Raw genomic sequence first — 133801 nt, forward strand, 5'->3', positions numbered from 1 at the left:
TAGTTCCAGCTACTCAGAAGGCTGAGGTAGGAGGATCACTTGAGCCCAGGAGGTTAATTGAAGCTGCAGTGAGCTGTGATTATACCACTGCACTCCAGCCTGGGCAGCAGAGCTACACTCTGTCTCTGAAAAAAGCACAAAATAATACTTAAAAAGCACAAGGTGTGCCTGTACTTGAGTTGTCCTTGTATGGCTACAAATGAGGACTGCTCTGGCTGAAGGGCGCTCCCATTTCCATGGGCTGAACGAGAGACATTTTGCAAAGTGTGTTTCCAGGAAGACACAGAGTTTGACCTCCTACACTTGTCTGATCGGTATTAATGTTTGCTTATTTATTTATTTTGAGACAGGGTCTCACTGTGCCACCTGGGCTGGAGTGCAGTGGCATTATTGGGGCTCACTGCAGTCTCAAACTCCTGGGCTCAAACAATCCTCCTGCCTGAGCCTCCTGAGTAGCTAGGACTACAGGCACGTGCCACCATGCCTGGCTAATTTTTTAAATGTATTTTTTTGGTAGAGACGGGGTCTCGCTCTGTTGCCCAGGCTGGAGTGCAGTGGTGTGATCATAGCTCACTGCAGCCTGGACCTCAGGCTCAAGTAATTCTCCCGCCTCAGCCTCTCGAGTAGCAGAGGATACAGGTGCGCACCACTGTGCCCAGCTAATTAAAAATATTTTTTTGTAGAGACAGGGTCTCTCTGTGTTGCCCAGGCTGGTTTCAAACTCCCAGGCTCAAGCAATCCTCTTGCCTTGGCCTCCCAAAGTGCTGGCATTAACAGGCATGAGCCACTGCGCCTGGCCCGTATTAATGTTTAGAACATGAATTCCAGGAGGCAGGCTAAGTCTATTCAGCTTGTTCATATGCTTTGGCCAACCCAAGAAACGAGTATGTGACAAATGGCACCTTTTGGATAGTGGTAGTGACTTTGATGGTTTGAGCCAGGAAGCTGGGGAGGAAGGGTGGGCAGGCTGTGGGCAGTGCTGGGAGGACTGGGAGGAAGACCAGGCAGGGCTGTGTGGTCACTGAGCCTCCGCCCTCTTCCTTTGAATCTCTGATAGACTTCTGCCTCCTACTTCTCCTTTTCTGCCCTTCCTTGCTTTGGCAGCTTCCTTGGGGTTCCTCAGTGGCGCCTGCAACCCCCGGTTCACCTCCTTCCAGGTTCTGGCTCCTTCCAGCCATGGCTCTCAGAGTCCTTCTGTTAACAGGTGCATGGGGGTGGGGTGGGGGACTCTGGGTGAGGAGGAGGGGAACTTTTGGGTCTGTCATAAAGAGAGGGCCCAGAGTATGTAGGATTCAGTCTGGGGAGAGGCAAAGGGGATTGGGGAAGGAGAAAGGGTTCAAGAAGAAGCAGGGAGAACAGCTAGACCCAGACAGGCTGGCCAGGGAAGCCTGGATGAATGACCACATTCATGGACTGTGCAAGGCTGCTTGGTTGGTCCTTGCTTCACAGATGAGGAGACGGAGGCCCAGAGAGGAGAAGTGACATGGCCCAGGGTGCACAGCAAGTGTGAGACCCCCTTCCTGAGTACTTCCTCCTGGATCCCCTCTCACCATCTTCACTTTGCCTCCGGTTCCATTTTCCAAGGACCCGGGTGCAAATGTTTGTTGAATGACTGATGAATCAAAACGATTTGAGTTTGTTTCCTTTTATGCTTGTATGTTGTGGAAAATGAAATTCTCCACAAAAGGGAAGGAAATGCTTGAGAGCTGCATAGGAAGGAAATTATCTAATTGAGAATGCATAGAAACTTCACTGTTGGGCAAATCATCATTGTGGTGACACTGGGGGAAGAGACCATTTGGGTGCTCAGAAGGGAGGCTGGAATTCAGAGCGGGACTGGACATACCCCATGATGGTGGTTCTTAGGTCAGGAGTCAGCGAACAGTGGCCTGGGGGCCCGATATGGCCCACCACCTGTTTTTGCACAACCTGCCAGCCAGAGGTTGAAGATGAACACTGACAATCGATTTGATCATAGGGAGCACCACCCCCAAAGAATTCTATTTGTCCCATTCATAAACCTGTATTACGAACAAATTGTACGTAATCATTATGTTTGGAATTTCCCTAATGACAAATTTGTGGACAAGTATTTTCTGTCTTGTTGTATGAGTACTTGTGCAACATATTCTATCAGCCTCTTGGCCTGCAAAACCTAAAATTTACTATCTGGCTGTTATAGAAAAAGTGTGCTAATCCCTGCCCCAGGCTATCAGAGCTGTACCTGGGAGGCAGACATCTGGGTGCTGGGTTAGTTAGGGTGACCGAATGGACGGGAAGGGGAATGGAGCAGGAAGATATGATGCTATCTCTTTTTTTTTTTTGATACAGGGTTTTGCTCTGTTGCCCAGGCTGGAGTGCAGTGGCATGATCATGGTTCACTGCAGCCTTGACCTCCTGGGTTCAAGCAATCCTCCCACCTCAGCCTCCTAAGTAGCTGGGACTACACGCACGTACCACTACACCTGGCTAATTTTTTATTTTTTGTAGAGATGGGGGTCTCACTGTATTGCCTAGGCTGGTGTTAAACTCCTGAGCCCAGGTGATGCTTCCACATCAGCCTCTTAAATTATTGGGATAACAAGCATGAGCCACCACGGCCAGCCATTGCTTTCTTTTAAATTATTATTATTATCATTTTTTTTGTGTGTGTGTGTATGTGTTTTATTTTGAGATAGGGTATCTCTCTGTTGCCCAGGCTGGAGTGCAGTGGCACAATCAGGGCTCACTGCAGCCTCAACTTCCTGGGCTCAAGTGATCCTCCTGCCTCAGCCTTCTAAAGTGCTAGGACTACAGACGTGTGCCCCTGCCCCTGGCTGGCATGCTACTTTCCTCTGTTTCACTCTTCCCCCATTCTCCCTTTAGCCTTGACCTTATGTCATGGGTTCAACCTGGACACTGAAAACGTAATGACCTTCCAAGAGAACGCAAAGGGCTTCGGGCAGAGCGTGGTCCAGCTTCAGGGATCCAGGTGAGACCCTCAGATGGAGCCCCCTTTCTCAGTGCTTTCTCTCCGAGACTTACATACCTGAAAAAAATCAGCGATTTCATTGAGTGATATTTTTGAATAGATAAATCAATTCAAAAGATACAATAAATTTATCTTTTGAATTTACAGTGTTCTAAATTCAAAAGATGCAAAAGGGTATAAGAGTAAAACTCTCTTCCTCACTCCCTTCCCCCAGTTCCCTTCCCAGGAGGGACCTGACGAATGGTTTCTTGTGTGTTGCTTTGGGGAGACTCTGTGTGTACATAACACATACACGTCCCTCCCTCAGCCAACACACCATGTGTAGCACACATTGTACTGCAATTAAGGCCTGCCTGCAGGCTGCTGCCTATTTTTGTGAATAAATTTTATTGAAAACAACCCCGTTCACTTGTCACTTACTGTTTATTGCACCCCCCGCCTCCCTCCCTCCCTTCCTTCCTACCTTCCTCCCGCCCTCTCTCATTCCCTGCTTCCCTCTTTCCCTCCTTCCCTCCCTTCCCTCTTGCCCTTCTCTCCCTTCCCTCCCTCCCTCCTTTCCTTCCTTCCTTCCTTCCTTCCTTCCTTCCTTCCTTCCTTCCTTCCTTCCTTCCTTCCTTCCTTCCTTCCTTCCTTCCTTCCTTCCTTCCTTCCGTTTCTTTATTTCTTTCCTTTCTGACATGGTCTTGCTCTGTCACTCAGCCTGCAGTGCACTGGTGCAATCATAGCTCACTGTAGACTCAAACTCCTGGGCTGAAGCAATCCTCCCACCTTACCCTCCCGAGTAGCTGGGACTACAGGCATGTGCCACCACACCTAGCTAATTTTTTGATTTTTTTGTATAGACGAGGTCTCACTCTTGCCCAATCTGGTCTCAAACTCCTGGCCTCAAGTCATCCTCTTGCTTGGGCCTCCCAACTTGCTGGGATGATAGGCGTAAACCACTGTGCCTGGCTATGGCCACTTTTGAGCTGTAATAGCAGAATCCAGGAGCTGTGATAGAGACTGTATGCAACCCGAAGCCTAAAACATTTACCTTTACAGAAATAGTATTTGTGGAGGCGATAGTACCTTTCCAGAAGAAGGGGGCTGGTCTCTGCTCTTTGCTTTATCTCCCATAATACAGCCTGGTGATTTGACCAGATAAGTCCATTAATTCCATGTTATGCTTGCATTGCATGCCATAAATTTGGAGGTACTATAATTTACTTTTTTTTTTTTTTTAGAGACTCGCTCTGTTGCCCAGGCTGGAGTGCAGTGGCACGATCTTGGCTCACTGCAACTTCTGCCTCCTGGGTTCAAGCAATTCTCCTGCCTCAGCCTCCTGAGTAGCTGGGATTACAGGTTCCTGCCACCACACCCAGCTAATTTTTGTATTTTTGTAGAGATGGGGTTTCACCATGTTGGCCAGGTTGATCTTGAACTCCTGAGCTCAGGTGATCCACCTGCCTTGGCCTCCCAAAGTGCTGGGATTACAGGCGTGAGCCACTGCACTTGGCTTGTAATCCCCTTTTACATTACATTAGATCTCTTGTTAATGAACATTTAGATTGTTTCCAAACTTTTGCTCTATGAACAATGCTGTCATTCTGCACATGTGCAAGCCTATTTGGAAGTAAAGGCTAGGACTGGGATTGTGGTATCCAGGGGTGCATGAGCACGTGCAATTTTGATAGATTTTTCCAGATCACCCTCTACAGAAGTGGCAACAATTTACACTCACACCAGAAGTTCATGAAAATACCTACCTCCTCATACTCCCTCACTCATTTGTCAACTCAGTGTGCTATCAAACTTACTGATCTCTGCAAATTGAGTAGGTGAGAAGTGGTATCTTAATTTAGCTTTAAATTGCTTCTTTTTTTTTTATGAGAGAGGTATTTTCTATGAACATGTTTTTCTTATCTGTTGGCCATTTTTCAATTTTTTTTTTTTTTTTTTTACTAGTTTGTACAAGCTTTGAGTACACTGAAGAAAGTAGTCTGGGGTATGAGTTGTGAATCTCTCTTTGTGCAGTATTTTTCTTTTGAATATGCTTATGGTAGTTTATCACATACAGAAATTTATTTATTTATTTATTTATTTATTTATTTATTTATTTATTTATTGGGACAGAGTCTCGCTCTGTCGCCCGGGCTGGAGTGCAGTGGAGTGATCTCAGCTCACTGCAACCTCCGCCTCCTGGGTTCAAGCGATTCTCCTGCCTCAGCCTTCCCGAGTAGCTGGGACTACAGGCACGTGCCATCACACCTGACTAATTTTTTGTATTTTTAGTAGAGACGGGGTTTCACCATGTTGGCCAGGATGGTCTCAATCTCCTGACCTCATGATCCACCCGCCTTGGCCTCCCGAAGTGCAGGGATTACATGTATGAGCCACCATGCCCGGTCCAGAAATTTATTTAAAATGACTGTGTGGAGGCCGGGCGCAGTGGCTCACGCCTGTAATCCCAGCATTTTGGGAGGCCGAGCTGGGCTGGTCGCTTGAAGCCAGGAGTTCAAGACCAGCCTGGCCAACATAGCGAAACCTTATATCTACTAAAAATACACAAATTAGCCAACCATGGTGGCACACACCTGTAATCCCAGCTACTCAGGATGCTGAGACAGGAGAAACGCTTGAACCCGGGAGGTGGAGGTTGCAGCAGTGAGCCGAGATCACATCACTGTACTCCAGCCTGGGTGATGGAGTGAAAATCTGTCTCAAAGAAAGAAAATAAATAAAAATAAAAATAAATGAAATGACTGTGTGGGCCGGGTCCAGTGGCTCATGCCTGTAATTCCAGCACTTTGGGAGACTGAGGTGGGAGGATTACTTGAGCCCAGGAGGCAGAGGCTGCAGTGAGCTATGATTATGCCACTGGACTCCATCTTGGGCAACAGGGTGAGACCCTGTCTCAAAAAAGAAAAAAAAGAAAAAAAAAAGTTGTCCTGGGACTGCAGGTGTGTACCACCACACCTAGCTAATTTTTAAAAACCTTTTTGTAGAGATGGGGTCTCGCTATGTTACTCAGGCTAGTTTCAAACTCCTGGCCTCAAGTGATGCTCCCACCTCAACCACCCAAGTTGCTGGGATTACAGGCATGAGCCATGGTGCCCAGCTTGAATTGACCTATTTTTACTTTTAAAATTTATTCATTTATTTTTTGGGACAGAGTCTTGCCCTGTCGCCCAGGCTGGAGTGCAGTGGTGCTATTTCGGCTCACTGCAACCTCTGCCTCCTGGGTTCAAGCAATTCTCTTGCCTCAGCCTCCCGTTTAGCTGGGATTACAGGTACGCACCACCACACCTGGCTAATTTTTTGTATTTTTAGTAGAGACGGAGTTTCACCATGTTGCCCAGGCTGATCTTGAACTCCTGAGCTCAGGCCATCCGCTCCCCTCGGCCTCCCCGAGTGCTGGGATTACAAGCATGAGCCACCGCGCCTGGCCCTATTTTTACATGACTTCTGGTTTTTGTGTCATTCTTAGGAAGACCTTTTCTCATTCTGAGTCTTAACATTTTCCCATTTTTTTTCTTTACTAATTCTTCCTCCTAGTCATGGGAATTCAGGAATCTGGGTATGGGCCCCCACCTTCCTCTGGGTGGCAGAACTTCTTCTGTGGTCTCCTTCTCTCCCCACATGTCGGAGTTTTCTCTATTTCCACTTCTCCCCACAGGGTGGTGGTTGGAGCCCCCCAGGAGATAGTGGCTGCCAACCAAACGGGCAGCCTCTACCAGTGTGATTACAGCATAGGCTCATGCGAGCCCATCCGCCTGCAGAGTGAGTCACCGCCCCGCCGGGCCAGGACTGGGATTCCCCCTGTGAACACAAAGGGACTTGCCAGGCACTCCTGTGTGCTGGAGGATCTGTGGTGGGGGCACAGGTGTGTGCCCCCCTACCCTCTCCTCTGCCTGCAGTCTCTCCCCTAGACATCCCCAGGCAATCCCTCCATGTTCCTTTCTTTCCCAAGATCTAGGATCCCCCTTCACTGTCAGACCTCCTTGTCTCCCGCATGGAGGTGATCCCTGCCCAGCTCTTCCACAGCCTTCTCTGTCCCCCCCGAGGGTGACCTTGCCCATATCTGTCCCCGCAGTCCCCGAGGAGGCTGTGAACATGTCCCTGGGCCTGTCCCTGGCAGCCACCACCAGCCCCCCCCAGCTGCTGGTGAGTGGCCCTGGATCAGAGGAGCATCCTAATGGGGGTGTTTGGGGGCCCATGCATGGTGGGGCAGGGGGTCTTGTGGAGGGTGGAGGTGCTGGGGTACAAGGACAGGAAGCAGGGGCAGCCCCTTCCACTGGCTCCTGCCCCCTAGGCCTGTGGCCCCACCATGCACCAGACTTGCAGTGAGAACACGTATGTGAAAGGGCTCTGCTTCCTGTTTGGATCCAACCTACGGCAGCAGCCCCAGAAGTTCCCAGGGACCCTCCGAGGTGCGTTGCATTTGGCAGAGGGAACAGATGGGCAGCAAAAGACCAGGGGAGGGGGCAGGACTGAGGTGACATCTGCTCAAGGTCTGGGCTCTGGGTGCAGAAGGGTAGGGGAAGTGGGTCCCATTGGAGAGGGAGGCTAAGGAGGTGCTAGGGTCTTGTACTTTAGGAAAACTCCTTGGCTAGGCACAGTGGCTCACACCTGCAATCCCAACACTTTGGGAGCCCAGGAGTTTGAGATCAGCCCGGGCAATGTAGCGAGACCCTGTCTCTAAAAAAAAAGAAAAAAAATTAGCTGAGTGTGGTGATGACCACCTGTAGTCTTAGCTATTTGGAGGCCAACGTGGGAAGATTGCTTGAGGCCAGGAGTTCAAGACAAGCCTGGACAACATAGGGAGACTCCTGTCTCTACAAAAAAAAAAAAAAAAAAAAATTAGCTAGGTGTGGTGGCACACACCTGCAGTTCCAGCTACTCAGGAGGATCACTCGAGCCTGGGAAGTTGAAGCTGCAGTAAGCTATGATTGCACCATTGTACTCCAACCTGGCTGACAGAGCAAGACCCTGTCTTTAAAAAATAAGTCCAGGTCACACTGCAGAGGAGGGAATGGCGCAAGGTGTCATTGGCAGGAGGTGGGAATCTTGGGAACCATCTTGAGGGGCTGCCTTCCAGACCCCTGTTCCCCAAACCTCCATTAATTGAGATTCTGAACGACTGTATGGACCTTTTTTTTTTTTTTTTTGAAGCAGAATCTCGCTCTGTCACCCAGGTTGGAGTGCAGTGGCACTATCTCAGCTTACTGCAACCTCTGCCTCCAGGGTTCAAGCGATTCTCCTGCTCCATCTTCCCAAGTAGCTGGGATTACAGGTGCCTGCCACCACGCCCGCCTAATTTTTGTATTTTTAGCAGAGATGGGATTTCACCATGTTGGCCAGGCTGGTCTTGAACTCCTGAGCTCTGGTGATCTGCCCACCTCGGCTTCCCAAAGTGCTGGGAATGAGCCAGGGAATGAGTGGTGGGCATGAGCCACTGTGCCTGGTCAGGGTGCATGGATCTTTCCAGTTGCTTTTTCCCACTGCTTTGTTCAATGGCTCTGCCATCTTTTTGCTTGTCTTCATGTTGATTCTGGCACCATAGGCGAATGTTTCTCCCTTGCATGTTTTTCTTTTTTTTCTTTCTCAAGCCCTGTTCCTCTATACTTCACCCTCCACAGATAATCCTCCTTCCTCCACAGAGAAAACAAAAGCTTCAGGCATGGACTCCCTCCACTTTCCCCTTCTCTTATTTTATCTTAATAAACAGTTTTCCAGTCTTCACTGGAATTTGTTAGACAAATTCGGAAAGAGCTATAACGTTGCACTTTCTCCTTTTTCTCAAATTTCCATAATGACAGCACTCCTGGCAGTGACTCACTGGTTTTAGAGGAAGACCTGTCTCTCCTCCGTTTCATGACTAAATTCTTCCATCTGGACTTTTGAGAGTCTCTCATGTACCAACTAAGGTGATCACCTGTCTTCCTTTTTTCTTTTTCTTTCCTTTTTCTTTTTGAGACAGGGTCTCGCTCTGTCACCCAAGCTGGAGTGCAGTGGCACAATCTCAGCTCACTGCAGCCTCTGCCTCTCAGGCTCAAGAAATTCTTGTGCCTCAGCCTCCGGAGTATCTGGGATCACAGGTGTGCATATACTGATTTTTGTATTTTTTGTAGAGATGGGGTTTCACCTTGTTGCCCAGGCTGGTCTCAAATTCCTGGTCTCAAGAGATCTTCCCATCTCAGCCTCCCACAGTGCTGGGATCACAGGTGTGAGCCACTGTGCCTGGCCCAGCATCTCTTGAATCACTTGTTTTCTCTCTAGGACATTTAACTTCTCCCTTCCTCTGGTTGTAAACATTCTCATTCTACCTGTATCTGAAAAACGATCAACCACCACAATTGATAGCCATGAAAATGATCTTCTGTCTTCTAATCTCCTCCTCATCTCCTGCCATCTCTCCCCACCCTCACCACCCAAACTTCCTGAGTGCATTCTCTTCACCCCTGGCTGGCCTCCACCTCCCTCTCCACCTAGGGGCACTGGGTTCCGGGTTCTCTTTTCACCCACGTGTTCTTCTTTCCTGAAATCACCCAGTTCTGTGGCTTCAGCTAACACCTCTACCTCTTTAGACCTCACTCTCAGGGTTCAAGACTACTTCTTTAAAAATGTTTTCATTTATTAAAAAATATATAACACATACACTTGGTTCAAAATTCGAAAGGGTGTGGTAGCTCACACCTGTAATCCCAGCACTTTGGGAGGTCAGGTTAGGAGCATTGTTTGAGGCCGGGAGTTTGATACCAGCCTAGACAACATAATGAGACACCATCTCTACAAAAAAAAAAAAAAAAAAAAAATTTAGCCAGATATGATGGCGTGTGCTTGTGGTCTTAATTATTCAGGAGGCCTCCCAAAGTGCTGGGGTTACAGGCATGAGCCACTGTGCCCTGCCAGTCTTTCTGAAATACAAAACAAATAATCTCACTTCCTTTTCTAAGAACCTTCCGTGGCTCCCCATTGCCTACAGATAAAGTCAAACTCCTTATTGGAGTAGAGAGGCCCTTGCCCGCTGTTCTTTGCTTGATGCCACCACTGGGTTTCCATTGCCGTCACATACGTTTGCCCCTGTAGTGCTGTTTCCATCGAACGGCATTCCTGGATTCTGCCAGAATCCTTTTGAGGCCCTTGTCCCATGTATCAGTAGGAGTCTCAGCTGGGACCAAAAGCACATTCCAGTAATGTAACTGCCCAAGGGGTTCTCCTTGCCTGCTGCCTAGACAGAGCCGATTCATCAAGACAGCAGAATTGCAATAGAGAAAGAGTAATTCACACAGAGCCGGCTGTGCAGGGGACCAGAGTTTTATTATCAACTCAAATCAATCTCCCTGACATTTGGGGAGCAGAGTTTTTAAGGATAACTTGGTGGGTGGGGGGACCCAGCAAGCCGGGAGTACTGATTGGTCAGGGATGAAATCATCAGGAGTCGGAGCTGTCTTCTTGGGTTCAGTCGGTTCCTGGGTGGGGGCCACAAGATCAGATGAGCCAGTTTATTGATCTGGGCAGTGCCAGCTGATCCGTCAAGTGCAAGGTCTGCAAAATATCTCAAGTGCTGATTTTAGGAGCAGTTTAGGGAGGGTCAGAATCTTGTACCCTCCAGCTGCATGACTCCTAAACCATAATTTCTAATCTTGTGACTAATGTTAGTCCTACAAAGGCAATCTAGTCCCCAGGCAAGAAGGAGGTCTGCTTTGGAAAAGAGCTGTTACGATCTTTGTTTAAACTATAAACTATAAACTAAGTTTCTCCCAAAGTTAGTTCAGCCTACACCCAGGAATGAACAAGGACAGCTTGGAGGTTAGAAGCAAGATGGAGTCGGTTAGGTTAGATCTCTTTCACTGTCTCCGCCATAATTTTGCAAAGGCAGTTTCAGTAAGATTTATTTACAAAGAGGGGGGTTTATTTATAAAGGGAATAATTATAAAACTGTGAGAGATCTAAGGGAGCCATCAGGGACTTTGCAAGCCTTGGGCAAGCAGGTCTATTTTCACCCCTGGGCTTATAGGGTTGAGGGGAGGGAGAGCTCACCAGGGTCCGGAGAGAGTCATGTGGGGCTGGCCTCCTTCTGGGGAACAGTTGGTCTTTTGTGAAGGACATAGCTGTGCCCAAGCAACCTCAATGGGAGAACACCCGGACCTCACTGTCCTCCTCCCTCCAGTCTTCTGTTGAGCCCCCTCATCCACCAAATCCAATGGGAATCCAGAGGGCAACAGAGTCCTGGTGATGGGGTCCCTGCAGGTTGACCTCCCAGGCCACAGAGCTGAGTGGCAATGGGTAGAAAGTGGATTTGGGGATGGGGCAGAAGGCAGAGGAGCACATTCCACATTGCTTTATGTGTGTGTGTCATTCTCTTTTCTAGAATCTATTCCTTTTATATATCTGGCAAATCAATCCTTCCTTCCTTCCTTCCTTCCTTCCTTCCTTCCTTCCTTCCTTCCTTCCTTCCTTCCTTCCTTCCTTCCTTCCTTCCTTCTTTCCTTCTTCCTTTCTTCCTTTCTTTTTTCTTTTCTTTCTTCTTTCTTTTCTTTCTTTCTTGTCTTGCTCTGTGACCCAGGCTGGAGTGCAGTGGTGCGATCTCAGCAACTTTTTGTATTTTTAATAGAGATGGGGTTTCACCATGTCAGCCAGGCTGGTCTCGAATTCCTGATCTCAAGTGATTCACCTACCTCAGCCTCCCAAAGTGCTGGGATTACAGGTGCGAGCCACTGTGCCCAGCTGGCAAGTTATTTCCTGTTCTTCAAGATCCAGTCAAACATCACCACATTCCCTGATTCCCTTGGGCAGAATTAATGAAAATTTTCCATACTACTTTGCCCTTGTTTGTTTACTTACTTATTTATTTTTTAGAGACAAGGTCTTTCTCTGTGGCCCAGGCTGGAGTGCAATGGCGTGATCAGAGCTCACTGCAGCCTCAACCTTTTGGGCTGAAATGATCCCCCACCCTCAGCCTCCTGAGGAACTGGGACTACAGGCATGTGCCACTGTGCCCGGCTAATTTTTAACATATATGTATATATGTTACAAAATACATATATATTTTATAGAGACCCCATCTCTATAATATATATGTTTGTATATATTATATAACATATATTTTATAGAGACGGGGTCCCATATCCTCATTGTTCAGCAGAGAGCTGACATACAAAAAAGCCCAAAACACCAAGTGTCAAATTACTTGATTCATACTCTTTTTCCCCTTCCTCAGGGTGTCCTGAACAGGACATCGCCTTCTTGATTGACGGCTCTGGTAGCATCAACCCACGTGAATTTCAGCAGATGAAGGATTTTGTCTCGATCATGATGGAGCAATTAAAAAAGTCCAAAACCTTGGTGAGGGCCCATGGGTAGGTTAGGGAAGAGCTCACACAGGGCTGGAAGATACATAGCAACCGGGCCACCATGTTCTCCTCCCAGTTCAACTGCAGACATTGCCAAATTGACAGTCGATTGTGGTTTGCCTTCCTGAGTCTCTTTTCTGCTCCGTTGGATGCAGTCTCAGCATTCTTTCGCCTTTTATAAAGCGGGCAGCTCTAATTGTTAAGGGTTGGCATGGCAGATGGAGCCCACATGTCATTGCTGGCTGAGTTCTATTTTCATTTTTATTTTTTATTTTTTTGAGACAGAGTCTTGCTCTGTCTCTCAGGCTAGAGTGCAGCGGTGCAATCTCGGCTCACTGCAACCTCCGCCTCCCGGGTTCAAGCAATTCTCTTGCCTCAGCCTCCCGAGTAGCAGGGATTACAGGCGCGTGCCACCATGCCTGGCTAGTTTTTGTATTTTTAGTAGAGATGGGGTTTCACCATTTTGGCCAGGCTGGTCTTGACCTCCTGACCCCAGGTGATCCACCTGCCTCGGCCTCCCAAAGTGCTGGGATTACAGGTGTGAGCCACTGCTCCTGGCCGCTGGCCGTCTTCTAGTATTGAGGAGAGATGGGAGCTGCTGGCAGCTCTCTGTCCTGGTGAGGCAGGGGATTAGGGGCAGTGCAGAGGAGGAATTTGGAGACTGGAGTGTTTAAGATCTTTGTGGAGCTTGCTGGGAGATGTCTGAGAGGTGGGGGCACCTTCTCCAGCATCACACCAGCCACCCCCTCCGCAGTTCTCTTTGATGCAGTACTCCGAAGAATTCTGGACTCACTTTACCTTCGAAGAGTTCCAGCGCAACCCTAACCCGAGATCACTGGTGAACTCAATAACGCAGCTGTATGGGCGGACACACACGGCCACGGCCATCCGCAAAGTGGTGTAAGCTTCCCCTTTTCGCTTAGGATGGAGGGAGGAGGAGACACTTTTAGTTGGGCTTTGATGGATGAAGGGAGCCGTTCAGACAAGGGTAGTAGAGGATGCTCCCCCACGGGCAGAGGTGGGGAGGAGGGGCTGTGCGTGGTGTATTCATCAAAGGACAAGTCGTTGAGTGAAAAGTGGGAGTGGAGTGGGGAAGTGAGAAAAAGTGTCTGGAGGGAGGCTAGAAAGATCGGCTCAGGCCAGGGAACCAAAGGCGGCTTTACAACCCGTGGTGAGACATCACCATGTCTCATTTTGGGAAGTTCGCTCTGATTCTGGGGTGTGTGTAGAGGCAAGGATGGGGTTGGGACAGAAGTACAAGAAGCACTGTAGCGTCCTAGAGGCACTGGGGAGCTGGTGCAGTGCTGTGGGAGAGGTTTCCTGAAGGCCAATTAAGTGTATATATACATATATTTATTTATTTATTTATTTATTTATTTATTTATTTATTTATTTTTTGAGACAGAGCAGGCTGGAGTGCAGTGGCCTGATCTCTGCTCAGTGCAACTTCTACCTCCTGGGTTCAAGCAATTCTCCTGCCTCAGCCTCCCGAGTAGCTGGGATTACAGGCGCTCACCACCACCATCAGCTAATTTTTGTATTTTTAGTAGAGACGGGGTTTCTCCATGTTGACGAGGCTGGTCTTGAACTCCTGACCTCAGGTGATTCACCTGACTCGGCCTCCCATAGTGCTGGGATTACAGGCGTCAGCCATAAATATATATATTTTTTAAAATTCAAAAGTAATAATACTCAGTTGAAAACCCCAAATTATGTGAAAGTATAAAAACAAAAACCGTGAAGGCTTCCTTTCCCTTCCCTGCTGCTTTTCCAGGTCCTGGGGCAGTTGCATCTCAGTGCTAAGTCTCAGGGGAGACGGAGCCCCTCCGAGGCCTCAGCCAGCTGTATCTGTGTCTGGGACTCTGCTGACATTTCCTTTCTGACGTTAATAGCATCTCTGGCTAGGTGCGGGGGCTCACACCTGTAATGTCAGCACTTTGGGAGGCTGAGGTGGGAGGATCACATGAGTCTAAGAGTTCGAGACCAATTGGCAACATAGTGAGACTCTATCTCTAAAAAGATAAAAAAATAAACCAGGTGTGGTGGTACATGCCTGTAGTCCCTGCTACTCAGGAGGCTGAGGCAGGAGAATCGCTTGAACCCAGGAGTCCAAGTCTGCAGTAAGCTATGATTGTGTCTCTGCACTCCAGCCTGGACAACAGAGTGAGTGTCTATTTCTTAAAAAAAAAAAAAAAAAAAAAAAAAAATTAGCATGTCATCTGCTTGCATTTGACTTTGTCCCTCCTCTTTCCTGCACAGACGAGAACTGTTTAACGTCAACCAGGGAGCCCGAAAGAATGCCCGTAAGATCCTAGTTGTCATCACAGATGGAGAAAAGTTTGGCGATCCATTGGGATATGAGGACGTCATTCCTGAGGCAGACAGAGAGGGAGTCATTCGCTACGTCATTGGGGTATGGAATGCCGCTCTCAGGGTGATGCTTCTGTGGAGGGTTTCTATGTGGGTCCATCCTCCAATTTGCAAATATTAATAAAATCAAAGTGACATGAGAGCTATTGCTAGCTCATATACACCATATCAGCTATCTGTTGCCACATCAATGCTGTGTAATAAACTATCCCAAAATTCAACAGCTTAAAATAATAAGTAAGCCTGTGGGTCAGCTGGCCAAGAGTTCTGGTTTCAATGGCCTTCCTCAGCCATTAGCTGCAGGTTGGCAGGCTGCTCTGCTGATCTTGGCCAGGCTCTCTCTGCTTCTGAGGGTTGCCAGCTATGTCATCTGCTGGACCTGATGGCCTTGGGTGGAACCACTAGGGTGACTTGGCCCTTTGGCAACCTGGCTCTCATTCTCCAGGGCTAGCCTGGGCATGTCCTCATGGTGAAAACGGGAGCAAGAGAACAGTGGAGATGTTGCAAGTGCTTTTTCATGCCTCTGCATCATGTTTGATAACATCCATGGGTGTCATGAGCGGTGCAAGGTTAGAGATAACTAGGTCCATGCAGGTTGGTGTCTTTCTGCAACATCAGGCTTTCGTTGATCCTATTTCAATCACAAATGCCACGAGCTGCATGGAATTCCCAAGGAGGCAGTTCTCCTTAGTGCATCCTGTTCACTCGGACACTCTGGCTCAAGCCACCCACGAATCAGTCAATACTGCAAACTGTATATAATAGTATACTTAATCAATATATAAAAGTTATAGGTTGAACATTCCACAGCAAACAAAGTAACGTTTGACATTAGAAGAAAAAGAAAGAGGAGAAAGGATGAATGAAAAGGACTCCTGGTCTGGGCCCAAGGGTCCTAGTCACATTAATCTTGCAAGGCAGAATCTTTGATGCGGCAGAGTCCTCGGCGGCAAATGCCAGGCTCTCATCACAAGCGACTGTGAGGTGTGAGTTCCAACGGCTGCTTTGAACTGCTGAAGGCTAGATTTCTTCTAGTCACAGAGCCCTCTGGTGAGAACAGACAGGGAAGAATGTGCTTGTTTGTGTCCTTATCTGGTTGGATGTAGTCTTTATTTGTTTATGTATTTATTTATCTGTTTGTTTATTTATTTATTTATTTATTTTGAGACTGAGTCTCGCTCTATCGCTCAGGCTGGGGTGCAGTGGCATGATCTTGGTTCACTGCAACCTCCACCTCCTGAGTTCAAGCAATTCTTGTGCCTCAGCCTCCTGAGTAGCTGGGACTACAGACATGCACCACCATGCCTAGCAAATTTTTTTTTTTTTTTTTTGTATTCTTGGTAGAGATGGGGTTTCACTATGTTGACCAGGTTGGTCTTGAACTTCTGACCTCAAGTGATCCGACCGCCTTGGCCTTCCAAAGTGTGCGATTATAGGAATAAGCCACCGTACCTGGCCTATTTAAAAAATTTGTTTAAAACAACCTTATCCTTGTTGGCAAAGTGCCCTGTGAAATATACAATGCAGCCTTTTTCTAAGATGGAGTTAGTTATGTCAAGGGTGCTCTATATACAATGGGCTAAAGCAAGACTCATGCCTGAGCCCAGAGGTAATGAAGTGGGCAGATGACTCCACCAAGAGCAGGAGGGCACAGCAGAGCGCTAGGGAAAAAGGCCTGGACACAGGAAGAGGCAAGGAGTCAGGATCATCAGTGTAATCAAACTACGACAGCACGTGTGTGACACAGAAAGCGATATAACCATGGATACATGCCTTGGCATGTAGGAAATACCTTCATATAAAGACAAAGCCTCACCTTCCTCTAGGCGGAGGTCAGCTCCACACCAGGAGACGTGGCCACAGCACATGGATCAGCAGCTGGGTTTCTGCCCCAACTTGCTTCCTTAGCACAGTGCCTTGTGCAGTGTACAACCTGCCCAACTATACCTGGCAACCCTGTCTCAGGGACCTTCTGATGCATTTCCTCACTTGATGAATAATGGTTCAGACTAGTCTCCTGCAGAATTGTCTTTGTCAGATGATACTGCTACCCTCAGATCATGGCTTGGCCTCTGTTCCTTGGTAACAGGTGGGAGATGCCTTCCGCAGTTCGAAATCCCGCCAAGAGCTTAATACCATCGCATCCAAGCCACCTCGTGATCACGTGTTCCAGGTGAATAACTTTGAGGCTCTGAAGACCATTCAGAAGCAGCTTCAGGAGAAGATCTTTGCGATCGAGGGTGAGTCAGGCATCTGTGTTCCCAGAGCAGCTCCTTAGGCAGCCTCCCACCCCAGAACACATAGTCCCCTCTAGAATCCAGACCTTCCTAACCCTTGGTATCCCCCAGCATCAACTCTCTCCACTTCCTTCAGCTCTCAGTCCCAGCCTCACTTGGTTAATTCCTTTGAAGTCAAAGAATCCATACTTTTACCTCTAATTTTGCAAATCTTGGCTATAGGCTGGTAAATTGGAGTATGGGGGAGTCAAATCCCACCCAGTATTTTAACAGAAATTTGGATGTGTTGCCAGCAGTCGTCTGTTTGGTTCACTATTATATCCCAATTGCCTAGAATAGTGCCTGGTACTCAGAAGGTGCTCAGTAAATGTTTGTTGAATAAAAGGAATTTAGAAATTGGGGGATTTCATATACAGTCTGGGTTTATGGTTTATCTTGAAAAACTGGAAGATTAGACACTTTGAAGACCTTGAAGGCAGCATTCCCACTTGGCAGGAAGTGGCTGGAGGTGAATGGCTGTCACCCTTCTAAGAGGGACATATGCTGTCCAGCTTGACACAGATCCCGTCGGAGTCTCCTTTTGTCTGGCCACCAGAGCATTTGGGTTTTCAGTACCTATTCTAGGTTCTTCTGCTTTCTTTTCTTTTCTTTTTCTTTTTTTAGAGACTGAGTCTTGGTCTATTGCCCAGGCTGCAGTGGAGTGGTGCGATCTCGGCTCACCGCAACCTCTGCCTCCCAGCTTCAAGTGATTCTCCTGCCTCTGCCTCCCGAATAGCTGGGATTATGGGCGCATACCACCACGCCCAGTTAATTTTTGTATTTTTAGTAGAGACGGGGTTTCAACATATTGGCCAGACTGGTCTCTAACTCCTGACCTCAAGTGATCTGCCCATCTCAGCCTCCCATTATAGGCGTGAGCCACCGTGCCCAGCCTTCTGCTTTCTTTAATGTAGAAAGTTCTCCTCTTCACAGGTACTCAGACAGGAAGTACCAGCTCCTTTGAGCATGAGATGTCTCAGGAAGGCTTCAGTGCTGCCATCACGTCTGTAAGTGGCCCTTCATTAAATTGCGGGGGTGGGGCAGGGGGTAGCAAAAAGAAGAGATAGGAGAGATGCAGGAGTTTGGGGACTCTTCTCTGTGATAGGTACTTGGGAGGTAGCTCTGTGAGGGGCAGCGGTGGTCCCTTCTTCCTTCCTCATCAACCCTGTTCTACCTCTTTCCCAGAACGGCCCCTTGCTGAGCACTGTGGGGAGCTATGACTGGGCTGGTGGAGCCTTTCTATATACATCAAATGAGAAAAGCACCTTCATCAACATGACCAGAGTGGATTCAGACATGAATGATGCTTACTTGGGTAAGTGGGGAGGGCAAGGGTTGCTCTAAGAAGGGGTCAGGATTTGGCATAAGTCAACTAGCATAGATGTCTGGGTCTTTCATAGGTTCTTGGGATAGCTTTAAAGACAGAAACTTCAATTTTTTTTTGTTTGTTTTTGAGGTGGAGTTTCTTTCTTGTCTCCCAGGCTGTAGTGCAATGGCACAATCTCGGCTTACTACAACCTCTGCCTCCTGGGCTCAAGCGATTCTCCTACTTCAGCCTCCCGAGTAGCTGATGTTACAAGAATGCACCACCACCGCTGGCTAATTTTTTTTTTTTTTTTTTTTTTTGAGATGGGGTTTCGCTCTTGTTGCCCAGGCTGGAGTGCAATGGCGCGATCTTGGCTCACCACAACCTCTGCCTCCCAGGTTCAAGCGATTCTCCTGCCTCAGCCTCCTGAGTAGCTAGAATTACAGGCATGTGCCACCACGCTTGGCTGATTTTGTATTTTTAGTAGAGACGGGATTTCTCCATGTTAGTCAGCCTGGTCGCGAACTCCCAACCTCAGGTGATCCACCTGCTTTGGCCTCCCAAAGTGCTTGAATTACAGGCGTGAGCCACCGTGCCCGGCCTTTTTTTGTATTTTTAGTAGAGACCGGGTTTCACCATGTTGGCCAGGCTGGTCTGGAACTCCTGACCTCAGGTGATCCGCCTGCCTCAGACTCCCAAAGTGCTGGGATTACAGGTGTAAGCCACCTCACCCGGCCAGAAACTTCTAAATTGAATTGTAATTATGTTCATAAAGAGAAATATAGTGTAGGGATCAGTTACCCCAACACAGCAAGCATGGGGCTGCCCCATTGCCTACTCAAGGAGTGGGTCTGCATGGTGGAGGAGGGGTCAGGGAATGCACTTCACTTCTCAGACCCCCACCTTCAGGTTATGCTGCCACCGTCATCTTGCGGAACCGAGTGCAAAACCTGGTTCTGGGGGCACCTCGATATCAGCACATCGGCCTGGTGGCGATGTTCAGGCAGAACACTGGCATGTGGGAGTCCAACGCCAATGTCAAGGGCACCCAGGTGAGTGTGGTTTGTGGAGCATGAATGTGCAAACAGAGGTGCCCTGGGGGCTTAGAGATTCCAGGAGGGGCATTCAGATGACATGCATGGCCCTCTGGTAAAGGAGCCTTTGGAGGCTGTGAGCTGGGAAGTTGTGGGATCAGCTTAGCATTTGAGAAAGCTGTGTCCTCAGCTTTTTAACAATGATAAATAACAATGCTTGCCTGTACAGAGCTCTCTATGGGTCTTCCTGTACTCAGAGCTGGTATTCAACCCATATATAACCAGGATAGCCCTGTTAGTTAATAAAATATTGAACTAATTCCGTATTCATTGATAAATGGTGGATTCTCCCTCAGCCATGCACTGTGGTGCTTCCCCAGTCTCTGTGGGCTTCCCCGTGATCCAACAACTATGAGGTCAGGCAGGACACTTCACAGACCCTCTAGGATCTGCTCCAGCCATGCCCCTGCTCAGTACCTGTGCAGCCCCAGATGTTCATTATTTTGAATATCACCCCTGCAAAAGCAGCATGGTCACATATTATGTGGGAACTAGTGAGTGAGGCAAAACTCTGTAGTCAAAATCATTCTTGCAAATTCCTGAAATAGGACTGCACCCATGATATGGTGTCTATAGTTTTTCATTTTATTTTTATTTTTTTAATTATACTTTAAGTTCTAGGGTACATGTGCACAACGTGCAGGTTTGTTACATATATATACATGTGCCATGTTGGTGTGCTGCACCCATTAACTTGTCATTTACGTTAGGTATATCTCCTAATGCTATCCCTCCCCAGTCTCCCCACCCCACGACAGGCCCTGGTGTGTGATGTTCCCCACCCTGTATCCAAGTGTTCTCATTGTTCAATTCCCACCTGTGAATGAGAACATGTGGTGTTTGGTTCTCTGTCCTTGCAATAGTTTGCTCATAATGATGGTTTCCAGCTTCATCCATGTCCCTACAAAGGACATGAACTCATCCTTTTTTATGGCTGCATAGTATTCCATGGTTTATATGTGCCATATTTTCTTAATCCAGTCTATCATTGATGGACATTTGGGTTGGTTCCAAGTCTTTGCTATTGTAAATAGCACCACAATAAACATATGTGTGCATGTGTCTTTATAGCAGCATGATTTATAATCCTTTGGGTATATACCCAGTAATGGATCAAATGGTATTTTTAGTTCTAGATCCTTGAGGAATCGCCACACTGTCTTCCACAATGGTTGAACTAGTTTACAGTCCCACCAACAGTGTAAAGCATTCCTATTTCTCCACATCCTCTCCAGCGCCTGTTGTTTCTTGACTTTTTAATGATCGCCATTCTAACTGGTGTGAGACAGTATCTCATTGTGGTTTTGATCTGCATTTCTCTGATGGCCAGTGATGATGAGCATTTTTTCATGTGTCTATTGGCTGCATAAATGTCTTCTTTTGAGAAGTGTCTGTTCATATCCTTTGCCCACTTTTTGGTGGGGTTGTTTGATTTTTTTCTTTTGAATTTGTTTAAGTTCTTTGTAGATTCTGGATATTAGCCCTTTGTCAGATGGGTAGATTGTAAAAGTTTTCTCCCATTCTGTAGGTTGCCTGTTCACTCTGATGGTAGTTTCTTTTGCTGTGCAGAAGCTCTTTAGTTTAATTAGATCCCATTTGTCAATTTTGGCTTTTGTTGCCATTTCTTTTGGTGTTTTAGTCATGAAGTCCTCGCCCATGCCTGTGTCCTAAATGGTATTGCCTAGGTTTCCTTCTAGGGTTTTTATGGTTTTCGGTCTAACATTTAAATCTTTAATCCATCTTGAATTAATTTTTGTATAAGGTGTAAGGAAGGGATCCAGTTTTGGCTTTCCACATATGGCTAGCGAGTTTTCCCAGCACCATTTATTAAATAGGGAATGCTTTCCCCATTGCTTGTTTTTGTCAGGTTTGTCAAAGATCAGATGGTTGTAGATGTGTGGTATTATTTCTGAGGGCTCTGTTCTGTTTCATGGTCTATATCTCTGTTTTGGTACCAGTACCATGCTGTTTTGGTTATCGTAGCCTTATAGTATAGTTTGAAGTCAGGTAGCATGATGCCTCCAGCTTTGTTCTTTTGGCTGAGGATTGTCTTGGCAATGCAGGCTCTTTTTTGGTTCCATATGAACTTTAAAGTAGTTTTTTCCAATTCTGTGAAGAAAGTCATTGGTAGCTTAATGAGGATGGCATTGAATCTATAAATTACCTTGGGCAGTATGGTCATTTTCATGATATTGATTCTTCCTATTCATGAGCATGGAATGTTCTTCCATTTGTTTGTGTCCTCTTTTATTTTGTTGAGCTGTGGTTTGTAGTTCTCCTTGAAGAGGTCCTTCACATCCCTTGTAAGTTGGATTCCTAGGTATTTTGTTCTCTTTGAAGCAATTGTGAATGGGAGTTCACTCATGATTTGGCTCTCTGTTTGTCTGTTATTGATGTGTAGGAATTCTTGTGATTTTTGCACATTGATTTTGTATCCTGAGACTTTGCTGAAGTTGTTTATCAGCTTAAGGAAATTTTGGGCTGAGATAATGGGGTTTTCTAAATATACAATCATGTCATCTGCAAACAGGGACTATTTGACTTCCTCTTTTCCTAATTGAATACCCTTTATTTCTTTCTCCTGCCTGATTGCCCTGGCCAGAACTTCCAACACTATGTTGAATAGGAGTGGTGAGAGAGGGCGTCTCTGTCTTGTGCCAGTTTTCAAAGGGAATGCTTCCAGTTTTTGCCCATTCAGTATGATATTGGCTGTAGGTTTGTCATAAATAGCTGTTATTATTTTGAGATACATCCCGTTAATACCTAGTTTATTGAGAGTTTTTAGCATGAAGGGCTGTTGAATTTTGTCAAAGGCCTTTTCTGCATCTATTGATATAATCATGTGGTTTTTGTCTTTGGTTCTGTTTATATGGTGGATTATGTTTATTGATTTTCGTATGTTGAACCAGTCTTGCATCCCAGGGATGAAGACAACTTGATCATAGTGGATAAGCTTTTTGATGTGCTGCTGGATTCAGTTTGCCGGTAAATTATTGAGGAATTTTGCATCGATGTTCTTCAGGGATATTGGTCTAAAATTCTCTTTTGTGTGTGTGTGTCTCTGCCAGGCTTTGGTATCAGGATGATGCTGGCCTCAAAAAATAGTGAGTTAGGGAGGATTCCCTCTTTTTCTATTGATTGGAATAGTTTCAGAAGGAATGGAACCAGTTCCTCTTTGTACCTCTGGTAGAATTCAGCTATGAATCCGCCTGGTCCTGGAATTTTTTTGGTTGGTAGGCTATTAATTATTGCCTCAATTTCAGAGCCTGTTATTGGTCTATTCAGGGATTCAACTTCTTTCTGGTTTAGTCTTGGGAGGGTGTATGTGTCCAGGAATTTATCAGTTTCTTCCAGATTTTCTAGTTTATTTGCATAGAGGTGTTTATTGTATTCTCTGATGGTAGTTTGCATTTCTGTGGGGTCGGTGGTAATATCCCCTTTATCATTTTTTATTGCATCTATTTGATTATTCTCTCTTTTCTTCTTTATTAGTCTTGCTAGTGGTCTATCAATTTTGTTGATCTTTTCAAAAAACCAGCTCCTGGGTTCATTGATGTTTTGAAGGTTTTTTTGTGTCTCTATCTCCTTCAGTTCTGTTCTGATCTTAGTTATTTCTTGCCATCTGCTAGCTTTTGAATATGTTTGCTCTTGCTTCTCTAGTTCTTTTAATTGTGATGTTAGCATGTCAATTTTAGATCTTTCCTGCTTTCTCTTGTGGGCATTTAGTGCTATACATTTCCCTCTACACACTGCTTTAAATGTGTCCCAGAGATTCTGGTATGTTGTGTCTTTGTTCTCATTGGTTTCAAAGAACATGTTTATTTCTGCCTTCATTTCATTAGGTATCTAGTAGTAATTCAGGAGCAGGTTGTTCAGTTTCCATGTAGTTGAGCGGTTTTGAGTGAGTTTCTTAATCCTGAGTTCTAGTTTGAGTGCACTGTGGTCTGAGAGACAGTTTGTTATAATTTCTGTTCTTTTATATTTGCTGAGGAGTGCTTTACTTCCAACTATATGGTCAATTTTGGAATAAGTGCGATGTGGTGCTGAGAAGAATGTATATTCTGTTGATTTGGGGTGGAGAGTTCTGTAGATGCATATTAGGTCTGCTTGGTGCAGAGCTGAGTTCAATTCCCGGATATCCTTATTAACTTTCTGTCTCATTGATCTGTCTAATGTTGACAGTGGGGTGTTAAAGTCTCCCATTATTATTGTGTGGGAGTCTAAGTCTCTTTGTAGGTCTCTAAGGACTTGCTTTATGAATCTGGGTGCTCCTGTATTGGGTGCATATATATATATATATAGATATAGATATAGATATAGATATAGATATAGATATATATATGATAGTTAACTCTTTTTGTTGAATTGATCCCTTTACCATTATGTAATGGTCTTCTTTGTCTCTTTTGGTCCTTGTTGGTTTAAAGTCTGTTTTATCAGAGACTAGGATTGCAACCCCTGCTTTTTTTTGTTTTCCGTTTGCTTGGTAGATCTTCCTCCACCCCTTAATTTTGAGCCTATGTGTGTCTCTGCATGGGAGATAGGTCTCCTGAATACAGCACACTGATGGGTCTTGATTCTTTATTCAATTTGCCAGTCTGTATCCTTTAATTGGAGCATTTAGCCCATTTACATTTAAGGTTAATATTGTTATGTGTGAATTTGATCCTGTCATTATGATGTTAGCTGGTTATTTTGCTCATTAGTTGATGCAGTTTCTTCCTAGCATCGATGGTCTTTACAATTTGGTATGTTTTTGCAGTGGCTGGTACTGGTTTTTCCTTTCCATGTTTAGTGCTTCCTTCAGGACCTCTTGTAAGGCAGGCCTGGTGGTGACAAACTCAGCATTTGCTTGTCTGTAAAGGATTTTATTTCTCCTTCACTTATGAAGCTTAGTTTGGCTGGATATGAAATTCTGGGTTGAAAATTATTTCCTTTAAGAATGCTGAATATTGGCACCCTCTCTCTTCTGGCTTGTAGAGTTTCTGCTGAGAGATCCGCTGTTAGTCTGATGGACTTCCTTTTGTGGGTAACCCAACCTTTCTCTCTGGCTGCCCTTAACATTTTTTCCTTCATTTCAACTTTGGTGAATCTGACAATTATGTGTCTTGGAGTTGCTCTTCTCAAGGAGTATCTTTGTGGCATTCTCTGTATTTCCTGAATTTGAATGTTGGCCTGCCTTGCTAGGCTGGGGAAGTTCTCCTGGGTAATATCCTGAAGAGTGTTTTCCAACTTGGTTCCATTCTCTCCGTCACTTTCAAGTACACCAATCAGACGTAGATTTGGTCTTTTCATATAGTCCCATATTTCTTGGAGGCTTTGTTCATTTCTTTTTACTCTTTTTTCTCTAAACTTCTCTTTTCACTTCATTTCATTCATTTGATCTTGAATCACTGATACCCTTTCTTCCACTTGATTGAATCGGCTACTAAAGCTTGTGCATGCATCACGTAATTCTTGTGCCAAGGTTTTCAGCTCCATCAGGTCATGTAGGGTCTTCTCTATGCTGTTTATTCTAGTTAGCCTTTCATCTGATCTTTTTTCAAGGTTTTTTGCTTCCTTGTGATGGGTTTGAACATCTTCCTTTCGCTCAGAGAAGTTTGTTATTACCGATCGTCTGAAGGCTTCTTCTCTCAACTTGTCAAAGTCATTCTCTGTCCAGCTTTGTTCCATTGCTGGTGAGGAGCTGCGTTCCTTTGGAGAAGAGGCACTATGATTTTTAAAATTTTCAGATTTTCTGCTCTGGTTTCTCCCCATCTTTGTAGTTTTATCTACCTTTGGTCTTTGATGATGGTGACGTACAGATGGGGTTTTGGTGTGGATGTCCTTTCTGTTTGTTAGTTTTCCTTCTAACAGTCAGGACCCTCAGCTGCAGGTCTGTTGGAGTTTGCTGGAGGTCCACTCCAGACCCTGTTTTCCTGGGTTTCACCAGCAGAGGCTGCAGAACAGCAAATATTGCAGAATGGCAGATGTTGCTGCCTGATCCTTCCTCTGGAAGCTGTGCCTTAGAGGGGCACCCAGCCGTATGAGGTGTAAGTCAGCCCCTACTAGGAGGTGCCTCCCAGTTAGGCTACTCAGGGGTCAGGGACCCACTTGAGGAGGCAGTCTGTCCATTCTCAGATCTCAAACTCCATCCTGGGAGAACCGCTACTCTCTTCAAAGCTGTCAGACAGGGACTTTTAAGTCTGCAGAAGTTTCTGCTGCCTTTTGTTCAGCTATGCGCTGCCCTTAGAGGTGGAGTCTACAGAGGCAGGCAGGCCTCCTTGAGCTGTGGTGGGCTTCACCCAGTTCGAGATCCCAGGCTGCTTTGTTTACCTACTCAAGCCTCAGCAATGGCAGACGCCCCTTCCCCAGCCTCACTGCCACCTTGCAGTTCAATCTCAGACTGCTGTGCTAGCTGTGAGTGAAGCTCTGTGGGCATGGGACCCTCCGAGCCAGGTGCAGGATATAATCTCCTGGTGTGCCGTTTGCTAAGACCATTGGAATAGTTAAGTATTAGGGGGGAGTGTCCTGATTTTCTGCATACCATCTGTCATGGCTTCCCTTGGCTAGGAAAGGGAATTCCCTGACCCCTTGCACTCCCCGGGTGAGGCGATGCCCTGCCTTGCTTTGGCTCATGCTCCATGGGTTGCACCTACTGTCTGACAAACCCCAGTGAGATGAACCCAGTACCTCAGTTGGAAATGCAGAAATCACCCATCTTCTACATCACTCACGCTGTTAGCTGTAGACTGGAGCTGTTCCTGTTCAGCCATCTTGGAAGCTCCTCTGCCTGTAGTTCTTTAAAAAAAAAAAAATTTCAGGCGGGGCATGGTGGCTTATGCCTGTAATCCTAGTGTAGCAGGACAAGCCATAGACAAAACCCCTCAGACACCGAGTTAAAGAAGGAAGGGCTTTATTCAGCTGGGAGCTTAATCAAGACTCATGTCTCCAAAAACTGAGCTCCCTGAGTGAGCAATTTCTGTTCCTTTTAAGGGCTCACAACTCTAAGGGGGTCCACATGAGGGGGTTGTGATCAATTGAGCAAGCAGGGGGTATGTGACTGGGGGCTGCAAGTACCAGTAATCAAAATGGAACAGAACAGGACAGGGATTTTCACAATGCTTTTCCATACCATGTCTGGAATCTATAGATAACATAACTGGTTAGGTCAGGGGTCGAACTTTAACCAGACCCAGGACCCAGTGCTGGGCTGTCCACCTGTGGATTTCATTTCTGCCTTTTAGTTTTTACTTCTTCTTTCTTTGGAGGCAGAAATTGGGCATAAGACAATATGAGGGGTGGTCTCCTCCCTTATTCCCCTGCGTTGAGACTCTCACTCAATAGTGGGAGTTCTCACTTTTATTCCCACTACCCATGTCTTCTTGCAAGACAGATCGATAGTGATTTATATAGTACACTTGTGCTGAAGCATTTTGGTGAACTAAGGTAGTGATGAAGCTTTTTATCATTTGAAGAAGTACAGGTAGCAAACAAGGGAGCAGTAAGCAGGTTTCTATTACTATTATAACTCCTATTATAAGAGTTTTAAATCTTCTTAGCACTGGGAGCAATTTTCTAAACATGGCCCCAGGATCAAATCCATGCCACACTTGCGCGGGCACATGTGCCAGTTTTGTCATATTTCTAACTACGTCTTCAACTACTTGCCCTCGATCATCTATGTGTAGACAGCAATTAGTAAGGTTAAATTTCCTACAGACCCCTCCTTCAGCTGCTAGCAAGTAGTCGAGAGCCAATCTATTTTGATAGATAACATTTCTCATCTGAGTTTCTTGCCAGGCCAGAATAGTCAAGGCTCTGCCAGTCTTATTAGTGATTATTTTTAAGAGAGCTTGTAACTGTATGATTCGGTTGAGCATGTAAATGGGGGTTTGGTATCCCCATGAGCCATCTTGTGCCTGAGTAGCAGGCCCATAATATTGTATGATTAGGGGGGCCATTCATTATTTTTCCAATTTCCTATAGCTATGCTTTTCTTTTCATGGGAAGCATAGACAGGGAAGCCCAGGAGTTCTCCTGTGGGCAGTAGAAAGAAAGATGGTTTAATAGTGCCAGTAACAATTACCTGCCCACTGGTCAGGTAATTTGGTATAAACTCTATGCCCACATATCCTGTATAATCCAGTGGGGGCTGTCCAGTCCCAGTGGGACTCTGGGTGGATCCACATGGTTTGCAACTTTAGGAATTTAATAAATGGATTTTTCTTAGTGTGGTTTGAACTCCACTAGGTGGCTGTTTTTGTCATACTATTATACGGTTTTTGCCCAAGGCAGCTGAGTCTTCCCACAGGAAGGGTGAAGTCCTTCCCCACTCTTGCTATAGAGTATTGTGTAATGACTGAGGCTTTTAGGACCCAGAAGTTATCAGGGTGATTCTTTTGAGCTGGGAATTTGTCAGGAACTGGATCTTTAGGTACTAATTCTCGGGCTTCCCATGGCCATTGATCTCCCATTACAGTTCCTCTACATACATAACATGAAGTGACATTGAGAGACTTGGCTACATGCTCAGCTAATTGCAAAAACAAATTTCTTGTTTTTCCTGGAATTTCTGGTACTGGCACATTCAGTTCATAATAGAAGGTTTGAAATACTGGCTCAGGAGAGTGTTTATAAACTTCTCCTTAAACCACGATACTTACTCGAGGATCCAGTCCAGCCCCATAGATTCCTAGGGTTACATGCTCCCCTTTTTTCCAGTGAGGATCAAGGGGATTGGTTATTACTAGTTATAAGGGGTTACACTGATCACTGGTACAGGAAGGGCCACTTTTTCCCTTTCTGAAGGTAGACATGATTCTTTTTATTTTTTTATCCAAGTAGCCTAAATGACACAAGACCAGTATCCACATTTATTTCCACACAGTCCTAATTTGTGACAAATATACTTATTTCCTGCCATATAGCCTCTTTCTTAATTAAGAGAACCACATCCTATTCCCAACTTATTACTATTAATGACAGTGCAGGCATCAAATTTCAAGGTCACTTGTTTGGGCACCCCTTTTTCTTCTGTTTTAGCTAACACTTTACTCGTGTCATTTATGAGCCCCCACCAGTCCTCAGTCCTTAATCTCATTTTAAAAATTGTGGTCATGGGAGGTTCAGATGGGTCATAACACACATCACGTTGGTCATTTCCTGGGCTACACACCTTGTATAGAATAGCATTATACAAACAAGTTCTTTTTAGAGTCCTGGTACACTTACAATAACCATAAAATAATAGGACCGTAGCAACTTTTGTCCTACCTCAGTGACTTGATGTATATGCTGGGAACAGTGCTCAGTCTGAGGAAGGTCAGTTGAAGTCCTTACTGTAAAAGTCCAAATTTTAAGGAAAACGAGTCCTGTGATGAGTTTCCTCATGCTTCGGCCGTGTGTGGACCAGTCAGCTTCCGGGTGTGACTGGAGTAGGGCTTGTCGTCTTTTTCAGAATCACTTTGCAGGAGTTGGTGAAGCTGTTCCCGTCCACATACAACTCACAGTCTACTGATGTTCAAGGATGGTCTCGGAGGTTGGGCCCACTGGAATAAACTGAGTCCAATACCTCTACACAGTTATGTTCAACTGGGCTCTCTGATACTGGGAGCAAGGTGGTGGGGTTTAGGATGTTGCAAACTTCAATGATTATGTGGGAATTTTCACATAACAAGCTTTGGTACTTGGTTAATCTAGCATTTGTTAGCCAATGATGTCCTTTGGCATTCATCAAAGTTACCACAGCATGGGGGGCCTTTATATTCAGGTTTTGCCCAAGGGTTATTTTATCTGCTTCTTGTGCTAACAGGGCCATTGCTGCCAAGGCCCTTAGACTTGGGGGCCAGCCTTTGGAAACCCTGTCTAGTTGTTTTGAGAGATAGGCCCCGAGCCTTGGCCAGGGCCCCACAGTCTGGGTTAAAACTCCAACTACCATTTTTTCTCTGTCTGACACATAGAGTGTAAAGGGTTTTGTCAGATCAGGTAGCCCCAGGGATGGGGCTGACATGAGTTTTTGTTTTAACTCATGAAAAGCTTGATGCTGTTGGTTGTAATAGATGTAATTTATCCAATCTACATTTTTATTAACTGTCACCCACCAAAATATTGACTCAAATCCTGCAACTATTTGATTTCAAGCTTTAAATTGATCTGGTGTTCCCCTTGGGACTCCAATTGTGTCTAAATGGACGTGAGAGTCGAAAGACCCATAAGGGGCTTCTCTCACTTTATGATGGCTTATTTTTCCTCCGTCTGGTTGATGAAATGCCAGGGTGAAAGGAATAGCCAATTGGACTAAGGTACAAGTGCCACTCCAGTTATTTGGCAGAATGCCCAGTAAAGGTCCACCACAATACCACCACACATCTGCTCAGGGATGAACAAGGGCTGACTAATTGATAAGCTCTTGAAAATACTTAAGCTCACTGCATCCCTTCAGGTCTCCAAGGAACGCTGTTTCCTCCCTGTCGTGAGAGACACGAAATGAACTTAGTGTTGGGAGATGGAAGCTGGATGCCTCTCAGGGGCTGACCCGCAGTGTGCTGGACTTTGGGATATAGCCAAGAGAGCTTGACACAACTTATTGCTCCAGGTTGTAGAATCCTGGAAAAGAGCTACCATGCAGCCCACACCTGGTCGACTGGAGGACCACCTTAGTGGAAAGAGGACAATCTGGGCCTCTGGCCTGCCATGTGCACAAGCATAACAATTGCTTTTGTTTAACGTGCCAATGGAATATTTGATCGATTCCAACCAGGCATTTGCATCTTGGTATCCTGTCTTAATTGCCAAAGTTTAAGTCTTTAATTTCTATGATCCTTTAGTAAAAATGAATGTATGATTTTAGGAAATTACAAAAACCAGTTGGGGCAGTCCATCCTTGCTCTTTCGTGGTCCACAGAACTTTGGACCAACTACAGCATAAAAGCTCTACATTGCGGGGCAAGACTCCTGGTTGACACTGGAGACTTTACCAAAATTTCCCCAGATTAAATGGTCCTAATTTACTAATGCCCAGTCTGAGGAGAGTCAGGAGCGACAGAGGTACTTTTCTGAAGTAGAGAGCTGTCTTTGACTTGGCACCTCCCTACAGGGTATAACAAGGCAAGCATTAATTGCAGTAGTTTGAGGTAAAATTGGCTTGGTTATGTTAACAACTAGAGGGTGAGCAATAGAGCAAGGAAAGAAGAAAGAGTAATAGAATAGATGAAAGAGTTAAATTTTTCTTAGCTTTAGTTTGGTAGGGTTTTCCCCTGGGACTATGGCCCCCAACTCTGGAGAGGGTGGCGCTTTCTTGACTCGGGTGTGATGAGTCCATCCTTTCTTCGCTGTACGAACAGCAGTCTTGGTGGTCAGCAGCACAAGGTAGAGTCTTTCCTAGAGTGGCTCGAGCTTCCTTTTTTTTCACCTTTTGATGAGAACGTGATCTTCAGGCTGGTGCTGGTTTACCAGAAATTCTAGGGGTGCTACATGTGCTAAAAGACTTTTTCGGTTTTGAGGGAAAGGAAAGTGGAAGATAAACCAAGTATATAATTTTTAAGAGATTGACCTTTTGTTTTAAATATGGGGACATCAGCAGTGGACTTCATAGTCCTCAGTGCCTTTCTACTGAGAAATTTCCTTTAGCACCTATTTTTATTAGTTTTTAGACCAAAGAAGCCAAACACCATTTTATATTTGACAATGCTTCCTATATGATTTTTATACTAGATAAGCTAAATTTCACCTTCATATTAGTATGTTTTTAATGTTAAACTTAGTTTTAATAAAACTTTGTAGACGTATTTATTCAATTTTTAAAGTCAGACCATAAGGTAAGATTTTTGTAGACATTTTTTTAACCTTTTATAATCTTTGTTACAGAGCAGGTTAGTGCTTTAAGAAAAACCCATTGTGTTTTTATTTTAATATTCAGTTCACAGAAAAACTGGATGATACCCCTTTAACTTTAGCTAATACGTTTACACACAGCATTTTCTTTACAATTAACGTTTTAAAACTTGCTTAAACCTTCAAAACAAAAAATTTTTTTAACCTTTTAATGTAGGCAAAAATTTACATTCTTATGCCTCCTTGTAATCTTTTTACCAAAGGTATATTTTACTTTCCTTATACACTTTGGACGTAAACTGTTTTTAAAATAGTACTCAGGAGTACTGTTTAAATTATACAACATTTCTTGCATAAATTTTTTTATAACTTTTTTTTCTCTTTCATGACTTTCACAGATAATTCTTCGACCTGCTTCAACTTTCAGACTTATCACAAACATTTCTTTCTTTAAACAACCAGTTAATTTATTTCAGGACAAGAATTTACCATATAACATTCTTTTTACATAAATTCTGCCCCCTCCCCCAGTTCCCCCCCTTTTGTTTTTCGAAGATAACCATTCTTTTCCGAAGCGAACTTCTTTTATGCCTGTGGACTAGACTGTCTAGGGCCACAAGATTAGAAGTTACTATAATACACGTTAAACTTTAACTTTTAGCAAACTTTGCTTTTGTTGAAAACCTTGTAAGTTTGGGATTTCAATTATCCTTTGCTATTAATAAGACCTTGTTTAGTTCAAATTAACTTAGAATTGGTATAGATGGCTTTTTTTTTTTTCCTTCAGTTACCCGGGAGGAACCATCTACAGTTCTGTCCTGAAGGGAGTTCCTCCTAGGTCTGGTTGGAACTTTATATGGTAATTAAGATTGAGATCCCCTGTTAGGAAACCTGCTGGGTTAAGGGAATTTTCAGTGGTTAATGTCAAATCATCTTTTTTTTTTTTTTTTCCTTAGGATACTTCTGAACCTGTGAGCTGTGCTCACAATGAGGTTTCCTCTAAAAGTTATTTTTTTACTTTCTTCTGTTAGCAAAGCAGTTGCTGCTATAGATTGAATGCATGTGGGCCATCCGTGGGTTACTGGGTTAAGGATTTTTGATATGAAGTCCTCAGTGCTTTCAGGATATGCCCTTGTTTACACTGACAACAAAGTGGTGTGGCATGTTATAGGGTTACGGAGAATACCTTTAATTATCAATTATAGGTTTTAAATTTACCTTGGCTTTTAAAGGAATAGGGTACACTGTTTTTTTCTTAACTACTTGCATATTTCTCTCTTTCTCTCTTCCTTTCTCTCTTTGACTTTCTGTCTCTCTCTCTTTGACTTTCCTTTTGCCTCTGTCTCTTCCTTTCTCTCTCTGCCTCTGTCTTTCTCTCTCTCTCCCCTTGACTCCCTCTTTGTCTCTCTGTCTCTTCCTTTCTATCTCTTCCTCTCTCTCTTTGCCTCTTTTCCTCTGTCTCTTTCCTTTCTGTTCTCTGCTGGTCTTTCCTTGCCTCTTTCAGCTGCTTATGCTGCTGTTCTCTCAACCAGTGTGGTGGGAGGTGGGAGGAGGTCTAAAACTAGCTGTAACCAAGTGTCTATGTATGGGAACTGGTCTGGATGCCCTGGTTTACAGGTTATCTTGTGCCATACCTTTGAAACAAGGGACCTGTCCAGGCTTCCTTCTGATGGCCAACCCACCTCTAATGCTGGCCAGTCTGTCTCACACAAAGTTTTAAGTTTTCCTGGTGTCATAGTACTCCATAGTCTCCCTTAAATCCTTTCTTGAAATTTTTCAACATAGTTCCTAGTGGAGTGGGCTTACTTTGTGCCTGACCCTTGCTTCCTTGAGACAAAACACCATGCTCACACCACACACACACCACAAAACAAAGAATGGGTAAAAAGGGCACACACACACTTTTAAAGTTTACACCAAACCAGAATCAAAATCAAAATCAGAGTATCAAGGAATCCAAGCCAGGTCAAAACCAAAACCAAAGTATCAAGCAATCCAAGTCAAGTCAAAAACAAAAACCAAAATGCCAGTACAGGCACATCATGGGTGATCAGGCCACACTTCCACTCAAACGGAGTGGGCAAGTTCCAAAGACCAGTCTTACCAAGTTTCAGATGTCTGGACTCCAAGTGCCAGTTCCTTCCTGGTGTTTAGCCACTGCGTTGATCCTCTGTGGGGGCCTGCCACACACTGCTCTGGCAAGGCATTCCACCAGGGCAATTGCCTACCCAGGAGTGCTGTCAGCATCTGCATTGCTCAAGCTGGCCAGAGTCCCTGCAGGGATGCTCCACAGGGCAGGCCTAAGGGGCTGCCTTGACTGTCCATTAATCACCTCACTTCATGGTCAGGGAACCAAGAAATGTAGCAGGACAAGCCGTAGACAAAACCCCTCAGACACTGAGTCAAAGAAGGAAGGGCTTTATTCGGCCGGGAGCTTCAGCAACACTCAGGTCTCCAAAAACCAAGCTCCCAGAGTGAGCAATTCCTGTCCCTTTTAAGGGCTCACAACTCTAAGGGGGTCCACTTGAGGATGTCATGATCAATTGAGCAAGCAGGGGGTACGTGACTGGGGGTTGCATGCACCGGTAATGAGAACAGAACAGAACAGGACAGGGATTTTCACAATGCTTTTCCATACCATATCTGGAGTCTATAGGTAACATAACCAGTTAGGTCAGGGGTCAATCTTTAACCAGACCCAGGGCGTGGTCCCGGGCTGTCTGCCTGTGGATTTCATTTCTGCCTTTTAGTTTTTACTTCTTTCTTTGGAGGCAGAAATTGGGCATAAGACAACATGAGGGGTGGTCTACTCCCTTACCAGCACTTTGGAAGGCTGAGGCAGGTGGCTCACCTGAGGTCAGGAGTTTGAGACCAGCCTGGCCAATATGGTGAAACTCCGTCTCTACTAAAAATAAAAAATAAAAAAAATTAGCCAAGCGTAGTGGTGTGCGCCTGTAATCCCAGCTATTCGGGAGGCTGAGGCAGGAGAATCGCTTGAACCCAGGAGGCAGAGGTTGCAGTGAACTGGGATCATGCCACTGCACTCCAGCCTGGGCGACAGGGCAAGACTTTGTCTCAATTAAAAAAAAATAATTTCAACGTTTAGATTCAGGGGTATACGTACAGGCTTGTTACATGCAGCATTGCATGTTGCTGAGGTTTGGGCTGCAGATCCCATCACCCAGGTAGTGAGCATAGTACCTGTGGTGGTTTTTCTTTTTTCTTTCTCTTTTCTTTCTTTCTTTTTGTTTTGTTTTTTTTTTTAGAGACAGGGTCTCACTATGTTGCCCAGGCTGGTTTTGAACTCCTGACCTCAAGCAATGTTGCCCAGGCTGGTTTTGAACTCCTGAGCTCAAGCAATCCTCCTGCCTTGGCCTCCCAAAATGCTGAGATTACAGGCGTGAGCCACTGAGCCTGGACCAATAGGTGGTTTTTCAACCCACCTCCTGCTCCCCCATCTGGTATTCTGCAGTATCTATCGTTCCTATCTTTATGTCTATGTATAACCAATGTTTAGCTCCCACTTATAAGTGAGAACATGCAGTATTTGATTTTCTGTTCCTGTGTCAATTCACTTAGGATTATAGCCTCCAGCTGCATCCATGTTGTCTCAAAGGATGTGATTCATTCTTTTTTATGGTGGCGTAGTATTCCATGGTGTATATGTACCACATTTTCTTATCCAATCCACCATTGATGGACACCTAGGTTGATTCCATGTCTTTCTATTGTGAATAGTGCTGTGATGAATATATGAGCATGTATCTTTTTGGTAGAACAGCTTATATTCTTTTGGATATATGGCCAGTAATGAGATTGCTGGGTTGAATAGTAGCCCTGTTTTATATTCGTTGAGAAATCTTCAAACTGCTTTCCACAGTGGCTGGACTAATTTACATTCCCACCAGCCAACAGTGTATAAGCGTTCCTTTTTCTGCATAGCCTCACCGGCATCTGTTACTGTCTTTTTAATAATAGCATTCTGACTGGTGTGAGATGGTATCTCATTGTGGTTTATGATTTGTATTTCTCTGGTGATTAGTGATAATGAACTTTTGTTTCAAATTTTTTTGGCTACTTATATGTCTTCTTTTGAGAAGTGTCTGTTTATGTCCTTTACCTACTTTTTAATGGGGTTATTTGTTTTTTGCTTGTTGATTTGTTGACGTTCGTTATAGATTCTGGATTTCAGACCTTTATCAGATGTGGTTTGCAAATATTTTCTCCCATTCTGTAAGTTTTCTGTTTACTCTGTTGATAGTTTCTTTTGCTCTACAGAAACTCTTTAGTTTAATTAGTTCCCACTTGTTGCTTTTGTTTTTGTTGCAGTTGCTTTTGAGGACTTAGCCAAAAGTTTTTTGCCAAGACCGGTGTTGAGAAAGTATTTCCTAGGTTTTCTTCTACGATTTTAATAGTTTGAGGGCTCACATTTAAATCTTTAATCCATGTGATTTAAGTCTTTAATCACATTTAAATGTTTAGTACACCTTGAGTTGATTTTTGTGTAAGGTGTAAGGAAGGGATTCAGTTTCATTCTTCTGCATATGGATAACCAGTTATGTCCACAGTATTTATTGAATAGGGAGTTCTTTCCTCATTGCTTGCTTCATAGTCTTTATTGAAGATCAGGTGGTTGTAGGTGGGTGGCTTTATTTCTGGGCTCTCTGTTCTATTCCATTGGTCTATGTGTCTGTCTTTGTACCTATAGCCTCATACTATAGATACAAATACCTATAGTTTTGGTTACTATAGCCTCATATTTGGGTGGTGTGATGCCTCCAGCTTCATTATTTTTGCTTAGGATTGCTTTGGCTATTCAGGCTCTTTTTTTGGTTCCATATTAATTTTAGAATAGTTTTTTCTAATTCTGTGAACAATGGCATTGGTAGTTTGATACAAATAGCATCGAATCTGTAAATTGCTTTGAGCAGTGTGGTCATTTTAACAATATTGATTCTTCCAATCCATGAGCATGGAATGCTTTTCCATTTATTTGTGTCATCTCTGATTTCTTTCAATGGTGTTTTGTGTTTTTCTTTGTAGAGAACTTTCACCTCCTTGGTTAGCTGTGTTCCCAGGTACTTCATTTTTTGTGTCTGCCTGTAGTTCTGTGTGTTTTTAAAATTTTTGTCAATGGTTCTCTTTGACCTGTAATTAACGCATTATATGAAGATGAAACCAGTTTGTCCTGATACCTGAACAGCTTGTCATAATTCTTTGCCAATAGTCAAATTCTTCACGTGGTCTCTCTAAACACATATTGGCCATTGATGGTGTCAATGCCTGATATGTATAAGGGATGGGGTGGGGAAGAAAGTGTAGAGGAATTACGGGAAGTCAAGTGTGGATTGGACGCCACTTCTCTGTTTTGGGTGTGTGGTCAGAACCACATGAGGAAGGCTGGCTGTTCAAATCCCCCACCCCACACAAGTACACGCACATTACCGTTAAGAGTAATAGATGCTTAAACTGGGTCAGTCTGGGAGTTATGAGAACAAGTGGGAGGGGCACCCACAGAAAGGCGATAGGGAAGTCTTCCTGGAGGAAGTGGCGGCTAAGCCAAGGCCTGAGGCAGAAGCACAAGAAAAGTGAAAGGGGTGTGGGGAAGCAAGGGGCCAGAGGAGGGAGGTAGAATGGAACGGAGGGTCAGAATATGGGTGTATGGAGGTGGGAGGAGTGGTGGGAGAAAACAGGAAGAAGAGTAGGTGTGGTTTATCCCAGACATGCAGGGCTTGTTCAACATCCCACATATCAATATTGCAGAAATGGACAAGCTGATCCTGAAGTTCATATGGAAACAGAAGGGACCCATATGTTAGACTTATACCTAAATATTTCATGGCCTTTGCCACTATTGTAAATTGTACTGGTTTTTAAATTTAAATTTTCAATTGTTCAATGATATAGAAATACAACTGGCTGGACCCAGTGACTCACACCTGTAATCCCAGCACTTTGGGAGGCTGAAGCAGCTGGATCACCTGAGGTCGGGATTTTGAGACCAGCCTGATCAACATGGAGAAGCCCTGTTGCTACTAAAAATACAAAATTAGCCGGGTGTGGTGACACGTGCCTGTAATCCCAGTTACTTGGGAGGCTGAGGCAGGAGAATTGCTTGAACCCGGGAGGCAGAGGTTATGGTGAGCCGAGATCATGCCATTGCACTCCAGCCTGGGCAACAAGTGTGAAACTCCGTCTAAAAAAAAAAAAAAAGAAGAAGAGATACAACTGATTCTTACATATTGATCTTGTATTGAAAACAATCTTAGAAAAGGGGAACAAAGTTGGAGGGTTCACACTTTACAATTCAAAACTTACAAAGCCATAGAGCCAGAAAATAAATTAGTGGTTTCCAGGGGCTGGGGGTTGGATTGGGGATTGGAAGTACTGCAAACAGATACAAAATTTCTTTCTGGTAAGATGGAAATGTTCTGGAGGTAGTGGTGATGATTACACAACATTGTGAATGTATTAAAACCCAGTGAACCTTATACTTTAAAATGGTAAAGTTTATGGTCTGTACATTTAATCTAAATTATAAAAACTACTTTGAAGAAAACAATGTGATTCACCATAACAGCAGATTAAAGAAGAAAAAACATGTAACCACCTGAACAGATATAGAACTAGAATTTGACAACATACAACATCCTTTCATGATTAAAAATACTCTCAGTGAGCTAGGAACTGAAGGGAACTGCCTCAACCTGAAAAAAGAGCATTTACAAAAATTCTCTAGCAAGCAGTATACTTAAAGTGAAAGAGAATGCTTTTCACCTAAAATTGGTAACAAGGCAAGAATATCTACTTTTATAATTCCTATTCAACATTGTACTGGAAGACCTAGCCAATGCAATAAAGCAAGAAAAAAAATACAGAGAGGAAAGGAAGAAATAAAACCATCTCTATTTAAAGATGTTACAATTGCATGGAAAATGCCAAAGAATCTATAAAACAGCTATGATAATAGGTTTTTTCAGTAAGTTCTCAGGATATAAGAGCAACATATAAAAACCAGTTGTATTTCTATAATACACTGGAAATTAAACTGGAAATTTAAATTAAAAAGTACCATTTACAATAGCATCAAATACCATGAAATATTTAGGTATAAATCAAATGAAACATGTATGATAACTTTATGCTGAAAACTACAAAACACTAATGAGAGAAATAAAAGATCTAAATAAATGGAGAGATACACTGTGGTCATGGATTCGAATATTGGAGTTCCAATATTGTTAAGGTGTCAGTTCTTCCTGAGTTGATCTACAGATTCAATGCAGTAAAAATCCTGGATAATATTCCATTGTGCACATGGGAGTGCAGTTTATCTCTTCGGTATACTGATTTCCTTTCCTTTGGCAATATACCCAGCACTAGGATTGCTGGATCATATGGTAGTTCCATTTTTAGTTTTCTTGAGGAGCCTCCATACTGTTCTCTGTAGTGGCTTTACTAATTTACTTTCCCACCAACAGTGCATGAGGGTTCCTCTTTCTCTGCATCTTTGCCAGCATCCATCATTATTTGTCTTTTCGATAAAAGCCCTTTTAACTGGAATGAGATGATATTTCATTGTGGTTTTCATTTGCATTTTTCTAGTACACAAAGGAATATTATTCAGCCATAAGACGAATGATGTCTTGTGATCTGCCATAACAGGATTGGAACTGGAGGACATTATGTTAAGTAAAACAACCCGGGCACAGAAAAACAAATATTGCATGTTCTCATTCATGTGTAGGAACTAAAAAAAAATGGATCTCATGAAGGTAGAGAGTAGAATGATGGTTACTAAAGACTGGGAAGGGTAGTGAGGAGGATGGGTTAAAGAGGGGATGGTTAATGGGTACAAAAATACAGTTAGGAAAAATAAGACCTAGTGTTTGGTAGCACAGTAGGGTGACTATAGTTAACAATAATTTATTGTATATTTCAAAATAACTACAAGAGTGGAATTGGAATGTTCCCAGCAAAAGAAATGATAAATGCTTGAGGTGATGGATATACCAGTTACCCTGATTTGATCATCACACACTGTATGCTTGTATCAAAATATCACATGTTCCCTATAAATATGTGCAATTATTATGTATACATGAAAAAGTAAAAATCCTGAAAGTATAATTTGCAGAATTTAGCCAATTCTAAAATGCATATAAAAATAAAAAAATTGAGTATCCAAAAGAATTTTGAAAAGAATCTTGATACAAACCATTAAGTAGCTGTCACTTTTTATTTATTTAATTTTTAAAAATTAGATTGATATTTTATTATTTTTTAACTTTTACTTTAGGTTTGAGGGTACACGTGAAAGTTTGTTATATAGGTAAACGCATGTCATGGGAGTTTGTTGTACAGAGTATTTCATCACTCAGGTATTAAGCCTAGTACCCAATGGTTATTTTTTCTGCTCCTGCCTCCTCCCAACTTCCACCCTCAAGTAGACCCCGGTGTCTGTTGTTTCCTTCTTTATGTTCATAAGTTCTTATTGTTTAGCTCCCACTAATAAGTGAGAACATGCAGTATTTGTTTTTCTGTTCCTGTATTAATTTGCTAAGGATAATGGCCTCCAGCTTCATCCATGTTCCCACAAAAGACATGATCTTGCTATTTCTTTATGGCTGCATAGTATTCCATGGTGTATATGTACCACATTTTTTAAAATCCTATTTGTCATTGGTGGGCATTTAGGTTGATTCCATGTTTTGCTGTTGTGACTAGAACTGCAATAAATATTCATGTGCATGTGTGGTTAATAGTAGGATCATTTATATTCCTGTGGGTATATCCCTAGTAATGGGATTGCTGGGTAGAATGGTAGTTCTGCTTTTAGCTCTTTGAGGAGTTGCCATACTGCTTTCCCCAAGTGGTTGAGCTAATTTACCACTCCCACTAACAGTATAAGTGTTCCCTTTTCTCCACAACCTCACCAGCATCTATTTTTTTACTTTTACTAATAGCCATTCTAACTGGTGTGAGATGGTATCTCCTTGTGGTTTTGATTTACATTTCTCTAATGATAATGATATTGAGCTTTTTTTATATATGCTTGTTGGCTGCATGTATGTCTTCTTTTGAAAAGTGTTGCCGGGCGCGGTGGCTCAAGCCTGTAATCCCAGCACTTTGGGAGGCCGAGACAGGCGGGTCAGGAGATCGAGACCATCCTGGCTAACACGGTGAAACCCCGTCTCTACTTAAAAAAATACAAAAAACTAGCCGGGCGAGGCAGTGGGTGCCTGTAGTCCCAGCTACTCGGGAGGCTGAGGCAGGAGAATGGCGTGAACCCGGGGGACAGAGGTTGCAGTGAGCCCAGATCGTGCCACTGCACTCCAGCCTGGGCGACAGAGCGAGACTCCGTCTCAAAAAAAAAAAAAAAAAAAAAAAAAAAGAAAAGTGTCTGTTCGTTTCCTTTTCCCACGTTTTAATGGAGTTGTTTTTCTCTTGTAAATTTGTTTAAGTTCCCTCTAGATGCTGGATTTTAGACCTTTGTTGGATGCATAGTTTGTGAATATTTTCTCTCATTCTGTAGGTTGTCTGTTTACTTTGTTGATAGTTTCTTTTGCTGTGCAGAAGCTCTTATATTTAATTAGATCCCATTTGTCAATTTTTGCTTTTGTTGAGATTGCTTTTGGTGTCTTTGTCAGGAAATCTTTTCCTATTCCTGTGTCTAGGATGGTATTGCCTAGGTTGTCTTCCAGGGTTCTTATAGTTTTGTGTTTTACATTTAAGTCTTTAGTCTATCTTGAGTTTATTTTTGTATATGGTGTAAGGAAGGGGTCCAGCTTCAGTCTTCTGCATATGGCTAGCCAGTTATCCTAGCACCATTTGTTGAATAGGAAGTGTTTTCCCCATTGCTTATTTTTGTCAAAGATCAGATGGTCATAGGTGTATGGCCTTATTTCTGGGCTCTCTATTCTGTTCCATTGGTCTATGGGCCTGTTTTTGTACCAGTACCATGCTGTTTTGGTTACTGTAGCCCTGTAGTATAGTTTGAAGTCAGGTAATGTTATGCCTCCTTCTGTGTTCTTTTTACTTAGGATTGCCTTGGTTATTCAGGTTCTTTTTTGATTCCATATGAATTTTAAAATAGTTTTTCCTGGTTCTGTGAAGAATGTCATTGGTAGCTTAATAGTAATAGCACTGAATCTATAAATTGCTTTGGGAAGTGTGTCCATTTTAATGATATTGATTCTTCCTATCCATGAGCATGAGATGTTTTACCATTTTTTTGGTGTCATCTCTGATTTCTTTGAACAGTGTTTTGTAACTCTCACTGTACAGATCTTTCACCTCCCTGGTTAGCTGTATTCCTAGTTATTTTATTCTTTTTTGGGCAACCGTGAATAGGATTGCCTTCCTGATTTGGCTCTCAGCTCTTGTTGGTGTATAGGAGTGCTAGTGATTGTTGTACATCGATTTTGTATCCTGAAACTTTGTTGAAGCTATTTGTCAGCTGATGGAGCTCCTGGGCCAAGACTATGGGGTTTTCTAAATATAGAATCATGTTGTCTGCAAACAGGGATAGTTTGACTCCCTTTCTTCCTATTTGTATGCCCTTTTTTCTTTCTCTTGCCTGATTGCTCTGGCTAGAACTTCCAATACTATGTTGAATAGGACTAGTGAGCAAAGGCATCTTTGTTTTGTGATGGCTTTCAAGGGGAATGCTTTTGTCCATCCAGTATGATATTGGCTGTGGGTTTGTTGTAGATGGCTCTTATTATTTTGAGGTATGTTCCTTCAACACCTGGTTTATTGAGAATTTTTAACATAAAGGGGTGTTGAATTTTATTAAAGCCTTTTCTTCATCTATTGAGATAATCATGTGGTTTTTGTCTTTAGTTCTGTTTATGTGATGAATCATATTTATTGATTTGCATATGTTGAACCAACTTTGCACCCCGGGGATGAAGCCTACCTGATCACAGTGGATTAGATTTTTGATGTGCTGCTGGATTTGGTTTGCAGGTATTGTGTTGAGGATTTTTGCATTAGTGTTCATCAAGAATATTGGCCTGAAATTTTCTTTTTTTGTTAAGCTGACACTTTTTAGTTTGATGCTACCCCATTTGTCTGGTTTGCTTTTGTTGCCTGTGCTTTTGGGGTCATATCCAAAATATCATTGCTCAAAAGCTTGATGGTCAAGAAGCTTTTCCCTTTGTTTTCTTCTAGTAGTTTTATAGTTTCAGGTCTTGTGTTTAAGTCTTTAATCCATTTTGAGTTGATTTTGTATATGGTTTGGGATAAAGATCTAGTTTAATCCTTTTGAATATGAATATCCAGTTCTCCCCACACCATTTGTTGAAGAGACTGTCCTTTCTCCTTTGCATATTCTTGCCATCATTATTGAGGATCAATTGACCATAAATGCATAGTTTTATTTCTAGCCTCCCTGTTCTGTTCCGTTGGTTGATGTGTCTGTTTTTATGCCACCACCTTGCTGTTATGATTACTAGAGCTTTCTTGACACAGTATGTTTTGAGATCAGGAATTGTGATGCCTCCAGTATTTTTTTCCTGAGGATTGCTTTGGGTATTTGGGGTCTTTTGTGGTTCTATATAAATTTTAATTTTTTTTCTATTTTTGTAAAAAAATGCCATTGGGATTTTGATACGGATTGTCTGAATCAGAATATTGCATTAATACTCCAATCCATGAACATAAGATATCTTTCCATTTATTTTTGTCTTGTTTAACTTCCTTCATCAATGTTTTATAGTTTCAGTGTACATGTTTTTCACCTCTCTGGTTAAATTTACTCTTAGGTATTTTTTTTGATGCTATTGTAAATGAGATTGTTTCTTGATTTCTTTTTCAGACAGTTCATTGTTAGTGTATAGAAGCACTATTGATTTTTGACATTGATTTTGTAACCTGTAACTTTACTGAATTTATTCATTAGTTCTAGTAGTTCTTTTTTGGTGGAGTCTTTAGGGTTTTTTTTATATATATATATACACACACACATATATATTTATATGTATATCATTTTAAGTGTAAACAGAGATAAATTTCCTTTTTTATATTTGATTTGGGTCTCTTTCATTTATTTTTCTTGCCTAATTGCTGTGACCAGGACTTCCAGTACTGTGTTACGTAGAAGTAGTGAGAGTAGGCATCCTTGCCTTTTTCCTCATTTTAGTGGTAAAACTTTCAATTTTTCACCATTGAGTATGATGTTTGTTGTGGGCTTGTCATATATGGCCTTTATCATATTGAGGTACATTCCTTCTGTAGTGAACTTATTGAGAGTTTGTATCATAAAAGAATGTTGAATTTTGTCAAATGCTTTTTTTTTTTTTTTTTGGTGTGTGTATATTGAGATGATCATGTGGTTTTAGTCCTTCATTCTGTTAATGTGACATGTCACATTAATTGATTTGCATATGTGGAATCATCCTTGCATCTTGCATCCCAGGGATCAATCACACTTGATCATGGTTATTATCTTTTTTTAACAGAGTCTCGCTCTGTCGCCCAGGCTGGAGTGCAGTGGTGTGATCTCGGCTCACTGCAAGCTCCACCTCCTGGGTTCACGCAATTCTCCTGCCTCAGTCTCTTGAGTAACTGGGACTACAGGCGCCCACCACCATGCCCGGCTAATTTTTTTTTTTTTTTTTTGTATTTTTAGTAGAGACGGGGTTTCACTGTGTTAGCCAGGATGGTCTTGATCTCCTGACCTCATGATCCGCTCATCTCACCCTCCCAAAGTGCTGGGATTACAGGCGTGAGCTACCGCGCCTGGCCAGTTATTATCTTTTTAATGTGCTATCAAATTCAGTTTGCTAGTATTTTGTTGAAGATTTGTCCGTTTATGTTCATCAGGGATATTGACCTATAATTACGTCTTGTAGAATTTTTGTCTGGCTTTGGTATCAGGGTAATGCTGGACTCATAAAATAAATTTGGAAGTGTTCCTTGCTCTTCAATTTTTTTTTACGTGAGTTTGAAAAGGATTGACATTAATTCATTTTTTTTTTTTTTTTTTGAGATGGAGTTTTGCTCTTGTAGCCCAGGCTGGAGTGCAATGGCACAATCTTGGCTTACTGCAACCTCTGCCTCCTGGGTTCAAGTGATTCTCCTGCCTCAGCCTCCCAAGTAACTGGTATTACAGGTGCTCACCACCGTGCCCGATTAATTTTTGTATTTTTAGTAGAGACAAGGTTTCACCATGTTGGCCAGGCTGATCTTGAACTCCTGACCTTAAGTTATCCACCCACCCTGGCCTCCCAAAGTGCTGGGATTACAGGCATGAGCCACTGCGCCTGGCAACATTAATTCTTTAAATGTTTGCATTCACCTATGAAGCATCAGGTCCTGGGCTTTTCTTTGTTGGGAAGTTTTTGATTACTGGTTCAATGTCTTCACTTATTACTGGTCTTTTCAGATTTTTAAATTTCTTCTTGACTCAGTCCTGGTAGGTTGTATTTTTCTAGAATTTTATCCATTTATTCCAGTTTATCTAATTTTTTGGTATTAAATTGTTCATAGTTATCTCTCATGATCCTTTGTAACACCTCCTCTTTCATTTCTGATTTTACTTACTTGAGTTTTTTTTTTTTTTTTTTCTTTAGTTTAGCTAAAGGTTTGTCAATTTCATTTATCTTTTTAAAAAAGCAACTCTGGCTAGGTGTGGTGGCTGACAGCTGTAATCCCAGCACTTTGGAGGCTAAGGTGAGGGGATCGCTTGAACCCAGGAGTTTGAGACCAGCCGGGGCAACATAGTGAGACTCCACCTTTATAAAAAATAAATAAAAAAGTAACTCTCAGTTTTATTGACATTTTCTATTATTTTTCTAGCCGCTATTTGATTTATTTCTGGTTTGATCTGTATCATTTATTTCTTATGCTGACTTTGAGTTTAGTTTTTTTTCTTTTTCTATTTCCTTGATGTGTAAAGTTAAGTTGTTTCCTTCCTTCCTTCCTTCCTTCCATCAAAATTAAAGTGAAATTGTGTTTTTTATTTTTATTATAAATGGAATGCAACATCATGTAGAAATCAGAAAACACAAACATGTTATAAGAATAAAACAAAAAATTTCCATACCACCAGAAATGATCAATCAATATTTAGGTGATTTTTAATGTAGGTGTTTAACTCTATGAACTTCCCTCTTAAATCTGCTTCTTCTGCATCCAATAAGTTTTGGTATGTTGTGTTTTCATCATCATTTTTCTTAAGATATTTCTTGATTTCTCTTTTGATTTCTTCTTTGACCCACTGGTTGTTCAGCAATTTGTTGTTTAATTTTCACCTATTTTTGACTTTTAAAATTTTCCTCTTGTTGATTTCTAGTGTCATAACCATTGGGTCAGAAAAAATACTTGATATGATTTGTTTATCTATTTATTTTTTTAAAATTTATTTTTGATAGAGTCTTGCTCTGTCACCCAGGTGCAGTGGCAAAATCTTGGCTCACTGCAACCTCCACCTCCCAGGTTCAAGCAATTCTCCTGCCTCAGCCTCCTGAATAGCTGGAATTACAGGTGGCCGCCACCAAGCGTGGCTAATTTTTGTATTTTTAGTAGAGACGGGGTTTCACCATATTGGTCAGGCTGGTCTTGACCACCTGACCTCAGGTGATCTGTCCACCTTGGCCTCCCAGAGTGCTAGGATTATAGGCGTGAGCCACTGTGCCTGGCCAATACTTGATATGATTTAAATCTTGAATTTCTTAAGACTTGTTTTGTGGCCTAACATATGATCTACTTAGAAAATGTTCCAGGCCGGGCGCGGTGGCTCAAGCCTGTAATCCCAGCACTTTGGGAGGCCGAGATGGGCGGATCACGAGGTCAGGAGATTGAGACCATCCTGGCTAACACGGTGAAACCCCATCTCTACTAAAAAAATACAAAAAACTAGCCGGGCGAGGTGGCGGGCGCCTGTAGTCCCAGCTACTCGGGAGGCTGAGGCAAGAGAATGGCGTGAACCCAGGAGGCGGAGCTTGCAGTGAGCCGAGATCCGGCCACTGCACTCCAGCCTGGGCGACAGAGCGAGACTCCGTCTCAAAAAAAAAAAAAAAAAAAAAAAAAGAAAAAGAAAATGTTCCACATGTGCTTGAAAAGACTGTGTATTCTGCTGCTACTGAATGGAATGTTCTGTAAATGTCTGTTAGATCTATCTGGTCTATAGTATTGTCCAAGTCTGTTGTTTCCTTATTGATTTTCTGTCTCTCTGAACTATTGTTGCAAGTAGGATATTGAAGTTCCCTACTATTATTAGAATATAATAATGATAATACTATTATTGTATTGCTGCCTACTTCTCCCTTCAGTTCTAGTAATATTAGCTTTATGTATTTAGGTGCCGTGATGTTGAGTACATATATCTTCACAATTGTTATATTCTTTTGATTAATTGACTTATTTATCATTATATGATGACTTTCTTTGTCTCTTGTGGCAGTTTTAAGGAAAGATCTATTTTTTCTGATATAAGCATAGTTCTCCCTGATCTCCCTTGGTTATCATTTGCATGGAATATCTTTTGCCATCCTTCCACTTTCAGCCTATGTGTGATCTTAAATCTAAATTGAGTTTCTTATAGGCAGCATATAGTTGGATTTTACAAAATCCATTCAGCCACTCTATGTCTTTTGACTGGAGAATCTAATCCATTTACATATAAATTAATGATTGGCAGGTAAGGGACTATTATTGCTATTTTGTTTATTGTTTTCTGTCTGCTTTGTAGTTCCTTTGTTCCATTCTTCCTTCCTCTCTTGCTGTCTTCCTTTGTGATTTGATTTTTTTTGTTGTTAATATGTTTTGATTCCTTTTTCTATGTTTGGTGTATCTACCACAGTTTTTTTTTTTTCTTTGTGGATACCATGAGGCTTACATAAAACATCTTTTAGTTATAACAGTCTATGCCAAGCTAATAACAACTTTGACCACATACAAAAACTCGACCCTTTAACTTCTCCTCCCCACACATTTTACATTAATGTCACACTTTATCAATTAATTTGCAATAAAGGTGCAAAGATGGTTTAAGAGTTTTTCACCAAATGGTTCTCGAACAATTGGACATAGTAAAAAAATAAAAATAAACTTCTATTGATACCTCACGCCATATAAAAATTAATTCAAAATAAGGAATTTCTTTAAAAGTTTAACATATGGTTATCATATCAGCAACTTCCCTCCTAAGGATTTTTTTTTTTTTTTTTTGAGACAGAGTCTTGCTCTGTCGCCCAGGCTGGGGTGCAGTGGCCGGATCTCAGCTCACTGCAAGCTCTGCCTCCCGGGTTTAGACCATTCTCCTGCCTCAGCCTCCCGAGTAGCTGGGACTACAGGCGCCCGCCACCTCGCCTGGCTAGTTTTTTGTATTTTTTAGTAGAGACGGGGTTTCACCGTGTTAGCCAGGATGGTCTCGATCTCCTGACCTCGTGATCCGCCCGTCTTGGCCTCCCAAAGTGCTGGGATTACAGGCTTGAGCCACCGCGCCCGGCCTTTTTTTTTTTTTTTTTTTTTTGAGACAGAGTCTCACTCTGTTGCCCAGGCTGGAGTGCAGTGGCATGATCTTGGCTCACTGCAAGCTCCGCCTCCTGGGTTCACTCCATTCTCCTGCCTCAGCCTTCCAAGTAGCTGGGACTACAGGTGCCCGCCACCATGCCTGGCTAATTTTTCTATATTTGGTAGAGACAGAGTTTCACAGTATTAGCCTGGATGATCTTGATCTCCTGACCTCGTGATCAGCCTCCCAAAGTGCTGGGATTACCGGTGTGAGCCACTGCGCCCAGCCTCCTAAGCCTTTACTTAAGAGAAATGAAAACAGATGTCCACATGAAAACCTGTATGCAAACGTTTCTGGTCGCTCTATTAATAATCACCCCTTAGAAAAAACCAACATGTCCTTCAACTAAGAAATGGATAAACCAACTGTGGCACACCTATACAATGGGAATACTAATCAGCAATAAAAGAGAGCAAATTACTAATACATGCGACAACACAGATGAATCTTAAATGCATTATTGTAGGTGAAAGAAGCCAAATTAAAAAGGCCACATACAATATAATTCTATTTATATGACATTCCAGAAAAGCCAATAAGAGCAGAAAACAGTTGAGTGGTTGCCAGATGTTGGTAGTTGGAGGGGAGAGATTGACTATGATGGGGCAGAAGGGAATATTTTGGGGATGAAGAAGCTATTTTCTGTTTTGACTGTGGTGTTGGTTATATGACTTTATTGTTTTTGAGACAGAGTCTTGCTCTGTTGCCCAGGCTGGAGTGCAACCTTCACCTCCTGGGTTCAAGCAATTCTCCTGCCTCAGCCTCCCAAGTAGCTGGATTACAGTCACCATGCCCAGCTAATTTTTGTATTTTTAGTAGAGATGGGGTTTCACCATGATTTCCAGGCTGGTCTCAAACTCCTGACCTCAGGTGATCCACCCACTGGCCTCTCAAAGTGCTGGGAGGCATCCGGCCAGTTATATGACTTTGTATGTTTGTCAAAACTCATAAAACTATGTACTAAAAGCCTGAATTTTATTGTATGTAAACTCTTCCCCAATAAATCTGACCTAAAAAACAATAAAAATTCTGTTGACTTTAGGATAAAGCTTAAATGCCTGTATTGAATTATCAATGAATCATCCCTCAATGGTGTATGAGGCAGAAATCACTTTGCAGAGCCGTGGCATGATGTCCCCTGCACATTCCCTTCCTAGAACTTGTCCCAGTTTGAAATTGCTGTACACATCTCCCTGTTAATCCATCGATTACTCTCCTCCCCTCCACCTGGCTGCACTGAGCTCAGGCCCTGGAAGGCGCTGTTTCTCTATTACCCAGCTGTGTGCTTAGCAATAACACGTTTGGTGAATGAATGAATGAATGAATGAATGGGTGATTAAATAGGTGAATTTTATGGATGAATTCTACATATCGACCTTGAAGATATTCGAAACATCTTTTTACTTGTAGGTAAACAGCATTTCTTAATATCACAACAAATATTCCTGGGTAGCAATAGTTATTTTTAATCTAAGCCAGTTATTAGCCTTATTAGAGTGCCAACTTTGACTTTTTACCCCCACTAAGATTCCTAATATATTGAAAGGGTGGTATTCTGTCTGCTCTTCTAGAATTTTCTATCTGTATTTTCCAACCCAAATCCTTCTTTGCTGCCTTAATAATCTCCCAGGAATACCATCTGGGGTAAATCCTCACGCACTGCTCATTGACTCTACTATAGGCTTCTTTATTCTTTATCTTTTAAATTATTAAAAACATATATATATATATGTTTTTATTTTTTAAATTATTCTTTATCTTTTAAATTATTAAAAACATATATATATATATGTGTATACATATATATACACACACACTTAGAGGTTGGGGTCTTGCTCTGTTGCCCAGGCTGGAGTGCAATGGTGACAAAGCTCACTACAGCCTTAAACTCCTTGGCTCAAGGGATCCTCCCACTTCAGCCTCCTGAGTAGCTGGGATTACAGGCAGAAACCACTCTGCCAGGCTTATTATATAGGTTCCTTTAGCTGGTAGCACATTCAAATGATAATTTATCATGAACCATATAGAAGATCACATCTTCTCCAGAGGGATTCTCCAGCAGACATAACTTTTCTTCACAGAGAGAAAACCCACACATCTGCTTTAGGTGGGAAGAGGTGTGTGATTATGGCCCTGTCTCTTTCAGATCGGCGCCTACTTCGGGGCCTCCCTCTGCTCCGTGGATGTGGACAGCAACGGCAGCACTGACCTTGTCCTCATCGGCGCCCCCTATTACTATGAGCAGACCCGAGGGGGCCAGGTGTCTGTGTGCCCCTTGCCCAGGGCGGTGAGTGGTGATGGGACCTGGGCTGGGTGGGGCCCGGTGTGGGTGGCGGGGTCGCCTGAGTTTGGGCCTGATACTGTTTGTGTTTAGCAGAGGGGTCGGTGGCAGTGTGATGCTGTTCTCTACGGGGAGCAGGGCCAACCCTGGGGCCGCTTTGGGGCAGCCCTAACAGTGCTGGGGGACGTGAATGGAGACAAGCTGACGGATGTGGCCATTGGGGCCCCAGGAGAGGAGGACAACCAGGGTGCTGTTTACCTGTTTCATGGAACCTCAGGATTTGGCATCAGCCCCTCTCATAGCCAGGTGAGACCTGATCACTGTCCTTGTCATGACAGTAGCCTCTTTGTTGATCTTTCTCCTTCTAATTCAGTGTGCCCACAGCTGCTAGATAAGTTCTCACAGTACTCCTTTCAGAACCTTCAAAAATAATAACATGTGACTGGGCCTGGTGGCTCATGCCTGTAATCCCAGCACTTTGGAAGGCTGAGTTGGGAGGATTGTTTAAGCCCAGGAGTTCAAGACCAGTCAGGGCAATATAGTGAGAACCCATCTCTCCAAAAAAAAGAGAAAAAGAATTAGCCAGGTGTGGTAGCACACACCCATGGTCTCAGCTACTCTGGAGGCTGAGGCCGGAGGATTGCTTGAGCCTGGGAGGTTGAGGCTGCAGTGAGCCCTGGTCACACCACTGTATTCCAGCAGCTGGAGTGACAGAGTCAGACTTGCACGTGCATGCACACACACACACACACACACACACACACTTCACAAAAATCTCAAAGACTCTTAGTTCCGGATTGATTATTTCTACAGCAATAGGAGGTACATGATAGCCTCATCACTCCCACTTTGTAGATGAGTAGAGCAAGGCCCAGCGATGGCACATGGCAAGCTAGCAGTATTGGGATGCAGGCATTCCTTTCTTCTGAATCTTGGTCCTGGTAAGGTGACCAAGAACTCTAGTTTGCCTAGCTCTGTCCCAGATTTAGCACTGAAATCCCACATCCTGGGAAACCTATGAGGTTGGCCACCTTACAGTATTGCACACTTCACAGATGTGGAGTTGTGCAGTCACACGTGCCGCTCTTTCAGAAGGGCCCTGTGCTTGGCTTCATGCTCTGCTATTGCCATCTTCAATTCTTAATAATTTTTCAACAAGGGGTCCTACAATTTTTGCACTGAGTCTTGCAAAGCATGGAGCCCATTCTGATGACTTGTCACCCTATATTCTGGCCCTGACAACTGTTTTCCTCTGTAAGTTGGCTTTCTGTCTCCTGCCAGGTGGAGCTCACTGTCTAGAGGGACCCTTACAGTCTGGTTCCATCTTCCCTGTGTCATCCTCTTTCCCACCACAGCCACCTGAGACCGTCTAGTCTTCTGGCCTCTGGTCTCTGGGTTTTTACCAGCCTCACGTTTTTCTTTCTTTATGTTTAAAATTTTTTTTTATTTAAAATCTTAACAGATTTAAAAATGCACAATGTAATACTGTCATCTATTGGTGCAATGTTGTACAGCAGATCTCTTGAACTTCATCTTGCATGCTGAAAATGTATACCCATTGATTAGCAACTCCTCATTGTTCTCCAGCCCCTGGCAGCCACTATTATATTCTTTGCTTCAATGAGTTTGGTTATCTTATTTTTTTATTTTTTGAGACGAAGTTTCACTCTGTCGCCCAGGTTGGAGTGCAGTGGCACCAACTCGGCTCACTGCAACCTCTACCTCTTGGGTTCAAGCGATTCTTCTGTCTCAGCCTTCCGAGTAGCTGGGATTGTAAGCATACACCATCATGCCTGGCTAGTTTTTGTATATTTTGTAGAGACTGGGTTTTGCCATGTTGTCCAGGCTGGTCTTGAGCTCCTGGGCTCAAGTGATCCACCTGCCTTGGCCTCCCAAAGTGTTGGGATTACAGGCATGAACCACTGCACCCGGCCAGTTTGCCTATTTTAGATAACTCATATAAGTGAAACCATGCCATATTTATCCTTCTGTGACTGGCTTATTTCACTTAGAATAATGTCCTCCAGGTTCATCCATGTTGTCACAAATGAAAGAATATCTTTCTTCTTTTTCTTCTCCTCCTCCTTCTTTTTTTTTTTTGAGACAAAGTCTTGTTCTGTCATGCAGGTTGGAGTGCAGCAGTGCAAACACGGCTCCCTGAAGCCTCAACCTCCTGGGCTCAAGCGACCCTCCCATCTCAGTCTCCTGAGTAGCTGGGACTGTGGGCCCATGCCACTCTGCCTGTCTAATTTGTTTTTATTTTTTTTTGTAGAGATGGGGTCTTCCTATGTTGTCCAGGCTGATGTCTTTCTTTTTTAACGCTGAATAGTATCCTACTGTGTGTATATACCACATTAAAAAAATCCATCATTTCCTGGTAGAGAGGGGAGAAAAAATCCCTCATCTGTTGATAGTCATTTAGGTTGTTTTCACATCCTGGCTATTGTGAATAGTGCTGCAATGAACATGGGCATGTTCATATCTCTTTGAGATCATAATCCCAATTCCTTTGGATAAATAACCAGAAGGAAGATTGTTAAATCATATGGTAGTTCTATTTCTAATTTTTTGAGGAACTTACATACTGTTTTCCCTAAGGGCTGCACCATTTTGCATTCTCACCAACAGTGTGCAAAGGTTCCGATTTTTCCATGTATTTACTAACACTTGTCTTTTGTTTTTTTGACAATAGTGAGGCTAGCAGGTGTGCAAGTGATATTTCACTGTGGCTTTGATTTGCATTTCCCTGATGATTAGTGATGTTGAGCATCTTTTCACGTATCTATTGGGCATTTTTGTGTCTGAAGAAAATGTGTCTTCAAGCCCTTAAGCCTATTTTTAAATTAAGTTATTAAGGCCAAGCGCGGTGGCTTATGCCTGTAATCCCAGCACTTTGGGAAGCCGAGGCGGGCGGATCACCTGAGGTCAGGAGTTTGAGACCAGCCTGGCCAACATGGTGAAACCTCATCTCCACTAAAAATACAAAAATTAGCTGGGCTGTGGTGGCCTGTAATTCCAGCTACTCGGAAGGCTGAGGCAGCAGAATCACTTGAACCCGGGAGGCGGAGGTTGCAGTGAGCCGAGATTGTGCCACTGCACTGCAGCCTGGGAGACAGAGGGAGATCGTGTCTCAAAAAAAAAGTTATTAGATATTTTGCTATTGAGTTGTATGAGTTCACTATGTATTTTGGAGATTAACCCCTTATCAGATACATAGTTTGCAAATACTCTTTCCCATTCTGTAGGTTATATTTTACCTTGCTTATTGTTGCCTTTGCTCTGTAGAAGTCTCACTTGGTTTGATGCAGTCAGATTTGGTTATTTTTGTTGCCTGTACTTTTGGTATCATAGCCGTAAACTCATTGCTCAAACCACCATCTTTACAGCTTCTCCTCTGAGTTTTATTCTAGATGTTTTACATTTTCATTGAAGTCTTTAATTCATTTTTAATTGATTTTTGTGTATGATATAAGAGTCAAGTTGCATTATCTTGCATTCGTATATCCAGTTTCCCAGTACCATTTGTCTAAGAGAGTATCTTTTACCCATTGTATATTCTTGGTATTATTTTGGAGAATCAGTTGGACCCATATGGATGGGTTTATTTCTGGGCTCTCTATTCTGTTCCATCGGTCTATATGTCTATCTTTATGCTAGTACCATACTATTTTAAGTACTATAACTTTGTCATTTATATATACAAAATCCTGCATTTTATTAGAGTCAAATAACATTAAATGAAAGACACTTACATTTGTTTTAGAAAATCCATTGATGTTGCCCAATTTGGCACATACTCATAAAAGCAAGTTTTATTAACTCATATATTTGGAACTAAAAAGTATTTGAAGTTGATCACAGCATAATGAATCCTCAATTTCCAGAGTACTAGAGATGATTATATACAAAAATCCAGTAAAACTTATTTTACTAATTTACCAGTTCTATATCACTCCTAAATATCCCTAAAAATATGGTTTTATAAAAAGTAGTGTTCTATAATTCATAATTATGAAGAGCTTTATTATAATCCGAGTATGAACTGTGTATCACCCATATCATGGCTTCAGAAAACTATTGCTTTTCTTGCTAACTTATTTAAGGTTTCAGTACATGAGTCAGTATGCAGAACTCACTATGTTGTGACTGTGATCTGTAATGATAAAAATAGAGAACCTCTTTGACTTGAATCTAAAAAAGTCACCTTATCATAAAACAGTGTTAACATAATCAAGAATTAACCCTGACAAATAAACAAACCACTTCTTATGGCTTTTAAAAATAGCTCATGCTCATGGTTCTTTCAAAACGATGTTGTAGCTACTGTCTTTTCTAACAAAGGAATATTTTCATCATAGCAACTATTTCTGAGCCAAAAATAAACCACACTAAAAACAGAAGAAAATTCTCAGTGTAGAAAGGAAAATGTTCATCTGTTGTGCAATAGCAGGCATTGGGCTCTGTGAGCACTTTTCAGACATCCTCAATCAACCCAACTAGAGGCACTATTGAGTTTATCCAGTAAGTGCACCACGCAATCTAGTGCTGTGAGGGCATTACTTAATTAGCCAAAGGAAGAACAGTCTTTTCTTTTCTTTTCTTTCTTTTCTCCTTTCCTTTCTTCTTTTCTTTCTTTCTTAAAGGAAGAACAATCTTTTCTTTCTCTCTTTCTCTCTCTTTCTTAAGGAAGAACAATCCTCTCTTTCTTTCTCTTTCTTTCTTTCTTTCTTTCTCTTTCTTTCTTTCTCTTTCTTTCTTTCTTTCTTTCTTTCTTTCTTTCTTTCTTTCTTTCTTTCTTTCTTTCTTTCTTTCTCTCTCTCTCTCTCTCTCTTTCTTTCTTTCTTTCTTTCTTTCTCTCTCTCTCTCTCTCTCTCTCTTTCTCTCTCTCTTTCTCTCTGTCTCTGTCGCTTTCTTTTTATTTTTTTGAGACAGGGTCTCCCTCTGTTGCCCAGGCTGGAGTGCAGTGACGAGATCACAGCTCACTGCAGCCTTGACACCCGGGCTCAAGCAATTCTCCCTTCTCAGCCACCCAAGTAGTTGAGAATATAGGTGTGCACCCCCACGCTTGGCTAATTTTTCAATTTTTTGTAGAGATGAAGTCTCACTATGTTGGCCAGCCTGGTCTTCTGGTCTTAAGCCATCCTCCTGCCTCGGCCTCTCAGAGTGTTAGGATTATAGATGTGAGCCACTGCGCCCAGCCAGAGCAATCTTCAAGTTATATACCAGTAATTTATGTAGCTTTTCTAAAATTTAAGCAAGTACTGAATGGACTATAGTTATTATCTAAAATTTAAGCAAGTACTGAGTGAACTATAGTTATTATATGATTTAAAAAAAAATCAGTAGCTTTTTGGAGTACAGGTGTTTTTTGGTTACATGGATGAATTCTATAGTGGTGAATTCTGAGATTTTAGTGCACCTGCCATCAAAGCAGTGTACACTGTACCAAATATATAGTCTTTTGTCTCTTACCTCCTCCCAGACACCCCTTCTCCAAGTCCTCAAAGTCCGTTGTATCACTCTTGTCTTTGTATCCTTATAGCTTAGCTCCCATTTTTAAATGAAAACATATATTTAGTTTTCCATTCCTGAGTTACTTCAATAATGGCCTCCAGTTCCATCCAAGTTGCTGCAAAATACATTATTTCATTCCTTTTTATGGCTGAGTAGTACTCCATGGTGTGTGTGTGTGTGTGTGTGTGTGTGTGTATGTGTGTGTGTATATATATACAAAATGTTTTCTTTATCCACTCATTGGTCGATGGGTACCACAGGTTGGTTGGTTCCATATCTTTGCAGTTGTGAATTGTGCTGCTATAAACATGCATGTTCATGTATCTTTTTCATATAATGACTTCCTTTGGGTAGATACCCAGTAGTGGGATTACTGAATCAAATGGTAGATCTACTATTAGTTCTTTAAGGAATCTCCTTACTGTTTTCCATAGAGGTTGTGCTAATTTACATTCCCACTGGCAGTGTAAAAGTGTCCCCTTTTCACCACATCCATGCCAGATCTATTGTTTTTTGACTTTTTAGTTGTGGCCATTCTTGCAGGAGTAAGGTGGTATTTCATTGTAGTTTTAATTTGCATTTCCCTGATGATTAGTGATGTTGAGCATTGTTTTCATATGTTTGTTGGCCATTTGTATATCTTCTTTTGAGAATTGTCTATTCATATCCTTTGCCCACTTTTTGATGGGATTATTTGTTTTTCCTTGCTGATTTGTTTGAGCTTCTTATAGATTCTGGATAGTAGTCCTTTATCAGATGCGTAGTTGGCAAATATTTTCTTGCATTCTGTGAGTTGTCTGTTTACTCTGATGATTATTTCTTTGCTGTGCAGAAGCTTTTTAGTTTAATTAGGTCCCATTTATTTATTTTTGGTTTTGTTGCATTTGCTTTTGGGGTCTTAGTCATGAATTATTTGCCTAGACCAATGTTCAGAAGAGTTTTTCCAATGTTATCTTCTAGAATTGTTATGATTTCAAGTCTTAGATTTCAGTCTTTGATCCATCTTGAGTTGATTTTTGTATAAGTTGAGAGAAGGGGATCCAGTTTCATTCTTCTACATGTGATTTGCCTGTTTTCCCAGCAACATTTACTGAATAGGGTGTCCTTTTCCCAATTTGTTTTTGTATGCTTTGTAAAAGATCAGTCGGCTGAAAGTATTCGGCTTTATTTCTGGGTTCTTTATTTTGTTCCATGGGTCTAAGTGCCTAGTTTTATACCAGTACTATGCTGTTTTGGTAACTATAACCTTGTAGTATAATTTGAAGTCTGGTACTGTGATGCCTCCAGATTTGTTCTTTTTGCTTCGTATTGCTTTAGCTATTTGGGTTCTTTTTTTGTTCCATATGAGTTTTAGGATTGTTTTATTCTAGTTATGTGAAAAATGATGTTGGTATTTTGATGGGAATTGCATTGAATCTGTAGATTGGGCAGTATGGTCATTTTCACAATATTGATTCTTCCTATCCATGAGCATGTGTCCATTTGTTTGTGTCATCTATAATTTATTTCAGCTGTGTTTTGTAGTTTTCCTTGTATGGAGCTTCATCTTCTTGGTTAACTATATTCCTAGGTATTTTATTTTATTTTTGTAGCTGTTACAAAAGAGATTGAGTTCTTGATTTGATTCTCAGCTTTGTTGTTGTTGGTGTACAACAGTGCTACTGATTTGCATACATTGATTTTGTAACCTGAGACTACTGAAATTGTTTATCAGATCTAGGAATCTTTTGGATGAGCCTTTAGGATTTTCTAGGTAAATGATCATATAATTGACAAACAGCTCTAGTTTGACTTCCTCTTTTCCAGTTTGGAACCCTTTGTTTCTTTCTCTTGCCTGATTGGTTTGGCTGGGACTTTCAGTACTGTGTCGAATAGAAGTGCTGAAAGTGGGCATCCTTGTCTTGTTCCAGTTCTTAGGGGGAATGCTTTCAACTTTTCCCCCTTCAATCTGAAATTGGCTGTGGGTTTGTCAGATATGGCTTTTATTATTTTGGGATAAGTCCCCTCTATGTCTAATTTACTGAAAGCTTTATTTTTTATCATAAAGGGATTTTATCAAATGCTTGTTCTGCATTTATTGAGATGATCACATAGTTTTTGTCTTTAATTCTGTTTATGTGATATGTCACATTTATTGACTTGCATATGTTAAACCATTCCTGCATCCTTGGGATGAAAACGACTTGATCGTGATGTATTATCTTTTTGATGTACTGTTGGATTTGGTTAGCTAGTATTTTGTTGAGGATTTTTGCTTCTATGTTCATCAGGGATATTGTTCTGTAGTTTTCTTTTTTTTGTTATGTCCTTTTCTGTTTTTGGTATTAGTGTGACACCGGCTTTATAGAATGATTTAGGGAAGATTCCCTCTTTCTCCGTCTTTTGGAATAGCATCAATAGCATTGGTACCAATTCTTTGAATGTCTGTTAAAATGCAGCTGTGAAACCTTCTGGTCCTGGGCTCTTTCTGATTCAATCTCTCTGCTTGTTATTGGTCTGTTCATGGTATCTATTTCTTGCTATAGCTATTATATGACTAATCCAAGGTACCAAAAAGCATTTTTGCATGATTTAGCAGGCCATCCTTTTTCCTTGTGTCCTAATGAGGAAGTTTTTTGACCCTTCATAATTCCCTTAACTAACAAGGATTTTTAGCTCCTCCTCCATCATTTTGTAAAATAATGATGATAATTTAAAACTTCCATCAACATATTAAATTTTCAAAATGAACCAACTAAAAACTACAAAAATCTCAAAGTTTGAGTTTTAAACTGAATATTTGAAGCTAATGTAGAAATTTTTGATAAGAATATCAGTGCGGACATATGAAACTCAAACCTTCACAGCTAATAGTGATGTCTATTAGCATTTTTAAGAGTGCTAATGCAAGGTAAGCGCTCTTTTTTCTTTTTTTTTGAGATGGAGAATTTTGCCCTGTTGCTCACACTGGAGTACAGTGGCATGGTATTGGCTTACTGCAACCTCTGCCTCCTGGGCAAGAGATTCTTTTGCCTCAGCCCCCTGAGTAGCTGGGATTACAGGCATGTGCCACCATGCCCAGCTAATTTTTGTATTTTTGGTGCAGATGGGGTTTCACCATATTGGCCAGTCTGGTCTTGAACTACTGACTTTGTGATCTGCGTGTCTCAGCATCCCCAAATGCTGGGATTACAGGTGTAAGCCACCATGCCTGGCTGCAAGGTACTCTTAATGGCTTTTAAATCATGTTTAGCAGTGAGTTCACACAAGTGAGTCCAATGTAGTGTTAGTGTCCAATAATATATGAACATACTTCAAGACAATTGCTGCTACATTTTCAATATAATTATTAATTGTGGTCTGAAAAACACACATAAATGCAAGTGAGACTAAAAGTTGTGTCACAAAAAGAAAAAAAAAAGAAAAGAAATTCAATGGATCAATTAATGCTGTCAACAGAACAGGCAAGAATGTAACATTACATGTAATTTTTGTTTTCAAAAAAGACACTAAAATGCCACTGGATTAAAATGTATTTATTATTATTTTTTTTTTGAGACAAGGTCTTGGTCTGTCACGCAGGCTGGAGTGAAGTGGTGCAATCATGGCTCACTGCAGCCTTGACCTCCCAGGCTCGTGTGATCCTCCTGCCTCAGCCTCCTGACTGTGACTGCAGGTGTATGCTGCCATGCTTGGCTAATTTTTAAATTTCTTTTGCAGTGACAGGGTCTCTCTATGTTTCCCAGGCTGATCTCCAATTCCTGGGCTCAAGTGATCTTCCCACCTTGGCCTCCCAAAGTGCTGGGATTCCAGGTGTGAGCCACTGCACTCCGCCGGACTATAATTTATTCAGAACATCTTTAGTGTTCATTTGCAGAGATCTTGATCTGCTCAGTAATGCCTTCACAAGATCGATTATAGCCATCTTTTGCAGTGAATGGGTAGGCTGGTCTTCCTGTGGTAGTAGGGGGCAGTCTTTTTTTTTTTTTTTTTTAATCTTCATGTTTTACTTATTTATTATTTGTTTTTAAAATTATACATTGGACCAGGCACAGTGGCTCATGCCTGTAATCCCAGCACTTTGGGAGGCCTAGGCAGTCGGATCACGAGGTCAAGAGTTCAAGACCAGCCTGGCCAACATGGTGAAACCCCATCTCTACTAAAAATACAAAAATTAGCTGGGCTTGGTGGCACGTGCCTGTAATACCAGCTACTTGGGAGGCTGAGGCAGGGGAATTGCTTGAACCAGGAGGCGGAGGTTGCCATGAGCCAAGACTGTGCCACTGCACTCCAGCCTGGCAACAGAGCAAGACTCTGTCTCAAAAAAAAAAAAAAAAAATTAAATTATACGTTAAGCTCTGTGATACATGTGCAGAACTTGCAGGTTTGTTACCTACGTATACAAGTGCCATGGTGGTTTGCTGCACCCATCAACACGTCATCTAGGTTTTAAGCCTCACATGCATTAGGTATTTGTCCTAATGCTCTCCCTCCCCCTTGATCCCCACTCCACAACAGGGTCCAGTGATGTTCCCCTCCCTGTGTCCATGTGTTCTCATTGTTCAGCTCCCACTTATGAGTGAAAGCATGTGGTGTTTGGTTTTCTGTTCCTGTGTTAGTTTGCTGAGAATGATGGTTTCCAATTTCATCTATGTCCCTGCAAAGGATATGAACTCATTCTCTTTTATGACTGCATAGCATTCCATGGTGTATATGTGCCACATTTTCTTTATACAGTCTATCATTGATGGGCATTTGGGTTGGTTCCAAGTCTTTGCTATTGTAAATAGTGCTTCAATAAACATACGTGTGCATGTGTCTTTATAGCAGAATTATTTATAATCCTTTGGGTATATATTCAGTAATGGGATTGATGGGTCAAATGGTATTTCTGGTTCTAGATCCTTGAGGAATCACCACACTGTCTTCCATTATGGTTGAACTGATTTACACTTCCACTGACAGTGTAAAAGCGTTCCTATTTCTCCACATCCTCTCCAGCATTTGTTGTTTTCTGACTTTTTAATGATCACCATTCTAACTGGCGTGAGATGGTATCTCATTGTGGTTTTGATTTGCATTTCTCTAATGGCCAGTGATGATGAGCTTTTTTTTTTTTTTTTTTTTTTTTTATGTTTGTTGGCTGCATAAATGTCTTCTTTTGAGAAGTGTCTGTTCATAACCTTGGTCCACTTTTTGATGGGGTTGCTTGTTTTTTTCTTGTAAATTTAAGTTCCTTGTAGATTCTGGATATTAGACCTTTGTCAGATGGATAGGTGGCAAAAATTTTCTCTCATTCTGTAGGTTGCCTGTTCACTCTGATGATAGTTTCTTTTGCTGTGCAGAAGCTCTTTAGTTTAATTAGATCCCATTTATCAATTTTGGCTTTTGCTGCCATTGCTTTTGGTGTTTTAGATATGAAGTCCTTGCCCATGTCTATGCCCTGAATGGTATTGCCTAGGTTTTCTTCTAGGGTTTTTATGGTTTTAAGTTTTACATTTAAGTCTTTAATCCATCTTGAGTAAATTTTTGTATAAGGTGTAAGGAAGGGACCCAGTTTCAGCTTTCTGCATATGGCTAGCCAGTTTTCTCAGCACCATTTATAAAATAGGGAATCCTTTCCCCATTGCTTGTTTTTGTCAGGTTTGTTGAAGATCAGATGGTTGTAGATGTGTGGTGTTATTTCTGAGGCCTCTGTTCTGTTCCATTGGTCTATATATCTGTTTTGGTATCAGCACCATGCTGTTTTGGCTACTGTAGCCTTGTAGTATAGTTTGAAGTCAGATAGTGTGATGCCTTCAGCTTTGTTCTTTTGCTTAGGATTGTCTTGGCTATATGGGCTCTTTTTTGGTTGCATATGAAATTTATAGTAGTTTTCACAAGATCAATTACAGCCAACTTTTGCAGCAAATGGTTAGGCTGGTCCTCCTGTGGTAGTACGGGGCAGTTTTTTTTCTTTTATTTTGAGACAGTCTCACTCTGTCACCCAGGCTGGAGTCCAGTGGCGTGAACTCGGCTCACTGCAACCTCTGCCTCTGGGTTCAGGTGATTCTCCTGCCTCAGCCTCCTGAGTAGCCAGGATTATAGGTGCCCACCACCACACCCAGCTAATTTTTGTATTTTAGTAGCAATGGCATTTCACGATGTTGGCCAGGCTGGTCTCAAACTCCTGACCTCAAGTGATTCACCTGCTTCAGCCTCCCAAAGTCCTGGGATTAGAGGCGTGAGTCACCCAACCCGACCCTCTTTGCCCATTTTTAAATTGGGTTATTTATTATCTTGCTATTGAGTTGTTTATATGTTATGGATATTAACCATTTATCAGTTATATGGTTTGCAAATATTTTCTTCCAGTCTGTAGGTTGTCTCTTCACTCTGCTAATTATTCCTTTATTGTGCAGAAGCTTTTTAGTTTGATGCAATTCCACTTGTCTGTTTTTGTTTTTGTTGCTTGTGTTTTCAGGATCATATAAAAAAATAATTGCCCAGACCAATATCACAAAGCTTTCCCTCTATGTTTCCTTCTAATAGTTTATAGTGTTGGATCTTACATTTAAGCCTTTAACTCACTTTTTAATTTTTTTAAATTTTTAAATTTTATTATATTTTAGACAGAGTCTAGCTCTGTTGCCCAGGCTGGAGTGCAATGGTGCAATTTTGGCTTACTGCAACCTCTGCCTCCCAGGTTCAAGAGATTCTCCTGCCTCAGCTTCCCAAGTAGCTGGAATTACAGGCATCTGCCACCACGTCCAGCTAATTTTTTGTATTTTTAATAGAGACAGGGTTTCACCATGATGGTCAGGCTGGTCTCGAACTCCTGATCTAAGGTAATCCACCCGCCTCAGTCTCCCAAAGTGCTGGGATTACAGGCATGAGCCACTGCTCCCAGCCCAACGCTTTTGATTTTTGTATTTGGTTTGAGATAAAGGCTCAGTTTTATTCTTCTGCCTGTGGATATCCAGTGTTCTTAACACCATTTGTTAAAAAGACTGTCCTTTTCCCATTGTATGCTCTTGGCACCTTTGTTGAAAATTCGTTGATTGTAAATGCATGGGGTCATTTCTGAGCTCTCTATACTGTTCCATTGGTCAATGTCTCAGTTTTTATGCCAGTGTCATGCTGTTTTGCTGACTATACCTTTGTAGCGTATTTTGATGTCAGGTAGTGTGATACCTCTACCTTTATTGTATATGCTCAAGATTGTCTTGGCTATTTGAGGTCTTTCGTGACTTCATAATTTTAGTATTGTTTTTCCTATTTCTGTAAGAAATGCCATTGGGATTTTGGTAGGAATTACATTGACTCTATAGATCACTTTGAGTAGTATGGACCTTTAAAAAATATTCTTTCAATCCATAATATGAGATATCTTTCCCTTGATTTTTATCTTCATTTTCTTTCATCAATGTTTTATAGTTTTAGTGCGCATATTTTTCACCTTCTTGGTTATATTAACTTGTAAGTATTTTATTTTTTGATGCCATTGTAAATGGGATTAATTTCTTTTTCAGATAGTTCATCATTAGTGTATAGAAATACAACTAATTTTTATATGTTCATTTTGTATTCCATAACTTTACTAAATTTGTTTATTAAATTTGATAACTTTTTTGTAGAGTGTTTGTAACAAGTTTCTTATGTATAAGATCATGTCAATTGCAAACAGGGACAATTTTTTTATTATTTCTAACTTGGATGCGTTTCTTATCTTTTTCTTGCTCAATTGCTCTGACTTGGACTTTCAGTACTGTGTTGAATAGAAGTGGTGAGTGTGGGCATCCTTGCCTTGTTCCTAATTTTAGTGGTAAAATCAATTTTTCACCACTGGGTATGATGTTAACCAGACACTTTTTATTTATGTTCTTCATGTTGATGTCATTTCCCTGTATTTCTAGTTTGTTGAGGGTTTTTAATCATGAGTGGCTATTCCTGTGGCCTGAATGTTTGTGTCTTGCTATTCATATGTTGAAGCCATAAGTTGAATTCCTATGTTGAAGCCTAATTCCTTGTGTGATGGTATTTGTAGATGGGACCTTTGGAAGGTGTTTAGGTCATAAGAGTGTGGCCCTCATGAATAGGATTAGTGCACTTAGACAAAGCAAAATGATGGTTGCCTATGAACCAGAAAATAGGCTTTCACCAGATACTGAATCTGCTTGCCCCTTGATTTTGGATGTCACAAGTCTTCAGAACCCTGAGAAATAAATATCTATTGCTTGTAACCCATCCAGTCTATGTTATTTGTTATACCAAATAAGCTAAGGCAGATGTTTAATTTTATTAAATGCTTTCTTTTTTTTTATTGATATGATCATGTTATTTTTATTCCTTATTCTGTTAATGTGGTACATCACATTTATTGATTTGCATATGTTGAGCCATCCTTGTGTGCCAGGAATAAAGCCCACATGGTCATGGTGTATGATCCTTTTGTGCTATTGAATTCAGTTTGCTAGTATTTTATTTAGGATTTTGGATCTATGTTCAATAGGGAAATTGGCATGTAGTGATCTTTTCTCATGGTGTATTTGTTGGGATTTAGTGTCAGGATAGTGCTTGCCTCATACAATAAGTTTGGAAGTATTCCCTTCTCTTCAATGTTTTGGATGAGTTTGAGAAGAATTGATATTAATTCTTCTTTAAATGTTTGGTAGAATTTGCCTGAGAAGCCAGCAGGTCCTGGGCTTTTCTTTGTTAGGAGGACTTTGATTACTGATTCAATCTCCTTACTCATTATAGATCTGTTTAAACTTTCTATTGCCTTATGATTCAGGCTTGGTAGGTTGTATATTTCTAGGAATTTATCCATTCCTTCAAGGTTATCGAGTTTGTGAACATATAATTGTTCACAGTAGTCTCTTATGATCCTTTTTATTGTATGGCATCAGTTGTATGTTCTTTCATTTATAATTTTACTTATCTTTTGTTTCTGTTGTTTCTCCCTTTTTCCTTGGTCTACCTAAAAGCTTGTCAAATCTTTTTCTCTTTTCTGAGACGGAGTCTTGCTCTGTTGCCCAGACTGGAGTGCAGTGGCATGATCACAGCTCATTTCATTCTCCACCTCGCAAATTCAAGTGATTCTCCTGCCTCAGGCTCCCGAGTAGCTGGCATTACAGGCATGTGCCACCACACCTGACTGATTTTCATATTTTTAGTAGAGACAGGGTTTCACCATGTTGGTCAGGCTCGTTTTGAACTCCTCACCTCAGGTGAACCACCTGCCTCGACATCCCAAAGTGCTGGGATTGCAGGCATGAGCCACCGTGCCTGGCCAAAGCTTGTCAATTCTATCTTGTTGAAAAATCAACTTAATTTCATTGATTTTTTTCCTATTCTCTATTTGATTTATTTTTCTGTGATCTTTATTATTTTCTTCCTTCTACTAACTTTAGGTTTAGTTTGTTCTTTTATTTCTCATTCCTCAAGGTGTAAAGTTAGGTTTTGTAATTGAAATCTTTCTTTTTATTTTAAAGTTAGGTGTTTATCACTCTGAAATTCCCTTTAGTACTGCTTTTGCTGCCTCCCAGTAAGTTTGGTATATTACGTTTTTGTTTTCATTTATCTCAATGGATAAAAAAATTATTTTCTAATTTCTTTTTTTATCCATTGGTTGTTCAAGGGTGTGTTGCTTAATTTTTACATATGTATGTTTTTTCCAGTTTTTCTTCTGGTATTGAATTTTAGTTTCATTCCATTGTGGTTGGAAAAGATTCTTGATATAATTTCAATCATTTTAAATTTGTTAATACTTGTTTTGTGACCTAACATGTGGTCTGTCCTGGGGAATGGTCCATGTGTGCTTGAGAAGCATGTATATTCTGCAGTAGTTAGCTTGTGTATTTTGTATATGTCTGTTAAGGCCATTTGGTCCATAGTGTAATTCAAATGTACTATTTCTCTCTCTCTCTTTTTTTTTGCCTAGTTGTTCTACTTGCTATTGAAGGTAGGATTTTGAAGTTTCTTACTATTGAATTGCTGTTTATTTCTCCCTTCAGTTCTGTCATTATTTGCTTTATATATTTAGATGTCTGATGGGTGTGTATATAATTAATTGTTACAACTCCTGGTGAAATGGCCATTTCATCATTATATAATATCATAATTTGTTTCTTGACTTAAAGTCATTTTGTCTGTATTAGCATGTCATTCTGCTCTCTTTTGGTTGCCATTTTCATGGAATAGCATTTTCTGCTCCTTTACTTTTAGCCTAAGTGTCAGTAAATACAAAGTGGGTATCTTGTAGACAGCATATAATTGGATTTTGTATTTTTATTAATTCTGCCACTCTGTTTTGAGAGTTTACTTCTGTTTACATTTAAAGTAATTATTGTTAGAGAAGGATTTACTACTGCAATTTTATTAATTGTTTTCTGTTTGTCATGTAGGTCTTTTGTCCCTCTTTTCTTCCTTGCTGTCTTCCTTTGTGTTTTATTGTTGTTAATTTTTGTATTAATATGCTTTCATTCTGTTTTCTTTTTGTGTATATAACTTCTAAAGGTATTTTCTTTGTGTTTTCCACAAAACATCTTATAATTATCATGGTCTATTTTAAGCTGATAACAACTGAACTTAAATCACATACACCCTATACTTTTATTCCCCACTACATGTTTTATGTTATTGATTCACAATTTACAGTTATTTATATTGTGTATCCAGTAACATAATTTTAGCTATAGTTATTTTTAATATCTTTGTCTTATAACTTTTATACCATAATTAAAAGTGTCCAATTCACTGGCATTAAGGACATGACAAAATCACTTTTAAAATTTCTTTAAAATTTATTATTTGGCTGTCAGTTTTTCAATATTACTCTTGCACATACTTTAAAGAGTCAAAATAGTTCCAAAAAGCTCACTGTTAAAAAAACAACAATTTCCACATACACTATGGTTTTGGCTTCATTTCCCCTGCTCTTGACAGAACCACTTTCAGCTCTTTCAATTCTCTATCTGTTCAAATTACATAATAATAATTTTGCTACTTTTTGATTTTTGTTTTAGCACTGACTTCCCACCATGGAAGGTGGAGATTGATCTCTTTTTCAGTTTTCCTTTTGCCACATAGTAGCACTCTTTTACCCCCATTCACTCCTCATGTTTATGTGATCATTTTGGTTAGATCAACATTCAGTATTTGCATTATTCTGACTACATAAATGAAATTCAGCTGAGCTGAATAATATACTTTTACTTTTCCCTGTACCCAGGGAAATGCAGGTAATTAATAGAAACTTGGGGTTGGGCGTGGTGGCTCACACCTGTAATCCTAGCACTTGAGAGGCTGATAGGGCAGAATTGCTTGAGCCCAGGAGTTCAAGACCGGCCTGGGCCACAAAGTGAGACCCCCGTTTTTATTTTTAAAGTTTTTTTAAAAAAGAAATTATGGGTATCCTCTTGAGGTTGTGGTCTAAAGGTGAATAATTCCTTGATAAGGTCTAAGCTGCCCTAGTTCCTTGGTTAGTTGCAAGAGATGAGACTTGAGTAGAGCTTAGAGAACCTCTGTCTGGGTCATGCTGGATGACTGAGTTATATATCTCCTGTCTTTCCTACCCCCTCTCTCTCCACCTCTTTTTTACCCTCAGCGGATAGCAGGCTCCAAGCTCCCTTCCAGACTCCAGTATTTTGGTCAGTCACTGAGTGGGGGGCAGGACCTCACAATGGATGGACTGGTGGACCTGACTGTAGGAGCCCAGGGGCACGTGCTGTTGGTCAGGTGAGAATGCCTTTTGGAGTCAACCAGACATTCTCCCTTGAAGGAATGTTTCTTGTTTGAAGGTCCCTGATGGTTTTCTGGTGTCCCTGCAGGTCCCAGCCAGTACTGAGAGTCGAGGCAACTATGGAGTTCAATCCCAGGGAAGTGGCAAGGAATGTATTTGAGTGTAATGATCAGATGGTGAAAGGCAAGGAAGCTGGGGAGGTCAGAGTCTGCCTCCGTGTCCAGAAGAGCACACGGGATCGGCTAAGAGAAGGTGAGTCTCAAGAGGTTAAATGACCGAGGACATGAATGGGTGCTGCAACCCACTCTGCCCAGCCTTCTAGCTGTCCTGAACTGAGTTCTCACAGGCTCTGACAACCTTCTCCAAGACTTACCTGGGTGAGCAGGCTATTGCCCTGCTGGGTGGGGAAGTCCAGTGGACCTCCCTAAAGAGGTGGGCATGTGGCACTTCCTTACTCCCTCAGTTCTCCGGAGGACTGAGGTCCCCATGTCTGTGAACAAACCATGTTTTTGTTTTTTAATAAATGGAGAGAAAACCTATTTGGGGAGATTGAATTGATGAAGCTAAACAGAAATTTACAAAGCACTCACATACACATTTTATCACTGGTGACTTCTTCCCTTGTTCCTATTCTCAAAGAGTAGAATTGTGTTTGGGGTGGGAGAATAGTAATGACAGTACTAAGAATAACTGTCTTTAGTAGTGACAGTAGTAGGAATAACTGTCTCTAGTAATGACAGTACTAGAAAGAATTGTATCCTCTTTAAAGGTAAAATTATTAGCTGGGCATGATGGCAATTTCTTGTAGTCTCAGCTACTTGAGAGGCTGAGGTGGGAGGATCATTTGAGCCCAGGAGGTTGAGGCCAGCCTGGGCAACATAGCAAGACCCATCCCTAAAAAATGATTACCTTTCTAGGAGCAGTTTTCCTAGGCTGAGGAGATAGCATTCCAGATATGAGGGCAGCCAGCATGGCTAGAAATTAAGAGCAAAATGTTAGAGAGTAGGGAATTGAAGAAGAGTTACTCCCAAACCTACATAGAAATCCCCCTCTACTCTTTGGCTGACTCCTAAGACATGAATGCCCAGGTCAGTACTCCAAGAAACCCAGTAGAAAACAGCAACTGAAAAGCCAAAGAGCTGATCAGACAATTCAGCAGCTCCCCACTGCTGGGGAGACAGAGATTTGAGAGGCCTTGGTAAATGCCTTGGTCTTTCCATTGAGACAACTGACTAGCAACCAAGAGAAACAATGTACAATAGAAACAGACCCACAGGTGATTCAGAAATTAGAATGATTGGATAGGAATTTTAAAAAGGTAACTATAATTAATATCTTCAAGAAAAAAGAGAAAGGATGAGAACTTCATCAAAAACCTGGAATTCATAAAATAGAGTCAAATGGAAACTCTAGAACCAAAAAATGCAATGACTGAAATGAAGAATTCAGTAAATAGATTTATAGCAGATTAGAAGCAGAACAGAGAATTAGTGAACTAGAAGACAAGTCATTTGAAAGTATCTGGATAAATATGCAGGTAAAAAGAATGAAAAATACAGAAAAACATCATAAGAGATGTGTGGGATATGGTGAAAGATCTAACAAACATGTAATTGGAATTACAGAAAGTGGTGGTGGGGGAGGAGAGAGAGAGAGACAGAGAGAGAGAGTGAGAGAAAGAAAATAGGAAAGATGGAATAGGAAAGACAGAATAGGAAAGATGGAATAGGATGGAATAGGAAAGATGTTAAAGAATTTCCGACTTCACTTGGGAGCCGCCCCAGGCCAGGGGGCGACACAGCGTCCCCTCCCTTAGCCTAGCCGCGACCCAGCTTTAGGGCCTAAGGGCAAATCAAGCGCCCGGTCCTCCCGGCGCCGTGTGCGCAGCCCGCTCAGGCCCTTGGCCACCGTCGCCGCGGGGACAGGCCGCGAGCCACAGAGGCCTAGTGCGCGCCCCGCCCCTGAGCCCGCAGTAGGAGCGGCCTCAGCCCGTGAGCCGGGAGTTGTCCCCTTAGTCGTCCCTCGCACTTGGAGGGCCGCTGGGGCGGGGCAGGCCTTCGGGCCTGACGGCACCCGGGCGGTCGAATCCCTCAACTCCCGCGGGTGGCCCGGCGAGGGAAGGAGCCGAGTTCGGTTTCCTCAAAATTATAAAAGCAGGAAAACTCAAGACAAAGAAATCCAACAAGGCTAGTGATTTCAGCGATATGGAGAATTGGCCAACGCCAAGTGAATCAGCGAACACTGGATTTCAGAGTGTCCTCAGCCAAGGAAATAAAAAGCCACAAAATAGAAAAGAAAAAGAAGAGAAGGTTGAAAAGAGAAGTAACAATGAGAGCAAAGAAAATCGGAAAACAAAGTTAAATGGTCCCGGTGAAAATGTCAGTGAGGATGAGGCTCAGTCAAGTAATCAACGAAAGAGAGCTAATAAGCGCAAGTGGGTACCACTCCACTTAGATGATGTAAGATCAGAGAGTCAAGAAAGACCTGGATCCCGGAACACCTGAAGATGTCAACCTGAAGCAAAGAAACCAACACATAACAATAGGAGAAATGATACACGAAATTGGAGGCGAGACAGAGAAAAAAAGAGATGATCAAGATGAAGTTTCCAGTGTGAGAAGTGAGGGTGGTAATATCCGAGGTTCCTTTAGAGGTCGAGGAAGAGGCGGAGGATGGGGAAGAGGACGAGGCAGAGGAAATCCTCGACTGAACTTTGACTATTCATATGGTTATCAAGAACATGGTGAAAGGACTGATTGACCATTTCAAACAGGACTTAATACCAGCATGATGTATTACTATGATGATGGTACAGGTGTACAGGTGTATCCTGTGGAAGAAGCATTGCTTAAAGAGTATATTAAGCATCAAATTGAATATTACTTCAGTGTAGAAAATTGGGAACGAGACTTCTTTCTTCGGGGAAAGATGGATGAACAAGGTTTCTTGCCTATTTCCCTGATTGCTGGTTTTCAGCGTGTTCAGGCTCTCACTACAAACTTTAATCTCATCTTAGAAGCACTGAAGGATAGCACAGAAGTAGAAATTGTGGATGAGAAAATGAGAAAAAAGATAGAACCAGAAAAGTGGCCAGTTCCAGGCCCTCTTCCACGCGATGTGCCACCAACAGACTTCTCTCAACTGATTGATTGTCCAGAGTTTGTACCAGGCCAAGCCTTTTGCTCATATCCAGTCAGGGTGATGATCTTCTTAAGCTCTTGGATGTCATTTGATCAGAATATGCAGTGGAATAGGTAACTCATTGAAATGCCATTATAAATACTGGAACAAATCCTGCTGTAAAAATGAAAGCGATCAGACTGTCTTCTGTTCAAGAATGTCTATTCCCACCTCCTGGTGGAGGAAGTTGGGCCAACACTGCAGTGGAGATAACCACCTTTGCGATAATGAGAGACAGACCAGAGGACTGCTACTCTTTTTATAGGAGCTGCCTATTTCTGTGTAATTGGCCTGGGCTGCATGGGCTGCTTTTATTCATGGTGGAAAAGTTAATTGTTACTATTCTGGAAATACCACAAGAGCATGTTTTCTGTTTCCAGGGTTATGTACTTGTGTCCAGATGAATAAAGCAGAAAAGGGGGATTGAGTAGCATTTCCCAGATTCTTAAGTACTTTGCTATTTGATTTGCCTTTCAGTGTAGTGTACATTGCAAAACTCAGATATTGTCATGATGTTTCACTTGGACATAAGACTTATTAATGTGGACACTTAAGGGGTAAGGAATTTAAGAACTGAATGAAGATATTTCTTCCTTTACTCTTCAAAATGTATTTTTGATACATCAGTATGAGAGAACGTCCCATCAACAAAGCATCGATGATGGACAGTCTCACAGTATTTTTATCTTATGCTTCTTTGTCAGGCTTCTGCTTCTAATCCCAGTAAGCAAGTTGGACAGGCATTTTAAAAGCTGAAGAAAAGTGACATTATTTTAGCTAATGGTTTTTAATTTATTTTTTGTTAAGATATAATGGGTGATTATATAAGTTAGATTTATCTATTGTATCAACTTGGGTCCAAGATGACAGTTTTAGCCAGCTTGTGAACAGGCACTGGGTAAGTTAGCTAAAATAACATATACTTTCTCTACAGGGTAGGTAAGATAGGTCAGTCAAGTTGGTAACCGTTTATGCATACTAATCTGTCCATTAACCATCCATTAACCGTTTATGCATACTAATAAAATTATAAGAATAATAATAAAAAAAGAATTTCCCCAAACTGGCCAGTCGCGCGGTGGCTCACACCTGTAATCCCAGCACTTTGGGAGGCCGAGGCAGGTGGATCACCTGAGGACAGGAGTTTGAGACCAGCCTGGCCAACATGCTGAAATCCCATCTCTACAAAAAATACAAAATTAGCAGGTGTGGTGGCACGCATCTGTAATCCCAGCTACTCAGGAGGCTGAAGCAGAATCACTTGAAACTGGGAGGCTGAGGTTGCAGTGACCTGAGCTCCCCCCATTGCATTCCAGCCAGGGTGACAAGAGTGAAAGTCCATTAAAAAAAAAAATTCCCCAAACTGATGAAAGACATCAAGATTCTTTACAAAATCAAAGCAGGATAAATATAAAGGACATTATATCAATGCATGTTATAATCAAACTGCTGAAGACCAAAGACAAAGAGAAAAAAAATTTAAAGAAGCCAGAAAAATACAGTAAATTTTTTATTGAGTAACAGAATAGCTACCATTTATTGAGCACTTATTGTATAAAAGGCACTGTGCTAAATGCTTGATAAGCACTGTTTCACTTCCTTTTTACCATTGGGTGTCATTATTATCATTATTATCCTCACTTTAAAAATAAAGAATGGAGGCCAGGCGCAGTGGCTCACGCCTTTTATCCCAGTGCTTTGGGAGGCTGAGGCAGGTGGATTAGTTCGAGACCAGCCTGGCCAACATGGTGAAACCCTATCTGTATTAAAAACACAAACATTAGCAGGACGTGGTGGCATGTGCCTGTAATCCCAGCTACTTGGGAGGCTGAGGCAGGAGAATCGCTTGAACCTGGGAGGCAGAGGTTGCAGTGAGCTAAGATTGCACCCCTGCACTCCAGCCTGGGCAACAGAGCAAGTTTCTGTCTCAAAAAAGAAAATGAAAACTAAAAAGAAAGGAAGGAAGGAAGAAGGGAAGGAAGGAAAGGAAGAAAAGGAAGGAAGGAAAGAAAGGAAAGAAGGAAAAAAGGAAGGAAGGAAGGAAGGAAGGGAGGAAGGAAAAGAAAGAAAGAGAAAGAAAGAAAGAAGGAAAGAAAGAAAAGAAAAGAAAGAAAGGAAAAAGGAAGGAAGGAAGGAAGGAAGGAAGGAAGGAAGGAAAGAAGGAAGGAAGGAAGCAAGCAAGCAAGGGAGACTCAGAGAGTTCAGACAACATACCGCAAGTCGTACAGCTGAGAAGCAGAGGAGCTGGGCCTTGAGCTCCCATCTGCCGGGCTCCGAGGTGCAGGCCGCTCACCCGCTGTGCCACCCTGTCCCTTCAGGGCAGATCCAGAGTGTTGTGACTTACGACCTGGCTCTGGACTCCGGCCGCCCACGTTCCCGCGCTGTCTTCGGTGAGACAAAGAACAGCACGCGCAGGCAGACGAAGACCTTGGGGCTGACCCAGACTTGTGAGACCCTGAAGCTACAGTTGCCGGTGAGCAGGAGAGTGGCCAGAACCCTGTGTTCTCCAAGCATGGGGTGGGCTTGGGGAGCTAAGGAGGGCAGATCCCCAAATCCCGGCTATCTCTTAGGATTGCATCGAGGACCCAGTGAGCCCCATTGTGCTGCGCCTGAACTTCTCTCTGGTGGGAACTCCCTTGTCTGCTTTCGGGAACCTCCGGCCGGTGCTGGCTGAGGATGCTCAGAGACTCTTCATAGCCTTAGTGAGTCCGGAGTTGGGATCCTGCAGGGGTGTGGAAGAGACCAGAGGCCAAGGTGGTTGAAACTCATTTTATTTGATCGCATCTAATTTTACTTCAACATTTTATTTTATTGTTTAATTTCACAACATTTGGTTATTTCCTTTCCTTTCATTTGATCATATTCATTTTTTTAAAAGTTTCCCTTTGAGAAGAATTGTGGCAATGACAACATTTGCCAGGATGACCTCAGCATCACCTTCAGTTTCATGAGGTGAGTTTCCTTTCTTCCACACCTCCTCCAGAGGAGGACCCGGACCATGACCCGCTGTGTTCTCCTCCTGGCCCCCAAGGGAGCCGGGTGTTCCTGGGCTCTGAGGTCCCGTGTGGCTGCCCCTGTACTGTTGTCTCTCATCCAGTGCCTGAGTCTCCGTTCCGCTGAAGCAGGCTTTGCCACAGGGAATCCCCCAGCGCCCCACCCCCGGCCTGTCTTCTTCCCACAGCCTGGACTGCCTCGTGGTGGGTGGGCCCCGGGAGTTCAACGTGACAGTGACTGTGAGAAATGACGGCGAGGACTCCTATAGGACACAGGTCACCTTCTTCTTCCCACTTGGCCTGTCCTACCGGAAGGTGTCCAGGCTCCAGGTAACCACATCCTTCTCAGGCTCCATCTGACCTTTGCTTCACCGTCCTCATGGCTGGAGGTGGATATCACCACCTTTGCCTCCCTTGCCTTCCAGAACCAGCGCTCACAGCGATCCTGGCGCCTGGCCTGTGAGTCTGCCTCCTCCACCGAAGTGCCTGGGGCCTTGAAGAGCACCAGCTGCAGCATAAACCACCCCATCTTCCCAGAAAACTCAGAGGTCAGAACTCCTGGCTCCTCCCCTCCTTCTTTCTTTGATTTCTTTGGGGATTCTTTTCTTCTTCTTCTCTTCTTTAGTAGTGATTCCTTTTTGTACAAAACAGCTTTATTGAGATATAATTCACATACCATCCAATTCACCTATTTAAAGCATACATTTCAAACCCAGCACAGTGGCTCATGTTTGTAATCCTAGCACTTTAGGAGGTCGAGGCAGGAGGATTGCTTGAGTCCAAGAGTTTGAAACCAGCCTAGGTGACATGGCAAGACCCTGTCTCTACAAAAACTGTAAAAATTAGCTGGGGGTGGTGGTGCACACCTGTAGTCCCAGCTACTTGGGAGGCTGGGGTGGGAGGATCTTCTAAGCCTGGGAGGTTGAGGCTGCAGCGAGCTATGATAACACCACTGCACTCTAGCCTGGGCAACGGAGTGAGACCCTGTCTCAAAAATAAAATAAAATAAAATAAAATAAAATAAAATAAAATAAAATAAAATAAAATAAAGCATACAGTTCAGTGGCTTTGTGAATTCACAGGGTCTTGCATCCATCATCATGATCCATTTCAGAACATCTTCATTACCTCACAGAAAGCCTCTGTTCCTGTTGGCCCTCAACCCCAACCCTCCCATCTCCCCCAGCTCTAGGAAACCACTAATCTACTTTGTGTCTATAGATTTGCCTGTTCTGGACATTTCATATAAATGAAATAATACCGTATGTGATCCTTTTGCTAGCATAATATTAAGCAAGGACTTAGCAAGGATCATTCACATCGTTGTATGTGTCAGTACTTCATTGCTTTACATTTAAAAAAATTTTTTAGTATATTTTTTGAGATGGAGTCTCACTTTGTCACCCAGGCTGGAGTGCAGTGATGCAATCTTGGCTCACTGCAACCTCTGCCTCCCAGGTTTAAGCAATTCTTGTGCCTCACCCTCCCAAGTAGCTGGGGTTACATGCGCCTACCACCACGCCCAGTTAATTTTTGTATTTTTAGTAGATACAGGGTTTCGCCATGTTGGCCAGGCTGGTCTCGAACTCCCAACCTCAGGTGATCCACCTGCCTCAGCCTCCCAAAGTGCTAGGATTACAGGTGTGAGCCACCGCGCCCGGCCTTCATTGCTTTTTATTTGGTGAACAATATCCTGTTGTATGGATGGGCCATATTTCATGTCTCCATTAATCAGATGACGGGCATTTGGGTTATTTCTTCTCTCCTATTTCTATCATTGCTTCTCCTTTCTCCCATTCCAGGTCACCTTTAATATCACATTTGATGTGGACTCTAAGGCTTCCCTTGGAAACAAACTGCTCCTCAAGGCCAATGTGACCAGGTGCTCTCTGCCAGGCTTCTGCATGCAGTTGCCCTTCTGAGGCCCCAGCCCCTGGCCCAGGGTGGGCCTTTGCCCTTTGCCCACTGGTTCTCCCTTCAATGCATTTGTTCACTTAGCAAACACTCACTGAGCACCCACCATGTGCTGGGTCTTGTGCTGAGTGCTGGTGGGACGGTGGTGGATCACATGATGGTGGTTCCTGCCCTCTCAGAGATGATAATTGAGTGGCAAAGACAGGCAAGAAAACTAGCCATTAATCTGGCATCTCAAATCCAGTATGAGATGCAAGATTAGATGGCGGATGGCCAGTGTTCTTGGGAGTCTGGTGTTCAGAGAAGATTTCTAAAGAAAATATATTTAGGAGCTGGATGTGGTGGCTCAGCCCTGTAATCCCAGCACTTTAGGAGACTGAGGCAAAACAATGGCTCAAACCCAGGAGTTCAAAATCAGCCTGGACAACATATCAATACCCTGTTTCTACAAAAAATACAAAAATTAGCCAGGCATGGTGGTGCATGCCTGTAATCCCAGCTACTCCGGAGGCTGAGGCACAAGAATTGCTTGAGCCTGGAAGATGGAGGCTGCAATGAGCTGAGATTGTGCCACTGCACTGCAGCCTGGGCAACAGAGTGAGACCCAGTCTCAAAAAAATAAAAAATAAATAAAATAAAAATAAAAAAAGAAAATGAAAGGGGGAAAAAAAGAAAATATATTTAGACAAAGCAAAAGCATGAACTGAGGGCGGGCATGAAGACAGAAGGCAGGAAGCAGGTATCAGGGATGGGAAGATCCGGGTGTGTTTAAGAGTGGCCTCAGCATGAAATGCAGGGTTGAAGGAGCTGGTGGTGGTTAGATACAGGCCATGTCCCAAAATGGCTGATGGGTGTTGCTAGGGATTTGCAGTTTCGCCTCTGGGAGTGACATAATCATATTGGCATGTTAGAACGATCACTCTTCAGGAGGGCTGACGATTGGGGTGGGAGCAGGTGTGAATTCAGGGACCAGTTAGGGGAAGGTGGCTGTAGACATCCAGGTGGGGAGGGATGGGCCTGGGCTAGGCAGGGGCAGGGGCTGGAGAAGAGTGGGGTTTCAGACGCAGAGATAACAGAACTTGGTGGCTGATTGGAGGCAGGGAGTGAGGGAGAGGGAGGAGGAAAGACTGTCCGTTCTCAAGAGCTTGCTGGAGCTCTCTCTTTCCCTCCAGTGAGAACAACATGTCCAGAACCAACAAAACCGAATTCCAACGGGAGCTGCCGGTGAAATATGCCGTCTACATGGTGGTCACCAGGTGCTGGCTTCAGGACTTTAGCTGAGCCTCCCTTCTGGGCTGGACATGACTGATCTGTGTGCAAGAGTCTGTGCATGTCTGTGTGTGTGTGAGTCTGAGGATCTATGTGCATGTGTATGTGTGCATGGGTGTGTGAGTGTGAGGATCTATGCATGTTTGTGTGTATGGATGTGTATTTGTGCATGTGTGTGTCTGAGGATCTATCTGTATGTGTGTATGTGTGCATGGGCGTGTGTGCATGTGAGTGTGATCTATGTGCATGTGTATGTGTGCAAGGGTGTGTATTTGTGTGTCTGAGGATCTATGTGCATGTGTGTATGTGTGCATGGGTGTGTATTTGTGTGAGAATCTATGTGCATGTGTATGTGTACATGGGCGTGTATGCATGTGTGTGTGAGGATCCTTGTGCGTGTATTTGTGCATGTGTGTCTGAGGATCTCTGTGCATGTATGTGTGCATGGGTGTGTATTTGTGCATGTGTGTGTGAGGATCTATGTGCATATGTGTGTGTGCATGGGTGTGTATTTGTGCGTGTGTGAGAGGATTCATGTGCGTATGTGTGCATGGGTGTGTGTCCATGGGTATGTATTTGTGCATGTATGTGTGTCTGAGGATCTATGTGTGCATGTATGTGTGAATGAGTGTGTATTTGTGCATGTGTGTGTCTCAGGGTCTATGTGCATGTATGTGTGCATGGGTGTGTATTTGTGCACGTGTGTGTGTCTGAGAGTCTACATGCGTGTATGCGTGCATGGGTGTGCATCTGTGCATGTGTGTGTAAGTGGCCCAAATGGACACGCACTGTGTGTCCAGCATACATTGCTTCCCCCATCCTCCTGCACCCTACCACATCTCCACCCCCCAGGCCTTCATTACCCATGTGCCTGTTCGCTCCTTACACACTTAGCCTGAGACACCCTCCCAGGGCACCCATCATGTTTTGTCACCTCCTGTCCCTTCTTTCTCCCTTCAGCCATGAGGTCTCCACTAAATATATCAACTTCACGGCCTCAGAGAACACCAGTCGGGTCATGCAGCATCAATATCAGGTGGGGAGCTGGGGCATCTTGGTCCTGAGAAGGAGGCTGGGGAGGAAAATCGATGGTAGACAATGCAGAAACAGGGATGGGAAATGTGCGCAAGGCGCCTGTGGTGTGCCGGACTTGGTCCACGCTGCTGTCAGTATGCACACATGCACGCACGTATGTATGTGACATGCACGCACGTAATTATCTTGTGTTACCTTCGTAACGACTCTGTGGGGCACTGTCATGATCCCCAGTTTACAGATGAAGAAACTGAGGCTCAGAGAGGTTTACAGAACACGCCCGAGGTCTCCCACCGAGTAAGTGGGAGACCTAGGACTGGAGACCAGGCCATGTGGCACTGGAATGCATATTAGGTGTACACTCTACTCTCTCAAACAGGAAGGGGCAGGACGCCCCGGCCTGTGGCCTGCCCCATAGGGAGGGGAGGCTGATTTTCCAGGCTGGTGGGGGAGGACGGCCAGAGCCCTGACCCCGCCCTCCCCGGTGCAGGTCAAAAACCTGGGGCAAAGGAGCCTCCCCATCAGCCTGGTATTCTTGGTGCCTGTCCGGCTGAACCAGACGATCATATGGGACCGCCCCCAGGTCACTTTCTCCGAGGTGAGCGGAGCTCGGCCTGACTCCTGCAGCGCCCTGGGCCTTCCTCTCACCTCTGTCTCCACTGTTGGGTTTTGGAGCTGCTCCCCCTCCCTCCTGGACCCAAGCCATCTCACCTCTTGAGAGGTGGGCCCTGGCGCCTTCATCTCTGCCCCTTCTCAGTGCGTCTCTTTCCTCAGAGCCTCTCGAGTACGTGCCACACCGAGGAAATACTTCCCACCCCTCACACCGACTTTCTGGCTAAGCTTCGGAAGGACCCAGTGGTGGTGAGAAGCTAAGTCAGTCCCAGGGCCATATGGAGACCCAGCGCGCTTCCCTGCTGCAACCTGTATGGTCTCTGAGCACATGGGGAGGGGTGTTCTTTGCCTTCTGCTTCCTTACCCGTCCCCTCCCCTCCTGCATTCCCCAGAACTGCTCCATCGCTGTCTGCCAGAGAATCAAGTGTGACATCCCGTTCTTTGGCATCCAGGAAGAATTCAATGCCACCCTCAAAGGCAACCTCTCGTTTGACTGGTACATCAAGGTGTGTGGGGTCCTGATGCTTCGCCGGGCACAGGCGTGGTGCTCAGGGCCCAGGTGCAGTGCACACCCGCTCTCTTCCACAGACCTCGCATAACCACCTCCTGGTCGTGAGCACAGCTGAGATCATGTTTAACAATTCCACGTTCACCCTGCTTCCGGGACAGGGGGCGTTTGTGAGGGCCCAGGTACCTGTCTTGGATGCTGAGGAACTATTGGAGGGAGAGGGGCTGGGCTTGTGGAGATCTCTGGGGGAGGGGAGAGAGAGACACAAAGAGAGAGGGAGAGAGAGACACAGCAACAGAGAGACATAAGGAGAGAGACAGACATAAAGAGACAGAGACAGAGAGATAGAGACAGAGGGAGCAACAGATACAGAGACAGACACAAAGGAGAGAGAGAGAGACAGAGACAGTGAGAGATGGAGATAGAGACAGATAGAGATGGAGACAGAGACAGATACAGAGCGAGACAGAGACAGGGAGAGATGGAGATAGAGACAGATAGAGATGGAGACAGAGACAGATACAGAGCGAGACAGAGACAGAGACAATGAGAGATGGAGATAGAGAGACAGAGAGAGGCAGAAAGAGAGAAAGATAGAGGACAGAGAAACCGAGGGAGGAGGGAGAGGAGGGAGAAGAGGTGGGGGAGGAGGACTGAGGGCTGGGATTCTGGGGGACTTGAGGAGGGGTTCCCCACTTGATTCAGGGGTGCACACGGTGTGAATGGGGAACCTCCAGATATCCGGAGTCGTCTCCCCTGACGTCCCTCCTTCCTCCCCCAGACAGAGACCAAAGTGGAGCTGTTGGAGGTCCCCAACCCCTTGCCGCTCATCGTGGGCAGCTCTCTGGGAGGGCTGCTGCTCTTGGCCCTCATCACCGCCGTGCTGTACAAGGTGCTCCCCTCCATTCCGCCACCCCTCCCTTCCTCCTCTCGGGCCTTGCGCTGCAGCTCCATGCCTCAGTTTCCCCGGCGGGGCTGCCAGCTCTGTGACTGGGGCGAGTCCGGGAGTCTCTCTGCGCCTCAGTCTCTTAGGGAGGGTGGCCAGGTTCATGCGCAGGGCGCGCTGAGAACGCCCCAGGTACAGACTCCACCAAATGCAGAGTCGCCCTCCTTGTTGTAGTTTCTGTTTCTCTCCAGGCCCTGAAGCGGATGTCACTCTCCTCCCGCCCCGCCCTCCTGGGTCCCTTCTGTCTCTGCCACGTGCTCTGGGACCCGTGCTGGCCCTCCCACCCCCTCCCCCTGGTCTGCAGAGTCGCCCTCTCCCTGGCTGTTGTCACCCTCACTGCCCTCCTCTGCCCCACAGCTCGGCTTCTTCAAGCGGCAGTACAAGGACATGATGAGTGAAGGGGGTCCCCCGGGGGCCGTACCCCAGTAGTGGCTCCTTCCCGACCAACCGAGCTGCCTCTCCGTGGCCAGCAGGACTCTGCCCAGACCACACATAGCCCCCAGGCTGCTGGACACACCAGACGGCGAAGTCTCCCCAAGACAGGACCAGCTTGGGCTTACATTTGTGTGTGTGCAAGTGTGTATGTGCATGTGTGTGAGTGTGTGCAAGTGTCTGTGTGCAAGCGTGTGCACGTGTGCGTGTGCGTGCATGTGCACTCACATGTCCACGTGTGCGTCAAGTATGTGAGTGTGTCCAACTGTGTGTGCGTGTGTCCAAGTGTGTGCAAATGTGTGTAAGCGTATGCATATGTGTGTGCGTGTGTGTGAGTGCATGTGTGTGCTCAGGGGTGTATGGCTCACGTGTGTGACTCAGATGTCCTTGGCGTGTGGGTAGGTGGTGGCAGCGCAGCCTCTCCCGCAGAAGGGAACTGCCTGGGCTCCCTTGTGCCTGGGTGAAGCCGCTGCTGGGTTTTCCTCCCGGAGAGGGGACGGTCAATCCTGTGGGTGAACACAGAGGGAAACGCAGCAGCTCCTCTCCACTGAAGGAAGTGGGACTTCCTGTCGCCGGAGAGCCTGTGCGGCCTACGGGAGCCAGCGCAGCTTGGATGGAGATTCCGTGAGAAGCCGTGGGTGGAACCAGGAGCCTCACCAAATCCACTCCACGCCAGCGCTGATGCCCAGTAAAGATGTCCACTGAGGAATGATGAATCTCCCTTTATGGATTCATTTGTTATTTCAATGTGACTTTCATTTTTTCAATGGATAAGCCTGTCTATGGTACAAAAATCAAAAAGCATTCAAGAGTGTACAGTGAAAACTCTCCCTTTCCAGATATTCAAGTCACCTCCTTAAAGGTAGTCACGCTTGTGTTTTGAGGTTTCCCTCAGATTCCAGGCGGTGTGCAAATGTACACACGTGTGCACACACATACACCACACATACACACACACAAGCTTTTTTTTTTTTTTTTGAGACGGAGTCTCGCTCTGTCGCCCAGACTGGAGTGCAGTGGCGCGATCTCCACTCACTGCAAGCTCCGCCTTCCCGGGTTCCCGCCATTCTCCTGCCTCAGCCTCCTGAGTAGCTGGGACTACAGGCGCCCGCCACCGCGCCCGGCTAATTTTTGTATTTTTAGTAGAGACGGGGTTTCACCGTGTTAGTCAGGATGGTCTCGATCTCCTGACCTCGTGATCCGCCCGTCTCGGCCTCCCAAAGTGCTGGGATTACAGGCTTGAGCCACCGCACCCAGCCTACACACAAGCTTTTTTATACAAATGATAGCATACTTTATATTGGTCTGTATCTTGCTTTTTTCACTAATGTTTCTCAAACATCGGTTCATATTGACATAAATTACTTTTTCATTCTTTTATACCGCTGCATAGTATTCCATTGTGTGAGTGTACCATAGTGTATTTAACCAGTCTTCTTTTGATATATTATTTTCAATCTCTTGTTATTGCATCAATGCTGAGTTAATAAATCAAATATATGTCATTTTTGCATATATGTAAGGATAATTTATAGGATATGTTCCTGGAAGTTTGGGTTCTCCCAGAAGCAAACCCAAGAATTTGAGTGAAACAAGCATATTTAAGAGGTGGCAGGCCAGGCACGGTGGCTCACACCTGAAATCCTAGCATTTTGGGAGGTGAAGGTGTGAGGATGGCTTGAGCTCAGGAGTTCGAGACTAGCCTGGGCAACATATTGAGACCCTGTCTCCTGAAAAATTAAAAAAAAATTAGCCAGGCCTGGTGTTACGTGCCTGTAGTCACAGCTACTTCGGAGGCTGAGGCAGGAGAATTACTCGAGCCCAGGAGGTCTAGACTGCAGTGAGCCATGATTGCACCACTGCACTCCAGCTTGGGTGACAGAGTGAGATCCTTTCTCAAAAATAAACAAAATAATAAAATAAAGGCCGGGCACGGTGGCTTATGCCCCTGTAATTCCAGCACTTTGGGAGGCTGAGGCAGGTGGATCACCTAAGGTCAGGAGTTTGAGACCAACCTGTCGAACATGGTGAAACCCCATCTCTACTAAAAATACAAAAAAATTAGCCAGGCATGGTGGCAGGCGCCTGTAATCTCAGCTACTTGGGAGGCCAAGGAAGGAGAATTGCCTGAACCTGGAAGGTAGATGTTGCAGTGAGATATGATTGCATCACTGCACTCCAGCCTGGGTGACAGAGCAGGACTCCATCTTAAAAAAATAATAATAAATAAAAATAAAATAAAGAGATGACTCCAGGAAATACTAAGGAAGGGAAGGCTGCCAATAACAGGTGTATCATCCACAGAGAAGCTGCTGTTAGTTCCTGGAGCTTCATCCCACTGGGCAGTTCTGGGAGGCAGTGCAAACACGTGCCTCAGTATCACCACACCCAAGGGAGAAGACTGGAGTGCGTAGACACCGATTCCACTTAGCTATTGGATGAGGGCTGCTCTTGGTGGGGAGTGTTAATTTCATACCACTTCTGGCCTGCCCTGAGTGTGAGCAGAGCGGGCTCTTCTGGCCAGAGAAAGCGATACCAGTGCTGCCGGCTCCATGTCTGACAGGTGAACACAGCCCCTGGCACGGTCTTTTTGGTTCAGGTCAGGGCACCAGCAGCACTTGCAGCCAAGGTGTGTGCAAGTGACGTTTTGGTGGCGGCTTCCTCGGAGGGAGGACGCCCAGTGCCTGTCTCTCATACTTTGCAAACACAGTAAACACTACCCTGGCTGAACATACATCCTCTCTAATCCTCACACCAGTCCTTGGTATTTATATGAATTTCACTTATGAGGAAACCAAGGCTTAGATAGATCATACCGATTGCCTGAGTTCATACAGCTGAGAAGGAATGGAGCTAGGAATTGATCCCAGCTCTGCCTAGCTCTAAAGCTTTTCTCTTTTACTGTCCTGACAGCCTCAGAGGAATGGCCCCAGAGCAGGCATGAGGGAGTGTGGGGAGAGGGTGGCTGTTATTTAACTGTTATGATATTAGGTTAAAGTATATGAAATTGATGACATGTTTTTGGACTAAAATGGTTCTTTCTTTCTTTTTCTTTCTTCTTTCTTTCTTTCTTCCTTTCTTTTTCTTTCTTTCTTTTTCTTTCTCTTTCTCTTTCTTTTCTTTCCTCTCTTTCTCTTTCTTCTCTCTTTCTTTCTTTCTCTTTATTTCCTTCCTTCCTTCCTTCCTTCCTTCCTTCCTTCCTTCCTTCCTTCCTTCCTTCCTTCCTTCCTTCCTTCCTTCCTTCCTTCCTTCCTTCTTTCTTTTCTGTTCTTTTCTTTTCTTTTCTTTCTTTTCGGTGGAGTCTCACTCTTTCACCCAGACTGGAGTGCAGTGGCGTGATCTCAGCTCACTGCAACCTCTCCCTCCCGGGTTCAAGTGATTATCTTGCCTCAGCCTCCTCAGTAGCTGGGATTACAGGTGTGCACCACAATGCCCGGCTAATTTTTTTTTTTTTTTGTATTTTTGGTAGAGATGGGGTTCTGCCATGTTGGCCACACTGGTCTTGAACTCCTGACCTCAGGTGATCCACCTGCCTTGGCCTCCCGAAGTGCTGGGATTACAGGTGTGAGTCGCTGTGCCCGGCCAAAAAATGGTAATTTCATGATCTTCATTGAAATACAAGAAACTCATGACTTAGAGGGACACTTGTTCCACATGTGGCAGGAGGAGAGAGGGCTTACTCCTTAGGGAGGTGAAGGAAGGGTCCCCAAGGCAGGTGACACCTGACTGAAGCAGGGACAGAAGTCCTCCAGGCAGAGGGGAGGGCAGGGGAGGCTGGGAGAGTGGGCAGGGCTTGGGCACAAGTGCTTTACAAGCTGGAGCGAGGAGTCTCAATTTCACTCAAAGTGCAGTGAGATGCCCTGAAAAGGTGGCTGATGAGACAATGGCCCTTTGTATCTGTGGGGGTGACACAATACATGGTCACCTTTAGACGGTTCTTTCCTATTTCCTCGCCTGACTTAAATAAAATCTGTTACGAATTTCTCTCTTTCCTTATGTTGAAAGATAAAAGTCCTCAATATCTCCAGAAGTCCTGAATTGCTCTAGGAACGAGAGAGCTCCGTACCTCCAGTCGCCTGTCCTTTCACCCTCCATATCTGTAGTTGCCTGTCCTTGCAGCCTCCATGTCTACAGCCACCTGTCCTTGCAGCCTCCATATCTAGTCGCCTGTCCTTGCAGCCTCCATGCTGGTCCTTGCAGTCTTCGTACCTAGTTGCTTGTCCTGGCAGCCTCCATACCTGTAGTTGCCTGTCCTTGAAGCCTCCGCACCTGTAGTCGCCTGTCCTTGCAGCCTCCATACCTGTAGCCACCTGTCCTTGCAGCCTCCATGCCTGTAGCCGCCCGTCCTTGCAGGGTAGTTAAAGTCCCATGAGCTCAGAGTTCACCTCGGTGTCTTCGAATGAGAAGCTTGTGTTGAATTCAGCCAGATAGGAACTTTATGACGGGTTAGAAAAGTAAATCATTTCAAGTGACAAATTGCCCTAGCATGACCACAAAGTGACTAATACACAGTACCATAAATCTGGTAATAAGTGGCCAAGTCCAGGAATGTCTGTCTGCTTTTATTTTTTGGGATTTCTCGCTTCAGAGTAAATGAATCCCTTCAGTATCCACCCTCCTTTTCCTACTTAGAGTAGAATCTTAATCTGGGCCACCATGGGAGATGGTTACAGTTCTGACCCCCAGTGAGTGGTGCTTCCTGGCCCCACACCCTTGCAGTGTGACATTGCTGCCCCTGACACCACATGGTGTGGCCTGTCTACCTCCTTGAATCTGGGCTGGTCCTGTGGTTTGCTTTGATTAATAGAATACAGTAGGAGTGTGATCGTGTGAGTTCTGGAGCCTCGACCTTTAGGAGCACAGCAGCTCCTGCCCTGCACCCCTCGGAATGCTGAGGCCACTGCGCCGTGATCCATATGGCCCACTGGAGAATGAGTGGCCTCATGGAGGAGACAGCGGAGGCCACTGCCACTGTGCATGCGTGAGGCCACTGTGGTCCTTCCATCCAGCTGTCCAATACCTGCAGCCACTGGACAGTCCCACAGAACTGCATGGATTGTCACCTCATGCAATTGTGAGAAATAATCGATTGCTGATGTCTCGGTCCTGCGTGGTGGTTTGTTATGCTGCAATGGATATTGCATTTAGCCCCTTAGTTACAGGGTACATCTCCCCGCCTCCTGTGCAGCTAGCGTGGCTGCCTGGCGAGGTTCAGGCTGATGGGATGTGAGCAGCAGTGAAGTGAGCAACTTTGGAGCCAGGTCCTTTGAGAAAAGAAGTGTCCTTTCTTTTCACCATCTTCCCACTGGCTGGAGTGTCGGCATCACAGTGCACCATTTTGGACCTCGAAGATGAGTTTGACATCGAAGAATGCAAGAGTGGAACAGAGGAGGCTGGGTCCTGCCTCTGCGGAGGCACCATGTCAGCCCTGGACTCCATATTCTCATGCCATTATAGGAAAGAGACGAGAACACTGGTCTTGTTGAAAACACTATTACTCAGAGCCTCTGATACAGCGTTTATCTGTGTTGTAACTGATATCACCACCTTCCCCAAGATTCTGTTCTCCTATCTGTGGTAAAGCCTGAAGTCTTCTTCTTGTTCTTCTTTTTCTTTTTTTAGACAGTGTCTCGCTCTGTTGCCAAAGCTGGAGTGCAGTGGCATGATCACAGCTCACTGCAACCTCGAGCTCCTGGGCTCAAGTGATCTCCCACTTCAGCCTCCGCAGTAGGTGGAACTCTGTAGTTCCATGTGCCACCATGCCTGGCTGATTGTTTTATTTTTTTGTAGAGACGGGATCTTGCTATGTTGCCCAAACTGGTCTTGAATTCCTGGCCTCAGGTGATCCTTCCTCCTTGGCCTCTCAAAGCACTGCGATGACAGGCATGAGCTGCCACTCCCGGCCTCTGAAGGCCTCTTGATGGTGCAGCTACCCCAGCCCCTAGCATTTCAATACCTTTCCTCTCACGATAAGGCCAGCACTCAAAATAGAGAGTCCCCAAGATGGTCACAGGTGCAGTTATGTTTTCTCCCTGTGTAGGACCTTCTGTGATGAGCCCACGTGGCTTGGTCTCTAGGGATTTACCCTCCACCTCTGAGAGCACTGTGGGGTAGGTCCCCCACCTTCATCCCTTCCCACCTGGTGGCAGGATGACTTCAGAGAGAAATAGGCCATGATCTGTCCCCCTGCAGATGCATGAGAAAGCTACTAGAAAGGTGCTTCCCTCCCTCTCTGCAGTGATTCCCAAGAGACGTGTGCCCGGATGGTGTGGATTTCCCTTTCCCAGGGAAAACACCTGGGCTTTGCTTTTGGAGATGCTTAACTCGTAATCACTTCCAGTTCAGAAAAGAGATTGTAAACTCGCAGTCTCTGGGCCAAATCCAGTTCTCAGGTTTTATTTGACCCACACAGTCTTGTTTGTTGGTTTTTGATTAGTTGTTGACGTTTTAAACTTGAGGGATTTCTGAGAGGAATCTGTATTTATAGCTTTTCTTGAAAAAGTGGAGGCCAGTCATGGTGGTGCAGTTCTGTAATCCCAGCATTTGGGAGGCCAAGGAGGGTGCATTGCTTAAGCCCAGGAGTTCAAGAGCAGACTAGCCTGAGCAACATAGCAAGATCCGTCTCTTAAAAAAAAAAACAAAACAAAAAAAAGGGGCCAGGTTCAGTGGCTCACACCTGTAATCCCAGCACTTTGGGAGGCTGAGGCTGGTGGATCACCTGAGGTCAGGAGTTTGAGACCAGTCTGGCCAACATGTCAAAACCCCATCTCTACTAAAAACACAAAAAATTAGCTGGGCGTGGTGGCAGGTGCCTGTAATCCCATCTACTCAGGAGGCTGAAGCAGAAGAATCGCTCGAACCCAGGAGGTGGGGACTGCAGCGAGCCAAGATCAGACCATTGCACTGCAGCCTGGGCAACAAGAGTGAAACTCCATCTCAAAAACAAACAAACAAAAATTAGCCAGGTGTGCTGGTGCACACCTGTGATCCCAGCTACTCTGGAGGCTGAGGTGGGAGGATTGCTTGAGCCCAGGAGGTCAGTGCTGCAGTGAGCTATGATGGCACCACTGCACTCCAGCGTGGACAACAGAACAATACCCTGCCTCAAACGGGGGTAAAAAAAAGAAAGAAAGAAAAAGAAAAACTGAAATGTTTGGCAATATGAGGCTACAACAGAACCGCCCTATGAGGCAGGACACGGCTCTCCAATCACTCCGGTCCCCCAACTCCACATAGCACTCTGGCCCCTGAGCCTGGGCAGTTGTTTTTGAGGTGACTTTTGAGACCCTGGCTTCCTCTGTAGCTCAGTTTCTGCTCCAGCCCACCTCCCCATCTTGAACCTCACATTTCCGAGGTGAGCCACACTTCGGGTGACCAACACCCTTCTGAAAGTGAAAGGCATTCTGATTAGTAATTACCGGAGAAGCCCGGCTTCAGCATGGCCTATCTGGGAAGGTCGGGACCTGTCTGGTTCCCCTAACTCCCTCTCACCTCTCAACCTTTGCCTATGCTGTATCCTCTGCCCAGAACTCACTTCCTTTTCTCGTTCACCTGACCCCTGCCTCAGCGGAAGTGATCTTCCTCCAGATCCTCTTGATCCCCTAGCTGGGAGAAATTCTGCCTCTTGCTTGCTGCCATGGCAACCTGCATTTCTTTCCCTGGAGACTGTACATTCCGAGGGGACAGGAAGCCCCATCGCACCCCTAGACCCTAGGACAATACCTGGAACATGTAACAAACAATTGCTGAGAAAGGGAATGAATGAATGAACAGACTTGGGTTTCCCCAGCTGCCTATCCTCTGTGCCCTCTTTGAGGAGAGACAGCTCTCAGACATCTGTTTCCCTTCATTCTAACATGTCTTTACGACCATACAGCACCCAACGGGGCCATTTCACATTTTCATTTCTTTCTTTCTTTTTTTTTTTTGAGACAGGAGCTCTCTCTTTCACCCAGGCTGAGTGCAGTGGTGTGATCACAGCTCACTGCACCCTTGATCTCCTAGGCTCAAGGGATCCTCCTGCCTCAGCCTCCTGAGTGATTGGGACTACAGGCCCACATTACTGTGCTAGTCTAATTTTTTATTTATTTTTTTGAGACAGAATCTCGCTCTGTCATCCAGGCTGGAGTGTAATGGTGCAATCTCAGCTCACTGCAACCTCCGCTTCCTGGGTTCAAGCAATTCTCCTTCCTCAGGTTCCTGAGTAGCTGGGATTACAGGCACCCACCACCACGCCTGGCTAGTTTTTGTATTTTTAGGAGAGACAGGGTTTCACCATGTTGGCCAGGCTGGTCTCGAGCTCCTGACCTCGTGATTTGCCCACCTTGGCCTCCCAAAGTGCTGGGATTGCAGGTGTGAGCCACTGTAACCGGCCAGTACTAGCCTGATTTTTAAATTTTTTTAAAGTCAGGGTCTCACTGTGTTGCCCAGGACAGTCTCGAGCTCCTGAGCTCAAGTGATCCTCCTGCTTCTGCCTCCCAAAGTGCAGGGATTACAGGAGTGAGCCACTGCACCTGGCACACTTCACATTTTCTAGAGCCCAAGAGACCGAATATACAAAGGGATAGTGGCCAGACCAGACATAAAAATAGACATCTGCCCCAAAGCCTGCCGCAACCAGCCCAGAAGGCCTATCAATAACTAACTATCAGCCCCATGTCCAGGACTTAATCAATTACTGATAGCTTCCCTAGTTTTTGTCCCTGCTTCTAACTTAGGACCAACCAGACAAAGCCAAATATGTCCCCCAGTCAATTGCACAGGATGCCTGCTTCCAGTGAGCGACGTACAGCCTCCCACGCCAGCAGCTTCTACTTGGGGCATCCCTGAAACCTTCCCATTTTCCACTACAAAGCTTTCCTACTGTGCTGCCCATTTTTGAGTCTCTGCCAAAACGCAAGTGATGGCGACTGACTCCCTTGCTAGAGCCAGCTCTGAATGAATAGGCTTTGCCTGTTCTTGTTTGGTTGATCTTTGTGTCTTTCTGCAATCATCTGGTCCAGCTACTGTGATAAATAGATCAATAGAGCAACTTCCTTTCTGCTTCCTCTGTGGGCATTCCCATCTTGGCGCAGACTTGAACAAGTGCTAGAATCCTTCCCTTTATCTGCCCCCCATCCCCCACTGCCATTAAAGGATAAGATCCCTCTGCAGGCTGGGCTGAGTGAACGTGAACAGGATGCATTGGTTGCCAAGTTCTGCCACATACGCATTTGCCTGTTGAGACCAATCGTGCTACCATGCCAGGGCCAGGAAAGAGAAGCTGAGTGGGATGACCCCGCCTTACTCCTCCTCTTTGGAATTCTCCCTCTCTTAATTCACACAGGCATCTCCAGCCCAGCCCCTCCCAGGCACGGCCACACTGACTCAAGTTCTCGCAGAGACCCTGGATGTCTGCCCTGTTCTATTCTCTCACCCCACCTTCCTAGGGATTCCCTTGCTACCTTCTTTTACCCTAAAAAGGGATTAAGATGAAATCATTCTGTGGTCACTAGATGTTGTCGTGCCTGAGACAGAGCGGGGACCCCTCTTAGAGGCCTGCTGGGTTCCCCAACACATGGAAATAAAGAAAAATCTTGAGTTTCTTCAAGGAGAATTCTAGATGCCTTGCTAATCCAGAGAAGTATATGAGCAGCCTGGTAAGCAGGAAGATAGTAGTCACTTCAAACAAGAAAGTGAGAGCCACAAGATGTGTGGTTCCCCAGAAAACCAAGGGTTTTAACATACATCCCTGAGTTGTTTTTCAGAAACCTGGACCCCCACTGTATTAGTCCGTTCTTGCATTGCTACGGAGAACTACCTGAGACTGGGTAATTTATAAAGAAAAGAGATTCAATTGGCTAATGGTTGGTTCCTCATGCATTACAGGCAGCGTGGCTGGGGAGGCCTCAGGAAACTTACAGTCATGGTGAAGGCAAAGAGGAAGGAGTCATGTCTTACAGGCTGGAGAAGGAAAGAAGAGAGAGCAGGGCGAGATGCTACACACTTTTAAACAACCAGAACTTTTGATAACTCACTATCATGAGAACAGCAAGGGAGAAATCCGCCCCCATGGTCCAATCACCTCCCACCAGGCCCCTCCTCCAACACTGCAGATTACAATCCAACATGAGATTTGAGTGGGGACACAAATCCAAACCATATCACCCCCAAATGGAAAATGCCATCTGCTGGTATGTAGGCCACTGATAATGGAACTGAAGACTGAACTCTGATCACTATTCTTTGCTCTAAATTTCTTCCTGAGGGCCCTGGAGAGACAGTCACTCCCATAGGCCAGACCTTAACATTCCTTCCTGCTGATCCCAAGTTTTTAGTCAAAGCCTTGCTTCCTTAACCAATTGCAAATCAAAGAATCTTTGAACTCATGTATGACTTGTAAGCCTTGCTTCAAGATATCCTAGCTTTTTAGGCCAAACTAATGTATAACCTCCAGGTATTGGTTTATGATTTTGCCTATAACTTCTGCTTTCCTGAAATGTACCTTGCCCTTAAAAACTCTTGCTTGGAGGGTTAACATTGGGTTAACACCAATTTCTCAGTTGCTGTGTTGGTGCTCAAGGTTCACAAGTGTCCCCAGTCTCTGGGGAATGGTCTTGGCTGCAGGGGAGCCGCAACTTCTCCTGGGTGGCAGTAGGATAAGCTGGAGGAAGCGGGGAAGAATGGCTGGTGGTCAATGACTGACCCACCCAGGGAGAACCAAGGGCCACACTTCAGCCTCAAGGAGGGACCCGTTCATGCTCACAGCTTCCGGGAACCAGGCTGGAGTCAGGGTCAGGGGAGAGCTCCCTGTACTTAGCCTCTTTCCCCACTCCATCCTGCTTTCTTCTCCTCATCTCTCCAACAATGGGCATTGGACACTGAGGAGATACAACCAGGCGTCAGTTCCTGTCTGTGGGTGTAGGACGGATGGGTGACGGGAGGGTGGATTTGTGTTTGGACAGGTGGATGGATGGAAGGATGGGGTGGTGGGTGGATGGGCAGATGGGTGGGTGGATGGGTGAAGAGGTGGATGGGTGGATGTAGGGGAGCCTCCACCTTCAAATGGAAGCCTTCAAATGGAAGATATGGGTGTTGTCACCAACATTGCAAACCCAAGCCCCCTTCTGTGACCACCTCTTTTCTATAATATTTCCTCTTCTCTCCCTTCTTCCTCGGTTTCTCAGTGACTTGTCTTCACTTCCCCTTTTCTCCTGTATGTCTATTTCCCTGAATTTAAGTACAAATTAAATCCATATTCTTCTCATTCTGGTGAAATTGCTTGCCAGCGTGGGAGTCTGAGCAGGTACAGCCCTCATTTCTTCCTGGGTTTTGCCAGCAGGAGGTCCCTCCTCCTTTTTCCCTTTGCTCGTGACCCAGCATTTCCCTGTCCGCCAGGGATGCGTTGGCCACGTTCCCCAACTTCTCATTGCTTTTCTCTGCTTGACTTGTTTCCTGTTGCCTGTCACTCAAGTTAAATCCTTGTTTTATTCTAAATTCGCACCGATTCAAGTTAGTTTACCTCTTAGGCGACTCCTGCTTTGCTCCAGATGGCTTCTGATTCATGCAATTATTGAGCAGGTCTGTGGGTGAGCGGGCTGAGCATTTTGTCCATTCGCTTCAAACCTGTGCAGTCTCTCCTTCACCTACCCATCTACCTGTTCATCCACCCACCCATCTACCCATCCACTTAGCACCCCATCCTTCCATCCATCCACTTGTTCACCCACCCACCTACCCATCTACCCATCCACCCACCACCCCATCCCTCCACCCATCCACCTGTTCACCCACCCACCCATCTACCCATCCATCCACCACCTCATCCTTCCACCCATCCACCTGTTCACCCACCCACACACCCACCCATCTACCCTTCCACCCATCCACCTGTTCACCCACCCATCTACCCATCCACCCACCACCCCATCCTTCCCCCCATCCACCTGTTCACTCACCCACCCACCCACCCATTTACCCGTCCACCCTCCACCTCATCCTTTCATCCATCCACCTGTCCACACACAAACCCATTCACCCTCGCATCACCCATCCATCCTACACCCACAGACAGGAACTGACCCCTGGTTGTATCTGCTCGGTATCCAATGCCCATTGTTGGAGAGACAAGGAGAAGTGAGATGCAGTATCTCCCTTCAATGAACTCTCATCTAGAGAGTGTCACCTTTTATTCTTCACTGAGAAAGACTGATTATTAACTTCCCATCCCCCACCCTTAGCTTAGAACAATTGCAGCAAATGCTGTTTCCCAGGCACATAATTGAGCTGCAATAGTGACTGGGACTGGAACTATCAGATCCTTGTGTTGCCTGGATAACACTCTGCCATTCTTTCACTTCATTCATGAGCCAAGTATGGATTGTGTGCCTCCCATGTATCAGGCATTGTGTGAAGAACTGGGAATAAAAGGGTTAAAACTGCAGGGCATGGTGGCTCACACCTGTAATCTCAACACTTTGGGAGGCTGAGGTGGTGGGGGTGATTGTCTAAGGCCAGGAGTTCAAGACCAGCCTGGGCAACATAGCAAGACCCCCAACTTCACAAAACATTTAAAAATTATCTAGGCATGGTGGTGCACACCTGTAGTCCCACCTACTCAGGAAGCTGAATTGGGAGGATCACTTGAGCCCAGGAGGTTGAGGCTGCAGTGAGCTCTGATCACACCACTGCACTCCAGCCTGGGTGACAGAGTAAGACTTTGTTTCTGAAAAACAAAACAATAAAAGAAATGTTAGAAGGACACAGCCCCAGTGTGTGGAAGGCAGCAGTCCCTGCCCAGCCCCTGGCGCATCAGGCACTGCCTCATTCATCTCAAGCCTCTCCCTCTGCAATTCATCAAGCAGAGCTAATCACTTCCTTCCTTGGGTCACTCTACTGTCTAGTAAAACTTCTGGGGTGTAATCTCCTTCTGGGGTGTGACTCCGTGAGGGCTGAGACCCTTTCCTGTTTGTCTTGCTTCTCACAGTGGCCAGCACAGAGCCTGGGTCATGTGGGCAGCCCATGTGTGTGGGATGAGTGGTTGAGGGAACAAATATGACACAAGCAGCCTTTAGGGCAGAGAGGAGGAAGTAAAGTCATTAGCAAAATAGTCAAGACTCCAGCACCTTGAGTCCTGTCCTCAGCCCGCACTAGCTGGGTGACCTGAGGCAGATGACCCAACTTCTCAGGGCCTCAGTTTTGCATCTGTTAAATAGGGGTGACAGCAGTCCCCATCACAGGACTGCTGTGAGGGTTCGATTAGCTAGTATAAATAAAGCGCAATAGCAAAGACGTAGAATCAACCTGGGTGCCCATCCATGGTGGATTGGTTAAAGAAAACATGCTACACACACCATGGAATACTATGCAGCCATGAAAAAGAATGAAATCATGTCCTTTGCTGCAACATGGATGCAGCTAGAGGTCATAGTCCTAAGTGAATTAACACAGGAACAGAAAACCAAATACTGTACATTCTCATTTATAAGTGGGAGCTGAACATTGGGTACACATGTACATAAAGATGGGAACAACAGACACTGGGGTCTCCAGAAGGGGAGAGGGAGGGAGGGGAGCAAGGGTTGAAAAACCACTTTTCGGGTACTCTGCTCACTATTTGGGTGTCAGGATCAACAGAAGTGCAAATCTCAACACCCCGCAATATACCTGTGTAATAGACCTGCACACGTACCCGCTGAATCTAAAATTTGATAAAAGAAGCTGAGTGAGGTGGCTCATGCCTGTAATCACAGAACTTTGGGAGGCTGAGGCAGGTGGATCGCCTGAGGCCAGGAGTTCAAGACCAGCCTGGCCAACATGGAGAAACCCCATCTCTACTAAAAAAATTAATACATAAAAAAGAGAAAAGAAAAAAATTGTTTTTACTAAGAAAATAAATAAAGTGCGTGGTGCTGTAAATGTCTTCATGGCAGCTCCTGTGTCGGCCGCCTGATATCGTTACCCCATCGTTATCCCATGCCTGCTTCTCCCTTCCGCTTCCCAAGCTTCCCAGACGGTGCTCCAAACTGTCACCACACCAGAACGCCAGGCCTTCAGGGTGTTTTTGGAGCACAGCGTCTTCCCGAGTACCTCTGTATGTGTGTATTTCTACACTTTAGAATTAAAATAAATTGTATTTTAAGAAAATGTGGGGGTGCAGCAGGGATTGACCTTCAAAGAGAGAAGTGAGAGCGACTGCAGGCAGGTAGAGGAAGGGCAGAAACTTTAGGGTAACTCCACGCGGGCCTCATGGGTGAACATGGGGCAAAAACGGACCAGAAATCCGAGGGTTTCTGCCCACCAGGTTTCTGTTCTCATCTTTCCACAGAAAACAAAGGACACAGGAGATAGACCCCAAATTTTTCAGTTCCACTTAGGCAAATCAGATCCGAATTAAGGCAGCAGCATCCGATCTGGCTTCTCCATATCTACCTCCTCCCCTGTTTGTGTCAGAACCACACCCCCCTGACCTGCTGCCCTGCTGGAACCTTTTTCAACCAGCGTCCCTGGGTTCAGGGATGGAGCAGGGATGGTGAGGATCAGCCCAAGACAGGCTGGCTGCTCTCCAGACTCCCCCAGACCCTCCCTCTGCCGTTGACCTCTTGCCATGAGATCAGTCTGGGCTCTGAGCACCCCAGGAGGCTAGATGGGGAACTGGGCTCTGCTGACTCAGAGCCCCACGGGGCTGAGGAGATGGGTGACGGGCAGCCCCCTCCTTCCTCGCTGATATCATTTCCCCAGCTGCCATCCTTTCTCTGGAAACATCACAGTCATGATTCACTGAAGTGGGGCTATGAGTTTTAGACACCCTGAGGTCCTGACTGCAGCCGCACGGCTCTCACCTGTAAGAAGGGGGTGGGGTGAGTTGAGGACACGTCCTGCCTTCCTCTTTGCTGAGCCTGAGTTGTCTGTTCCAAAAGCGAGTGATCTCACCATGGCTTTCTTCCAATTCAAGTTCACCTTGGCTGAGCCCAGGGCATGGTAGAAGTCGGTGGGCAGCTTGGGAGGACAGCGAGTCTTTCATGTGTCTGGGGTCCTCCTCTCCTGCCTCCTCCTCCAGAGGTGGACCTCGACCCAGGGAAAGGGGGTGTCGAGAAGGCTGGGATCATGGCCTCCTCAAAGGTGAGGGCTCTCTGGCCCTCATCCTGCCCACAAGCCCAGCCCTGCACAGCCCCAATTGCCAGTTCCTCCTTTATCCTCTCCAGAACCTGCACTACTTCTTCCTCTTTTTGGGGATTTTCTGTCTCTGCTTCCTTCTTGGCGTTCAACCCTCCATCTTCTCTCTCTGCAGTTTTCCTTGTTTTTCCCTTTCTCCAGGGCCCTCTCCCAGCCATGCTGCTTGGAAGCGTGTCCGAGGCTCTCACTCCAGGTGACAGCGCTGCCGCCTTCCTTGTGCCGGCCCCTCCTCTGCCCATGCCAGCCTGGCCTTCCCGCCGTCCCGGCGTGGCCCACTCCGGGATCTCTGATGGCCTCTTCGACCAGAGCCGGGGACCTCCTCCTCTCCTGCCTCAGTGGATGTTTGGCAGGCTGCGCCATGGTTCATGTCCCCCGTCCGGCCTGCCCGTCTCTCTCCCAGCCTCCTCCTGCCTCTCTGTGGGGCCGCCTCAGTCTTCAGCATCTCCTGCTCCGAAGCCATCACTGCTGTTTCCGTGGCCTGCATGCTCCTCCCTCATCACACTCTCACGAGGACCTCGCCCAGCACTTCTGCTAATGCGCCCAGAATCCAAGGCTGTTCCTGAGGTCCAGACCCACACACCCAACTACCTCTGACCTCTCTCTCGGAGGCTCCACAGATGCCCTCTTCCCACCAGGACGGCTGTCACAGCACGGCAATGATCACAGCTGCCCGCCCAGGCTCCTACCCGCTCTCCCGAGCCCTCCACACGACTCAACTCTCTCAGCAACAACAAGGGGTGTGGACTTTCATGATCACTCCCATTTTGCAGATGAGGAAACTGAGGCACAGAGAGGTTGAAATAGTCCAAGCTCTTAAACACTACACTCTGTTTTCCTCAAAACTGAGATTGGCCTAACCCCCACGCTTCCTCCTCCATCACCTCTGTCCTCCCTGCAGTGATCGATCAGCCTCCAGCCCATCCCCACAGTCACCAGCCTACCCAGCCCACAGACCCCCAACATCTCTCTCCTGACAAATCAGTCTCCAACTGCTTCCCAAACAAACCATGCCCATAAAACCCACTTTCTAAAATGAAAATGTGAAGATCTCAGTCCTCATGAATTCCCTTCAGTGCTCCCCTCTACCCTCAGGACAAAAGCAATGTATCTTCACCGGGTGCAGTGGCTCACACCTGTGATCCCGACACTTTGGGAGGCTGAGGCAGGAGGCTTGATTGAGACCAGGAGTTTGAGACCAGCCTGGCCAACATGGGGAAACTCTGTCTCTACTAAAAAAAATATATATATACACACTCACACACACACATATATATACACACACACACGTATGTATACACGCACACACATATATATTCAGGTGCAATGGTGCAATCCTATAGTCCTGGCTACTCGGGAGGCTGAGGCAGGAGGATCCCTTGGGCCCAGGAGTTGGAAGCAGCAGTGAACTATGATCACACCACTGCATTCCAGCCTGGGTGGCAGAGCAAGACCCTGTTTCTGAAATTAAAAAAAAAAAAAAATTGATGTACATTAGGGGGGCTTCCAGGGCCTGGGGCCTGCTTCTCCTTCCTTTCCTCCCAGTGACCCTGACCTTGTCTCTTACCACTTCCCACCTGACTGGTTCCCATTGCTGATTTCACACACAGACCCTCCTGTCCCCTGCCTCATCCATGTCTGGCTGACCTATCATCTCCCGACTTCTTTTGCTTTCAGTGCTCAGCTCAAGTGCCACCTCTTCCAGGAAGCCTTCTCAGAAAGCCACACCTTCTCAGCCTGGGTGAGGCACCCTGTGGGCTCTGCACTTCCCCCTCACAGCGGGGGGAACTTGCTGTTTATACATTTGCCTCTCCACTGACTCCAGGGCTGGGGCTTTGTGGTTTGTATTTTCTTCCCCACCTAGCAGAGGGCTTGCGTCTCCAGGCTCAAATTAGGCATCTTGAATAAATGATGAATAAATGAGAGAATGAATGAATGAACAAATACTCGCTCTGTACTCCTCTTAGGGACTCGGATGCCCCACTCCTTGGCCCAGACTTTCCAGGCCAGAGTGAAGGGCTCCCACCAGGGTTTCCTTTAGGGTCCTGAGGGGTTGGCATCTGCCCCAACCCCCTCCAGTCTGGCTGAAATGTCAAGGTCAAGGGGTGCCTTCTGGCAGTCAAGGGGGAGCCTGGGAGGGGCAGAGCAGGGATTTGCATCCACCCAAGCAAAGGGCATCAAGCCAAGTCATCTGATGAGAGACTGCGGTGGGGCGGGGGGCGTGTGGGCGGCCGGCCCATCCTCGGATCAGCTGCGTTCTCTGCCCGCCCCCTCTGACTCATGCTGACAACGTTCTTCCTGCCCCTGGCCACCTCTCTGCCCACTTGCTTCCTCAGTACCCTGGTCCAGCTCTTCCTGCAGCGGCCCAAGAGCTCAGAGCTCCTCGTCTGACCTTCTAGTCATGACCAGGACCAGGGCAGCGCTCCTCCTGTTCACAGGTGAGCCTGGGCCCCAGTGAAGTAGGGTTGGGGACCCAGGCCCAAAGGGGCCAGGGCCCTGAACTGGGGGCTCAGGCTGGGGCCTTAGGATCTGGGTAGGAAGAGAGACTGAGTCAAGCATGAGGGGGAGGCTGGCACATAGGGTTTGAGATTTGGAGTTTGTGGAGGAGAGGATATTGATGAACCAATTTTGGGGGAGTTCCAGAGATGCTGGAAGAGACACCAGTTGTCTCGACACTCCAGAGATTTTCAAAATAGATAGAACGTGCCAAACTTGTGCTCTGTGGACAGAATGCTCTGGTACCCAGGTTTTCCTGGAGTCTCTCTCATAGCACTTGAGGGGCACGTTGGGGAAAGATCCTTTTTAGAGCCTGGGTACTGCTCTGCAGAAACGGAGGACTGAAACTCGATAGCGGATGGTGGGCAAGCGGCCTCCCTGGACCCTGGGAAGGAGACCCAGGCACCCCGGGCATCAGGCTCAGAGGGGAGATTGGGGTGCTGGGGCAAGGGGTAGAGGGTGGCCAGGCAGGAGGAAGACCCTTCTCCAAAGCTCTCTTCCCACCTCTTTCCCAGCCTTAGCAACGTCTCTGGGTTTCAACTTGGACACAGAGGAGCTGACAGCCTTCCGTGTGGACAGCGCTGGGTTTGGAGACAGCGTGGTCCAGTATGCCAACTCCTGGTGAGGCCCAGGTGGCGCTGGCCTTCGGCTCCATCCATCCTCTCCCTGCTCAGGGCCGCGTGCCCCTGGCCCTGCCCTGTTATTTGCAAACTCTCCTCTCTGTCTGGTGTAGCGACTGCCCTGGCTAATGAAGATTTGCCCTGAAAGCAGGCACAGCCTCACAGCTAACATTTACAGAGCAGTAAGTGCAGTGCCAGGCTCATCATAGGTGGACGCTGACTGAGTCCACACGACAACCTGTGAGTAGGAATCAGTCGTGCAACAAACACTTACTTGTTTTTTCTTTCTTTTTTTTCTATACATTTAAAAATATAGAGAGGCAGGGTCTCACTATGTTGCCTGCGTTGGTCTCAAACTCCTGGGCTCAAGCGATCCTCCCACCCCAGCCTCCCAAAGTGCTGGGATTCCAGGTGTGAGCCACCACACCCAGACTCAACAAATATTTATTGTCTCCATACGCCAGAGAATCCAACAGACAGAAATCCCTTCCACATGGAATTTAAATGATGAAAATCCATCTTGCAGATGAGGAAGCTGAGGTTTAGAGAGGGAACGCAAACTCGCTGGAGCGGCACCATACTCTCACCTGAAGTGTCCTTTGGCTCCTCGCAGGGTGGTGGTTGGAGCCCCGCAAGAGAGAACAGCTGCCAACCAAACGGGCGGCCTCTACCAGTGCAGCTACAGCACCGGTGCCTGTGAGCCCATTGGCCTGCAGGGTGAGTCGCCGCCCCTCCTGGGACCCAGGGCAGGGCTACCAGGTTCCCCAGCTCCAGGGGCCCGTGGGGCTCACGGGAGTTTCACTTCCAACTTTTGCTGTGTCTGAGACCCTCACCCTCAGACATGCTTCCTGGCCTCTTAAGGCCTCCCTGCTCATCACACCCCTGCAGCTCTGTCAAAACCCGACAGCTCCCTTCACCATCAGACCTTGTCTCCCAGGTGGAGGTGACCCCTGCCCAGCTCTTCCACAGCCTTCTCTGTACCCCCGAAAGTGACCATGCACATATCTGTCCCCGCAGTCCCCCCGGAGGCCGTGAACATGTCCCTGGGCCTGTCCCTGGCGGCTACCACCAGCCCCCCCCAGCTGCTGGTGAGTGGCCCTGGGGCACAGGAGGCCTCTGAGGGAGGGAGGAGCCAGGGCCACAGGGGCTGGGAGTCTCTTGTAGGGTGGAGGTGCCGGAATGCGAGGGTGGGAGGGAGCAGGAGCAGCCCCCCAGCAGCCTGCTGTGTCCCAGGCCTGCGGCCCCACCGTGCACCACGGGTGTGGGAGGAACATGTACCTGACCGGACTCTGCTTCCTCCTGGCCCCCACCCAGCTCACCCGGAGGCTCCCGGCGTCCGGGCAGGGTGAGTGTCGGGACCACCAAGTCTTTGAGGAGCTCACGCACATCCAATTGGGGGTGCGGTGGGCTAGAGACAGTCTTGCCAGACTGGATCAGAAAGAAGGGATCTGGAAAAAGAGTTACCACGTGTTGCAGTGGTTCCCGACGCTGCTGCCCGCACACCCTGCCTGTTCCTGGCACGCCGCCGGACCTTTCCTGTGACCTTAACCTCTCCAAGCATCTGTTTCTTCATCTGTTGGGTGGGGAGAATAACACACCCAGCACTGAAGTAACATAGGATGATTCATGGCCAGGGGCTAGCACAGCAGCTAGCACTAGGCGACGGCCCCATGAAGGCCAGCTGCTGTTATTTTTAGAGAAGAGGATCTATTTTCATCCAGCGGGTCCTGGGATATGACCAATTGGTTTGTGCAGTAGTTTAGGAAAGGTCAGTGAAAGTGCAGTGTGAGCAACGTGTGTGTGTGTGCGCGCATGTGTGTATACATATGCATGTGTATACATGTGTGCATGCACACATGTACATGCATGTGTGCGCACGTGTGTGTGTGTGTGCGTGTGCACATGCAGGTTGAGACACAGGGCCTGGCTTCCCTGGTGCTGATGGGGAAGAAAGACAAGGAAGCGGAACAGTGGGCTTTTCAGACCTGGCAGGCTGAGGCCACCCCTTGGTTTCACATTTGCTCTCAAGCCCTTGGTGAGACTGACATCTGGTTGCAAATAGGGTGCACCTTCCAGCACCTCCGTGGGTCCAGACTCCATCCACAGGGGCCTGGGCACTCATCAGAATGCCCAGGACACCTGTCTCTCTGGTGGAGGCCTCTGGGGCAGAGGGGATGCTGAGAGGTCACATGGAAGGGGGTCTCCTCTCCAGGTGCTGTAAGAGCGTCCTCTTCTCAGGACAGACGCTGCCTTCACACAGGAGGGGAGTGGGGGCCTGTATTTAAGCTGAGAACAGAACAGGTCCAGTGTGTGGCTGTTGCCTGTGATGATTTGTTTCAAATATTAACAATCAAGGCAGGAGGGTCGTTTGAGGCCTGGAGTTTGAGACCAGCCTGGGCAACATAGTGAGACTTCATCTCTACAAAAAAGAAATATAAAATACAAAGTAGCTGGGCATGGTGTTACATACATATAGTGCCAACTACTGGGGAGGTTGAGGAAGGAGAATCGCTTGAGCTCAGGAGTTGGAGGCTGTAGGGAGCTATGATCGCACCACTGCACTCCAGCCTGGGTGACAGTGAGATTCCGTCTCAATTAAAAAAAAAAAAAATTAACAAAACTACCATTCAGCACTGAACAGTGAGGACAAACACTGGCCAGGAACTGGTGCCAGTTTGTATCATTGCTGGATGGAGTGACATTGAGGGAGGAAGGAGGAATGGGTCTAGGGAGGGGCACAGATATCCAGGGTGGAGGGGGAAGCCCTCTGCTTCCTACCATCTGAATTGGAGAAATCTTCCTGTTTTGTTTTTTTTTTTCTTCTTTTTTTTTTTGAGAGTCTTACTCTGTCACTGAGGCTGGAGTGTAGCGGTACAATCACAGCTCACTGCAGCCTCCAACTCCTGGGCTCAAGTGATCCTCCCACCTCAGCCTTCAGAGTAGCTGGAACCACAGAGAAGAGCCACCAAGCCCAGCTGATTTTTAACAATGTTTAGTAGATGTGAGATCTCGCTATGTTGTCCAGGCTGATCTTGAAATCCTGGGCTCAAGCAATTCTCCTGCCTAGGCCTCCCAAAGTGCTTGGATTACAGGTGTAAGCCACTGCACCCGGTCTGACCTTCACTTTTTTTTATCGATAGGGCTGGCTGCGCAGGGGTGAGCAGCTTCATCACAGACTTTTTTTTTTTTTTTTTTTTTTTTGAGGTGGAACCTCACTCTGTTGCCAGGCTGTAGTGCTGTGGCACGATCTTGGCTCACTGCAGCCTCCACCTCCCGGGTTCAAGCAATTCTGCCTCAGCCACCCATGTAGTTGGGACCACAGGTGCATGCCACCACACCCAGCTAATTTTTGTATTTTAGGAGAGATGGGGTTTCACCATGTTGGCCAGGATGGTCTCGATCTCCTGACCTCATGATCCGCCCACCTCGGCCTCCCAAAGTACTGGGATTACAGGTGTCAGCCACTGCGCCCGGCATATCACAGCCTCTTTATGCAACTTTAAGAGAATGAAGGGCCTTGTTCCAGGCAGGGGGTTAGGGAAGTCCTGCCCCCGATGAGGAAAGGACCCAGGGTATGGAGTCTGACTCCCATCGCCAGACTAGAGGCTTAGGGGAGGAAGAGTTTTGGGAGAGTGAGCTCTTGTGGCCAAAAGGCCACAGTCCTGGGCTTTGGGAGTGTCTCTTGGAGGATCGGTGCCACCTCCTTCCCCAGAGTGCCCAAGACAGGAGCTGGACATTGTGTTCCTGATTGATGGCTCGGGCAGCATCTCCTCTGGCAACTTTGCCATGATGATGAACTTCGTGAGAGCTGTGATAAACCAGTTCCAGAGACCCAGCACCCAGGTGTGCCTTTGGGGCAGGGAGGCTGCTGGGGGGCAGGTGCTTGGATCCTGGTGAAATGGCCTCAGCCCCGGCCCTGTGTGCTTCCTCCAGTTTTCCCTGATGCAGTTCTCCAGTAAATTCGACATACACTTCACTTTCGAGGAATTCAGGCGCACCTCAAACCCCCTCGACCTGTTGGCTTCTGTTCACCAGCTGACAGGGTTCACACACACGGCCACTGCCATCCAAAAAGTCGTGTGAGTCCTGACTTCTTCCAGGCACAGTCCCAAAGCACCCAGGTCTTCCCTTGGGCCTCATCTGTCTCCACGAGAAGGGGACAGGCAGGGACTGAAATCCAGCCCGTGATACCCTTGCCAAGCTTGGGCCTCTGGGTGGGACTAGGACCTCCCAAAGGAAAAGGCATCTTCTCATTTTCACAAGGGCACCAGGGGCTAGTGTGGTTTTGTTCACAGGCCTCTAAGGTCTCTTCTTTCCTGATAGGCGCGAATTGTTCCAGGCCTCACATGGGGCCCGTGGGGATGCCACCAAAATTCTCATTGTCATCACTGATGGGAGGAAAGAAGGCGACAGCCTGGATTATAAGGATGTCATCCCCATGGCTGATGCAGCAGGCATCATCCGCTATGCAATTGGGGTAGGGCATGGGACGGCTTCCCCCTTCTCCCAACGGCTTCCTCTCAGGGCAACTTCCCTTTCTATTTATTTTCTTTTCTCTTTGAGACAGGGTCTTGCTCTATCCCTCAGGCAGTGGTGCAATCCTAGCTCACTGCAGCCTCAAACTCCTGGGCTCCAGTGATCCTTCCACCCCAGCCTCCCCAGTAGCTGGGACCACTGGCGTGTGCCATCAAACCTGGCTATTTTTTTATTTTTTTGGTTGAGATGGGGTCTTGCTATGTTGCCCAGGCTGGTCTCAAATTCCTGGCCTCAAGCAATTCTACCACCTTGGCTTCCCAAAGCTCAGGGATTACAGGCATGAACTACTGCCAACAACATGCCTTTCAAGGATAGAAACATCAGCTCTCTCGGCTCTTACTGCCTTCAGGATGAAAACTCTGCCCCAGACTGGAGACCATGATCCTTTCTCCTAAACTCCCTGATGCTGTCCGGGCCTCATGTTTCTCCTGTGTCCACGGGTGTGATCATGTTGATCTTGTGGGGTTATTGGAGGATGTTGCACCCAGTGCACACAGGAACATTCAATTTATTATTTTTACTGAGTTGATCTTTTTTGGAGACAGGTTGGATCAGCTTTTCAAAACAGAAACTCTTGGAAAGAATTAAATGACATTGCATCGAAGCCCTCCCAGGAACACATATTTAAAGTGGAGGACTTTGATGCTCTGAAAGATATTCAAAACCAGCTGAAGGAGAAGATCTTTGCCATTGAAGGTGAGTCTGAAGGGAGCTCTTAGCTTGGGGACTCCTCAGTCGTAACACCTTTCCACTTAGAACTCAAGGCTCCGCGAAACAGGTAGACAGCAGCCCAGTTCTCCTGCTTTCCCGGGACCCCGATAGCCACGTCTGTCAGCTTGTCCCCACTGATGTCCCCGAGCACTGTCAGAGCCGCCCCAAAGTGGCCCCAGGGATGGCCCTGCCCCCGACAGAAAATGATCTCACACCACCACCGGCTCCACTGCAGGCCCAGCCCAGGAGACCCTTCCACCCACACTGGGACCTACCCAACCCATGTCCCACCAGCCACTCACTCCCCTGGGCAAGGGGCACGCGGACTCCTGGCCCCCTCGGGTCTGCTCGTAGACCCGTGGGGGGCCCTGATGAGGACCAGATCTGTGCTGCCATCGCTGTTCACATCCATGGAGCAGAGGGGGGGCCCTGAAGTTGGAGCTGATCTGGAGGGCAGAGCCTGTTCCCTGTCATAGGCATCAGCCCTCCCTGGGCCTCCAGTCTTAGCTTCTCCTAAAGCTGAAGTGTTCTTGGACCTGGCAAAGCCTGTCTCCCTCCCTGGCACTCGAGTGTCACACCTTCCCCCAGGTACGGAGACCACAAGCAGCAGCTCCTTCGAATTGGAGATGGCGCAGGAGGGCTTCAGCGCTGTGTTCACGCCTGTGAGTGGAGCCCCTTAGGCCGATGATGTGCGGTGAGGGGAGGCAGGAGCAGGGAAGGCCAGGGTGGGTGTCAGGTGGGTAAGGGGCGCGGGCGGCAGGCGTGTCTCTTGTACACGCTGTCTTCCTGCTCCGGCCTCTGCCCAGCCCTGGAATTCTTTCCTCCCAGGATGGCCCCATTCTGGGGGCTGTGGGGAGCTTCACCTGGTCTGGAGGTGCCTTCCAGTACCCCCCAAATATGAACCCCACCTTCATCAACATGTCTCAGGAGAATGTGGACATGAGGGATTCTTACCTGGGTGAGAAACAACCAGGGGTTGGGGACAGGTGGGAGATGAGCTGCCTGGGGTGGGGTCCAGGGTTCTGAGGAGGGGAGATGGGGGCTGCGCTGCCTGGGGTGGGGTCCAGGGTTCTGAGGAGGGGAGATGGGGGCTGCGCTGCCTGGGGTGGGGTCCAGGGTTCTGAGGAGGGGAGATGGGGGCTGCGCTGCTTGGGGTGGGGTCCAGGGTTCTGAGGAGGGGAGATGGGGGATGCGCTGCCTGGGGTGGGGTCCAGGGTTCTGAGGAGGGGAGATGGGGGCTGCGCTGCCTGGGGTGGGGTCCAGGGTTCTGGGGAGGGGAGAAGGGGGCTGTGCTGCCTGAGGTGGGGGTCCAGGGTTCTGGGTGGGGGGAATGGGGGCCTTTGTGCTGAGACCTGGGCCCCTCAGGTTACTCCACCGAGCTGGCTCTCTGGAAAGGGGTGCAGAACCTGGTCCTGGGGGCCCCCCGCTACCAGCACACCGGGAAGGCTGCCATCTTCACCCAGGTGTCCGGGCAATGGAGGCTGAAGGCCGAAGTCACGGGGACGCAGGTTGGGCGTGACAGGAGCCAGAGGGGAAGATGAGGGTGGGGGCAGTGGCCGGGGCCGGGGAGAGGATGGAGGGGCTTTGGGGGGCTTGGGGGAGGTCCTGGTACCTGAGGAGAGGTGGGACCTGCCCACAGGGCTGCCTCTGGCGGGGACAGGCAGCATGACCCAGGCTCTGCCCTCCAGATTGGTTCCTACTTCGGGGCCTCCCTCTGCTCTGTGGATGTGGACGGCGATGGCAGCACTGACCTGATCCTCATCGGGGCCCCCCATTACTACGAGCAGACCCGAGGGGGCCAGGTGTCCGTGTGTCCCTTGCCCAGGGGGGTGAGTGGCCGATGGGACCTGGGCTGGGTGGGGTCCGGTGTGGGTGGAGGGGTTGCCTGGGTTGGGCCTGGCACTGCTTTCATTTTGCAGTGGAGAAAGTGGTGGTGTGATGCTGTTCTCCACGGGGAGCAGGGCCACCCCTGGGGTCGCTTTGGGGCGGCTCTGACAGTGCTGGGGGATGTGAATGGGGACAAGCTGACGGATGTGGTCATCGGGGCCCCAGGAGAGGAAGAGAACCAGGGTGCTGTCTACCTGTTTCATGGAGCCTTGGGACCTAGCATCGGCCCCTCCCACAGCCAGGTGAGGCCGTGTCCCGCTTCTGTCATTAGAGCAGCCTCCTCCTTGCCTCTCCCGCTCTGTCATACAGGAAAACTGTCCCTTTTTACCTTTTCCTACCTCCCTTGCCCAGCTCTGAGCACCTTGTAGCAGTAGTACAGTCTCAGCTCACTGCAACCTCCGCCTCCCAGGTTCAAGTGATTCTCTGCCTCAGCCTCCGGAGTAGCTGGAATTATAGGCATGCACCACCATGTCCGGTGAATTTTTTGTATTTTAGTAGAGATAGGCTTTTGTCATGTTGGCTAGGCTGGTCTTGAACTCCTGACCTCAGGTGATCCACCTGTCTCAGCCTCCCAAAGTGCTGGGATTATAGACGTGAGCCACCACGCCCAGCCCCTTGCCAGTTTTACAAGGCACACAGGTGAGGCACAGAAAACCCATTTTACAGATGGAATGTGGGACACTGGGAAGACAAGAGCCTTGGTTTGCCAGAGGTTCAGAGTGGGTCCGGGATGGTGAAGGGTGCTCCGGCCTCTTGACCTCTAACCCGGCGTGCAGTCTCCGGGCTCCTTGCTGCTCACCACTTAGGTCCAGTCATTTCAACCTACCCTTCCACTCGCTCCTCGCCTCCCTGGATGCTACATGATTTTATTCCCTTCCTGCCATCAAGGTCCCACCATATACCCATCCCTGCAGCCGCCCTCCACCCAAGGGAGCAGGGTTCCCTGAGAACAAGGGCTGCTTTCCTTGGCAAAAGTCAAGAAAGCCCTGTTAAAAAATAGGCAAAGGGGCCGCTCCAGGTGGCTCACATCTGTAATTCCAACACTTTGGGAGGCTGAGGCAGGAGGATCACTTGAGGCCAGGAGTTTCAGGCCAGCCTGGGCAACATAGGGAGATCTCATCTCTAGAAAATATTTTAAAAATTAGGCAGGCATCGTGGTGCTGTAGTAACTGTAGTCCCAATTACTCGGGAGGCTGAGGTGGGATGATCACTTGAGCCCAGGAGGTTGAGGCTGCAGTGAGCTATGATTGTGTCACTTCACTTTAGCCCAGGTGAAAGAGCAAAACCCTGTGTCAAAAAAAAAAAAAAAAGATTTGAATAGGAATAGATATTTCTCCAAAGAAGAGGTACAAGGGGCCAATGAGTGCATAAAATGATTCTCAACATCATTGGTCATCAGAAATCAAAACTATAATGAAATGCCACTTCTCACCTACTAGAATGACTAGAAACAAAGACGGATAATGACAGGTGTTGGTAAGGATTGGGAGAACCGAACATCCTCCGGCACTGCTAGGGATGATGTAAATCCACGCAGCTGCTTTGGAAATCAGTCTAGCAGATCCTCAAAACATTAAACATAGGCTGGGCACAGTGGCTCACACCTGTAATCCCAGCACTTTGGGAGGCCGAGGCAGGTGGATCGCCTGAGGCCAGGAGTTCAAGACCAGCCTGGCCAACACAGTGAAACCCCATCTCTATTAAAAATACAAAAAAAAAAAAAATTACCTGGGCATGGTGGTGGGTGCCTGTAATCCCAGCTACTCGGGAGGCTGAGACAGGAGACTTGATTGAAGCTGGGAGGTGGAGGTTGTGGTGAGCCGAGATTGCGGCACTGCACTCCAGCCTGGGCAACAAGAACAAAACTCCGTCTCAAACAAACAAACAAAAAGTTAAACGTAGAGTTGCCATGTGATCTGGCAATTCCACCTATAAAACATGCTAAGTGAGGGAAGCCAGACACAGAAGGCCACATGTATTCAGGCCAAATGTCCAGAACAGGCAAATCTGTAGAAACAGAAAGTAGATGAGCAGTTTCACAGGGCTGGGTGTGGGGGGAAGTCAGGGGCATGAGGGTGACTGCGAATGGGTATGGAGTCTCTTTTTGGGGTAGTGGAAATGTTCTAAAATTGATTGTGGTAGTGGTTTCACAACTCTGTAAACATACCAAAAACCACTAAGTCATGTACTTTAAAGGGGTGAGTTTTGTGCTATATGGTCTATAGCTCAAAAAAGTTGTTACCAAAAAGAAAAAAGTGGCAGGGAAGGTCCCTGCAGTTCTGTCACACACCAGCTGTGTGATCTTTGACAGGAGCTCACACACTGTCTTTGTGCTCAGTTTTCTCGTTGGTAAAATGGTGATACTAATAGAACTAACCTTACTGGGCTGCTGCTGTGAGGATTAAATGAGTTAGTATGCATGAAGTGCTTATCACAGTGCCTGGCACACAATAGGTGTCATGTTGTTATAATCTGTTTTAATTATCATTAAGATAGTTTAACAACTGGCCAGGCGCAGTGGCTCCCACCTGTAATCCCAGCACTTTGGGAGGTCGAGGCAGGCAGATCACTTGAGGTCAGGAGTTCCAGACCAGCCTGGCCAATGTGGGGAAACCCCGTCCCTACCAAAAATACAAAAATTAGCTGTGCGTGGTGGCGCATGCCTGTAATCCCAGCTACTCGGGAGGCTGAGGCAAGAAAATGGCTCGAACCCAGGAGTCGGAGTTTGCAGTAAGCTGAGATTACGCCACTGCACTCCAGGCTGGGTGCCAGAGTGAGACTCCATCTCAAAACAAATAAACAAAAAAGACATAGTTTAACGACCGAAGGGGAATCTAAAGAAGAGGGTGAAAGACGGTTGAGAATCACAAGGGCCCACATGTTGTCATGAAACCACGAACAGTTCATACCAACTCCCATGACCCATCACACACAGGCATACCTTGTTTTATGCGCTTTGCAGATACTGCATTCTTTACACGTTGAAGGTGTGCAGCGACCCTGCGCTGAGCAAGTCTATCAGTGCTGTTTTCCCAGCTGCACGCACTCACTTTGTGTCTCTGTTACGTCTGGTAATTCTCACGATGTCTCAAACTTTTTGAAATTATCATGTCCGTGATGGTGAGCTGTGATCAGTGATCTTCGATGTTACTATTGTCCTTGTTTTGGGGCACCATGAACCATGTCCATATACGAAGGCAAACTTCATGAATGTGTGTGTTCTGACTGCTCCACCACCGATAGCTCCCCTGTCTCTCTCTCCCTCTCCTCTGGCCTCCCTATTCCCATTCCCTGCAGTGCAACAATATTGAAATTAAGCCAAATAATAACTCGACAATGGTCTTTAAGTGTTCAAGTGAAAGGAAGAGTCACATGTCTCTCACTATTTATTTACTGAGGCAGGGTCTCGCTCTGTCACCCAGGCTGGAGTACACTGGTGTGATCTCGGCTCACTGAAACTTCCCCCTCTGGGGTTCAAGTGATTCTCCTGCCTCAGCCTCTTGAGTAGCTGGCATTACAGGTGCGTGCCACCCTGCCTGGCTAATTTTTGTATTTTTAGTAGAGATGGGGTTTCGCCATGTTGGCCTGGCTAGTCTCAAACTCCTGAGTTTAAGTGATCTGCCTGCCTTGCCCTCCCAAAGCACTGGGATCACAGACGTGAGCCACCATGTCTGGCCACCTATTTTACATGTTAGATCAAAACCTAGAAATGATTAAGCTTGGTGAAGAAGCCATGTCAAAAGCCAAGACGGAGTGAAGGCCTTTTGCACCAAACAGCCAAATTCTGAATGCAAAATAAAAGTTATTGAAGGAAATTAAGAGTGCTACTCCAGTGAACATAGGAATGATAAGAAAGTGAAACAGCCTAATTGCTATTACGAAGGAAGTTTTGAGTGCTCTGGATAGAAGATCAAACCAGCCACAATATTCCCTTAAGCCAAAGCCAAATCCGGAGCAAGGTGCAAATGCTCTTCAGTTCTATGAAGGCTGAGAGAGGTGAGGAAGCTACAGAAGAAAAGCTGGAAGTCAGCAGAGGTGGAAGTCAGCAGGGTTCATGAGGTTTAAGGAAAGAAGCAATCTCCATAACATAAAAGTACGAGGTGAAGCAGCAAGTACAGATGGAGAAGGTGCAACAAGTTCTCCAGAAGATCTCTGATGAAGGTGGCTACACTCAACAACAGGTTTTCAATGTAGATGAGACGACCTTCGATGGAAGAAGATGCCATCTAGAACTTTCAGAGAAGTCAATGTCTGGCTTCAAAGCTTCAAAGGACAGGCTGACTCTTGTTAGAGGTTAATGCCGCTGGTAGGACTTCAAGTTGTAGTCAGTGCTCATTTACCATTTGGAAAATTCCAGGGCCCCAAAGAATGATGCTAAATCCACCCTTCTGTGCTCTAGAAATGGAGCAAAGCCAGGGAGACAGCACATCTGTTTACAGCATGGTTGAGTAAGTGTTTTAAACCCATTCTGGAGACCTGCTGCTCAGAAAAATAGATTTCTTTCCAAAGTTTGCTACTTATTGACAATACACCTGGTCACCCAAGAGCTCTGATGGAGATGTTCATGGAGATTAGTGTTGTTTCCATGCCTGCAAACCCAACATCCATTCTGCAGTCCATGGACCAAGGAGTAATTTTGACTTTCAAGTCTCATTATTTCAGAAATACATTTCATAAGGCTATAGCTGCCATACATAGTGATTCTTCTGACGGATCTGGGCAAAGTCAATTGAAAACCTTCTGGAAAAAATTCACCACTTTAGATGCCATTAAGAACATTCATGATTCACGAGAGGGGGTCAAAATATCAACATTAACAAGAGTTTGGGAGAAGCTGATTCCGATTCTCGTGGATGACTTTGAGTGGTTCTAGACTTCAGGGGAGGAAGTGACTGCGGATGTGGTGGAAATAGAGAACCAGACTTAGAAGATGGAGCCTAAATTGCTGCAGTTTCATGATGAAACTTGCACAGATGAGGACCTGCTTCTTACGGATGAGGAAATAAAGTGTTTTTTTTTTTTTTTTTTTTTTCACATGGAATCTATTCCTGGTGAAGATGCTATGAAAATTGTTGAAATGACAACACAAGATTAAGAATATTACATAAACAGGCCGGGCACAGTGGCTCACCTCTGTAATCCGAGCACTTTGGGAAGCAGAGGTGGGCAGATCACCTGAGGTGGGGAATTTGAGACCAGCCTGGCCAACATAGGGAAACCTCATCTCTACTAAAAAAATTAGCTGGGTGTGGTGGCGGTTGTCTGTAATCCCAGCTACTCAGGAGGCTGAGGCAGGAGAATCACTTGAACCTGGGAGGCGAAGGTTGCAGTGAGCCGAGATCACGCCACTGCACTCCAGCAACAGAGTGAAAGTGTGTCTCAAAAAAAAAAAAAAAAAAAAGAATATTATATAAACGTAGTCGATAAATGAGCACAGAATTTGAGAGGATTGACTCCAACTTTCAAAGAAGCTCTACTGTGGGTAAAATGTTATCAACCAGCAACCCATGCTCCAGAGAAATTTCATGAAAGGAAGAGTCCATCCGGGCAGCAAACTTCCTCACTTTCTTATTTTAGGAAATTGCCATAACCTCCCCAACCTCCAGGAGTTGCCACTGTGATCAGTCAACCGTGTCACCGTGTCACCATCAGCAAGACCCTCCATAGGCAAAAAGATTATGCCTTGCTAAAGGCTTAAATGATCGTTAGCATTTTTTACCAATCTAATTTTTTATTTTTATTTTTGAACTTTTATTTTAGATTTAGAGGGGGTACACCTACCCTTTATAGACTCCCTCAGTAACTGGTAAATTTCTCTTTTTATTTTGTTATTATTCTTTTTTCTTTTCTTTTTCTTTTTTAAGTTTTTATTTTTTAGAGACAGAGTCTCATCGTGTCCCTCAGGCTGGAGTGCAGTGGCGCAATCACAGCTGACTGCAGCCTCGAACTCCTGGGCTCAAGAGATCCTCCTGCCAAAGCCTCCTGAGTAGCTGGGACCACAGGCACAAGCCAGTGTGCCGGGCTCATTATTATTACTTTTTTTTTTTTTTTTCGAGACAGAGTCTTGCTCTGTCACCAAGGCTGGAGTGCAGTGGCACCATCTCCACTCACTGCAACCTCCTCCTCCCGGGTTCAAGTGATTCTCCTGCCTCAGCCTCCTGAGAAGCTTGGATTGCAGGTGTGTGCCATCATGTCTGGCTAATTTTTGTATATTTAGTAGAAACGGGGTATCATCATGCTGGCCAGGCTGGTCTGGAACTCCTGACCTCAGGTGATCCACCCGCCTCGGCCTCCCAGTGTTGGGATTACAGGCGTGAGCCACCGCGTCCACCCATTATTATTACTTTTAATGCCTGCCAGTTCCATTAGTGTACAGAGATTTAAAGGGCAGATTCTTCCAGGGAGCGGGCATAACATGAGCACTGGGAATGAAGGTGATAGGTTCTACAGGGGAGGCAGTGCCCGGGAGGGTGGATCTGCGTGTGGCTGCGACCACTCCCTACTCCACCCCAGCTTTTTCTGTCCTTTGAAGAGACAGAGTGACAGCAAGAAACAAAAAGGGGACTTGGGCCTGGGGTCGGAGTGTCTGGTGTTAGGTCTGGAGTCGGCCTCTTAAAGGCTACATGGAGTTGGCACGGTCCCCAACCTCTCTCCTGCATCTTTGCAACCAGGGAGGTGAGGCTGGATGAGCTCCAAGGTCCCTTTCAGCCTTAATACTCATTGTGATACATTATTGACTGCTGGCCGTATTCTGGGTGCTGTTCTAAGAACTGTAGGAATTCCTCTCCTGCGCACGGCTAAACTCTGAGCTAATAGTATCATTATGTGAAAGATGAGGAAACAGAGGCACATAAAGATTGAGTCCTTGCCCACAGCCTCATGGCTCATAGGTGGAGGAGTCAGAATTGGAACTAGAGACTGATTGAATGAATGACACTTGGGTCACCAGGACACCCTTCCGATCTCCACTCCTACATCTGTTTCTTAGCAATCATCTCCCAACTCCTACCTCCTCTTTTCAGGTTCTTCTTGGTGACATCTGTTCACAACTCACCCCTTCTCTCCCTTTCCCACGGTCCTACCTCCATATTCCCCTTGTTACTTATTTCCAACTTCTTCCCCCACCTTCCAGCTTGATTTACCCTTTTCTCTTCTGGCCAGCGGATCGCCGGCTCCCAGCTCTCCCCCAGGCTGCAGTATTTTGGGCAGGCACTCAGCGGGGGTCAAGACCTCACCCAGGATGGACTGGTGGACCTAGCTGTGGGGGCCCGGGGCCAGGCGCTCCTGCTCAGGTGAGAGCAGCCTTTCTCGGACGCTCCCCGGGTGGTCCTAGGTCCAGATGGGGGTGCCCACCCCCACCCCACCCCACATGGTGCTCCCAGGAGCCAAGGGCCTGTCCTCAGCTCGGTGCTCTGCCCACAGGACGAGACCTGTGCTCTGGGTGCAGGTGAGCATTCAGTTCAAACCTGCGGAGATCCCCAGGTCTGCATTTGAGTGTCGCGAGCAGATGGTCTCTGACCAGATCCTGGGACAGTCCAGCATCTGCCTTTACATTGACAAACGTTCCAAGAACCTGCTTGGGAGCCGTGAGTCCCTCCCCTCCAACCCAGGACACCCTGACCTCTGGGATCCCCCAGCCCCAGACGCCTTTCTCCCACCCTGCCCGTTGTCCACCCAAGGAGTTCCTGTCTCTCTCAACGCCGTTTCTGTGACCGCCTACAGATGACCTCCAAAGCTCTCTGACCGTGGACCTGGCTCTCGACCCTGGCCGCCTGAGTCCCCGTGCCACCTTCCAGGAAACAAAGAACCGGAGTCTGAGCAGAGTCCAAGTCCTCGGGCTGGAGACATACTGTGAAACCTTCACCCTGCTGCTCCCGGTGCGTCTGGGCACGAACATGGGTGGCGGCCGCGCTGGGGCTGGCAGAAGGCAGGGCAGGGAGAGAACAGGCTGCGTTCCAGCCTCCCTGTGGCTCAGCCCAACGCAGGACCAGGCATGAAGGAGGTGCTTACTTACTGCATAGCCAGTGAGTGAGTGAGCGAGCGAACAAGTGATGAGATCGGCTGCAACTGCCAGGGGCCACACGGTTGGATTTCAGGAAAGAGAATCCGGCAGCCTGAGAGAGCTCTGCGGCTTCCGGCTGGGCTTTTTTTCAGGCACTCACTGGACACGCATTTATCGAGCTGCTCCTGGGAGATAGGCCCTGCCCTGGGGGCCAGGCGCATAGCGGTGGCCAAAACAGTCATTGCTGATCGGGAGGTCTGTGGGGAGGAGAAAAAAAAAAACAAAGACAAAGCAGGGGAGAGAACAGAGAGGGTGTCAGGGAGGCCTCCTGAAGGCGGTGATGCTAAGCAGGCCCTGAAGGAAGCGGAAGCCGCGTGGGAGCTGGGCAGGGGCAGGGGCAGGATGAGAACTGCGGGTGGGGCCGAGCGCAGCTCTGCACAGCGCTCCCCTCACCCTCCGCTCTTCCCCACGCCCATCCCCCAGACCTGCGTGGAGGACTCTGTGACCCCCATCACCTTGCGTCTGAACTTCACGCTGGTGGGCGAGCCCCTCCCTGCCTTCAGAAACCTGCGGCCTATGCTGGCCGCCGATGCTCAGAGATACTTCATGGCCTCCGTGAGTCCTGGCGCTGGGGTCTCCCAGAGAGGGCGCACAGCGTGGGGCCTGGATCTCGGAGAAAACCCCCCCGTTGCCTTCCCACGCAGCTCCCCTTTGAGAAGAACTGTGGAGCCGACCATATCTGCCAGGACAATCTCGGCATCTCCTTCAGCTTCCCAGGGTGAGCGCCCCCACCTTAGACCTGCCCTACTGCCCCAGCCTCCTTCCTGGAATCTGGAACTCCTGTCTCTGGCTATCCCTAACATTGTCTCATCCTATACTCAAAACCCAGGTGTCCTGGCTGGGCACAGTGGTTCACACCTATAATCCCAGCACTTTGGGAGGCCAAGGCGGGAAGATCTTTTGAGGCCAGGAGTTAGGGATCAGCCTGGGCAACAGAGTGAGATCCCATTTCTACAAAAACAAAACAAAACAACAGCAACAACAAAAGATCAGCTGAGTAGAGCATGTCTATAGTCCCAGTTACTTAGGAGGCTGAAGCTTAAGGATTGTTTGAACTCTGGAGTTGGAGGTTATAGTGAGCCATGATCACACCACTGCACTCTAGTCTGGGTGAAAGATCAGGACTGCGTCTCTTAAAAAAAAAAAAAAAAAGAGAAGAAGAAGAACCCAGGTGTCCTGTCCCCTGTCTATCTCCCACATCCCCACTCACCCCATTTTATCCCAGACCATTTCTAGCCTCAGTCACAGAATTATCTTCTCCTTCCCCACCCCTGATACCCAGCCTGAAGACCCTGCTGGTGGGGAGTAACCTGGAGTTGAACGCAGAAGTGATGGTGTGGAATGACGGGGAAGACTCCTACGGAACCACCATCACCTTCTCCCACCCGGCAGGACTGTCCTACCGCCACGTGGCAGAGGGCCAGGTGCTCCCTCTGGGAAAGGAGGAGGAGGTTGGGCTGGGCACTAGTGTAGATTCCTGTGCGGTTCAGAGCCTGGGCTGGGCTTGGAGGTGGTAGTGCCATCTGGGGCACGCCTCCACTCGTGCGGTGTTCAACTTTGGGCATCACAGTTTAAGGACACTGACTATCAGGAATGATTTCCTGAGAGGCCACTAATGTGGAGACAGAGGGGACCCTGCCCAAATGTCTTTCTATTCCTTGTTATATCAATACTACTCTTTTGAAGGAAAACATATCTCAGCCTTCAAATATTTTAAAACACTGTTCTGTAGAAGCAAGGGGTTGAATTTATTGGTCGCTGTACATTAAGGCTTGGCAACCTTTTTCTATAAAGGGTTAGATAGTAAATATTTCAACTTTGTGGTCCACGTGGTCTGTGTCACAGCTGCTAACCTCTGCTGTTGTGGAATGAAAGCAGCCATTGACATGAATGAGTTTATGAATGAAAATACCTGCGATGCAGTAAAACTTTATGTATAAAAATAAGTAGTGGCTGTTGTTTGCCAATCTCTGTTTTAGAATGGAGAACTGGGACCACAGGGAGTCAAAGAGAACCAGATTTTTTAAACAAAAATATTATGGCCAGGGCGGTGGCTCACGCTGGTAATCCCAGGACTTTGGGAGGCTGAGGCAGGCAGATCACCTGAGGTCAGGAGTTTGACCAGCCTGGCCAACATGGTGAAACTCCATCTCCACGAAAAATACAAAAATTAGCCGGGCGTGGTGGCGGGCGCCTGTAATCCCAGCTACTGGGGAGGCCCAGGCGGGAGAATTGCTTGAACCCGGGAGGTGGAGATTGCAGTGAGCCGAGATTGTGCCACTGCACTCCAGCCTGGGCGACAAAGCAAGACTCTGTCTCAAAAAAAAAAAAAAAAAAAAGAAAAATGTTATTATGAATAATTTAAAACATTTACAAAAGTAGAAAGTAGTTCAACAAACCTCCCCAAAACTTGTCACCTAGATTCAACAATTAGCAACATTTTGCCACATTTGTTTCATCAATTGTTCCCCTTTGCTAAGGTATTTTCTTTCTTTCTTTCCTTCCTTCCTTCCTTCCTTCCTTCCTTCCTTCCTTCCTTCCTTCCTTCCTTCCTTCCTTCCTTCCTTCCTTCCTTCCTTCCTTTCTTCTTTCTTTTTGAGATAGGGTCTTGCTCTGTCACACAGGCTGGAGTGCAGTGGCACAATTTCAGCTCACTGTAGCCTCAACGTCCTGGGCTCAAGCAAAAATCCCATCTCAGCCTCCTGAGTAGCTACAACCACATGCACACACACCATACCTGGCTAATTTTTTAATTTTTTGTAGAGTTGGGATCTTACCATGCTGTCCAAGCTGGTCTCTTTAACTCCTGGGTTCAAGCAATCCTCCCATCTCAGCCTCCCAAAGTGTTGGAGTTACAGACTTGAGCCACTGTGCCTGACAGGCTAAAGTATTTTAAAACAAATCTCAGACATGGGGGTCATTGTACTCCTCCTTATTCACTCTGCTATGGTTTGAATGCATCACCCAAAGTTCACGTGTTAGACACTTAATTCCCAATACGACAGTGTTGAAAGGTGAAACCTTTAAAAGGTGATTAGGTTATGAGGGCTTTGCCCTCATGAATGGATGAGTACTATTATCTCCAGAGTAGATTAGTCATTTCAGGAGTGGATTGGCCTCTCTTTCTTTCTTTCTGTCTTTCTTTCTTTCTTTCTTTCTTTCTTTCTTTCTTTCTTTCTTTCTTTCTTTCTTTCTTTCTTTCTTTCTTTCTTTCTTTCCTTCTTTTTCTTTCTTTCTTCTTTCTTTTTTTGATGGGGTGTTGCTCTGTTGTCCAGGCTGGGGTGCAATGGCATGATCTTGGCTCACTGCAGCCTCTGCCTCCCGAGTTCAAGCAATTCTTGTGTCTCAGCCTCCCGAGTAGCTGGGATTACAGGTGCCCACCCCCATACCCAGCTAAGTTTTGCATTTTTACTAGGGATGGGGTTTCACCATGTTGGGCAGTCTGGTCTTGAACTCGTGACCTCAAGTGATCCACCTGTCTTGGCCTCCCAAAGTACTAGGATTACAGGCGTGAGCCATGGAGCCTGGCTCAGGAGTGGGTTTCTAATTAAAGGATAAGTTTGGCCCCCTTTCCCTCTCACTCTCACATGTACTGTCTTGCTCTTCTGCCTTCTGCTGTGAGACGATGCAACACAAAGACCCTCACCAGATACTGGTGCCATGTTCTTGGACTTCCCAGCCTCCAGAACCACAAAGCTTCTATTGATACACTAACTAGTTTGTGGTAATCTGTTACAGCAGCAGGGAACAGACAAAGACACACTCTATAGTTCTGAACAATGAGGACATCTTATATGACCTCAACACCATTATCACACCCAGTGAAATAAGTGATTCCTTGGTATTAAGATCATAGTCAAAATTCTGTAATTGTCTCAAAAATATCTTTTTACTTCTGGTCTATTTGAACCAAAATTCAACCTAGGTCCACATATGATGTTTGGTTGTTATTTCTGCTGTCTCTCTTAGTCTAATATTCCTAACGGAAGTGCATTTTGATTAATGTATAAAAGAACGCACCAGGAAGGGCCATCTCTTGCATGTGAGGGGTGATCCCTGTCAATGAAAGTGCTCCTAGACATATCAACCAAATGTAATGTGTGGACCTTTGTTGAATATTGCTTTTAACAAATGAGCTGTAAAATAACATTTTTGGAGACAATCTAAGAAAATAGAACATAACCAATATTGGTATATTAAGGAGTAATTGTTAATTTTGTTGGCATTTGGTGATTTGTTGGATCTTGTGGTTATGTTTAAAATACCCTTATCTGTTGGTGGTATACACTGAAGTATTTCCAGATGAAACAATATGATGTTCGGAATGTGCTTTAAAGTGTTCAGAAAGAGAACATACTAGAAACAAGAGTAGAAAAATGTTGGTTACTTAAAATTAGTGATGCCTGTATGGTAATTGATTTTCCAGTCTCTCTATTTTTGAATGTGTTTCAAAATTTCCATAATAAGAGGCCTTTAAAATAACAATAAAAAGGTGAACATTTTAATACAGTTGAGATTTCTACTTTGGAAGAAAGTTTGACCAGATAGCTATGGGGGAGCTTTTAAAAACATAACCTTTGGCCGGGCGCGGTGGCTCAAGCCTGTAATCCCAGCACTTTGGGAGGCTGAGACGGGTGGATCACGAGGTCAGGAGATCGAGACCATCCTGGCTAACACGGTGAAACCCCGTCTCTACTAAAAATACAAAAAACTAGCCGGGCGAGGTGGCGGGCGCCTGTAGTCCCAGCTACTCGGGAGGCTGAGGCAGGAGAATGGCGTAAACCCGGGAGGCGGAGCTTGCAGTGAGCTGAGATCCGGCCACTGCACTCCAGCCCGGGCTACAGAGCAAGACTCCGTCTCAAAAAAAAAACAAAAAACAAAAAACAAAAAACATAACCTTGGCTGGACATGGTGGCTCATACCTGTAATCCTAGTGTTTTGGGGGCCAAGGTGGGAGAATGGCTTGAAGCCAGGAGTTCAAGACCAGCCTCGGCAACGTAGTGAGATCCCATCTATAAAAAAAATGTTAAGAAAATTACCCAGGCATGGTGGTGTGTGCCTGTACTCAGCTACTCAGGAGGCTGAGGCGAGAGGATGGCTTGAGGTCAGGAGTTTGAGGCTGCAGTGAGCTGTGATTGCATCACTGCTCTCTAGCCTAGGTGACACAGTGAGACCTGGTCTCAAAAAACAAACAAACAAACAAAAACATAAGCTTAAGGCGGGCTCCAGGAAGCTTCATCACTACTTCATGGCGTGTCTTTGGAATGTTGTTATATTAGGTTGGTGCAAAAGTAATTGTGGTTTTTGCCATTGCTTTCAGTTTCAACTAATATTCGCCTACTTTTTCTCATGCCTAGAAACAGGGGCAGCTGCGTTCCCTGCGCCTGACATGTGACAGCGCCCCAGCTGGAAACCAGGGCACCTGGACTACCAGTTGCAGAATCAACCACCTCATCTTCCGTGGTGGCGCCCAGGTCAGCCTGGCTTCTGTCCCCTTGCCGCTCCCCTGCCCCACCCTGTCTTTACTGCTCTGTGACCTCTCAGTTCCTTTTCCTCAGATCACCTTCTTGGCTACCTTTGACGTCTCCCCCAAGGCTGTCCTGGGAGACCGGCTGCTTCTGACAGCCAATGTGAGCAGGTGAGCCTGGCCAGGCCAGGGGCAGTGCCCCTCATCTCCAGCCTCACACCCCATTCTCCTCCTCTGGGGCCTTTGGCAACTGGGTCTCTCCTCTTTCTCCAGTGAGAACAACACCCCCAGGACGAACAAGACCAGCTTCCAGCTGGCGCTCCCGCTGAAGTATGCCGTCTACACTGTGGCTAGCAGGTCAGCAGGTACCCCACCACAGGAAAAAGGGTTCTTCTCTCTGACCCGGATGGGGGTGATTCTTGCCCCCTGCAGCAGCTGAACATGAGATGTGGTAGGTTTTGTGTGGTGGATAAAACTGCCAGCAGCACTTACCAGTCAACACATTTGTTTTGTTTTGGTTTTTGTTTCCTTTTATCTTTGATTCAATTTTTATTATTATTATTGTTTTTTGAGACAGAGTTTTCTCTTGTTGTCCAGGCTGGAGTGCAGTGGCACGATCTCGGCTCACTGCAAACTCTGCCTCCCGGGTTCAAGTGATTCTTCTGCCTCCGCCTCCTGAGTAGCTGGGATTACAGGTGCACGCCACCACACCCAGTTAATTTTTGAATTTTTAGTAGAGACGGGGTTTCACCATGTTGGCTAGAATGGTCTCCAACACCTGACCTCAGGTAATCCACCTGCCTCGGTCTCCCAAAGTGATGGGATTACAGGCATGAGCCACCATACCCAGCCTATTTTCTAAATTTTTATTTCAACTTTGATGTTAGATTGGGGGGTACCTGTACAGATTTGTTACATGGGAATATTGCATGATGCTGAGGTTTGGGGTACAAATCCCACCACTCTGGTAGTGAACATGGAACCCGATAGGTAGTTTTTCAGCCCATGCCCCTCCCTGCACCCTCCAGTCCACAGTGTCTATTGTTTCCATCTTTGTGTCCATGTTTGCTCAGTGCTTACCTCCCACGTGTAAGTGAGAACATGCGGTATTTACTTTTCTGTTCCTGCGCTAATTTGCTTAGGATTATGGACTCCAGCTCCATCCATGTTACTGCAGAGGACATGATTTCATTCTCTTCGTGGCTGCATAGTATTCCGTGGGTGTATATGCCCCATGTATATGTACATTTTCCTTATCCCACGGATGGGCATCTAGGCTGATTCCATGTCTTCGCTATTGTGAATAGCACAGCAGTGAACATATGAGTACATGTCTCTTTTTGGTAGAATGGTTTATTTTGGGAAAGGGGGGATATATCCACTAATGAGATTACTCAGTCAAATGGTAGCTCTGTGTTTAAGTTTGTTGAGAAATGTCCAAACTACTTTCCACAGTAGCTGAACTAATTTACTTTCCCACCAACAGTGTGTAAGGGTTCCTTTTTCTCTGCAGCCTCATCAGCATCTGCTGTTTTTGACTTTTTAATAATATTCACTCTGACTGGTGTGAGATAGTTTCTCATTTTGGTTGATTTGCATTTCTCTGATGATTAGTGATGCTGAGCATTTTTTCATACATTTTTTGGCCATGTATGATGTTCTGTTTTTTTACTTTTTTGTTAATTTTTTTATTACTGAAACACCATATATATTCTTTTGAGAAGTGTCTATTGGTATCCTTTGCCCATTTTTTTTTTTTTTTTTTTTTTTTTTGAGACGGAGTCTTGCTCTGTTACCCAGGCTGGAGTGCAGTGGCGTGATCTTGGGTCACTGCAACCTCTGCCTCCCAAGTTCAAGTTCAAGTGATTCTTTTGCCTCAGCCTCTGGAGTAGCTGGGATTACAGGCATGCACCACCACGCTCAGCTAATTTTTGTATTTTTAGTGGAGACAGGGTTTCATCATGTTGGCCAGGCTGGTTTCAAACTCCTGACCTCAAGTGATCCATCCACTCCGGCCTCCCAAGGTGCTGGGATTATGGGCATGAGCTATCATGTCTGGCTGTCAACAAGTGTTTATTGTGGGCTAGTTATGATAATAATTGTAATGTTATTATCATTATATCCCAGTTTTAATAGAGGTTACTGAAGCCTTTCTCAAAAGCACCAAGATTCTCTTGGCTTCCCCAGGAGATACGAGACATGTCCCTACCTTTGATGTTCTTCTAAGCCTCACTGGGGAGCAAAGTTATCCTGGTCCAAGCCCGAATTCCATCTAGGGCCACTGTGGTTCTGTATTGCAGGGGCGCAGGGGATGTGCGTTTCCGAGATGGGGCTAGGACCCCTTGTAAGGAGAGGCCTCAGTTAACACGGAAGCGTCCACAGCATCGAGAGGCCCTTGGCATCTGGACTGGACATTTCTTCTTGTTCTGGGAATACACTTGTATCCTGCAGGGCTTTTAGAAGCCCCTCTTCCTCTTCCCAGTACCCTTGGGGAAGGATAGGGACAGATGACCTGCCTGCCACAGAGGTTGTATGTCAGGGAGAAGCTGGATAAAAACATAGGGCTGGCTGGGTGTGGTGGCTCACACCTGTAATCCCAGCACTTTGGGAGGCTGAGGCGGGTGGATCATCTGAGGTCAGGAGTTTGAGACTAGCCTGGCTATGGCCAACATGGAGAAACCCCATCTCTGCTAAAATACAAAATTGGCCGGGAGTGGTGGCAGGCACTTGTAATCCCAGCTACTTGGGAGGCTGAGGCATGAGAATCGCTTGAACCCGGGAGGTGGAAGTTGCAGTGAGCCGAGATTGCACCATTGCACTCCAGCCCGGGTGACAAGAGTGAAACTCCATCTCAAAAAAAAAAAAAAAAAAAAAGGCCTTGAAATGCTGCCAGAGAAGATGAGATAAGGTGTTTGAAACTAAAAGATCAAGTGTTTCAGCAGACACCTTCCTTCAGCCAATGCCTTCCTCAAATTTGCTATGTGCCAGGCATGGTGCTGCGGTTATTTTCCACACATTCATTTGACATTCATCGATGATTTACTGATCCCCCATTACCTGTGATCAAAACCAGACACGAACCCTCGCCCTTGTGGGGTGTGCCTTGCTGGATGTTCTCCTGTGCCTGGTGTTTCCCACTCTCACCTGCACCTACACGCGTGGAGGCTCCCAGCCAGGTGCATGCTCTGAGCTGGTGTGCTGGGGTGTGCCCCAGGCTCTCATACCCCTTAGTGGGGGACCCACAGGCAGGCCCCACCTCCTCTAGGCATGTGTGGTCCACAGCTCGGCCACACACAGCAGATGTGACTCTGTGGGTTGGGGCACAGGGAGTGCCAGGTTGGGGCATTTTGCGGGGAGGCCGAGGTGAGAGGATCGCTTGAGGCTGGGAGTTCAGGATCAGCCTGAGCAACATAGTGAGACCCCATCTCTACAAAAAATTGGCAGAGGAGGAATGAGGTTTCAGAGTAGGCGTAGTGGGCTGGCATTTGGACTATACAGGTGCCGGAAGAGTGAAGCAGTGAGGCAGTGGTGAGACCGGCCACCCGTTGGGGGTCCCAGCTGCCCACTGGGTCTCCGGGCTTGTGCCCAAAACGGGCTCAGGAGGTGTTAAACTGAGACTTCATAAAGAGTCTGCTGTGGCCCCTCCCTCACCTCCGAGCCCCAGGCCTGGAAAAACCAAGGAAATGGGAGAAAAGGGCCCCCAGGGAGGCATGTGGGGGACTGGGAAGGGGCAATGCTCAGTAGCATTTCGTCAACAGTGTCAGCCTGGGTCACCCCAACCCTGTGCTGTGTCCCACAGAGCCCTGGGATCCTACATCCCCACAAAGGGCTGGAAGGAAAGCAGAGGGGCAGGCCCTGGCCCCTGCTCTCCTGCGGTCAGTGGCAGAGCTCTCTGCTCCGTTCATTGCACCGACTACCCAGCCCCACTGGCAGCCTCTTCTGCAGGCAGCTATGAGCTCTTTGCACTCATTTTTTTTTTAAGAGCCAGGGTCTTGCTCTGTTACCCAGTCTGGAGTGCAGTGATGTGATCACAGCTCACAGCAGCCTTGAACTGCTCTTGGGCTCAAGCGAGCCTCCCACCTCAGCCTCCCAAGTAGTTGAAACTAAAGATGTGTGCCACCATGCCTGGCTAATTTTAAAAATTGTTTTGTAGAGACAGGGTCTCACTATGTTGCCCAGGTTGATCCTGAACCCTGGCCTCAAGTGATCCTCCCACCTCGACCTCCCAAAGTACTGGGATTGCAGGTGTGAGCCACTGTACTCAGCCAATTAGCACTTGTGTGAAGTGCAGTGGCACCATCTCTGCTCACTGTAACCTCTGCCTCCTGGCTGCAGGCAATTCTTGTGCCTCAGTCTCCCAAGTAGCTGGGATTACAAGCACCCGCCACCGCACCTGGCTAATTTTCGTATTTTTAGTAGAGATGGGGTTTCTCCATGTTGGCCAGGCTGATCTTGAACTTCTGACCTCAGGTGATCCGCCTGTCTCAGCCTGTCAAAGTGCTGGGATTATAGGCGTGAGCCACCATGCCTGGCCTCTAAACTCTCTCTCTCTCTTTTTTTTTTTTTGAGAAAGAGTCTTGCTGTGTCATGCAGTGGCATGATCTCAGCTCACTGCAACCTCTGTCTCCCGGGCTCAAACAATTCTCTTGCCTCAGCCTCCCGAGTAGCTGGGAATACAGGCGCACACCACCACGCCCGGCTAATTTTTGTATTTTTAATAGAGACAGGGTTTCGCCATGTTGGCCAGGGTGATCTCGAACTCCTGATCTCAGGTGATCCCCCCCATTTCAGCATCTCCAAGTGCTGGGATTACAGGCATGAGCCACCGCGCTTGGCCTCTAAACTCTCTTTTAACCGAACTCAGCCACAGCCCTCATTCCAGGACACGCCAAGGCCCCACCGACCACCTGTCCTCTCATGGTCTAGCCAACGCCTTCTGCAGATGCCCTGTGGTAGTTCACATCCACCTATGCCTCTTCTCTCTCCAGCCACGAACAATCCACCAAGTACCTCAACTTCTCAGACTCTGAGGAGAAGGAGAGCCGTGTGGCCATGCACAGATACCAGGCAGGTGGTGGAGACACAGGAGCCTGGGCTGGGGTGGGAGGCTGGGAGCCGGAGACTGGGGAGGGATGTGGGCTTTGGCGTGGGCTCTGCCCTCAGCGCCCTCTGTGCAGGTTAATAACCTGGGACAGAGGGACCTGCCTGTCAGCATCAACTTCTGGGTGCCTGTGGAGCTGAACCAGGAGGCTGTGTGGATGGAGGTGGAGGTCTCCCAGCCCCAGGTACCCAAGGACTGCATGTGGCTCCTCCACGAATGCCCTTTCTACCTGGATTCCTTGTGCCCCATGTGAGTCTCTGACGTCCAAGCTGAGACACTTGTTCTCTGCATTTTCCCCAGAACCCATCCCTTCGGTGCTCCTCAGAGAAAATTGCACCCCCAGCGTCTGACTTCCTGGCACACATTCAGAAGAATCCCGTGCTGGTGAGGAGGGCTCTGGGCCGGCCCTCACTGTAGGCCACACATCAGAGGAATTTGACCCAGGCGTTCATATTCCACATCCATCCTGCTGAAGTACCCTCTTGCATTCGGATGTGGCCGCTGCCCTCAAATCACACTGTGTAATGCTGCCTCCCACCTTCACACTCATCTTTCTCAGCCCCATGCTATGTATCTGCCCCCAGGACTGCTCCATTGCTGGCTGCCTGCGGTTCTGCTGTGACATCCCCTCCTTCAGCGTCCAGGAGGAGCTGGATTTCACCCTGAAGGGCAACCTCAGTTTCGGCTGGGTCCGCCAGGTGTGTGGGCGCAACGACAGAGCCCATGCCCCAGACTCAGGCGGGACCTGGCATGTCTGTGCCCATCTGCAAGCCAGGGCATCCCTGGAGCTCTGAGCCTCCCCCAGAGCCAGTTCCACAGGTTTCCCCCAACCTCTTTGCAGACATCACAGAAGAAGGTGTCGGTTGTGAGTGTGGCTGAAATTACGTTCGACACATCCGTGTACTCCCAGCTTCCAGGACAGGAGGCATTTATGAGAGCTCAGGTAGAGACCGTGTCGGGGGCAGCGACCAGGCTGGACAGAGGGCCCCTAGGGCTACATCCGTGGTGCTGGGTGGGGGTTTGCAAGCCTTGGGGGAGGAGGGTGAAGGTCTCTGGGCAAGACAGCTGTCCCTCAGGGCACGGGTGCTGCTGCATCTCACCTCTTGGAGCAGGGCCTGGGGAAGGAGGAGAGGGAGTTAAAAGTTGGGGAGCCTGGGAGGAGTCTGGGATAGCAGGAGGACGGGAGTGCTCTGACGGGGTCACCTCCACTTCAGACGACAACGGTGCTGGAGAAGTACGAGGTCCACAACCCCACCCCCCTCATCGTAGGCAGCTCCATTGGGGGTCTGCTGCTGCTGGCGCTCATCACAGCAGCACTGTACAAAGTGAGTGTTTTATGCCACTCCTGACACCACCAGCATCTGGTCCCGCTCTTTTCGCAGAGTGAGAAGGAGTCCACTGAAGGCACTTTCTTACTGGGTCACTTCATATGAGAAACTGCCTCCCACCTGCAATGTCACCTGTCCCCAATGGCCCCCCACTTTGTGATTCCCAGGTTTCCTCTAATCTTTCTCCCTTTCTTTCCCGCTCTTCTCCATCATTCTACATGTTTCCCTTGACAGCAGACTATCATATAAAAGCACAGACCTGGGTTTGAATGTCGACATCACCACGGGTTCTTTTTGTCTTTGACCATAGGCCAGTGTCTGCTCCACTCTGGGCCTTGATTTCTCAGTGTGAAAGTGATTCTACCCAGCTCATAGAATTTGGGCTACATCTAGGCCGGGTGTGGTGGTTCATGGCTGTAATCACAGCAGTTTGGGAGACCGAGGCAGGTGGATCACTTGAGGTCAGGAGTTAGAGACCAGCCTGGCCTATCTGGTGAAACCCCGTCTCTACTAAAAATACAAAAATTAGTTGGGCATGGTGGCAGGTGGCTGTAATCCCAGGTACTGAGGAGGCTGAGGCAGGAGAATTGCTTGAACCCAGGAGGTGGAGGTTGCAGTGAACCGAGATCACGCCACCGCACTCCAGCCTGGGCAACAGAGTGAGACTCCACCTCAAAAAGAAAAGAATTTTGGCTAAATCTAGATGACACGATGCATGTAAAGTTCCTAGTGCAGTGCTTTGAACCTAGCAAGGATTCCAGAAATAGTGACCCCTCTCCCTCAGTCATCTCTTTTCCTGTCTTCCACTGAATGGACTTCCTGAGTTTCTTCTCCGTCCTCCCCCCAGGTTGGCTTCTTCAAGCGTCAGTACAAGCAAATGATGGAGGAGGCAAATGGACAAATTGCTCCAGAAAACGGGACATAGACCCCCAGCCCACCCAGTGAGAAATCATCTCCTCTTTGCCTTGGACTTCCTCTCCCCTGTGAGGTTTCCCCACTTGCTTACTCTCACCTGTCAGGCCTGAGGGGGAAGAACCATCCCACCTCGGAGAGAGGCTGGGATCAGCCTGCTTCCTGTGTTTGGGAGAAAGCATCTTGCTTGGGAATGGGCCTTTGTCTTGTCAAGGTTCCAAATGGAAACCCTTTGGACAGGGTCCCTGCTGTGTTCCCCAAAGGGTTTGACTTGCAATTTCTACCTAGAAATACATGGACAATACCCCAGGCCTGGCACGAATGATCTTTCTTTTCTTTTCTTTCTTTCTTTCTTTTTTTTTTTTTTGAGACAGAGTCTCTTTCTGTCGCCCAGGCTGGAGTGCAATGGCGTGATCTCAGCTCACTGCAACCTCCGCCTCCCGGGTTCAAGTAATTCTGTTGTCTCAGCCTCCTGAGTAGCTGGGACTACAGGCGCCCGCCACCTCGCCCGGCCTCATCTTTCTAAAATACAGTTCTGAACCCGCTGCTCATCCCCACCTGTCTTCAACGGCTCCCCATTACCCTCAGGACAGTGTCTGAACTCTCCAGCTTCGTGGGAGAAGTCCCCTTCCATCCCAGAGGGTGGGCTTCAGGGCACGCAGCATGAGAGGCTCTGCGTCCCCTATCACCCTAATTTCCAGTGAATTAGTGTCATGTCAGCATCAGCTCATGGCTTCATCGTGGAGCTCTCAGTTCCGATTTCCCAGACTGAATTGGGAGTGAGATGCCTGCACGCTGGGTTCTGCAGAGCTGGCCTCCCGCGTGGAGCAGCATGGCTGGCTGGGAGTGAGGAGCGCCCTCTAGGGAGGGACATGGCCCCGGTGCAGCTGCAGCTCACCCAGCCCCAGGGGCAGAAGAGACCCAACCACTTCTATTTTTTGAGGTTACGAATATAGTAACTGAAGAAATGCCACGACATGATTTTTTTAAAGTGTACTTTAAATGTTTGTGTTAATAAATTAAAACATACACAAAAAGACGCATCTACCGCTCTTGGGATGTATGTCAAAGGTCTAAAAAAAAGGCTTCTGTGGATATGAGTCCTGAAGGATGACCTATGGGGTCCCTTTACCATGGTGGACCCTGACCAGCGGGCCAGGACAAGAGGTTAACCGGAGTAGGGTTGTGAATATCCCTCTTGGGAGTAACCTGACCTCTTAATCTGCTCATTCCACTCTCAGGGCTGGTGCTGGTGGAGCTGTCGGGTGGAAGGGCATAGAATAGAGAAGGGACAACCCCCCAGTGGCTACTCTTCCACCTGGAAAGGTCTCTGGAGTGACCAATACTCACAAGCGTTTCCTACAAGTCCTAGGATATGTTGAAGGGCACACTGTCTGTGAGTGGTTGAAGAGCACTTTGGGGTCCCGCATTGAGAGCTGCTGCCCACAGTAAGGTCATTCTGGCTATTATGTCACCATCCTGGCATAAAGTTCATCATGGTTCTTGGCACTGAGCTGGGGGCACACAGGACAAGCTATTCCTGTCCTTGGAGTGATGCCACTTGCAGTTGTCACCAGCAAGGGACCCGGGCTGTGTGGATATTTCAATTAGAAAAACAGAAGGGAGGCGGTTGAGTGATTTGAAGGGAAGGTGGAAAGTGGCCCTTTACCTCCAGCCAAAAATCTCTCTCCTGTACATCAGCAGAGGGTCCAAAATCCCTGTGGATTTTGTAGCTTTTGAGTCCGCAGGACGACTATTATGCAGTTTCCCCAGATAGGGAGTCAGATGATGAGACTTTGTAAGAATTCAGCCCTAGTGGCTGGGCATAGTGGTTCATGCCTGTAATCCCAGCACTTTGGGAGGCCGAGGCAGGAGGATTGTGCTCAGAAATTTGAGACCACCCTGGGCAACATATTGAAATCTTGTCTCTACAAAAAAATTTAAAAATTACCCAGGCATGGTGGCATGTGCCTGTAGTCCCAGCTACTTTGTAGGTTGAAGCAGGAGGATCACTTGAGCCTGGGAGGTTGAGGATACAGTGAGCTGTGATTGGACCACCGCACTCCAGCCCGGGCAACAGAGCAAGATCGTGTCTCAAAAAAAAAAAAAAAAAAAAAAAAAAAAAAAATTGACCCTAGAGTGGTGTTTCTCAAAATGTGTTCCACGAACCACTGGTGGTCAGTGACGGTCTTCTAAGTGATAGGTTTTAGATAAAAAGAGCAAGAAACCCATACATTTCAAACATTTGAAACTGGTGATTTGCACAGAAATAGTGTTGCAGCCTTAATAATTGTGTGGCACATGGACTCCAGGGACTCCAGTGGGCTCTTGTCTAAGTTCAGGCAACAAGTTGTTGTTTTCTATTTTATTTTATTATTATTATTTTTTGAGACAGTCTCACTCTGTCGCCCAGGCTGGAGTGCAGTGGTACGATCTCGGCTCACTGCAACTTCTGTCTCCCGGGTTCAAGTGATCCCCCTGCCTCAGCCTCCCAAGTAGCTGGGAGTACAGGGGTGCACCACCATGCCCATTTTTATTTATTTATTTATTCTTGAGACAAAGTCTCGCTCTGTTACCCAGGCTGGAGTATAGTGGCATGATCTTGGCTCACTGCAACCTCCGCCTCCCAGGTTCCAGTTCAAGCGATTCTCCTGCCTCAGCCTCTGGAATAGCTGGGATTACAGGCATGCACCACCACGCCCAGCTGATTTTTGTATTTTCAATAGAGATGAGTTTCACCATGTTGGCCAGGCTGGTCTCGAACTCCTGATCTCATGATCCGCCCGCCTCAGCCTCTGAAAGTTCTGGGATTAGAGGTGGGAGCCACTGCACTTGGCCGACGAGATGTTATTTTCTGATATTCTTCCTTTGTATGTTATTGTGTACATTTATTACGTTTGCATTTTCAGGGTTGGCTATTGTGTTGCATTAGCATAAAGACACTCCCACTGGTGCCATGACAGTTTACAAATGCCATTGTAACACCCCATAGCAACGGTCAGCAAGTTACCTCGTGTGGTTCTGGAAACTCCCCACTCTTTTTTCAGAAAGTTCTGAATAGCCCACCCCTTAATTTGCACGTAATTAAAAGTCAGTAGAAGTACAGTTAGCCAGCAGCCCACTGGCTGCTACTGTGGGCTCACTGCCTGTGGGTCATCCTGCTCTGCAAGGAACAGCCACCTTGCTGCCACTGCTGCTTCAATAAACATGCTTTCTTCCACCACAGGCTCACTCTTCAGTTCTTTCCTGAGTAAAGCTAAGAACCCTCCCTGGCTAAGCCCCAATTTTGGAGCTTGCCTGCCCTGCATCAGTAGGATGGGCTAACTACTTATGGTGCACTCAGGCTAAAGAGGCTGATGCTTGCAGGGCGGTATTCACAGAGCACACGGCAGTTCACAGGATGCCTCTCACCCTTGACTCACTGCTTAAGAAAGGAGAGAAAATGGTGAACAGGATCAAATCATGGCCATTGCCTATTCATCTTTTCAGTGTTGTATGGAGAAATAGGCAAGTAGGAGATTGCTTTTCACATTAGTGTCAAAGAGAAAGATCGTTACTTGGAACTTAAAATTTAATTGTGATAAAATATACATAACATAAAATTTACCATCTTAACCATTTTTAAGTGTAGCCAATCTCAAGAGCTCTTTCTGTCTTGTAAAACTGAAACCCTATACCCATTAAACAACTCCCAATTCTGCTCTCTCCCTAACTCCTGGCAACCACAATTCTTTCTATCTCTGTGAATCTGACTGCTTTGGCATGTCATAGAAATAGACTCATACAGTGTTTGTCTTTTTGCGATGGGCATATTTCGCTTAGCATAATGTCCTTAAGGTTCACCCACGTGGTAGCATGTGTCAGAATTCCCCTCCTTTTGAAGGCTGAATAATATTCCATTGTGTGTATACCGCATTTTGTTTATCCATTTGCCCATCAATGAGCATTTGGGTTGCTTTTTTTGGCTCTTGTGAATGATGCACTGTGAACATGGGTGCACAAATATCTCTTCCAGACCATGCTTTCAATTCTCTTGGGTATACACCCAGAAGTGGAATTGATAAATCACGTGGTAATTTTTTTTTGAGACAGAATCTTGCTCTGTTGCCAGGCTGGAGTGCAGTGGCACAATCAGAGCTCACTGCAGCCTTGATTTTCTGGGCTCAAGTGATCCTCTTGCTTCAGCCTTCCGAGCTTCTGGGACTAAAGGTGTGTGCCACCATGCTTGGCTAATTTTTAAAAGATTTTGCCAAGCACGGTGGCTCATGCTTGTAATCCTAGCACTTTGGGAGGTTGAGGCAGGTGGATCACCTGAGGTCAGGAGTTTGAAACCAGCCTTGCCAACATGGTGAAATCCTGTCTGTACTAAAAATATAAAAATTAACTGGGCATGGTGGCATGTGCCTGTAGTTCCAGCTACAGACAGAAGAATTGCTGGAACCCGGGTGGCAGAGGCTGCAGTGAGCCAAGATTGCACCACTGCACTCCAGCCTGAGTGACAGAGTGAGACTCTGTCTCAAAAAAAAACATTGTAGAGATAGTGTCTCGCTGTGTTGCCCAGGCTGGTCTTGAACTCCTGCCCTAAAGTGATCCTCCTGCTTCTGCCTCCCCAAGTGCTGGGATTACAGGCATGAGCCACCATGCCCGGCCTAGCTAAATTGTCTTTAATGTTGCATGTCTGCAAAATGCACATCTATAAAGCCAGAACAAAGTTGAGCATCCAACTTTTTATGACTTAACTCATGACCTGGCAATTTTTGCAGCAAGGAACATGGGCTGGTGGTTTTAGGATAACTGAGTGAAAAGAAAGAAATACATTAACTAGATTGGATGCCTAGTGCCTGCTGGTCGTGGGTGTTCTCTGCTGGCCCCTGTTCATCTGTGCCTGTTAGCCCACCCATGAGTGAGTGGGGCAAAGTGGCCAAACTGATTCTCAAGAGAGGCATACATACAGAATCCAAGTTAGTCATGATTTCGTTTCTAGCCTGAGTGAATGTGTACATTTTATAAACTTTATCAGCTCAGAGGGAAAAAGCTGTCTCCACACAACATGGTTTATACAAACCTGTCAGGAATTCAGCATGATGAAGAAATGCACAAAACAAGTGTGAACAGATAAGTAAAAGGATCTACTGAAAATCTTCAGGATAGTATATAGTGTGACATGACCAAGAATTTGAAGTCAACGTCTGTATTTGTGCCCTCTGGACAAGGGTTTTATACCTGATGATATAAAAATTAATTCTGGGTCGGGCGTGGTGGCCCATGCCTGTAATCCCAGCACTTTGGGAGGCTGAGGAGGGTGAATCACCTGACATCAGGAGTTGCAGACCAACCTATATCAACTAATAATACAAAAAAAATTAGCCAGACGTGGGTGGCATGCACCTGTAATCCCAGCTACTCAGGAGGCTGAGGCAAGAGAACTGCTTGAACCTGGAGGTTGCAGTGAGCTGAGATTGCACCACTGAACTCCAGCCTGGGTGACAGAGTGAGACGCCATCTCAAAAAAAAATAATAATAATAATTTCGAGGCCAGATGCAGTGGCTGCAGGTGTGGTGGTTCATACCTGTAATTCCAGTACTTTGGGAGGCCAGAGGATTGCTTGAACCCAAGAATTCGAGATCAGCCTGAGCAACATAGTGAGACTCCATCTGTAGAAAACAAACAAACAAACAACAACAAAAAACCAGAGGTGGGAGGATCACTTGAGGCCAGGAGTTCGAGGCCGCAGTGAGCTATGGTCATGTCACTGCCCTCTAGCTTGGGCAACAGTGCGAGACTCTGTCTCGTAACAACAACAACAACAAAAATTAATTCTACTTTAACTGTCAGTTTCATGATATCTTTCCATCAAGAAAAACCTTTTCTATCTGATGAACTATTGGCTAGGTTTTCTTTTTCTCTGCTTTAGACTAATTCATTTAATTACTTTCATTTGCAAACTCTACCCTTCTTATCAACTTTGTATTTTAGATGTGTCTATTGACAGCCTGGCTTCCCTCAGCGATCATTGTGATGATGAAAGTAGATGAATAGGTAAAATTCAATGCAAATATTCCAGGGAATCTAATCCATACCCCAAACGGAAAAGGGGAGAATTGGAAGCAGGCAACTTGAATACATTACTATGGATGTATTTTTCTCATGCAGGGGGGAAAAAGTGATTTGGAGAGAGAGAATTATGAATGCATGTGAAGAATAAAGCCAAATTTCCCGGGAGGAGGGGAAGACCAGGAGAAACAAAGCCAAATCCTGGCTGTGGCCTCTAAGGCATGGGGACATGGAGTTGTGCTCTCCAGCAGACACAGTTCATTCTGGAGAAAGGCTGCAAAAATATTCTCCTTCACACTGATTTGAAAACAATTACATAAATTTGTTGTTTTCTTATTTATCTAAGTGTAACTTTTAAAAACGTACTGAGAGAAGACAGGCACGGTGTCTCACTCCTGTAATCCAGTACTTTGGGAGGTCAAGGCAGGTGGATCACGTATGGTCAGGAGTTCGAGACCAGCCTGGCCAATATGGCAAAACCCCGTCTCTATTAAAAATACAAAAATTAGCTGGGCGTGGTGGTGTGTGCCTGTAATCCCAGCTACTCCACAGGCTGAGACAGGAGAATCGCTTGAACCCGGGAGGCGGAGGTTGCAGTGAAACGAGATTGCGCTACTGCTCTCCAGCCTGGGTGATAGAGCAGGACTCCATCTCAAAATAAAAATTAATTAATTAATTAATTAATTAAAAATTTACTGAGAGCTGGTGGTCCTTTTAAGGGTGGAGCTGCCATCAAGTCCCCGGAGGATGCACTGAATTTGGGGGCATCACCTTTAGCTGCTGTGGACTCCGAGCCTTGGCAGCTCCCGCTCCAGGCCTGGGAGAAAGATGATTTCCTGGCAGCGTGCGGTGATTGTGAGCATTTGACTATCTTACTGCAGTTTTCCCTTATCACTGCTCTCCAAAAATGAGTGGAAAACAAAAAATTTTGCTGAGACAAGCGATAATATGAGTTAGGCAAAGTTGGAGAATTTTACAGTTGCTGATATCAGCAAATTGTGAGTTTCAAACACTGCTTACAGAAGGAAGCCCAAAATTAAAGGGGATATAGAAACGTGTAAAAGATGAGATGCAGTGAAGATGGAGAAAATGAATAGATCTTTAAATTTTTGAATTATGAAGAATCATCAACAAATTATTTTGTGGTTCCAAATACAGGGAAAAGTTCACAGATCCACAGAACTGATGACGGGGTACTGCTGGCTACAAACCCCTCAGCACAAGAGGGAGAAAGTTGCTGCTCCACTTTGCCTTGGCAGTCTTTGTAAGGCAGTAGATAAGTCAGTCTCGAAGTTAGCAATCGCATCCCTCGGCCTGGTTTCCCGCAAGGGCATCATTAATGCATCACAATTAATTTATTCTGTCCATTAAATGTCAGCTCTCAAGTAAATTGATGTAAAATT

General features: G+C 45.9%; 2 protein-coding genes and 1 pseudogene across 8 annotated transcripts; all 3 read left to right on the forward strand.

The window, feature by feature from the left end:
• The first annotated feature begins 1075 nt into the window (after positions 1-1075).
• LOC105482963 (integrin subunit alpha M) lies at positions 1076-81563 on the forward strand. 5 transcript variants are annotated; one of them, XM_011743478.3, is made up of 31 exons: positions 1076-1204; positions 2866-2971; positions 6627-6730; positions 7044-7114; positions 7263-7380; positions 12174-12298; positions 13061-13206; positions 14566-14719; positions 16766-16916; positions 17886-17959; positions 18138-18267; positions 19168-19310; positions 49835-49975; positions 50063-50275; positions 65385-65405; positions 67050-67180; positions 67273-67436; positions 72683-72837; positions 72935-73066; positions 73243-73316; positions 73546-73687; positions 73783-73905; positions 75160-75239; positions 76444-76527; positions 77501-77576; positions 78066-78173; positions 78350-78436; positions 78580-78693; positions 78776-78877; positions 79477-79587; positions 79999-81563. In XM_011743478.3, the coding sequence occupies exons 1-31, from the start codon at positions 1177-1179 to the stop codon at positions 80068-80070; spliced, it is 3480 nt and encodes a 1159-aa protein (XP_011741780.2). In that variant the 5' UTR covers positions 1076-1176; the 3' UTR covers positions 80071-81563. The 5 variants fall into 5 exon arrangements, with proteins under 5 accessions (XP_011741780.2, XP_011741781.2, XP_011741782.2 ...); XM_011743479.3 differs by having other exon boundaries at positions 50066-50275; XM_011743480.3 differs by lacking the exon at positions 65385-65405 and having other exon boundaries at positions 79999-81562.
• On the forward strand, positions 67443-72675 carry LOC105482962 (la-related protein 1B-like; annotated as a pseudogene).
• A 15899-nt stretch (positions 81564-97462) lies between the features above and the next one.
• On the forward strand, positions 97463-127382 carry LOC105482964 (integrin subunit alpha X). 3 transcript variants are annotated; one of them, XM_011743484.3, is made up of 31 exons: positions 97463-97661; positions 98235-98340; positions 98953-99056; positions 99357-99427; positions 99573-99684; positions 102052-102182; positions 102273-102418; positions 102663-102816; positions 103421-103571; positions 104175-104248; positions 104415-104544; positions 104952-105094; positions 105275-105415; positions 105506-105715; positions 112635-112765; positions 112896-113059; positions 113196-113350; positions 113959-114090; positions 114180-114253; positions 114818-114959; positions 118893-119009; positions 119094-119173; positions 119276-119359; positions 123991-124069; positions 124180-124287; positions 124404-124487; positions 124688-124801; positions 124945-125046; positions 125318-125428; positions 126279-126372; positions 126718-127382. In XM_011743484.3, exons 1-30 carry the CDS (start codon positions 97625-97627, stop codon positions 126354-126356), a joined length of 3465 nt encoding a protein of 1154 aa, XP_011741786.2. In that variant the 5' UTR covers positions 97463-97624; the 3' UTR covers positions 126357-126372; positions 126718-127382. The 3 variants fall into 3 exon arrangements, with proteins under 3 accessions (XP_011741786.2, XP_011741787.2, XP_070940549.1); XM_011743485.3 differs by having other exon boundaries at positions 126738-127382; XM_071084448.1 differs by lacking the exon at positions 97463-97661 and having other exon boundaries at positions 98235-98579.
• Positions 127383-133801: the final 6419 nt, after the last annotated feature.

This window comes from Macaca nemestrina, chromosome 18 (assembly GCF_043159975.1).
Source record: "Macaca nemestrina isolate mMacNem1 chromosome 18, mMacNem.hap1, whole genome shotgun sequence".
NCBI lineage: Eukaryota > Metazoa > Chordata > Mammalia > Primates > Cercopithecidae > Macaca > Macaca nemestrina.

Coding starts and splice junctions, on each gene's coding strand:
- LOC105482963 (XM_011743478.3), top strand. CDS start 1,177: ATGGCTCTCAGAGTCCTTCTGTTAACAG. Junction 7,115..7,262: donor CCAGCCCCCCCCAGCTGCTG/GTGAGTGGCCCT, acceptor CCTGCCCCCTAG/GCCTGTGGCCCCACCATGCA. Junction 17,960..18,137: donor TCAGTGCTGCCATCACGTCT/GTAAGTGGCCCT, acceptor CCTCTTTCCCAG/AACGGCCCCTTGCTGAGCAC.
- LOC105482964 (XM_011743484.3), top strand. CDS start 97,625: ATGACCAGGACCAGGGCAGCGCTCCTCCTGTTCACAG. Junction 104,249..104,414: donor TCAGCGCTGTGTTCACGCCT/GTGAGTGGAGCC, acceptor CTTTCCTCCCAG/GATGGCCCCATTCTGGGGGC. Junction 119,010..119,093: donor TCTTCCGTGGTGGCGCCCAG/GTCAGCCTGGCT, acceptor CCTTTTCCTCAG/ATCACCTTCTTGGCTACCTT.